The sequence below is a fragment of the Schistocerca cancellata genome, chromosome 4 (assembly GCF_023864275.1).
Source record: "Schistocerca cancellata isolate TAMUIC-IGC-003103 chromosome 4, iqSchCanc2.1, whole genome shotgun sequence".
Lineage (NCBI taxonomy): Eukaryota > Metazoa > Arthropoda > Insecta > Orthoptera > Acrididae > Schistocerca > Schistocerca cancellata.
In genome coordinates, this window is record NC_064629.1 from 247,049,244 (window position 1) to 247,193,422 (window position 144,179).

The following is a 144,179-nucleotide window of genomic DNA, read 5'->3' on the forward strand; positions in this document are numbered from 1 at the left end:
ACTGGGAATGATTTTATTACCTGTAAATACAAATCAATATGCCATAAGAAAAACATATGAGACGTTTCTTAGTACATGTACTACCCCATAAACAGCACCCTTCACTCATACACTAATTAACATATGCATAAATTTCATAACAGAAAAGCACAGATTACTAATCAAATACAGAAATGTACAGACTACATGACCGTTGTTCTAAAATTCCAGACCATCGAAATAAAAATCAACCCCACAATAGTAGCATCTTCAATGCTATATTTAAATAGAAAACTTATTTAATTTTCATACCATTTGTTTTTGTCACATCACTCTGAAACAACAATTGTGTATCAAACTTAACTTAAATAACGGTAAGTCCCCATTACCTATTAAGACTTATTCAATATTATTGTAAGAGAAGGGTGTTATGATTTCAGGACTTACAAAGGGATAACGAAGCCACCTGCTTTTAGTGCTGCCCATTTTCCACAACTCTCAACCAATTATTTTGATTGAAGCACTCAATACAATATTAAGTGATCATAAGTGGTTTATGAATCTCACAGTTCTCTATCTCTTAAAAAAACTTGTGAATTATTAGTGTTTCCAAGCTCTGTATTTAAAACTCATGGGGTAAGGTTCACCAAATCTGGTGCCAACAATTGGCTTTTGACATTACACTTACAATTTTGCTGATGATGTACGTGAGATGTGCACAAGATCTGATGCACAGGTTTCACATGTAACTTATGCCTTGCCTTTGCACAGTACACATGCAGAGTGTACATATGATTCAGCACTGACATTGTACTTGCAGGAATGCCAATTACTCAGCTGCATTCCTTAAGGCAGTAACATTTATCAATATAAAAAACACACAAAAACACTTGCTGCCATTGAAATCACCATCAATAGTATTTTCGTTACATGGTTTACTATTCTGCAGTCCTAACATAAGAGCATTAGGGGTACTCATTCCTGATTGCAGAGTGAAACTGCCTTACAACACAGTCCAGTAACTTGCAATCCCAAGGAATTCACTCCTGGCTAGACGCATTATAGAATACAACAGAGTACCACAGTGTGCCAATGGCCTTCCCTTAATGGGAACACCAGTTATTGCCAAGTCACCAATGTTTAGCATTATGGTTCTTGGCCACTAGATGGGTTGGTGATTGTCCACATCTGTTCAGCACTGTTGGCAAATGGGTTGCAATCAATCATTGAGAGACAAGAAGGGAGCTACTTCATCGACAACTAAAGGCTGCAGTCTAGTAACGTGATAGTTGCAATTGGAGCAATTAGCTCAACACATTAACATTCGTTTAACCTTTAGTGATGCATATAAACTGAGGATGTAACAGCAGGATGTAATAAAAAATAAAATTAAAAAAAATTCAATTGCTACCAGTGGTAATGCAATGCCTGTTTCAATCTGGTTTGTTTTTACATATTACTACATATAATTTTTGTTACAACAGTGCACATCAATAAAAGCAATATAAACTGGAATGACAATTTCTTTCTCACAGTTATGTTTCTGTGTTTTTAGCGTTATTGCTAAGAAACTAATTGTATATCAATCCACACTAAAGCAAGACAAATTGGTACTGAATATCAAGACTCCCCCAACTGAGGAATCATCATAAAAGATGTCAACAAAAACATAAAGAAGCACAGAAAACATTTCGTAATTGATAACATAACATACAGTGTTGATTGTCTACAGTATGTTAATAAACTAACATCTAAAGTCACAAAAACCATTTCAATGTGGCAGAAATGTTGGGAATACTGAAAACATATTTGAAATGTGTTTCAATATGTACTCAGCTGCCCCATTTAATATCTGCACTGTTAAGTATGTACTTCCTCAAAATTCAGAGTACATTACCCTCAGTGCACTCACATAGTTGTATAACTGAACAACGGACAAAGTTAATCCACGATATAACAAGAACAAAGAAACCTACTAGTCCATATATGCAGTAGTGCATAATTATACCATAGGCTAAATGTCTGGCAATAAAGATGAGTAAAACACAAAGTGTTAACTTAATAACTAAAAGAACGTGAAAGCTATCACAATACATGACAGACCTTTTGGTACCATTTACGATACCAACAACAAAGCTATTTCCAGTAGCTCAAAAGTACCTCGCACCACACACTTTCACAATAAAATGTTTTTGTAACATATCAACAGTTATAACCTCCTTCCAGTTTAAAACTGTCAGTTTCTTATACACAACTACCAACAAAAAATGAACCTGTGAGTATAACGTAAGCGAGACTTTGCAAATAGTTGCAGTTATTTGTAATGATAGAAAGTTTTTCATGTCATAGTCAGAATGGTCAACTACAGGCAAAATTTCACAGATACATACACAAAGAATAAGAAGGCTCAGACTCTGTGTAGACATTATAAAAAAGTATTTCAAATTTCAGCTGAAGTGAAAGTGAATTTCATCCCCTATGGAAATAATTCATACACATTGAATCATATACTAAACTTGTCCTCACTAACTATAGGCACTAAACTCAAATTTTGGTTTAAAACTAGTTCATTACCAACAATATGCAACTCAGGATGCATCTACATTGTAACATGCCATACTTCATAATGTAGTGGTTGAAATGAAGCAGTTAATGAGTCCACTAGTTAACTGTGCAAAGGCTCGATTAAAAGTTATGAAAATTCTTATCTTAAACACATTGTACTGGAAGAATCTGGACAGCCAACACGACACAGAATTTACTGAATCACTTTCGATGGGAGATTTCCAACCAGCAGCATTACAGCTGTGAACTTGGCCCAAGTGACTGTCATCTTTTCCACCTCAAGAATTCCTTTTTTGCAGCAATACATTTCCACAATTAAGCTGAGGTGCCAACTTAAGGGACATTGTGGTGCTGGATATTGGCGGCTGACTCCTATGAGATATGCATGCAACTGAAGCTGCACAGTTTCAGAAATGCCTCAACAATGTCGGTGATTATGTTGTGAAGTTGTCAGTCAAGCAGTCATTGTGCCTACCCAGAAATATACATATATAACACTAATGAGTGCAAATACCCCTCACATCATAAAATGCAATACATTGTACAAGTTACAGGAACTACTAATACTAATAACACACAACATACCTACCTCAAACAATTGTCATCCGTGGGAAAAGGTACTTCTGACAAAGACCATGGTGTACACCCGGTAGTTCAACTCTGACGATTAACTGGGAATGATTTTATTACCTGTAAATACAAATCAATATGCCATAAGAAAAACATATGAGACGTTTCTTAGTACATGTACTACCCCATAAACAGCACCCTTCACTCATACACTAATTAACATATGCATAAATTTCATAACAGAAAAGCACAGATTACTAATCAAATACAGAAATGTACAGACTACATGACCGTTGTTCTAAAATTCCAGACCATCGAAATAAAAATCTACCCCACAATAGTAGCATCTTCAATGCTATATTTAAATAGAAAACTTATTGAATTTTCATACCATTTGTTTTTGTCACATCACTCTGAAACAACAATTGTGTATCAAACTTAACTTAAATAACGGTAAGTCCCCATTACCTATTAAGACTTATTCAATATTATTGTAAGAGAAGGGTGTTATGATTTCAGGACATACAAAGGGATAACGAAGCCACCTGCTTTTAGTGCTGCCCATTTTCCACAACTCTCAACCAATTATTTTGATTGAAGCACTCAATACAATATTAAGTGATCATAAGTGGTTTATGAATCTCACAGTTCTCTATCTCTTAAAAAAACTTGTGAATTATTAGTGTTTCCAAGCTCTGTATTTAAAACTCATGGGGTAAGGTTCACCAAATCTGGTGCCAACAATTGGCTTTTGACATTACACTTACAATTTTGCTGATGATGTACGTGAGATGTGCACAAGATCTGATGCACAGGTTTCACATGTAACTTATGCCTTGCCTTTGCACAGTACACATGCAGAGTGTACATATGATTCAGCACTGACATTGTACTTGCAGGAATGCCAATTACTCAGCTGCATTCCTTAAGGCAGTAACATTTATCAATATAAAAAACACACAAAAACACTTGCTGCCATTGAAATCACCATCAATAGTATTTTCGTTACATGGTTTACTATTCTGCAGTCCTAACATAATAGCATTAGGGGTACTCATTCCTGATTGCAGAGTGAAACTGCCTTACAACACAGTCCAGTAACTTGCAATCCCAAGGAATTCACTCCTGGCTAGACGCATTATAGAATACAACAGAGTACCACAGTGTGCCAATGGCCTTCCCTTAATGGGAACACCAGTTATTGCCAAGTCACCAATGTTTAGCATTATGGTTCTTGGCCACTAGATGGGTTGGTGATTGTCCACATCTGTTCAGCACTGTTGGCAAATGGGTTGCAATCAATCATTGAGAGACAAGAAGGGAGCTACTTCATCGACAACTAAAGGCTGCAGTCTAGTAACGTGATAGTTGCAATTGGAGCTGTTTCCTCACCACATTAACATTCGTGATGCATATAAACTGAGGATGTAACAGCAGGATGTAATAAAAAATAAAATTAAAAAAAATTCAATTGCTACCAGTGGTAATCCAATGCCTGTTTCAATCTGGTTTGTTTTTACATATTACTACATATAATTTTTGTTACAACAGTGCACATCAATAAAAGCAATATAAACTGGAATGACAATTTCTTTCTCACAGTCATGTTTCTGTGTTTTTAGCGTTATTGCTAAGAAACTAATTGTATATCAATCCACACTAAAGCAAGACAAATTGGTACTGAATATCAAGACTCCCCCAACTGAGGAATCATCATAAAAGATGTCAACAAAAACATAAAGAAGCACAGAAAACATTTCGTAATTGATAACATGACATACAGTGTTGATTGGATACAGTATGTTAATAAACTAACATCTAAAGTCACAAAAACCATTTCAATGTGGCAGAAATGTTGGGTATACTGAAAACATAATTGAAATGTGTTTCAAAATGTACTCAGCTGCCCCATTTAATATCTGCACTGTTAAGTATGTACTTCCTCAAATTTCAGAGTACATTACCCTCAGTGCACTCACATAGTTGTATAACTGAACAACGGACAAAGTTAATCCACGATATAACAAGAACAAAGAAACCTACTAGTCCATATATGCAGTAGTGCATAATTATACCATAGGCTAAATGTCTGGCAATAAAGATGAGTAAAACACATAGTGTTAACTTAATAACTAAAAGAACGTGAAAGCTATCACAATACATGACAGACCTTTTGGTACCATTTACGATACCAACAACAAAGCTATTTCCAGTAGCTCAAAAGTACCTCGCACCACACACTTTCACAATAAAATGTTTTTGTAACATATCAACAGTTATAACCTCCTTCCAGTTTAAAACTGTCAGTTTCTTATACACAACTACCAACAAAAAATGAACCTGTGAGTATAACGTAAGCGAGACTTTGCAAATAGTTGCAGTTATTTGTAATGATAGAAAGTTTTTCATGTCATAGTCAGAATGGTCAACTACAGGCAAAATTTCACAGATACATACACAAAGAATAAGAAGGCTCAGACTCTGTGTAGACATTATAAAAAAGTATTTCAAATTTCAGCTGAAGTGAAAGTGAATTTCATCCCCTATGGAAATAATTCATACACATTGAATCATATACTAATCTTGTCCTCACTAACTATAGGCACTAAACTCAAATTTTGGTTTAAAACTAGTTCATTACCAACAATATGCAACTCAGGATGCATCTACATTGTAGCATGCCATACTTCATAATGTAGTGGTTGAAATGGAGCAGTTAATGAGTCCACTAGTTAACTGTGCAAAGGCTCGATTAAAAGTTATGAAAATTCTTATCTTAAACACATTGTACTGGAAGAATCTGGACAGCCAACACGACACAGAATTTACTGAATCACTTTCGATGGGAGATTTCCAACCAGCAGCATTACAGCTGTGAACTTGGCACAAGTGACTGTCATCTTTTCCACCTCAAGAATTCTTTTTTTTTCAGCTATACATTTCCACAATTAAGCTGAGGTGCCAACTTAAGGGACATTGTGGTGCTGGATATTGGCGGCTGACTCCTATGAGATATGCATGCAACTGAAGCTGCACAGTTTCAGAAATGCCTCAACAATGTCGGTGATTATGTTGTGAAGTTGTCAGTCAAGCAGTCATTGTGCCTACCCAGAAATATACATATATAAGACTAATGAGTGCAAATACCCCTCACATCATAAAATGCAATACATTGTACAAGTTACAGGAACTACTAATACTAATAACACACAACATACCTACCTCAAACAATTGTCATCCGTGGGAAAAGGTACTTCTGACAAAGACCATGGTGTACACCCGGTAGTTCAACTCTGACGATTAACTGGGAATGATTTTATTACCTGTAAATACAAATCAATATGCCATAAGAAAAACATATGAGACGTTTCTTAGTACATGTACTACCCCATAAACAGCACCCTTCACTCATACACTAATTAACATGTGCATAAATTTCATAACAGAAAAGCACAGATTACTAATCAAATACAGAAATGTACAGACTACATGACCGTTGTTCTAAAATTCCAAACCATCGAAATAAAAATCTACCCCACAATAGTAGCATCTTCAATGCTATATTTAAATAGAAAACTTATTTAATTTTCATACCATTTGTTTTTGTCACATCACTCTGAAACAACAACTGTGTATCAAACTTAACTTAAATAACGGTAAGTCCCCATTACCTACTAAGACTTATTCAATATTATTGTAAGAGAAGGGTGTTATGATTTCAGGACTTACAAAGGGATAACAAAGCCACCTGCTTTTAGTGCTGCCCATTTTCCACAACTCTCAATCAATTATTTTGATTGAAGCAGTCAATACAATATTAAGTGATCATAAGTGGTTTATGAATCTCACAGTTCTCTATCTCTTAAAAAAACTTGTGAATTATAAGCGTTTCCAAGCTCTGTATTTAAAATTCATGGGGTAAGGTTCACCAAATCTGGTGCCAACAATTGGCTTTTGACATTACACTTACAATTTTGCTGATGATGTACGTGAGATGTGCACAAGATCTGATGCACAAGTTTCACATGTAACTTATGCCTTGCCTTTGCACAGTACACACGCAGAGTGTACATAAGATTCAGCACTGACATTGTACATGCAGGAATGCCAATTACTCAGCTGCATTCCTTAAGGCAGTAACATTTATCAATATAAAAAACACACAAAAACACTTGCTGCCATTGAAATCACCATCAATAGTATTTTCGTTACATGGTTTACTATTCTGCTGTCCTAACATAATAGCATTAAGGGTACTCATTCCTGATTGCAGAGTAAAACTGCCTTACAACACAGTCCAGTAACTTGCAATCCCAAGGAATTCACTCCTGGCTAGACGCATTATAGAATACAACAGAGTACCACAGTGTGCCAATGGCCTTCCCTTAATGGGAACACCAGTTATTGCCAAGTCACCAATGTTTAGCATTATGGTTCTTGGCCACTAGATGGGTTGGTGATTGTCCACATCTGTTCAGCACTGTTGGCAAATGGGTTGCAATCAATCATTGAGAGACAAGAAGGGAGCTACTTCATCGACAACTAAAGGCTGCAGGCTAGTAACGTGATAGTTGCAATTGGAGCTGTTTCCTCACCACATTAACATTCGTGATGCATATAAACTGAGGATGTAACAGCAGGATGTAATAAAAAATAAAATTAAAAAAAATTCAATTGCTACCAGTGGTAATCCAATGCCTGTTTCAATCTGGTTTGTTTTTACATATTACTACATATAATTTTTGTTACAACAGTGCACATCAATAAAAGCAATATAAACTGGAATGACAATTTCTTTCTCACAGTCATGTTTCTGTGTTTTTAGCGTTATTGCTAAGAAACTAATTGTATATCAATCCACACTAAAGCAAGACAAATTGGTACTGAATATCAAGACTCCCCCAACTGAGGAATCATCATAAAAGATGTCAACAAAAACATAAAGAAGCACAGAAAACATTTCGTAATTGATAACATGACATACAGTGTTGATTGGCTACAGTATGTTAATAAACTAACATCTAAAGTCACAAAAACCATTTCAATGTGGCAGAAATGTTGGGAATACTGAAAACATAATTGAAATGTGTTTCAAAATGTACTCAGCTGCCCCATTTAATATCTGCACTGTTAAGTATGTACTTCCTCAAATTTCAGAGTACATTACCCTCAGTGCACTCACATAGTTGTATAACTGAACAACGGACAAAGTTAATCCACGATATAACAAGAACAAAGAAACCTACTAGTCCATATATGCAGTAGTGCATAATTATACCATAGGCTAAATGTCTGGCAATAAAGATGAGTAAAACACATAGTGTTAACTTAATAACTAAAAGAACGTGAAAGCTATCACAATACATGACAGACCTTTTGGTACCATTTACGATACCAACAACAAAGCTATTTCCAGTAGCTCAAAAGTACCTCGCACCACACACTTTCACAATAAAATGTTTTTGTAACATATCAACAGTTATAACCTCCTTCCAGTTTAAAACTGTCAGTTTCTTATACACAACTACCAACAAAAAATGAACCTGTGAGTATAACGTAAGCGAGACTTTGCAAATAGTTGCAGTTATTTGTAATGATAGAAAGTTTTTCATGTCATAGTCAGAATGGTCAACTACAGGCAAAATTTCACAGATACATACACAAAGAATAAGAAGGCTCAGACTCTGTGTAGACATTATAAAAAAGTATTTCAAATTTCAGCTGAAGTGAAAGTGAATTTCATCCCCTATGGAAATAATTCATACACATTGAATCATATACTAATCTTGTCCTCACTAATTATAGGCACTAAACTCAAATTTTGGTTTAAAACTAGTTCATTACCAACAATATGCAACTCAGGATGCATCTACATTGTAGCATGCCATACTTCATAATGTAGTGGTTGAAATGAAGCAGTTAATGAGTCCACTAGTTAACTGTGCAAAGGCTCAATTAAAAGTTATGAAAATTCTTATCTTAAACACATTGTACTGGAAGAATCTGGACAGCCAACACAACACAGAATTTACTGAATCACTTTCGATGGGAGATTTCCAACCAGCAGCATTACAGCTGTGAACTTGGCACAAGTGACTGTCATCTTTTCCACCTCAAGAATTCTTTTTTTTCAGCTATACATTTCCACAATTAAGCTGAGGTGCCAACTTAAGGGACATTGTGGTGCTGGATATTGGCGGCTGACTCCTATGAGATATGCATGCAACTGAAGCTGCACAGTTTCAGAAATGCCTCAACAATGTCGGTGATTATGTTGTGAAGTTGTCAGTCAAGCAGTCAATGTGCCTACCCAGAAATATACATATATAACACTAATGAGTGCAAATACCCCTCACATCATAAAATGCAATACATTCTACAAGTTACAGGAACTACTAGTACTAATAACACACAACATACCTACCTCAAACAATTGTCATCCGTGGGAAAAGGTACTTCTGACAAAGACCATGGTGTACACCCGGTAGTTCAACTCTGACGATTAACTGGGAATGATTTTATTACCTGTAAATACAAATCAATATGCCATAAGAAAAACATATGAGACGTTTCTTAGTACATGTACTACCCCATAAACAGCACCCTTCACTCATACACTAATTAACATGTGCATAAATTTCATAACAGAAAAGCACAGATTACTAATCAAATACAGAAATGTACAGACTACATGACCGTTGTTCTAAAATTCCAGACCATCGAAATAAAAATCTACCCCACAATAGTAGCATCTTCAAAGCTATATTTAAATAGAAAACTTATTTAATTTTCATACCATTTGTTTTTGTCACATCACTCTGAAACAACAACTGTGTATCAAACTTAACTTAAATAACGGTAAGTCCCCATTACCTACTAAGACTTATTCAATATTATTGTAAGAGAAGGGTGTTATGATTTCAGGACTTACAAAGGGATAACAAAGCCACCTGCTTTTAGTGCTGTCCATTTTCCACAACTCTCAATCAATTATTTTGATTGAAGCAGTCAATACAATATTAAGTGATCATAAGTGGTTTATGAATCTCACAGTTCTCTATCTCTTAAAAAAACTTGTGAATTATAAGCGTTTCCAAGCTCTGTATTTAAAATTCATGGGGTAAGGTTCACCAAATCTGGTGCCAACAATTGGCTTTTGACATTACACTTACAATTTTGCTGATGATGTACGTGAGATGTGCACAAGATCTGATGCACAGGTTTCACATGTAACTTATGCCTTGCCTTTGCACAGTACACACGCAGAGTGTACATAAGATTCAGCACTGACATTGTACTTGCAGGAATGCCAATTACTCAGCTGCATTCCTTAAGGCAGTAACATTTATCAATATAAAAAACACACAAAAACACTTGCTGCCATTGAAATCACCATCAATAGTATTTTCGTTACATGGTTTACTATTCTGCAGTCCTAACATAATAGCATTAAGGGTACTCATTCCTGATTGCAGAGTGAAACTGCCTTACAACACAGTCCAGTAACTTGCAATCCCAAGGAATTCACTCCTGGCTAGACGCAATATAGAATACAACAGAGTACCACAGTGTGCCAATGGCCTTCCCTTAATGGGAACACCAGTTATTGCCAAGTCACCAATGTTTAGCATTATGGTTCTTGGCCACTAGATGGGTTGGTGATTGTCCACATCTGTTCAGCACTGTTGGCAAATGGGTTGCAATCAATCATTGAGAGACAAGAAGGGAGCTACTTCATCGACAACTAAAGGCTGCAGTCTAGTAACGTGATAGTTGCAATTGGAGCTGTTTCCTCACCACATTAACATTCGTGATGCATATAAACTGAGGATGTAACAGCAGGATGTAATAAAAAATAAAATTAAAAAAAATTCAATTGCTACCAGTGGTAATCCAATGCCTGTTTCAATCTGGTTTGTTTTTACATATTACTACATATAATTTTTGTTACAACAGTGCACATCAATAAAAGCAATATAAACTGGAATGACAATTTCTTTCTCACAGTCATGTTTCTGTGTTTTTAGCGTTATTGCTAAGAAACTAATTGTATATCAATCCACACTAAAGCAAGACAAATTGGTACTGAATATCAAGACTCCCCCAACTGAGGAATCATCATAAAAGATGTCAACAAAAACATAAAGAAGCACAGAAAACATTTCGTAATTGATAACATAACATACAGTGTTGATTGTCTACAGTATGTTAATAAACTAACATCTAAAGTCACAGAAACCATTTCAATGTGGCAGAAATGTTGGGAATACTGAAAACATATTTGAAATGTGTTTCAAAATGTACTCAGCTGCCCCATTTAATATCTGCACTGTTTAGTATGTACTTCCTCAAAATTCAGAGTACATTACCCTCAGTGCACTCACATAGTTGTATAACTGAACAACGGACAAAGTTAATCCACGATATAACAAGAACAAAGAAACCTACTAGTCCATATATGCAGTAGTGCATAATTATACCATAGGCTAAATGTCTGGCAATAAAGATGAGTAAAACACAAAGTGTTAACTTAATATCTAAAAGAACGTGAAAGCTATCACAATACATGACAGACCTTTGGTACCATTTACGATACCAACAACAAAGCTATTTCCAGTAGCTCAAAAGTACCTCGCACCACACACGTTCACAATAAAATGTTTTTGTAACATATCAACAGTTATAACCTCCTTCCAGTTTAAAACTGTCAGTTTCTTATACACAACTACCAACAAAAAATGAACCTGTGAGTATAACGTAAGCGAGACTTTGCAAATAGTTGCAGTTATTTGTAATGATAGAAAGTTTTTCATGTCATAGTCAGAATGGTCAACTACAGGCAAAATTTCACAGATACATACACAAAGAATAAGAAGGCTCAGACTCTGTGTAGACATTATAAAAAAGTATTTCAAATTTCAGCTGAAGTGAAAGTGAATTTCATCCCCTATGGAAATAATTCATACACATTGAATCATATACTAATCTTGTCCTCACTAACTATAGGCACTAAACTCAAATTTTGGTTTAAAACTAGTTCATTACCAACAATATGCAACTCAGGATGCATCTACATTGTAACATGCCATACTTCATAATGTAGTGGTTGAAATGAAGCAGTTAATGAGTCCACTAGTTAACTGTGCAAAGGCTTGATTAAAAGTTATGAAAATTCTTATCTTAAACACATTGTACTGGAAGAATCTGGACAGCCAACACGACACAGAATTTACTGAATCACTTTCGATGGGAGATTTCCAACCAGCAGCATTACAGCTGTGAACTTGGCCCAAGTGACTGTCATCTTTTCCACCTCAAGAATTCTTTTTTTGCAGCAATACATTTCCACAATTAAGCTGAGGTGCCAACTTAAGGGACATTGTGGTGCTGGATATTGGCGGCTGACTCCTATGAGATATCCGTGCAACTGAAGCTGCACAGTTTCAGAAATGCCTCAACAATGTCGGTGATTATGTTGTGAAGTTGTCAGTCAAGCAGTCAATGTGCCTACCCAGAAATATACATATATAACACTAATGAGTGCAAATACCCCTCACATCATAAAATGCAATACATTGTACAAGTTACAGGAACTACTAATACTAATAACACACAACATACCTACCTCAAACAATTGTCATCCATGGGAAAAGGTACTTCTGATAAAGACCATGGTGTACACCTGGTAGTTCAACTCTGACGATTAACTGGGAATGATTTTATTACCTGTAAATACAAATCAATATGCCATAAGAAAAACATATGAGACGTTTCTTAGTACATGTACTACCCCATAAACAGCACCCTTCACTCATACACTAATTAACATGTGCATAAATTTCATAACAGAAAAGCACAGATTACTAATCAAATACAGAAATGTACAGACTACATGACCGTTGTTCTAAAATTCCAGACCATCGAAATAAAAATCTACCCCACAATAGTAGCATCTTCAAAGCTATATTTAAATAGAAAACTTATTTAATTTTCATACCATTTGTTTTTGTCACATCACTCTGAAACAACAACTGTGTATCAAACTTAACTTAAATAACGGTAAGTCCCCATTACCTACTAAGACTTATTCAATATTATTGTAAGAGAAGGGTGTTATGATTTCAGGACTTACAAAGGGATAACAAAGCCACCTGCTTTTAGTGCTGTCCATTTTCCACAACTCTCAATCAATTATTTTGATTGAAGCAGTCAATACAATATTAAGTGATCATAAGTGGTTTATGAATCTCACAGTTCTCTATCTCTTAAAAAAACTTGTGAATTATAAGCGTTTCCAAGCTCTGTATTTAAAATTCATGGGGTAAGGTTCACCAAATCTGGTGCCAACAATTGGCTTTTGACATTACACTTACAATTTTGCTGATGATGTACGTGAGATGTGCACAAGATCTGATGCACAGGTTTCACATGTAACTTATGCCTTGCCTTTGCACAGTACACACGCAGAGTGTACATAAGATTCAGCACTGACATTGTACTTGCAGGAATGCCAATTACTCAGCTGCATTCCTTAAGCTAGTAACATTTATCAATATAAAAAACACACAAAAACACTTGCTGCCATTGAAATCACCATCAATAGTATTTTCGTTACATGGTTTACTATTCTGCAGTCCTAACATAATAGCATTAAGGGTACTCATTCCTGATTGCAGAGTGAAACTGCCTTACAACACAGTCCAGTAACTTGCAATCCCAAGGAATTCACTCCTGGCTAGACGCATTATAGAATACAACAGAGTACCACAGTGTGCCAATGGCCTTCCCTTAATGGGAACACCAGTTATTGCCAAGTCACCAATGTTTAGCATTATGGTTCTTGGCCACTAGATGGGTTGGTGATTGTCCACATCTGTTCAGCACTGTTGGCAAATGGGTTGCAATCAATCATTGAGAGACAAGAAGGGAGCTACTTAATCGACAACTAAAGGCTGCAGTCTAGTAACGTGATAGTTGCAATTGGAGCTGTTTCCTCACCACATTAACATTCGTGATGCATATAAACTGAGGATGTAACAGCAGGATGTAATAAAAAATAAAATTAAAAAAAATTCAATTGCTACCAGTGGTAATCCAATGCCTGTTTCAATCTGGTTTGTTTTTACATATTACTACATATAATTTTTGTTACAACAGTGCACATCAATAAAAGCAATATAAACTGGAATGACAATTTCTTTCTCACAGTCATGTTTCTGTGTTTTTAGCGTTATTGCTAAGAAACTAATTGTATATCAATCCACACTAAAGCAAGACAAATTGGTACTGAATATCAAGACTCCCCCAACTGAGGAATCATCATAAAAGATGTCAACAAAAACATAAAGAAGCACAGAAAACATTTCGTAATTGATAACATAACATACAGTGTTGATTGTCTACAGTATGTTAATAAACTAACATCTAAAGTCACAGAAACCATTTCAATGTGGCAGAAATGTTGGGAATACTGAAAACATATTTGAAATGTGTTTCAAAATGTACTCAGCTGCCCCATTTAATATCTGCACTGTTTAGTATGTACTTCCTCAAAATTCAGAGTACATTACCCTCAGTGCACTCACATAGTTGTATAACTGAACAACGGACAAAGTTAATCCACGATATAACAAGAACAAAGAAACCTACTAGTCCATATATGCAGTAGTGCATAATTATACCATAAGCTAAATGTCTGGCAATAAAGATGAGTAAAACACAAAGTGTTAACTTAATATCTAAAAGAACGTGAAAGCTATCACAATACATGACAGACCTTTGGTACCATTTACGATACCAACTACAAAGCTATTTCCAGTAGCTCAAAAGTACCTCGCACCACACACTTTCACAATAAAATGTTTTTGTAACATATCAACAGTTATAACCTCCTTCCAGTTTAAAACTGTCAGTTTCTTATACACAACTACCAACAAAAAATGAACCTGTGAGTATAACGTAAGCGAGACTTTGCAAATAGTTGCAGTTATTTGTAATGATAGAAAGTTTTTCATGTCATAGTCAGAATGGTCAACTACAGGCAAAATTTCACAGATACATACACAAAGAATAAGAAGGCTCAGACTCTGTGTAGACATTATAAAAAAGTATTTCAAATTTCAGCTGAAGTGAAAGTGAATTTCATCCCCTATGGAAATAATTCATACACATTGAATCATATACTAATCTTGTCCTCACTAACTATAGGCACTAAACTCAAATTTTGGTTTAAAACTAGTTCATTACCAACAATATGCAACTCAGGATGCATCTACATTGTAACATGCCATACTTCATAATGTAGTGGTTGAAATGAAGCAGTTAATGAGTCCACTAGTTAACTGTGCAAAGGCTTGATTAAAAGTTATGAAAATTCTTATCTTAAACACATTGTACTGGAAGAATCTGGACAGCCAACACGACACAGAATTTACTGAATCACTTTCGATGGGAGATTTCCAACCAGCAGCATTACAGCTGTGAACTTGGCCCAAGTGACTGTCATCTTTTCCACCTCAAGAATTCTTTTTTTGCAGCAATACATTTCCACAATTAAGCTGAGGTGCCAACTGAAGGGACATTGTGGTGCTGGATATTGGCGGCTGACTCCTATGAGATATGCGTGCAACTGAAGCTGCACAGTTTCAGAAATGCCTCAACAATGTCGGTGATTATGTTGTGAAGTTGTCAGTCAAGCAGTCATTGTGCCTACCCAGAAATATACATATATAACACTAATGAGTGCAAATACCCCTCACATCATAAAATGCAATACATTGTACAAGTTACAGGAACTACTAATACTAATAACACACAACATACCTACCTCAAACAATTGTTATCCGTGGGAAAAGGTACTTCTGACAAAGACCATGGTGTACACCCGGTAGTTCAACTCTGACGATTAACTGGGAATGATTTTATTACCTGTAAATACAAATCAATATGCCATAAGAAAAACATATGAGACGTTTCTTAGTACATGTACTACCCCATAAACAGCACCCTTCACTCATACACTAATTAACATGTGCATAAATTTCATAACAGAAAAGCACAGATTACTAATCAAATACAGAAATGTACAGACTACATGACCGTTGTTCTAAAATTCCAGACCATCGAAATAAAAATCTACCCCACAATAGTAGCATCTTCAAAGCTATATTTAAATAGAAAACTTATTTAATTTTCATACCATTTGTTTTTGTCACATCACTCTGAAACAACAACTGTGTATCAAACTTAACTTAAATAACGGTAAGTCCCCATTACCTACTAAGACTTATTCAATATTATTGTAAGAGAAGGGTGTTATGATTTCAGGACTTACAAAGGGATAACAAAGCCACCTGCTTTTAGTGCTGTCCATTTTCCACAACTCTCAATCAATTATTTTGATTGAAGCAGTCAATACAATATTAAGTGATCATAAGTGGTTTATGAATCTCACAGTTCTCTATCTCTTAAAAAAACTTGTGAATTATAAGCGTTTCCAAGCTCTGTATTTAAAATTCATGGGGTAAGGTTCACCAAATCTGGTGCCAACAATTGGCTTTTGACATTACACTTACAATTTTGCTGATGATGTACGTGAGATGTGCACAAGATCTGATGCACAGGTTTCACATGTAACTTATGCCTTGCCTTTGCACAGTACACACGCAGAGTGTACATAAGATTCAGCACTGACATTGTACTTGCAGGAATGCCAATTACTCAGCTGCATTCCTTAAGGCAGTAACATTTATCAATATAAAAAACACACAAAAACACTTGCTGCCATTGAAATCACCATCAATAGTATTTTCGTTACATGGTTTACTATTCTGCAGTCCTAACATAATAGCATTAAGGGTACTCATTCCTGATTGCAGAGTGAAACTGCCTTACAACACAGTCCAGTAACTTGCAATCCCAAGGAATTCACTCCTGGCTAGACGCAATATAGAATACAACAGAGTACCACAGTGTGCCAATGGCCTTCCCTTAATGGGAACACCAGTTATTGCCAAGTCACCAATGTTTAGCATTATGGTTCTTGGCCACTAGATGGGTTGGTGATTGTCCACATCTGTTCAGCACTGTTGGCAAATGGGTTGCAATCAATCATTGAGAGACAAGAAGGGAGCTACTTCATCGACAACTAAAGGCTGCAGTCTAGTAACGTGATAGTTGCAATTGGAGCTGTTTCCTCACCACATTAACATTCGTGATGCATATAAACTGAGGATGTAACAGCAGGATGTAATAAAAAATAAAATTAAAAAAAATTCAATTGCTACCAGTGGTAATCCAATGCCTGTTTCAATCTGGTTTGTTTTTACATATTACTACATATAATTTTTGTTACAACAGTGCACATCAATAAAAGCAATATAAACTGGAATGACAATTTCTTTCTCACAGTCATGTTTCTGTGTTTTTAGCGTTATTGCTAAGAAACTAATTGTATATCAATCCACACTAAAGCAAGACAAATTGGTACTGAATATCAAGACTCCCCCAACTGAGGAATCATCATAAAAGATGTCAACAAAAACATAAAGAAGCACAGAAAACATTTCGTAATTGATAACATAACATACAGTGTTGATTGTCTACAGTATGTTAATAAACTAACATCTAAAGTCACAGAAACCATTTCAATGTGGCAGAAATGTTGGGAATACTGAAAACATATTTGAAATGTGTTTCAAAATGTACTCAGCTGCCCCATTTAATATCTGCACTGTTTAGTATGTACTTCCTCAAATTTCAGAGTACATTACCCTCAGTGCACTCACATAGTTGTATAACTGAACAACGGACAAAGTTAATCCACGATATAACAAGAACAAAGAAACCTACTAGTCCATATATGCAGTAGTGCATAATTATACCATAGGCTAAATGTCTGGCAATAAAGATGAGTAAAACACAAAGTGTTAACTTAATATCTAAAAGAACGTGAAAGCTATCACAATACATGACAGACCTTTGGTACCATTTACGATACCAACAACAAAGCTATTTCCAGTAGCTCAAAAGTACCTCGCACCACACACTTTCACAATAAAATGTTTTTGTAACATATCAACAGTTATAACCTCCTTCCAGTTTAAAACTGTCAGTTTCTTATACACAACTACCAACAAAAAATGAACCTGTGAGTATAACGTAAGCGAGACTTTGCAAATAGTTGCAGTTATTTGTAATGATAGAAAGTTTTTCATGTCATAGTCAGAATGGTCAACTACAGGCAAAATTTCACAGATACATACACAAAGAATAAGAAGGCTCAGACTCTGTGTAGACATTATAAAAAAGTATTTCAAATTTCAGCTGAAGTGAAAGTGAATTTCATCCCCTATGGAAATAATTCATACACATTGAATCATATACTAATCTTGTCCTCACTAACTATAGGCACTAAACTCAAATTTTGGTTTAAAACTAGTTCATTACCAACAATATGCAACTCAGGATGCATCTACATTGTAACATGCCATACTTCATAATGTAGTGGTTGAAATGAAGCAGTTAATGAGTCCACTAGTTAACTGTGCAAAGGCTTGATTAAAAGTTATGAAAATTCTTATCTTAAACACATTGTACTGGAAGAATCTGGACAGCCAACACGACACAGAATTTACTGAAAAACAGTGACAACATATTAACGACCGGTAACAGCTGCATCATAATAGGAGGCGCAAATGATGTTTACTGTAATGAAACTTTGCGTGCAACGAGAATCCTAAAGGAAACAGTCAAAAGGATGCCTCAAGTGCATTTCTACATTGTTAGTATCCCCAGGAGACACTATCTGATGGAAAACTCGTGCGTAAACATCGAGATTGTTTCAGCAAACAGGCTATTTGAGAAAATATGTAGAGGTTTCCAGAATACGACTTTCGTAGAGATAAACAGTGTTCACAGAGAGCACTTCACAAGACATGGTCTCCACATGAACGTAAAAGGGAAAAAGATTATTAGTGCTGAAATACTTAAATTTGTTAATGAGTCATCTGTAATGGAAGTGTCTCCAATCCCAATTCCGCCAAAACAAGAGTTGTCTGTAACAGTGGAACCATCATTATCTGCAGTAGAGCTACAACAAACACCAGTAGCAGCAGCAAAGGCTCAGATATTCTCAGCAGCAATGTCAGATAAACCAATAGCAGCAGAATCACCACAATCATCAGCAGCGCTGTCGTCATCAGCAACAGCATACAGAACAGCAGACCCCATAATACTACCTCAAGGCAATGAAAATGCATGTGAGGAAAACATACAAGGTTCATTAGACGCAGCAGCTAACAAAGAAGGGCAGTCACCAAGTCGGGGAGCGCAGGAGCCACCAGCAACAGCAAACACACAGAAGAGGTACCTGAGGCCTGGGAGATCAACAGCAGAAGCAGCTTCCAATCAAGACAGATGCCTGAGAACTAGGAGACCTGCTACACTAAGTGAGGATTTTTTATGGTACCGAGTAAGCAGAAAGAGAGCATGGAAAAAGATGTAAGTAAAACTGTCCATCTTAAATACCAGTGTGACAATAGTGAGAGGGACATAAACACCGGACAAAGATACGATCCAGGTTTAATGACACAAACTGAAAAAAAACATTGCATAGTACCAGAAGCAAAGGGAGCAAGTGAAGTGCTTAGTATATTACAGGAAGGGGAACTATTACATTTAAAGCCAACTGTTAGAATACTTCACCAAAATGTTCAATACATAAACAATAAAACAGAGGAACTAGAGGTAATATTACAGGAGTATAGGCCAAACATTCTAGTAGTTACAGAACATGGGCTAAAAGAAAATCACATAGGAATGTACAACTTGAAGAATTATGTGAAAGTAGCCAGTTTTTGCAGAACTTCCTATAAAGGTGGTGGGGTTGCCATTTTTTCTAACTATAAATCAACTAAAGCCGTAAATATAACAAAATATGCTATAGAATTGAGCTTTGAAGCTACAGCACTGGAAACTAAAATTGCTGGGAATTTATGTTGTGTATTAGGTTTGTATTGATCACCAAATGGTATAATCAAAACCTTCTTTGAACAGCTGGAAGATATAATCCAACACCTCTCAAAAACATATGCTTATTTGATAATTGTAGGAGATCTGAACATAGACACAAGTAAAAATACAGACAATACCAAGACCCTATTGGACATATTGTGCATATACAACCTAAAAATAAAAATAGATAAACCAACCAGAGTAACAAAGCATAGTGAAACTATAATTGATCACGTAATAACAAATATTCCTACATGCTATTGTGACACACAGGTAATAAACTCCACATTAGCAGACCATTTTGCAGTCATGATAGACATAAATATAAAGACTAGTGATTCAGTGCAGAAGATATGGGAGATGAGAAGACAGAACTACCCACATAACATAAATCTGCTAAAAAAGATGTTAGAGGCAGAAAACTGGGAAACAATATATGCTGCTAAAGATGCAAACACCAAATGGAACCAGTTTTTTTCTTTATTCAGTTATTATTATGATGTTACATGTCCTGTTAGTAAAAGGCTTGTCAGACAGCAACAAAAAAAGAAAAGCTGGGTGACTGGAGAAGTAATCCATGCCAGAAATAATCTGAGAGTGTATTATGACCTCTCCAAACAAAAAAATACTGAGGCCTACAACACACTGTATAAAATAAAAAAGAAAGAGTACTGTAGTTTTATCAGAAAAACTAAAGCATCATTCATCAGGATGTCTATAGATAAGGGAAAGAACCACTCAATAGGTTTATGGTCGTTCATTAATGAAGAGAGAGGAAAAGTAACAAATCGGGCGGAGGACATCTGCCCACTGATGACTGGGAAAAGCAACGCAAACCCTCTAGAAGTAGCCAATACTTTTAACAGATATTATATTACTGTAGCAGACGAATTAATAAGTCAAAATAAAACAAATGTAGCAAGTAAATTGTTAAACCCCCCACATACAAATCATACTATGGTTTTCATACCTACAACGGATGCAGAAGTGTCAAACCTAATAAAACAACTTAAAATTAAACATTCATCTGGCTTGGATGGTGTCACATCACATCTCATAAAGGAATGAAGAGAATGTATATTAAAACCATTGACACACATGCTGAATGCTGCGATAGAAGAAGGTATATTTCCAGATTAACTGAAAGTAAGTAAAGTGAAGCCAATATTTAAGAAAGGGAACAGGGATGAATTAGGAAATTACAGGCCAATATCATTGATCTCAACATTTGCTAAAATCTATGAAATGATAATAAAGAATAGAATTGTAAGTTTTATAACAAAGTACAGTATACTGCATTCATCACAACATGGTTTCAGAGAAGGGAAGTCAACAAAAACAGCATCAACAGATATAATTGAGCACATTCTTAATTTACTTGACAGGCAACAAAAGACTTGTGGGATTTTTATGGACCTATCTAAGGCATTTGATTGTGTGAATCACTCAAAATTAATGTTGAAATTATATCAGTATGGAATTAGAGGAAAATGCTATGACATACTTAAATCATACATTACAAATAGGAAACAATGTACAGAAATCAGACATACTAGTGGGGGAAATATAACAAACTACAGATCAGAATTACAAACAGTTAAACACGGTGTGCCGCAAGGGTCTGTGCTTGGGCCAATACTATTTATACTCTACGTAAATGACTTCCCTAGCTATATAAATCAGAAACTTATAATGTATGCTGATGACACAACAATCATTTGCACAGCTGACACAAAGGAGGAGCTTGAGAAGGAAGCACACGTGACTATCGAAAATGCAAATAAATATTTAACAGAAAACAACCTGTTTATAAATCAGTCTAAAACAATGAATGTAGTATTTCAGACCAAGCATAGTGAAAATTATAATATAAATGTTAATATAAATGGAAAGACTATTAAAGAAGTAACCAGCACAAATTTTCTAGGAACTACAATAGACAAACATTTGGCATGGGGGGAGCACATCGATGCACTGTGTAAAAAGATAAACAAACAGATCTTCATCATGCATAAAACAGCTAAGACTGTGGATGATAAAATCCTCAGATCAATGTATTATGGACTTGTCTTCCCACATTTGTCTTATTCAGTTCATATATGGGGAAGTGCACAAGCTGGCTACCTAAAAAGAATATTCAAAATTCAGAAAAGGGCAGTGAGATGCATTGCAAAAATACCAACAAGACAGACCTGTAGGCAAGCTTTTGTATACTATAATATTATGACAGTATATTCACTGTACATATACCAAAGCATAATGGCGGTAACGTCAAGTGATAAACACCTCCTAAATAAAGATGTACACAAACACGGTACAAGAGGAAATGAAAATTACTACATGATAAACAGAAATCTAAAACTGTCTATGACTGCCCCAGAAGAAGCAGGCAAAAGGTTTTTTAATAAACTCCCCAAAATCATTAAAAAAGAAACAGACCTAAAATGTTTTAAAAATCATTTGAAAGTATATCTCACAGAGAAATGTATATACAGTTTGAGTGAATACTAAGATGGTGTTTAATATGTTATATCATTAAAATTATCATGTATGTTGTTTGGATTTGTATGTACATATAATGTGAAACATGTAATACCTTTGTATGATTATGGACTATTTCTGTTTAATCATTTGCTTCATTTATATATAATGAAATCAAGTTTGATGTTAATAGCCTATTGTATTAAACACCCAATACTCTCAGCTGGATTTTCAGCTGGAGTCCATGGGCAAAGAATAAATAAATAAATAAATAAATAAACTAACATCTAAAGTCACAAAAACCATTTCAATGTGGCAGAAATGTTGGGAATACTGAAAACATATTTGAAATGTGTTTCAAAATGTACTCAGCTGCCCCATTTAATATCTGCACTGTTAAGTATGTACTTCCTCAAATTTCAGAGTACATTACCCTCAGTGCACTCACATAGTTGTATAACTGAACAACGGACAAAGTTAATCCACGATATAACAAGAACAAAGAAACCTACTAGTCCATATATGCAGTAGTGCATAATTATACCATAGGCTAAATGTCTGGCAATAAAGATGAGTAAAACACAAAGTGTTAACTTAATAACTAAAAGAACGTCAAAGCTATCACAATACATGACAGACCTTTTGGTACCATTTACGATACCAACAACAAAGCTATTTCCAGTAGCTCAAAAGTACCTCGCACCACACACTTTCACAATAAAATGTTTTTGTAACATATCAACAGTTATAACCTCCTTCCAGTTTAAAACTGTCAGTTTCTTATACACAACTACCAACAAAAAATGAACCTGTGAGTATAACGTAAGCGAGACTTTGCAAATAGTTGCAGTTATTTGTAATGATAGAAAGTTTTTCATGTCATAGTCAGAATGGTCAACTACAGGCAAAATTTCACAGATACATACACAAAGAATAAGAAGGCTCAGACTCTGTGTAGACATTATAAAAAAGTATTTCAAATTTCAGCTGAAGTGAAAGTGAATTTCATCCCCTATGGAAATAATTCATACACATTGAATCATATACTAATCTTGTCCTCACTAACTATAGGCACTAAACTCAAATTTTGGTTTAAAACTAGTTCATTACCAACAATATGCAACTCAGGATGCATCTACATTGTAACATGCCATACTTCATAATGTAGTGGTTGAAATGAAGCAGTTAATGAGTCCACTAGTTAACTGTGCAAAGGCTCGATTAAAAGTTATGAAAATTCTTGTCTTAAACACATTGTACTGGAAGAATCTGGACAGCCAACACGACACAGAATTTACTGAATCACTTTCGATGGGAGATTTCCAACCAGCAGCATTACAGCTGTGAACTTGGCCCAAGTGAATGTCATCTTTTCCACCTCAAGAATTCTTTTTTTGCACATAAAATGCAATACATTGTACAAGTTACAGGCACTACTAATACTAATAACACACAACATACCTACCTGAAAGAATTGTCATCTGTGGGAAAAGGTACTTCTGACAAAGACCATGGTGTACACTCGGTAGTTCAACTCTGACGATTAACTGGGAATGATTTTATTACCTGTAAATACAAATCAATATGCCATAAGAAAAACATATGAGACGTTTCTTAGTACATGTACTACCCCATAAACAGCACCCTTCACTCATACACTAATTAACATGTGCATAAATTTCATAACAGAAAAGCACAGATTACTAATCAAATACAGAAATGTACAGACTACATGACCGTTGTTCTAAAATTCCAGACCATCGAAATAAAAATCTACCCCACAATAGTAGCATCTTCAATGCTATATTTAAATAGAAAACTTATTTAATTTTCATACCATTTGTTTTTGTCACATCACTCTGAAACAACAATTGTGTATCAAACTTAACTTAAATAACGGTAAGTCCCCATTACCTACTAAGACTTATTCAATATTATTGTAAGAGAAGGGTGTTATGATTTCAGGACTTACAAAGGGATAACAAAGCCACCTGCTTTTAGTGCTGCCCATTTTCCACAACTCTCAACCAATTATTTTGATTGAAGCAGTCAATACAATATTAAGTGATCATAAGTGGTTTATGAATCTCACAGTTCTCTATCTCTTAAAAAAACTTGTGAATTATAAGCGTTTCCAAGCTCTGTATTTAAAATTCATGGGGTAAGGTTCACCAAATCTGGTGCCAACAATTGGCTTTTGACATTACACTTACAATTTTGCTGATGATGTACGTGAGATGTGCACAAGATCTGATGCACAGGTTTCACATGTAACTTATGCCTTGCCTTCGCACAGTACACATGCAGAGTGTACATATGATTCAGCACTGACATTGTACTTGCAGGAATGCCAATTACTCAGCTGCATTCCTTAAGGCAGTAACATTTATCAATATAAAAAACACACAAAAACACTTGCTGCCATTGAAATCACCATCAATAGTATTTTCGTTACATGGTTTACTATTCTGCAGTCCTAACATAATAGCATTAAGGGTACTCATTCCTGATTGCAGAGTGAAACTGCCTTACAACACAGTCCAGTAACTTGCAATCCCAAGGAATTCACTCCTGGCTAGACGCATTATAGAATACAACAGAGTACCACAGTGTGCCAATGGCCTTCCCTTAATGGGAACACCAGTTATTGCCAAGTCACCAATGTTTAGCATTATGGTTCTTGGCCACTAGATGGGTTGGTGATTGTCCACATCTGTTCAGCACTGTTGGCAAATGGGTTGCAATCAATCATTGAGAGACAAGAAGGGAGCTACTTCATCGACAACTAAAGGCTGCAGTCTAGTAACGTGATAGTTGCAATTGGAGCAATTAGCTCACCACATTAACATTCGTTTAACCTTTAGTGATGCATATAAACTGAGGATGTAACAGCAGGATGTAATAAAAAATAAAATTAAAAAAAATTCAATTGCTACCAGTGGTAATGCAATGCCTGTTTCAATCTGGTTTGTTTTTACATATTACTACATATAATTTTTGTTACAACAGTGCACATCAATAAAAGCAATATAAACTGGAATGACAATTTCTTTCTCACAGTTATGTTTCTGTGTTTTTAGCGTTATTGCTAAGAAACTAATTGTATATCAATCCACACTAAAGCAAGACAAATTGGTACTGAATATCAAGACTCCCCCAACTGAGGAATCATCATAAAAGATGTCAACAAAAACATAAAGAAGCACAGAAAACATTTCGTAATTGATAACATAACATACAGTGTTGATTGTCTACAGTATGTTAATAAACTAACATCTAAAGTCACAAAAACCATTTCAATGTGGCAGAAATGTTGGGAATACTGAAAACATATTTGAAATGTGTTTCAAAATGTACTCAGCTGCCCCATTTAACATCTGCACTGTTAAGTATGTACTTCCTCAAAATTCAGAATACATTACCCTCAGTGCACTCACATAGTTGTATAACTGAACAACGGACAGATTTAATCCACGATATAACAAGAACAAAGAAACCTACTAGTCCATATATGCAGTAGTGCATGATTATACCATAGGCTAAATGTCTGGCAATAAAGATGAGTAAAACACAAAGTGTTAACTTAATAACTAAAAGAACGTCAAAGCTATCACAATACATGACAGACCTTTTGGTACCATTTACGATACCAACAACAAAGCTATTTCCAGTAGCTCAAAAGTACCTCGCACCACACACTTTCACAATAAAATGTTTTTGTAACATATCAACAGTTATAACCTCCTTCCAGTTTAAAACTGTCAGTTTCTTATACACAACTACCAACAAAAAATGAACCTGTGAGTATAACGTAAGCGAGACTTTGCAAATAGTTGCAGTTATTTGTAATGATAGAAAGTTTTTCATGTCATAGTCAGAATGGTCAACTACAGGCAAAATTTCACAGATACATACACAAAGAATAAGAAGGCTCAGACTCTGTGTAGACATTGTAAAAAAGTATTTCAAATTTCAGCTGAAGTGAAAGTGAATTTCATCCCCTATGGAAATAATTCATACACATTGAATCATATACTAATCTTGTCCTCACTAACTATAGGCACTAAACTCAAATTTTGGTTTAAAACTAGTTCATTACCAACAATATGCAACTCAGGATGCATCTACATTGTAACATGCCATACTTCATAATGTAGTGGTTGAAATGAAGCAGTTAATGAGTCCACTAGTTAACTGTGCAAAGGCTCGATTAAAAGTTATGAAACTTCTTATCTTAAACACATGATACTGGAAGAATCTGGACAGCCAAAACGACACAGAATTTACTTAATCACTTTCGATGGGAGATTTCCAACCAGCAGCATTACAGTTGCGAACTTGGCCCAAGTGACTGTCATCTTTTCCACCTCAAGAATTCTTTTTTTGCAGCAATACATTTCCACAGTTAAGCTGAGGTGCCAACTTAAGGGACATTGTGGTGCTGGATATTGGCGGCTGACTCCTATGAGATATGCATGCAACTGAAGCTGCACAGTTTCAGAAATGCCTCAACAATGTCGGTGATTATGTTGTGAAGTAGTCAGTCAAGCAGTCATTGTGCCTACCCAGAAATATAAATATATTGCACTAATGAGTGCAAATACCCCTCACATCATAAAATGCAATACATTGCACAAGTTACAGGAACTACTAATACTAATAACACACAACATACCTACCTCAAACAATTGTCATCCATGGGAAAAGGTACTTCTGATAAAGACCATGGTGTACACCCGGTACTTCAACTCTGACGATTAACTGGGAATGATTTTATTACCTGTAAATACAAATCAATATGCCATAAGAAAAACATATGAGAAGTTTCTTAGTACATGTACTACCCCATAAACAGCACCCTTCACTCATACACCAATTAACATGTGCATAAATTTCATAACAGAAAAGCACAGATTACTAATCAAATACAGAAATTTACAGACTACATGACCGTTGTTCTAAAATTACCCACCATCGAAATAAAAATCTACCCCACAATAGTAGTATATTCATTGCTATATTTAAATAGAAAACTTATTTAGTTTTCATACCATTTGTTTTTGTCACATCACTCTGAAACAACAACTGTGTATCAAACTTAACTTAAATAATGGTAAGTCCCCCTTACCTACTAAGACTTATTCAATATTACTGTCAGAGAAGGGTGTTATGATTTCAGGACTTACAAAGGGATAACAAAGCCACCTTCTTTTAGTGCTGCCCATTTTCCACAACTCTCAATCAATTATTTTGATTGAAGCAGTCAATACAATATTAAGTGATCATAAGTGGTTTATGAATCTCACAGTTCTCTATCTCTTAAAAAAACTTGTGGATTATTAGCGTTTCCAAGCTCTGTATTTAAAATTCATGGGGTAAGGTTCACCAAATCTGGTGCCAACAATTGGCTTTTGACATTACACTTACAATTTTGCTGATGATGTACGTGAGATGTGCACAAGATCTGATGCACAGGTTTCACATGTAACTTATGCCTTGCCTTTGCACAGTACACACACAGAGTGTACATAAGATTCAGCACTGATATTGTACTTGCAGGAATGCCAATTACTCAGCTGCATTCCTTAAGGCAGTAACATTTATCAATATAAAAAACACACAAAAACACTTGCTGCCATTGAAATCACCATCAATAGTATTTTTGTTACATGGTTTACTATTCTGCAATCCTAACATAATAGCATTAAGGGTACTCATTCCTGATTGCAGAGTGAAACTGCCTTACAACACAGTCCAGTAACTTGCAAACCCAAGGAATTCACTCCTGGCTAGACGCATTATAGAATACAACAGAGTACCACAGTGTGCCAATGGCCTTCCCGTAATGGGAACACCAGTTCTTGCCAAGTCACCAATGTTTAGCATTGTGGTTCTTGGCCACTAGATGGATTGGTGATTGTCCACATCTGTTCAGCACTGTTGGCAAATGGGTTGCAATCAATCATTGAGAGACAAGAAGGGAGCTACTTCATCGACAACTAAAGGCTGCAGTCTCATAACGTGATAGTTGCAATTGGAGCAGTTTGCTCACCACATTAACATTCGTTTAACCTTTAGTGATGCATATAAACTGAGGATGTAACAGCAGGATGTAATAAAAAATAAAATTAAAAAAAATTCAATTGCTACCAGTGGTAATCCAATGCCTGTTTCAATCTGGTTTGTTTTTACACATTACTACATATAATTTTTGTTACAACAGTGCGCATCAATAAAAGCTATATAAACTGGAATGACAATTTCTTTCTCACAGTCATGTTTCTGTGTTTTAGCCTTATTGCTTAGAAACTAATTGTATATCAATCCACACTAAAGCAAGACAAATTGGTACTGAGTATCACGACTCCCCCAACTGAGGAATCATCATAAAAGATGTCAACAAAAACATAAAGAAGCACAGAAAACATTTCGTAATTGATAACATAACATACAGTGTTGATTGTCTACAGTATGTTAATAAACTAACATCTAAAGTCACAAAAACCATTTCAATGTGGCAGAAATGTTGGGAATACTGAAAACATATTTGAAATGTGTTTCAAAATGTACTCAGCTGCCCCATTTAATATCTGCACTGTTTAGTATGTACTTCCTCAAAATTCAGAGTACATTACCCTCAGTGCACTCACATAGTTGTATAACTGAACAACAGACAAAGTTAATCCACGATATAACAAGAACAAAGAAACCTACTAGTCCATATATGCAGTAGTGCATAATTATACCATAGGCTAAATGTCTGGCAATAAAGATGAGTAAAACACAAAGTGTTAACTTAATAACTAAAAGAACGTCAAAGCTATCACAATACATGACAGACCTTTTGGTACCATTTACGATACCAACAACAAAGCTATTTCCAGTAGCTCAAAAGTACCTCGCACCACACACTTTCACAATAAAATGTTTTTGTAACATATCAACAGTTATAACCTCCTTCCAGTTTAGAACTGTGAGTTTCTTATACACAACTACCAACAAAAAAATGAACCTGTGAGTAGAAAGTAAGCGAGACTTTGCAAATAGTTTGCAGGTATTTGTAATGATAAAAAAGTTTTTCATGTCATAGTCAGAATGGTCAACTACAGGCAAAATTTCACAGATACATACACAAAGAATAAGAAGGCCCAGACTCTGTGTAGACATTATAAAAAAGTATTTCAAATTTCAGCTGAAGTGAAAGTGAATTTCATCCCCTATGGAAATAATTCAAACACATTGAATCATATACTAATCTTGTCCTCACTAACTATAGGCTCTAAACTCAAATTTTGGTTTAAAACTAGTTCATTACCAACAATATGCAACTCAGGATGCATCTACATTGTAACATGCCATACTTCATAATGTAGTGGTTGAAATGAAGCAGTTAATGAGTCCACTAGTTAACTGTGCAAAGGCACGATTAAATGTTATGAAAATTCTTATCTTAAACACATTGTACTGGAAGAATCTGGACAGCCAACACGACACAGAATTTACTTAATCACTTTCGATGGGAGATTTCCAACCAGCAGCATTACAGCTGTGAACTTGGCCCAAGTGATTGTCATCTTTTCCACCTCAAGAATTCTTTTTTTTCAGCAATACATTTCCACAATTAAGCTGAGGTGCCAACTTAAGGGACATTGTGGTGCTGGATATTGGCGGCTGACTCCTATGAGATATGCATGCAACTGAAGCTGCACAGTTTCAGAAATGCCTCAACAATGTCGGTGATTATGTTGTGAAGTAGTCAGTCAAGCAGTCATTGTGCCTACCCAGAAATATACATATATAACACTAATGAGTGCAAATACCCCTCACATCATAAAATGCAATACATTGTACAAGTTACAGGCACTACTAATACTAATAACACACAACATACCTACCTCAAACAATTGTCATCCGTGGGAAAAGGTACTTCTGACAAAGACCATGGTGTACACCCGGTAGTTCAACTCTGACGATTAACTGGGAATGATTTTATTACCTGTAAATACAAATCAATATGCCATAAGAAAAACATATGAGACGTTTCTTAGTACATGTACTACCCCATAAACAGCACCCTTCACTCATACACTAATTAACATGTGCATAAATTTCATAACAGAAAAGCACAGATTACTAATCAAATACAGAAATGTACAGACTACATTACCGTTGTTCTAAAATTCCAGACCATCGAAATAAAAATCTACCCCACAATAGTAGCATCTTCAATGCTATATTTAAATAGAAAACTTATTTAATTTTCATACCATTTGTTTCTGTCACATCACTCTGAAACAACAACTGTGTATCAAACTTAACTTAAATAACGGTAAGTCCCCATTACCTACTAAGACTTATTCAATATTATTGTAAGAGAAGGGTGTTATGATTTCAGGACTTACAAAGGGATAACAACGCCACCTGCTTTTGGTGCTGCCCATTTTCCACAACTCTCAATCAATTATTTTGATTGAAGCAGTCAATACAATATTAAGTGATCATAAGTGGTTTATCAATCTCACAGTTCTCTATCTCTTAAAAAAACTTGTGAATTATAAGCGTTTCCAAGCTCTGTATTTAAAATTCATGGGGTAAGGTTCACCAAATCTGGTGCCAACAATTGGCTTTTGACATTACACTTACAATTTTGCTGATGATGTACGTGAGATGTGCACAAGATCTGATGCACAGATTTCACATGTAACTTATGCCTTGCCTTTGCACAGTACACACGCAGAGTGTACATAAGATTCAGCACTGACATTGTACATGCAGGAATGCCAATTACTCAGCTGCATTCCTTAAGGCAGTAACATTTATCAATATAAAAAACACACAAAAACACTTGCTGCCATTGAAATCACCATCAATAGTATTTTCGTTACATGGTTTACTATTCTTCAGTCCTAACATAATAGCATTAAGGGTACTCATTCCTGATTGCAGAGTGAAACTGCCTTACAACACAGTCCAGTAACTTGCAATCCCAAGGAATTCACTCCTGGCTAGACGCATTATAGAATACAACAGAGTACCACAGTGTGCCAATGGCCTTCCCTTAATGGGAACACCAGTTATTGCCAAGTCACCAATGTTTAGCATTATGGTTCTTGGCCACTAGATGGGTTGTTGATTGTCCACATCTGTTCAGCACTGTTGGCAAATGGGTTGCAATCAATCATTGAGAGACAAGAAGGGAGCTACTTCATCGACAACTAAAGGCTGCAGTCTAGTAACGTGATAGTTGCAATTGGAGCAATTTGCTCACCACATTAACATTCGTTTAACCTTTAGTGATGCATATAAACTGAGGATGTAACAGCAGGATGTAATAAAAAATAAAATTAAAAAAAATTCAATTGCTACCAGTGGTAATCCAATGCCTGTTTCAATCTGGTTTGTTTTTACATATTACTACATATAATTTTTGTTACAACAGTGCACATCAATAAAAGCAATATAAACTGGAATGACAATTTCATTCTCACAGTCATGTGTTCTGTGTTTTTAGCGTTATTGCTAAGAAACTAATTGTATATCAATCCACACTAAAGCAAGACAAATTGGTACTGAATATCAAGACTCCCCCAACTGAGGAATCATCATAAAAGATGTCAACAAAAACATAAAGAAGCACAGAAAACATTTCGTAATTGATAACATAACATACAGTGTTGATTGTCTACAGTATGTTAATAAACTAACATCTAAAGTCACAAAAACCATTTCAATGTGGCAGAAATGTTGGGAATACTGAAAACATATTTGAAATGTGTTTCAAAATGTACTCAGCTGCCCCATTTAATATCTGCACTGTTAAGTATGTACTTCCTCAAATTTCAGAGTACATTACCCTCAGTGCACTCACATAGTTGTATAACTGAACAACGGACAAAGTTAATCCACGATATAACAAGAACAAAGAAACCTACTAGTCCATATATGCAGTAGTGCATAATTATACCATAGGCTAAATGTCTGGCAATAAAGATGAGTAAAACACAAAGTGTTAACTTAATAACTAAAAGAACGTCAAAGCTATCACAATACATGACAGACCTTTTGGTACCATTTACGATACCAACAACAAAGCTATTTCCAGTAGCTCAAAAGTACCTGACACCACACACTTTCACAATAAAATGTTTTTGTAACATATCAACAGTTATAACCTCCTTCCAGTTTAGAACTGTCAGTTTCTTATACTCAACTACCAACAAAAAATGAACCTGAGAGTATAACGTAAGCGAGACTTTGCAAATAGTTGCAGTTATTTGTAATGATAGAAAGTTTTTCATGTCATAGTCAGAATGGTCAACTACAGGCAATATTACACAGATACATACACAAATGACCGAGCGAGGTGGCGTAGTGGTTAGCACACTGGACTCGCTTTCGGGAGGACGACGGTTCTATCCCGCGTCCGGCCATCCTGATTTAGGTTTTCCGTGATTTCCCTAAATCGCTCCAGGCAAATGCCGGGATGGTTCCTCTGAAAGGGCATGGCCGACTTCCTTCCCTAATCCGATGAGACCGATGACCTCGCTGTTTGGTCTCTTTCCCCAAAAACCAACCAACCAACACATACACAAAGAATAAGAAGGCTCAGACTCTGTGTAGACATTATAAAAAAGTATTTCACATTTCAGCTGAAGTGAAAGTGAATTTCATCCCCTATGGAAATAATTCAAACACATTGAATCATATACTAATCTTGTCCTCACTAACTATAGGCACTAAACTCAAATTTTGGTTTAAAACTAGTTCATTACCAACAATATGCAACTCAGGATGCATCTACATTGTAACATGCCATACTTCATAATGTAGTGGTTGAAATGAAGCAGTTAATGAGTCCACTAGTTAACTGTGCAAAGGCTCGATTAAAAGTTATGAAAATTCTTATCTTAAACACATTGTACTGGAAGAATCTGGACAGCCAACACGACACAGAATTTACTGAATCACTTTCGATGGGAGATTTCCAACCAGCAGCATTACAGCTGTGAACTTGGCCCAAGTGACTGTCATCTTTTCCACCTCAAGAATTCTTTTTTTGCAGCAATACATTTCCACAATTAAGCTGAGGTGCCAACTTAAGGGACATTGTGGTGCTGGATATTGGCGGCTGACTCCTATGAGATATGCATGCAACTGAAGCTGCACAGTTTCAGAAATGCCTCAACAATGTCGGTGATTATGTTGTGAAGTAGTCAGTCAAGCAGTCATTGTGCCTACCCAGAAATATACATATATAACACTAATGAGTGCAAATACCCCTCACATCATAAAATGCAATACATTGCACAAGTTACAGGCACTACTAATACTAATAACACACAACATACCTACCTCAAACAATTGTCATCCGTGGGAAAAGGTACTTCTGACAAAGACCATGGTGTACACCCGGTAGTTCAACTCTGACGATTAACTGGGAATGATTTTATTACCTGTAAATACAAATCAATATGCCATAAGAAAAACATATGAGACGTTTCTTAGTACATGTACTACCCCATAAACAGCACCCTTCACTCATACACTAATTAACATGTGCATAAATTTCATAACAGAAAAGCACAGATTACTAATCAAATACAGAAATGTACAGACTACATTACCGTTGTTCTAAAATTCCAGACCATCGAAATAAAAATCTACCCCACAATAGTAGCATCTTCAATGCTATATTTAAATAGAAAACTTATTTAATTTTCATACCATTTGTTTCTGTCACATCACTCTGAAACAACAACTGTGTATCAAACTTAACTTAAATAACGGTAAGTCCCCATTACCTACTAAGACTTATTCAATATTATTGTAAGAGAAGGGTGTTATGATTTCAGGACTTACAAAGGGATAACAACGCCACCTGCTTTTAGTGCTGCCCATTTTCCACAACTCTCAATCAATTATTTTGATTGAAGCAGTCAATACAATATTAAGTGATTATAAGTGGTTTATCAATCTCACAGTTCTCTATCTCTTAAAAAAACTTGTGAATTATAAGCGTTTCCAAGCTCTGTATTTAAAATTCATGGGGTAAGGTTCACCAAATCTGGTGCCAACAATTGGCTTTTGACATTACACTTACAATTTTGCTGATGATGTACGTGAGATGTGCACAAGATCTGATGCACAGATTTCACATGTAACTTATGCCTTGCCTTTGCACAGTACACACGCAGAGTGTACATAAGATTCAGCACTGACATTGTACATGCAGGAATGCCAATTACTCAGCTGCATTCCTTAAGGCAGTAACATTTATCAATATAAAAAACACACAAAAACACTTGCTGCCATTGAAATCACCATCAATAGTATTTTCGTTACATGGTTTACTATTCTTCAGTCCTAACATAATAGCATTAAGGGTACTCATTCCTGATTGCAGAGTGAAACTGCCTTACAACACAGTCCAGTAACTTGCAATCCCAAGGAATTCACTCCTGGCTAGACGCATTATAGAATACAACAGAGTACCACAGTGTGCCAATGGCCTTCCCTTAATGGGAACACCAGTTATTGCCAAGTCACCAATGTTTAGCATTATGGTTCTTGGCCACTAGATGGGTTGGTGATTGTCCACATCTGTTCAGCACTGTTGGCAAATGGGTTGCAATCAATCATTGAGAGACAAGAAGGGAGCTACTTCATCGACAACTAAAGGCTGCAGTCTAGTAACGTGATAGTTGCAATTGGAGCAATTTGCTCACCACATTAACATTCGTTTAACCTTTAGTGATGCATATAAACTGAGGATGTAACAGCAGGATGTAATAAAAAATAAAATTAAAAAAAATTCAATTGCTACCAGTGGTAATCCAATGCCTGTTTCAATCTGGTTTGTTTTTACATATTACTACATATAATTTTTGTTACAACAGTGCACATCAATAAAAGCAATATAAACTGGAATGACAATTTCATTCTCACAGTCATGTGTTCTGTGTTTTTAGCGTTATTGCTAAGAAACTAATTGTATATCAATCCACACTAAAGCAAGACAAATTGGTACTGAATATCAAGACTCCCCCAACTGAGGAATCATCATAAAAGATGTCAACAAAAACATAAAGAAGCACAGAAAACATTTCGTAATTGATAACATAACATACAGTGTTGATTGTCTACAGTATGTTAATAAACTAACATCTAAAGTCACAAAAACCATTTCAATGTGGCAGAAATGTTGGGAATACTGAAAACATATTTGAAATGTGTTTCAAAATGTACTCAGCTGCCCCATTTAATATCTGCACTGTTAAGTATGTACTTCCTCAAATTTCAGAGTACATTACCCTCAGTGCACTCACATAGTTGTATAACTGAACAACGGACAAAGTTAATCCACGATATAACAAGAACAAAGAAACCTACTAGTCCATATATGCAGTAGTGCATAATTATACCATAGGCTAAATGTCTGGCAATAAAGATGAGTAAAACACAAAGTGTTAACTTAATAACTAAAAGAACGTCAAAGCTATCACAATACATGACAGACCTTTTGGTACCATTTACGATACCAACAACAAAGCTATTTCCAGTAGCTCAAAAGTACCTGACACCACACACTTTCACAATAAAATGTTTTTGTAACATATCAACAGTTATAACCTCCTTCCAGTTTAGAACTGTCAGTTTCTTATACTCAACTACCAACAAAAAATGAACCTGTGAGTATAACGTAAGCGAGACTTTGCAAATAGTTGCAGTTATTTGTAATGATAGAAAGTTTTTCATGTCATAGTCAGAATGGTCAACTACAGGCAATATTACACAGATACATACACAAATGACCGAGCGAGGTGGCGTAGTGGTTAGCACACTGGACTCGCATTCGGGAGGACGACGGTTCTATCCCGCGTCCGGCCATCCTGATTTAGGTTTTCCGTGATTTCCCTAAATCGCTCCAGGCAAATGCCGGGATGGTTCCTCTGAAAGGGCACGGCCGACTTCCTTCCCTAATCCGATGAGACCGATGACCTCGCTGTTTGGTCTCTTTCCCCAAAAACCAACCAACCAACACATACACAAAGAATAAGAAGGCTCAGACTCTGTGTAGACATTATAAAAAAGTATTTCAAATTTCAGCTGAAGTGAAAGTGAATTTCATCCCCTATGGAAATAATTCAAACACATTGAATCATATACTAATCTTGTCCTCACTAACTATAGGCACTAAACTCAAATTTTGGTTTAAAACTAGTTCATTACCAACAATATGCAACTCAGGATGCATCTACATTGTAACATGCCATACTTCATAATGTAGTGGTTGAAATGAAGCAGTTAATGAGTCCACTAGTTAACTGTGCAAAGGCTCGATTAAAAGTTATGAAAATTCTTATCTTAAACACATTGTACTGGAAGAATCTGGACAGCCAACACGACACAGAATTTACTGAATCACTTTCGATGGGAGATTTCCAACCAGCAGCATTACAGCTGTGAACTTGGCCCAAGTGACTGTCATCTTTTCCACCTCAAGAATTCTTTTTTTGCAGCAATACATTTCCACAATTAAGCTGAGGTGCCAACTTAAGGGACATTGTGGTGCTGGATATTGGCGGCTGACTCCTATGAGATATGCATGCAACTGAAGCTGCACAGTTTCAGAAATGCCTCAACAATGTCGGTGATTATGTTGTGAAGTAGTCAGTCAAGCAGTCATTGTGCCTACCCAGAAATATACATATATAACACTAATGAGTGCAAATACCCCTCACATCATAAAATGCAATACATTGCACAAGTTACAGGCACTACTAATACTAATAACACACAACATACCTACCTCAAACAATTGTCATCCGTGGGAAAAGGTACATCTGACAAAGACCATGGTGTACACCCGGTAGTTCAACTCTGACGATTAACTGGGAATGATTTTATTACCTGTAAATACAAATCAATATGCCATAAGAAAAACATATGAGACATTTCTTAGTACATGTACTACCCCATAAACAGCACCCTTCACTCATACACTAATTAAAATGTGCATAAATTTCATAACAGAAAAGCACAGATTACTAATCAAATACAGAAATGTACAGACTACATGACCGTTGTTCTAAAATTCCAGACCATCGAATAAAAATCTACCCCACAATAGTAGCATCTTCAAAGCTATATTTCTATAGAAAACTTATTTAATTTTCATACCATTTGTTTTTGTCACATCACTCTGAAACAACAACTGTGTATCAAACTTAACTTAAATAACGGTAAGTCCCCCTTACCTACTAAGACTTATTCAATATTACTGTCAGAGAAGGGTGTTATGATTTCAGGACTTACAAAGGGATAACAAAGCCACCTTCTTTTAGTGCTGCCCATTTTCCACAACTCTCAATCAATTATTTTGATTGAAGCAGTCAATACAATATTAAGTGATCATAAGTGGTTTATCAATCTCACAGTTCTCTATCTCTTACAAAAACTTGTGGATTATTAGCGTTTCCAAGCTCTGTATTTAAAATTCATGGGGTAAGGTTCACCAAATCTGGTGCCAACAATTGGCTTTTGACATTACACTTACAATTTTGCTGATGATGTACGTGAGATGTGCACAAGATCTGATGCACAGGTTCCACATGTAACTTATGCCTTGCCTTTGCACAGTACACACATAGAGTGTACATAAGATTCAGCACTGACATTGTACTTGCAGGAATGCCAATTACTCAGCTGCATTCCTTAAGGCAGTAACATTTATCAATATAAAAAACACACAAAAACGCTTGCTGCCATTGAAATCACCATCAATAGTATTTTCGTTACATGGTTTGCTATTCTGCAATCCTAACATAATAGCATTAAGGGTACTCATTCCTGATTGCAGAGTGAAACTGCCTTACAACACAGTCCAGTAACTTGCAAACCCAAGGAATTCACTCCTGGCTAGACGCATTATAGAATACAACAGAGTACCACAGTGTGCCAATGGCCTTCCCGTAATGGGAACACCAGTTCTTGCCAAGTCACCAATGTTTAGCATTGTGGTTCTTGGCCACTAGATGGATTGGTGATTGTCCACATCTGTTCAGCACTGTTGGCAAATGGGTTGCAATCAATCATTGAGAGACAAGAAGGGAGCTACTTCATCGACAACTAAAGGCTGCAGTCTCATAACGCGATAGTTGCAATTGGAGCAGTTTGCTCACCACATTAACATTCGTTTAACCTTTAGTGATGCATATAAACTGAGGATGTAACAGCAGGATGTAATAAAAAATAAAATTAAAAAAAATTCAATTGCTATCAATGGTAATCCAATGCCTCTTTCAATCTGGTTTGTTTTTACATATTACTACATATAATTTTTGTTACAACAGTGCACATCAATAAAAGCTATATAAACTGGAATGACAATTTCTTTCTCACAGTCATGTTTCTGTGTTTTTAGCCTTATTGCTTAGCAACTAATTGTATATCACTCCACACTAAAGAAAGACAAATTGGTACTGAGTATCACGGCTCCCCCAACTGAGGAATCATCATAAAAGATGTCAACAAAAACATAAAGAAGCACAGAAAACATTTCGTAATTGATAACATAACATACAGTGTTGATTGTCTACAGTATGTTAATAAACTAACATCTAAAGTCACAAAAACCATTTCAATGTGGCAGAAATGTTGGGAATACTGAAAACATATTTGAAATGTGTTTCAAAATGTACTCAGCTGCCCCATTTAATATCTGCACTGTTAAGTATGTACTTCCTCAAATTTCAGAGTACATTACCCTCAGTGCACTCACATAGTTGTATAACTGAACAACGGACAAAGTTAATCCACGATATAACAAGAACAAAGAAACCTACTAGTCCATATATGCAGTAGTGCATAATTATACCATAGGCTAAATGTCTGGCAATAAAGATGAGTAAAACACAAAGTGTTAACTTAATAACTAAAAGAACGTCAAAGCTATCACAATACATGACAGACCTTTTGGTACCATTTACGATACCAACAACAAAGCTATTTCCAGTAGCTCAAAAGTACCTGACACCACACACTTTCACAATAAAATGTTTTTGTAACATATCAACAGTTATAACCTCCTTCCAGTTTAGAACTGTCAGTTTCTTATACTCAACTACCAACAAAAAATGAACCTGTGAGTATAACGTAAGCGAGACTTTACAAATAGTTTGCAGTTATTTGTAATGATAGAAAGGTTTCATGTCATAGTCAGAATGGTCAACTACAGGCAATATTTCACAGATACATACACAAAGAATAAGAAGGCTCAGACTCTGTGTAGACATTATAAAAAAGTATTTCAAATTTCAGCTGAAGTGAAAGTGAATTTCATCCCCTGTGGAAATAATTCAAACACATTGAATCATATACTAATCTTGTCCTCACTAACTATAGGCACTAAACTCAAATTTTGGTTTAAAACTAGTTCATTACCAACAATATGCAACTCAGGATGCATCTACATTGTAACATGCCATACTTCATAATGTAGTGGTTGAAATGAAGCAGTTAATGAGTCCACTAGTTAACTGTGCAAAGGCTCGATTAAAAGTTATGAAAATTCTTATCTTAAACACATTGTACTGGAAGAATCTGGACAGCCAACACGACACAGAATTTACTGAATCACTTTCGATGGGAGATTTCCAACCAGCAGCATTACAGCTGTGAACTTGGCCCAAGTGACTGTCATCTTTTCCACCTCAAGAATTCTTTTTTTGCAGCAATACATTTCCACAATTAAGCTGAGGTGCCAACTTAAGGGACATTGTGGTGCTGGATATTGGCGGCTGACTCCTATGAGATATGCATGCAACTGAAGCTGCACAGTTTCAGAAATGCCTCAACAATGTCGGTGATTATGTTGTGAAGTAGTCAGTCAAGCAGTCATTGTGCCTACCCAGAAATATACATATATAACACTAATGAGTGCAAATACCCCTCACATCATAAAATGCAATACATTGTACAAGTTACAGGCACTACTAATACTAATAACACACAACATACCTACCTCAAACAATTGTCATCCGTGGGAAAAGGTACTTCTGACAAAGACCATGGTGTACACCCGGTAGTTCAACTCTGACAATTAACTGGGAATGATTTTATTACCTGTAAATACAAATCAATATGCCATAAGAAAAACATATGAGACGTTTCTTAGTACATGTACTACCCCATAAACAGCACCCTTCACTCATACACTAATTAACATGTGCATAAATTTCATAACAGAAAAGCACAGATTACTAATCAAATACAGAAATGTACAGACTACATGACCGTTGTTCTAAAATTCCAGACCATCGAAATAAAAATCTACCCCACAATAGTAGCATCTTCAAAGCTATATTTAAATAGAAAACTTATTTAATTTTCATACCATTTGTTTTTGTCACATAACTCTGAAACAACAACTGTGTATCAAACTTAACTTAAATAACGGTAAGTCCCCCTTACCTACTAAGACTTATTCAATATTACTGTCAGAAAAGGGTGTTATGATTTCAGGACTTACAAAGGGATAACAAAGCCACCTTCTTTTAGTGCTGCCCATTTTCCACAACTCTCAATCAATTATTTTGATTGAAGCAGTCAATACAATATTAAGTGATCATAAGTGGTTTATGAATCTCACAGTTCTCTATCTCTTACAAAAAACTTGTGGATTATTAGCGTTTCCAAGCTCTGTATTTAAAATTCATGGGGTAAGGTTCACCAAATCTGGTGCCAACAATTGGCTTTTGACATTACACTTACAATTTTGCTGATGATGTACGTGAGATGTGCACAAGATCTGATGCACAGGTTTCACATGTAACTTATGCCTTGCCTTTGCACAGTACACACGCAGAGTGTACATAAGATTCAGCACTGACATTGTACTTGCAGGAATGCCAATTACTCAGCTGCATTCCTTACGGCAGTAACATTTATCAATATAAAAAACACACAAAAACGCTTGCTGCCATTGAAATCACCATCAATAGTATTTTCGTTACATGGTTTGCTATTCTGCAATCCTAACATAATAGCATTAAGGGTACTCATTCCTGATTGCAGAGTGAAACTGCCTTACAACACAGTCCAGTAACTTGCAATCCCAAGGAATTCACTCCTGGCTAGACGCATTATAGAATACAACAGAGTACCACAGTGTGCCAATGGCCTTCCCTTAATGGGAACACCAGTTATTGCCAAGTCACCAATGTTTAGCATTATGGTTCTTGGCCACTAGATGGGTTGGTGATTGTCCACATCTGTTCAGCACTGTTGGCAAATGGGTTGCAATCAATCATTGAGAGACAAGAAGGGAGCTACTTCATCGACAACTAAAGGCTGCAGTCTAGTAACGTGATAGTTGCAATTGGAGCAATTTGCTCACCACATTAACATTCGTTTAACCTTTAGTGATGCATATAAACTGAGGATGTAACAGCAGGATGTAATAAAAAATAAAATTAAAAAAAATTCAATTGCTACCAGTGGTAATCCAATGCCTGTTTCAATCTGGTTTGTTTTTACATATTACTACATATAATTTTTGTTACAACAGTGCACATCAATAAAAGCAATATAAACTGGAATGACAATTTCATTCTCACAGTCATGTGTTCTGTGTTTTTAGCGTTATTGCTAAGAAACTAATTGTATATCAATCCACACTAAAGCAAGACAAATTGGTACTGAATATCAAGACTCCCCCAACTGAGGAATCATCATAAAAGATGTCAACAAAAACATAAAGAAGCACAGAAAACATTTCGTAATTGATAACATAACATACAGTGTTGATTGTCTACAGTATGTTAATAAACTAACATCTAAAGTCACAAAAACCATTTCAATGTGGCAGAAATGTTGGGAATACTGAAAACATATTTGAAATGTGTTTCAAAATGTACTCAGCTGCCCCATTTAATATCTGCACTGTTAAGTATGTACTTCCTCAAATTTCAGAGTACATTACCCTCAGTGCACTCACATAGTTGTATAACTGAACAACGGACAAAGTTAATCCACGATATAACAAGAACAAAGAAACCTACTAGTCCATATATGCAGTAGTGCATAATTATACCATAGGCTAAATGTCTGGCAATAAAGATGAGTAAAACACAAAGTGTTAACTTAATAACTAAAAGAACGTGAAAGCTATCACAATACATGACAGACCTTTTGGTACCATTTACGATACCAACAACAAAGCTATTTCCAGTAGCTCAAAAGTACCTGACACCACACACTTTCACAATAAAATGTTTTTGTAACATATCAACAGTTATAACCTCCTTCCAGTTTAGAACTGTCAGTTTCTTATACTCAACTACCAACAAAAAATGAACCTGTGAGTATAACGTAAGCGAGACTTTGCAAATAGTTGCAGTTATTTGTAATGATAGAAAGTTTTTCATGTCATAGTCAGAATGGTCAACTACAGGCAATATTACACAGATACATACACAAATGACCGAGCGAGGTGGCGTAGTGGTTAGCACACTGGACTCGCATTCGGGAGGACGACGGTTCTATCCCGCGTCCGGCCATCCTGATTTAGGTTTTCCGTGATTTCCCTAAATCGCTCCAGGCAAATGCCGGGATGGTTCCTCTGAAAGGGCACGGCCGACTTCCTTCCCTAATCCGATGAGACCGATGACCTCGCTGTTTGGTCTCTTTCCCCAAAAACCAACCAACCAACACATACACAAAGAATAAGAAGGCTCAGACTCTGTGTAGACATTATAAAAAAGTATTTCAAATTTCAGCTGAAGTGAAAGTGAATTTCATCCCCTATGGAAATAATTCAAACACATTGAATCATATACTAATCTTGTCCTCACTAACTATAGGCACTAAACTCAAATTTTGGTTTAAAACTAGTTCATTACCAACAATATGCAACTCAGGATGCATCTACATTGTAACATGCCATACTTCATAATGTAGTGGTTGAAATGAAGCAGTTAATGAGTCCACTAGTTAACTGTGCAAAGGCTCGATTAAAAGTTATGAAAATTCTTATCTTAAACACATTGTACTGGAAGAATCTGGACAGCCAACACGACACAGAATTTACTGAATCACTTTCGATGGGAGATTTCCAACCAGCAGCATTACAGCTGTGAACTTGGCCCAAGTGACTGTCATCTTTTCCACCTCAAGAATTCTTTTTTTGCAGCAATACATTTCCACAATTAAGCTGAGGTGCCAACTTAAGGGACATTGTGGTGCTGGATATTGGCGGCTGACTCCTATGAGATATGCATGCAACTGAAGCTGCACAGTTTCAGAAATGCCTCAACAATGTCGGTGATTATGTTGTGAAGTAGTCAGTCAAGCAGTCATTGTGCCTACCCAGAAATATACATATATAACACTAATGAGTGCAAATACCCCTCACATCATAAAATGCAATACATTGCACAAGTTACAGGCACTACTAATACTAATAACACACAACATACCTACCTCAAACAATTGTCATCCGTGGGAAAAGGTACATCTGACAAAGACCATGGTGTACACCCGGTAGTTCAACTCTGACGATTAACTGGGAATGATTTTATTACCTGTAAATACAAATCAATATGCCATAAGAAAAACATATGAGACATTTCTTAGTACATGTACTACCCCATAAACAGCACCCTTCACTCATACACTAATTAAAATGTGCATAAATTTCATAACAGAAAAGCACAGATTACTAATCAAATACAGAAATGTACAGACTACATGACCGTTGTTCTAAAATTCCAGACCATCGAATAAAAATCTACCCCACAATAGTAGCATCTTCAAAGCTATATTTCTATAGAAAACTTATTTAATTTTCATACCATTTGTTTTTGTCACATCACTCTGAAACAACAACTGTGTATCAAACTTAACTTAAATAACGGTAAGTCCCCCTTACCTACTAAGACTTATTCAATATTACTGTCAGAGAAGGGTGTTATGATTTCAGGACTTACAAAGGGATAACAAAGCCACCTTCTTTTAGTGCTGCCCATTTTCCACAACTCTCAATCAATTATTTTGATTGAAGCAGTCAATACAATATTAAGTGATCATAAGTGGTTTATCAATCTCACAGTTCTCTATCTCTTACAAAAACTTGTGGATTATTAGCGTTTCCAAGCTCTGTATTTAAAATTCATGGGGTAAGGTTCACCAAATCTGGTGCCAACAATTGGCTTTTGACATTACACTTACAATTTTGCTGATGATGTACGTGAGATGTGCACAAGATCTGATGCACAGGTTCCACATGTAACTTATGCCTTGCCTTTGCACAGTACACACATAGAGTGTACATAAGATTCAGCACTGACATTGTACTTGCAGGAATGCCAATTACTCAGCTGCATTCCTTAAGGCAGTAACATTTATCAATATAAAAAACACACAAAAACGCTTGCTGCCATTGAAATCACCATCAATAGTATTTTCGTTACATGGTTTGCTATTCTGCAATCCTAACATAATAGCATTAAGGGTACTCATTCCTGATTGCAGAGTGAAACTGCCTTACAACACAGTCCAGTAACTTGCAAACCCAAGGAATTCACTCCTGGCTAGACGCATTATAGAATACAACAGAGTACCACAGTGTGCCAATGGCCTTCCCGTAATGGGAACACCAGTTCTTGCCAAGTCACCAATGTTTAGCATTGTGGTTCTTGGCCACTAGATGGATTGGTGATTGTCCACATCTGTTCAGCACTGTTGGCAAATGGGTTGCAATCAATCATTGAGAGACAAGAAGGGAGCTACTTCATCGACAACTAAAGGCTGCAGTCTCATAACGCGATAGTTGCAATTGGAGCAGTTTGCTCACCACATTAACATTCGTTTAACCTTTAGTGATGCATATAAACTGAGGATGTAACAGCAGGATGTAATAAAAAATAAAATTAAAAAAAATTCAATTGCTATCAATGGTAATCCAATGCCTGTTTCAATCTGGTTTGTTTTTACATATTACTACATATAATTTTTGTTACAACAGTGCACATCAATAAAAGCTATATAAACTGGAATGACAATTTCTTTCTCACAGTCATGTTTCTGTGTTTTTAGCCTTATTGCTTAGCAACTAATTGTATATCACTCCACACTAAAGAAAGACAAATTGGTACTGAGTATCACGGCTCCCCCAACTGAGGAATCATCATAAAAGATGTCAACAAAAACATAAAGAAGCACAGAAAACATTTCGTAATTGATAACATAACATACAGTGTTGATTGTCTACAGTATGTTAATAAACTAACATCTAAAGTCACAAAAACCATTTCAATGTGGCAGAAATGTTGGGAATACTGAAAACATATTTGAAATGTGTTTCAAAATGTACTCAGCTGCCCCATTTAATATCTGCACTGTTAAGTATGTACTTCCTCAAATTTCAGAGTACATTACCCTCAGTGCACTCACATAGTTGTATAACTGAACAACGGACAAAGTTAATCCACGATATAACAAGAACAAAGAAACCTACTAGTCCATATATGCAGTAGTGCATAATTATACCATAGGCTAAATGTCTGGCAATAAAGATGAGTAAAACACAAAGTGTTAACTTAATAACTAAAAGAACGTCAAAGCTATCACAATACATGACAGACCTTTTGGTACCATTTACGATACCAACAACAAAGCTATTTCCAGTAGCTCAAAAGTACCTGACACCACACACTTTCACAATAAAATGTTTTTGTAACATATCAACAGTTATAACCTCCTTCCAGTTTAGAACTGTCAGTTTCTTATACTCAACTACCAACAAAAAATGAACCTGTGAGTATAACGTAAGCGAGACTTTACAAATAGTTTGCAGTTATTTGTAATGATAGAAAGGTTTCATGTCATAGTCAGAATGGTCAACTACAGGCAATATTTCACAGATACATACACAAAGAATAAGAAGGCTCAGACTCTGTGTAGACATTATAAAAAAGTATTTCAAATTTCAGCTGAAGTGAAAGTGAATTTCATCCCCTGTGGAAATAATTCAAACACATTGAATCATATACTAATCTTGTCCTCACTAACTATAGGCACTAAACTCAAATTTTGGTTTAAAACTAGTTCATTACCAACAATATGCAACTCAGGATGCATCTACATTGTAACATGCCATACTTCATAATGTAGTGGTTGAAATGAAGCAGTTAATGAGTCCACTAGTTAACTGTGCAAAGGCTCGATTAAAAGTTATGAAAATTCTTATCTTAAACACATTGTACTGGAAGAATCTGGACAGCCAACACGACACAGAATTTACTGAATCACTTTCGATGGGAGATTTCCAACCAGCAGCATTACAGCTGTGAACTTGGCCCAAGTGACTGTCATCTTTTCCACCTCAAGAATTCTTTTTTTGCAGCAATACATTTCCACAATTAAGCTGAGGTGCCAACTTAAGGGACATTGTGGTGCTGGATATTGGCGGCTGACTCCTATGAGATATGCATGCAACTGAAGCTGCACAGTTTCAGAAATGCCTCAACAATGTCGGTGATTATGTTGTGAAGTAGTCAGTCAAGCAGTCATTGTGCCTACCCAGAAATATACATATATAACACTAATGAGTGCAAATACCCCTCACATCATAAAATGCAATACATTGTACAAGTTACAGGCACTACTAATACTAATAACACACAACATACCTACCTCAAACAATTGTCATCCGTGGGAAAAGGTACTTCTGACAAAGACCATGGTGTACACCCGGTAGTTCAACTCTGACAATTAACTGGGAATGATTTTATTACCTGTAAATACAAATCAATATGCCATAAGAAAAACATATGAGACGTTTCTTAGTACATGTACTACCCCATAAACAGCACCCTTCACTCATACACTAATTAACATGTGCATAAATTTCATAACAGAAAAGCACAGATTACTAATCAAATACAGAAATGTACAGACTACATGACCGTTGTTCTAAAATTCCAGACCATCGAAATAAAAATCTACCCCACAATAGTAGCATCTTCAAAGCTATATTTAAATAGAAAACTTATTTAATTTTCATACCATTTGTTTTTGTCACATAACTCTGAAACAACAACTGTGTATCAAACTTAACTTAAATAACGGTAAGTCCCCCTTACCTACTAAGACTTATTCAATATTACTGTCAGAAAAGGGTGTTATGATTTCAGGACTTACAAAGGGATAACAAAGCCACCTTCTTTTAGTGCTGCCCATTTTCCACAACTCTCAATCAATTATTTTGATTGAAGCAGTCAATACAATATTAAGTGATCATAAGTGGTTTATGAATCTCACAGTTCTCTATCTCTTACAAAAAACTTGTGGATTATTAGCGTTTCCAAGCTCTGTATTTAAAATTCATGGGGTAAGGTTCACCAAATCTGGTGCCAACAATTGGCTTTTGACATTACACTTACAATTTTGCTGATGATGTACGTGAGATGTGCACAAGATCTGATGCACAGGTTTCACATGTAACTTATGCCTTGCCTTTGCACAGTACACACGCAGAGTGTACATAAGATTCAGCACTGACATTGTACTTGCAGGAATGCCAATTACTCAGCTGCATTCCTTACGGCAGTAACATTTATCAATATAAAAAACACACAAAAACGCTTGCTGCCATTGAAATCACCATCAATAGTATTTTCGTTACATGGTTTGCTATTCTGCAATCCTAACATAATAGCATTAAGGGTACTCATTCCTGATTGCAGAGTGAAACTGCCTTACAACACAGTCCAGTAACTTGCAAACCCAAGGAATTCACTCCTGGCTAGACGCATTATAGAATACAACAGAGTACCACAGTGTGCCAATGGCCTTCCCGTAATGGGAACACCAGTTCTTGCCAAGTCACCAATGTTTAGCATTGTGGTTCTTGGCCACAAGATGGGTTGGTGATTGCCCACATCTGTTCAGCACTGTTGGCAAATGGGTTGCAATCAATCATTGAGAGACAAGAAGGGAGCTACTTCATCGATAACTAAAGGCTGCAGTCTCATAACGTGATAGTTGCAATTGGAGCAGTTTGCTCACCACATTAACATTCGTTTAACCTTTAGTGATGCATATAAACTGAGGATGTAACAGCAGGATGTAATAAAAAATAAAATTAAAAAAAATTCAATTGCTACCAGTGGTACTCCAATGCCTGTTTCAATCTGGTTTGTTTTTACATATTACTACATATAATTTTTGTTACAACAGTGCACATCAATAAAAGCAATATAAACTGGAATGACAATTTCATTCTCACAGTCATGTGTTCTGTGTTTTTAGCGTTATTGCTAAGAAACTAATTGTATATCAATCCACACTAAAGCAAGACAAATTGGTACTGAATATCAAGACTCCCCCAACTGAGGAATCATCATAAAAGATGTCAACAAAAACATAAAGAAGCACAGAAAACATTTCGTAATTGATAACATAACATACAGTGTTGATTGTCTACAGTATGTTAATAAACTAACATCTAAAGTCACAAAAACCATTTCAATGTGGCAGAAATGTTGGGAATACTGAAAACATATTTGAAATGTGTTTCAAAATGTACTCAGCTGCCCCATTTAATATCTGCACTGTTAAGTATGTACTTCCTCAAATTTCAGAGTACATTACCCTCAGTGCACTCACATAGTTGTATAACTGAACAACGGACAAAGTTAATCCACGATATAACAAGAACAAAGAAACCTACTAGTCCATATATGCAGTAGTGCATAATTATACCATAGGCTAAATGTCTGGCAATAGAGATGAGTAAAACACAAAGTGTTAACTTAATAACTAAAAGAACGTCAAAGCTATCACAATACATGACAGACCTTTTGGTACCATTTACGATACCAACAACAAAGCTATTTCCAGTAGCTCAAAAGTACCTGACACCACACACTTTCACAATAAAATGTTTTTGTAACATATCAACAGTTATAACCTCCTTCCAGTTTAGAACTGTCAGTTTCTTATACTCAACTACCAACAAAAAATGAACCTGTGAGTATAACGTAAGCGAGACTTTGCAAATAGTTGCAGTTATTTGTAATGATAGAAAGTTTTTCATGTCATAGTCAGAATGGTCAACTACAGGCAATATTACACAGATACATACACAAATGACCGAGCGAGGTGGCGTAGTGGTTAGCACACTGGACTCGCATTCGGGAGGACGACGGTTCTATCCCGCGTCCGGCCATCCTGATTTAGGTTTTCCGTGATTTCCCTAAATCGCTCCAGGCAAATGCCGGGATGGTTCCTCTGAAAGGGCACGGCCGACTTCCTTCCCTAATCCGATGAGACCGATGACCTCGCTGTTTGGTCTCTTTCCCCAAAAACCAACCAACCAACACATACACAAAGAATAAGAAGGCTCAGACTCTGTGTAGACATTATAAAAAAGTATTTCAAATTTCAGCTGAAGTGAAAGTGAATTTCATCCCCTATGGAAATAATTCATACACATTGAATCATATACTAATCTTGTCCTCACTAACTATAGGCACTAAACTCAAATTTTGGTTTAAAACTAGTTCATTACCAACAATATGCAACTCAGGATGCATCTACATTGTAACATGCCATACTTCATAATGTAGTGGTTGAAATGAAGCAGTTAATGAGTCCACTAGTTAACTGTGCAAAGGCTCGATTAAAAGTTATGAAACTTCTTATCTTAAACACATGATACTAGAAGAATCTGGACAGCCAACACGACACAGAATTTACTGAATCACTTTCGATGGGAAATTTCCAACCAGCAGCATTACAGCTGCGAACTTGGCCCAAGTGACTGTCATCTTTTCCACCTCAAGAATTCTTTTTTTGCAGCAATACATTTCCACAATTAAGCTGAGGTGCCAACTTAAGGGACATTGTGGTGCTGGATATTGGCGGCTGACTCCTATGAGATATGCATGCAACTGAAGCTGCACAGTTTCAGAAATGCCTCAACAATGTCGGTGATTATGTTGTGAAGTAGTCAGTCAAGCAGTCATTGTGCCTACCCAGAAATATACATCTATAACACTAATGAGTGCAAATACCCCTCACATCATAAAATGCAATACATTGCACAAGTTACAGGAACTACTAATACTAATAACACACAACATACCTACCTCAAACAATTGTCATCCGTGGGAAAAGGTACTTCTGACAAAGACCATGGTGTACACCCGGTAGTTCAACTCTGACGATTAATTGGGAATGATTTTATTACCTGTAAATACAAATCAATATGCCATAAGAAAAACATATGAGACGTTTCTTAGTACATGTACTACCCCATAAACAGCACCCTTCACTCATACAATAATTAACATGTGCATAAATTTCATAACAGAAAAGCACAGATTACTAATCAAATACAGAAATGTACAGACTACATGACCGTTGTTCTAAAATTCCAGACCATCGAAATAAAAATCTACCCCACAATAGTAGCATCTTCAAAGCTATATTTAAATAGAAAACTTATTTAATTTTCATACCATTTGTTTTTGTCACATAACTCTGAAACAACAACTGTGTATCAAACTTAACTTAAATAACGGTAAGTCCCCCTTACCTACTAAGACTTATTCAATATTACTGTCAGAGAAGGGTGTTATGATTTCAGGACTTACAAAGGGATAACAAAGCCACCTTCTTTTAGTGCTGCCCATTTTCCACAACTCTCAATCAATTATTTTGATTGAAGCAGTCAATACAATATTAAGTGATCATAAGTCGTTTATGAATCTCACAGTTCTCTATCTCTTAAAAAATCTTGTGAATTATTAGCGTTTCCAAGCTCTGTATTTAAAATTCATGGGGTAAGGTTCACCAAATCTGGTGCCAACAATTGGCTTTTGACATTACACTTACAATTTTGCTGATGATGTACGTGAGATGTGCACAAGATCTGATGCACAGGTTTCACATGTAACTTATGCCTTGCCTTTGCACAGTACACACATAGAGTGTACATAAGATTTAGCACTGATATTGTACTTGCAGGAATGCCAATTACTCAGCTGCAATCCTTAAGGCAGTAACATTTATCAATATAAAAAACACACAAAAACACTTGCTGCCATTGAAATCACCATCAATAGTATTTTCGTTACATGGTTTACTATTCTGCAGTACTAACATAATAGCATTAAGGGTACTCATTCCTGATTGCAGAGTGAATCTGCCTTACAACACAGTCCAGTAACTTGCAAACCCAAGGAATTCACTCCTGGCTAGACGCATTATAGAATACAACAGAGTACCACAGTGTGCCAATGGCCTTCCCGTAATGGGAACACCAGTTCTTGCCAAGTCACCAATGTTTAGCATTGTGGTTCTTGGCCACTAGATGGGTTGGTGATTGTCCACATCTGTTCAGCACTGTTGGCAAATGGGTTGCAATCAATCATTGAGAGACAAGAAGGGAGCTACTTCATCGACAACTAAAGGCTGCAGTCTCATAACGTGATAGTTGCAATTGGAGCAGTTTGCTCACCACATTAACATTCGTTTAACCTTTAGTGATGCATGTAAACTGAGGATGTAACAGCAGGATGTAATAAAAAATAAAATTAAAAAAAATTCAATTGCTACCAGTGGTAATCCAATGCCTGTTTCAATCTGGTTTGTTTTTACACATTACTACATATAATTTTTGTTACAACAGTGCACGTCAACAAAAGCTATATAAACTGGAATGACAATTTCTTTCTCACAGTCATGTTTCTGTGTTTTAGCCTTATTGCTTAGAAACTAATTGTATATCAATCCACACTAAAGCAAGACAAATTGGTACTGAGTATCACGACTCCCCCAACTGAGGAATCATCATAAAAGATGTCAACAAAAACATAAAGAAGCACAGAAAACATTTCGTAATTGATAACATAACATACAGTGTTGATTGTCTACAGTATGTTAATAAACTAACATCTAAAGTCACAAAAACCATTTCAATGTGGCAGAAATGTTGGGAATACTGAAAAAAATATTTGAAATGTGTTTCAAAATGTACTCAGCTGCCCCATTTAATATCTGCACTGTTTAGTATGTACTTCCTCAAAATTCAGAGTACATTACCCTCAGTGCACTCACATAGTTGTATAACTGAACAACAGACAAAGTTAGTCCACGATATAACAATAACAAAGAAACCTACTAGTCCATATATGCAGTAGTGCATAATTATACCATAGGCTAAATGTCTGGCAATAAAGATGAGTAAAACACAAAGTGTTAACTTAATAACTAAAAGAACGTCAAAGCTATCACAATACATGACAGACCTTTTGGTACCATTTACGATACCACCAACAAAGCTATTTCCAGTAGCTCAAAAGTACCTCGCACCACACACTTTCACAATAAAATGTTTTTGTAACATATCAACAGTTATAACCTCCTTCCAGTTTAGAACTGTCAGTTTCTTATACACAACTACCAACAAAAAAATGAACCTGTGAGTAGAAAGTAAGCGAGACTTTGCAAATAGTTTGCAGGTATTTGTAATGATAAAAAGTTTTTCATGTCATAGTCAGAATGGTCAACTACAGGCAAAATTTCACAGATACATACACAAAGAACAAGAAGGCTCAGACTCTGTGTAGACATCATAAAAAAGTATTTCAAATTTCAGCTGAAGTGAAAGTGAATTTCATCCCCTATGGAAATAATTCATACACATTGAATCATATACTAATCTTGTCCTCACTAACTATAGGCACTAAACTCAAATTTTGGTTTAAAACTAGTTCATTACCAACAATATGCAACTCAGGATGCATCTACATTGTAACATGCCATACTTCATAATGTAGTGGTTGAAATGAAGCAGTTAATGAGTCCACTAGTTAACTGTGCAAAGGCTCGATTAAAAGTTATGAAAATTCTTATCTTAAACACATGATACTGGAAGAATCTGGACAGCCAACACGACACAGAATTTCCTGAATCACTTTCGATGGGAGATTTCCAACCAGCAGCATTACAGCTGCGAACTTGGCCCAAGTGACTGTCATCTTTTCCACCTCAAGAATTCTTTTTTTGCAGCAATACATTTCCACAATTAAGCTGAGGTGCCAACTTAAGGGACATTGTGGTGCTGGATATTGGCGGCTGACTCCTATGAGATATGCATGCAACTGAAGCTGCACAGTTTCAGAAATGCCTCAACAATGTCGGTGATTATGTTGTGAAGTAGTCAGTCAAGCAGTCATTGTGCCTACCCAGAAATATACATATATAACACTAATGAGTGCAAATACCCCTCACATCATAAAATGCAATACATTGTACAAGTTACAGGAACTACTAATACTAATAACAAACAACATACCTACCTCAAACAATTGTCATCCGTGGGAAAAGGTACTTCTGACAAAGACCATGGTGTACACCCGGTAGTTCAACTCTGACGATTAACTGGGAATGATTTTATTACTTGTAAATACAAATCAATATGCCATAAGAAAAACATATGAGAAGTTTCTTAGTACATGTACTACCCCATAAACAGCACCCTTCACTCATACACTAATTAACATGTGCATAAATTTCATAACAGAAAAGCACAGATTACTAATCAAATACAGAAATGTACAGACTACATGACCGTTGTTCTAAAATTCCAGACCATCGAAATAAAAATCTACCCCACAATAGTAGCATCTTCAAAGCTATATTTAAATAGAAAACTTATTTAATTTTCATACCATTTGTTTTTATCACATAACTCTGAAACAACAACTGTGTATCAAACTTAACTTAAATAACGGTAAGTCCCCCTTACCTACTAAGACTTATTCAATATTACTGTCAGAGAAGGGTGTTATGATTTCAGGACTTACAAAGGGATAACAAAGCCACCTTCTTTTAGTGCTGCCCATTTTCCACAACTCTCAATCAATTATTTTGATTGAAGCAGTCAATACAATATTAAGTGATCATAAGTCGTTTATGAATCTCACAGTTCTCTATCTCTTAAAAAAACTTGTGAATTATTAGCGTTTCCAAGCTCTGTATTTAAAATTCATGGGGTAAGGTTCACCAAATCTGGTGTCAACAATTGGCTTTTGACATTACACTTACAATTTTGCTGATGATGTACGTGAGATGTGCACAAGATCTGATGCACAGGTTTCACATGTAACTTATGCCTTGCCTTTGCACAGTACACACATAGAGTGTACATAAGATTTAGCACTGATATTGTACTTGCAGGAATGCCAATTACTCAGCTGCATTCCTTAAGGCAGTAACATTTATCAATATAAAAAACACACAAAAACACTTGCTGCCATTGAAATCACCATCAATAGTATTTTCGTTACATGGTTTACTATTCTGCAGTCCTAACATAATAGCATTAAGGGTACTCATTCCTGATTGCAGAGTGAAACTGCCTTACAACACAGTCCAGTAACTTGCAAACCCAAGGAATTCACTCCTGGCTAGACGCATTATAGAATACAACAGAGTACCACAGTGTGCCAATGGCCTTCCCGTAATGGGAACACCAGTTCTTGCCAAGTCACCAATGTTTAGCATTGTGGTTCTTGGCCACTAGATGGGTTGGTGATTGTCCACATCTGTTCAGCACTGTTGGCAAATGGGTTGCAATCAATCATTGAGAGACAAGAAGGGAGCTACTTCATCGACAACTAAAGGCTGCAGTCTCATAACGTGATAGTTGCAATTGGAGCAGTTTGCTCACCACATTAACATTCGTTTAACCTTTAGTGATGCATGTAAACTGAGGATGTAACAGCAGGATGTAATAAAAAATAAAATTAAAAAAAATTCAATTGCTACCAGTGGTAATCCAATGCCTGTTTCAATCTGGTTTGTTTTTACACATTACTACATATAATTTTTGTTACAACAGTGCACGTCAACAAAAGCTATATAAACTGGAATGACAATTTCTTTCTCACAGTCATGTTTCTGTGTTTTAGCCTTATTGCTTAGCAACTAATTGTATATCAATCCACACTAAAGCAAGACAAATTGGTACTGAGTATCACGACTCCCCCAACTGAGGAATCATCATAAAAGATGTCAACAAAAACATAAAGAAGCACAGAAAACATTTCGTAATTGATAACATAACATACAGTGTTGATTGTCTACAGTATGTTAATAAACTAACATCTAAAGTCACAAAAACCATTTCAATGTGGCAGAAATGTTGGGAATACTGAAAAAAATATTTGAAATGTGTTTCAAAATGTACTCAGCTGCCCCATTTAATATCTGCACTGTTTAGTATGTACTTCCTCAAAATTCAGAGTACATTACCCTCAGTGCACTCACATAGTTGTATAACTGAACAACAGACAAAGTTAGTCCACGATATAACAAGAACAAAGAAACCTACTAGTCCATATATGCAGTAGTGCATAATTATACCTAGGCTAAATGTCTGGCAATAAAGATGAGTAAAACACAAAGTGTTAACTTAATAACTAAAAGAACGTCAAAGCTATCACAATACATGACAGACCTTTTGGTACCATTTACGATACCACCAACAAAGCTATTTCCAGTAGCTCAAAAGTACCTCGCACCACACACTTTCACAATAAAATGTTTTTGTAACATATCAACAGTTATAACCTCCTTCCAGTTTAGAACTGTCAGTTTCTTATACACAACTACCAACAAAAAAATGAACCTATGATTAGAAAGTAAGCGAGACTTTGCAAATAGTTTGCAGGTATTTGTAATGATAAAAAGTTTTTCATGTCATAGTCAGAATGGTCAACTACAGGCAAAATTTCACAGATACATACACAAAGAACAAGAAGGCTCAGACTCTGTGTAGACATCATAAAAAAGTATTTCAAATTTCAGCTGAAGTGAAAGTGAATTTCATCCCCTATGGAAATAATTCATACACATTGAATCATATACTAATCTTGTCCTCACTAACTATAGGCACTAAACTCAAATTTTGGTTTAAAACTAGTTCATTACCAACAATATGCAACTCAGGATGCATCTACATTGTAACATGCCATACTTCATAAGGTAGTGGTTGAAATGAAGCAGTTAATGAGTCCACTAGTTAACTGTGCAAAGGCTCGATTAAAAGTTATGAAACTTCTTATCTTAAACACATGATACTGGAAGAATCTGGACAGCCAACACGACACAGAATTTACTGAATCACTTTCGATGGGAGATTTCCAACCAGCAGCATTACAGCTGTGAACTTGGCCCAAGTGACTGTCATCTTTTCCACCTCAAGAATTCTTTTTTTGCAGCAATACATTTCCACAATTAAGCTGAGGTGCCAACTTAAGGGACATTGTGGTGCTGGATATTGGCGGCTGACTCCTATGAGATATGCATGCAACTGAAGCTGCACAGTTTCAGAAATGCCTCAACAATGTCGGTGATTATGTTGTGAAGTAGTCAGTCAAGCAGTCATTGTGCCTACCCAGAAATATACATATATAACACTAATGAGTGCAAATACCCCTCACATCATAAAATGCAATACATTGTACAAGTTACAGGCACTACTAATACTAATAACACACAACATACCTACCTCAAACAATTGTCATCCGTGGGAAAAGGTACTTCTGACAAAGACCATGGTGTACACCCGGTAGTTCAACTCTGACGATTAACTGGGAATGATTTTATTACCTGTAAATACAAATCAATATGCCATAAGAAAAACATATGAGACGTTTCTTAGTACATGTACTACCCCATAAACAGCACCCTTCACTCATACACTAATTAACATGTTCATAAATTTCATAACAGAAAAGCACAGATTACTAATCAAATACAGAAATGTACAGACTACATGACCATTGTTCTATAATTACCCACCATCCAAATAAAAATCTATCCCACAATAGTAGCATCTTCAATGCTATATTTAAATAGAAAACTTATTTAATTTTCATACCATTTGTTTTTGTCACATCACTCTGAAACAACAACTGTGTATCAAACTTAACTTAAATAACAGTAAGTTCCCCTTTCCTACTAAGACTTATTCAATATTATTGTAAGAGCAGGGTGTTATGAGTTCAGGACTTACAAAGGGATAACAAAGCCACCTTCTTTTAGTGCTGCCCGTTTTCCACAACTCTCAATCAATTATTTTGATTGAAGCAGTCAATACAATATTAAGTGATCATAAGTGGTTTATGAATCTCACAGTTCTCTATCTCTTAAAAAAACTTGTGAATTATTAGTGTTTCCAAGCTCTGTATTTAAAACTCATGGGGTAAGGTTCACCAAATCTGGTGCCAACAATTGGCTTTTGACATTACACTTACAATTTTGCTGATGATGTACGTGAGATGTGCACAAGATCTGATGCACAGGTTTCACATGTAACTTATGCCTTGCCGTTGCACAGTACACACGCAGAGTGTACATAAGATTCAGCACTGACATTGTACTTGCAGGAATGACAATTACTCAGCTGCATTCCTTAAGGCAGTAACATTTATCAATATAAAAAACACACAAAAACACTTGCTGCCATTGAAATCACCATCAATAGTATTTTCGTTACATGGTTTATTATTCTGCTGTCCTAACATAATAGCATTAAGGGTACTCATTCCTGATTGCAGAGTGAAACTGCCTTACAACACAGTCCAGTAACTTGCAAACCCAAGGAATTCACTCCTGGCTAGACGCGTTATAGAATACAACAGAGTACCACAGTGTGCCAATGGCCTTCCCGTAATGGGAACACCAGTTCTTGCCAAGTCACCAATGTTTAGCATTGTGGTTCTTGGCCACAAGATGGGTTGGTGATTGTCCACATCTGTTCAGCACTGTTGGCAAATGGGTTGCAATCAATCATTGAGAGACAAGAAGGGAGCTACTTCATCGACAACTAACGGCTGCAGTCTCATAACGTGATAGTTGCAATTGGAGCAGTTTGCTCACCACATTAACATTCGTTTAACCTTTAGTGATGCATATAAACTGAGGATGTAACAGCAGGATGTAATAAAAAATAAAATTAAAAAAAATTCAATTGCTACCAGTGGTACTCCAATGCCTGTTTCAATCTGGTTTGTTTTTACACATTACTACATATAATTTTTGTTACAACAGTGCACATCAATAAAAGCTATATAAACTGGAATGACAATTTCTTTCTCACAGTCATGTTTCTGTGTTTTAGCCTTATTGCTTAGCAACTAATTGTATATCAATCCACACTAAAGCAAGACAAATTGGTACTGAGTATCACGACTCCCCCAACTGAGGAATCATCATAAAAGATGTCAACAAAAACATAAAGAAGCACAGAAAACATTTCGTAATTGATAACATAACATACAGTGTTGATTGTCTACAGTATGTTAATAAACTAACATCTAAAGTCACAAAAACCATTTCAATGTGGCAGAAATGTTGGGAATACTGAAAACATATTTGAAATGTGTTTCAAAATGTACTCAGCTGCCCCATTTAATATCTGCACTGTTTAGTATGTACTTCCTCAAAATTCAGAGTACATTACCCTCAGTGCACTCACATAGTTGTATAACTGAACAACAGACAAAGTTAGTCCACGATATAACAAGAACAAAGAAACCTACTAGTCCATATATGCAGTAGTGCATAATTATACCATAGGCTAAATGTCTGGCAATAAAGATGAGTAAAACACAAAGTGTTAACTTAATAACTAAAAGAACGTCAAAGCTATCACAATACATGACAGACCTTTTGGTACCATTTACGATACCACCAACAAAGCTATTTCCAGTAGCTCAAAAGTACCTAGTACCACACACTTTCACAATAAAATGTTTTTGTAACATATCAACAGTTATAACCTCCTTCCAGTTTAGAACTGTCAGTTTCTTATACACAACTACCAACAAAAAAATGAACCTGTGAGTAGAAAGTAAGCGAGACTTTGCAAATAGTTTGCAGGTATTTGTAATGATAAAAAGTTTTTCATGTCATAGTCAGAATGGTCAACTACAGGCAAAATTTCACAGATACATACACAAAGAATAAGAAGGCTCAGACTCTGTGTAGACATCATAAAAAAGTATTTCAAATTTCAGCTGAAGTGAAAGTGAATTTCATCCCCTATGGAAATAATTCATACACATTGAATCATATACTAATCTTGTCCTCACTAACTATAGGCACTAAACTCAAATTTTGGTTTAAAACTAGTTCATTACCAACAATATGCAACTCAGGATGCATCTACATTGTAACATGCCATACTTCATAAAGTAGTGGTTGAAATGAAGCAGTTAATGAGTCCACTAGTTAACTGTGCAAAGGCTCGATTAAAAGTTATGAAACTTCTTATCTTAAACACATGATACTGGAAGAATCTGGACAGCCAACACGACACAGAATTTACTGAATCACTTTCGATGGGAGATTTCCAACCAGCAGCATTACAGCTGTGAACTTGGCCCAAGTGACTGTCATCTTTTCCACCTCAAGAATTCTTTTTTTGCAGCAATACATTTCCACAATTAAGCTGAGGTGCCAACTTAAGGGACATTGTGGTGCTGGATATTGGCGGCTGACTCCTATGAGATATGCATGCAACTGAAGCTGCACAGTTTCAGAAATGCCTCAACAATGTCGGTGATTATGTTGTGAAGTAGTCAGTCAAGCAGTCATTGTGCCTACCCAGAAATATACATATATAACACTAATGAGTGCAAATACCCCTCACATCATAAAATGCAATACATTGTACAAGTTACAGGCACTACTAATACTAATAACACACAACATACCTACCTCAAACAATTGTCATCCGTGGGAAAAGGTACTTCTGACAAAGACCATGGTGTACACCCGGTAGTTCAACTCTGACGATTAACTGGGAATGATTTTATTACCTGTAAATACAAATCAATATGCCATAAGAAAAACATATGAGACGTTTCTTAGTACATGTACTACCCCATAAACAGCACCCTTCACTCATACACTAATTAACATGTTCATAAATTTCATAACAGAAAAGCACAGATTACTAATCAAATACAGAAATGTACAGACTACATGACCATTGTTCTATAATTACCCACCATCCAAATAAAAATCTATCCCACAATAGTAGCATCTTCAATGCTATATTTAAATAGAAAACTTATTTAATTTTCATACCATTTGTTTTTGTCACATCACTCTGAAACAACAACTGTGTATCAAACTTAACTTAAATAACGGTAAGTTCCCCTTTCCTACTAAGACTTATTCAATATTATTGTAAGAGCAGGGTGTTATGATTTCAGGACTTACAAAGGGATAACAAAGCCACCTTCTTTTAGTGCTGCCCGTTTTCCACAACTCTCAATCAATTATTTTGATTGAAGCAGTCAATACAATATTAAGTGATCATAAGTGGTTTATGAATCTCACAGTTCTCTATCTCTTAAAAAAACTTGTGAATTATTAGTGTTTCCAAGCTCTGTATTTAAAACTCATGGGGTAAGGTTCACCAAATCTGGTGCCAACAATTGGCTTTTGACATTACACTTACAATTTTGCTGATGATGTACGTGAGATGTGCACAAGATCTGATGCACAGGTTTCACATGTAACTTATGCCTTGCCGTTGCACAGTACACACGCAGAGTGTACATAAGATTCAGCACTGACATTGTACTTGCAGGAATGACAATTACTCAGCTGCATTCCTTAAGGCAGTAACATTTATCAATATAAAAAACACACAAAAACACTTGCTGCCATTGAAATCACCATCAATAGTATTTTCGTTACATGGTTTATTATTCTGCTGTCCTAACATAATAGCATTAAGGGTACTCATTCCTGATTGCAGAGTGAAACTGCCTTACAACACAGTCCAGTAACTTGCAAACCCAAGGAATTCACTCCTGGCTAGACGCATTATAGAATACAACAGAGTACCACAGTGTGCCAATGGCCTTCCCGTAATGGGAACACCAGTTCTTGCCAAGTCACCAATGTTTAGCATTGTGGTTCTTGGCCACAAGATGGGTTGGTGATTGTCCACATCTGTTCAGCACTGTTGGCAAATGGGTTGCAATCAATCATTGAGAGACAAGAAGGGAGCTACTTCATCGACAACTAACGGCTGCAGTCTCATAACGTGATAGTTGCAATTGGAGCAGTTTGCTCACCACATTAACATTCGTTTAACCTTTAGTGATGCATATAAACTGAGGATGTAACAGCAGGATGTAATAAAAAATAAAATTAAAAAAAATTCAATTGCTACCAGTGGTACTCCAATGCCTGTTTCAATCTGGTTTGTTTTTACACATTACTACATATAATTTTTGTTACAACAGTGCACATCAATAAAAGCTATATAAACTGGAATGACAATTTCTTTCTCACAGTCATGTTTCTGTGTTTTAGCCTTATTGCTTAGCAACTAATTGTATATCAATCCACACTAAAGCAAGACAAATTGGTACTGAGTATCACGACTCCCCCAACTGAGGAATCATCGTAAAAGATGTCAACAAAAACATAAAGAAGCACAGAAAACATTTCGTAATTGATAACATAACATACAGTGTTGATTGTCTACAGTATGTTAATAAACTAACATCTAAAGTCACAAAAACCATTTCAATGTGGCAGAAATGTTGGGAATACTGAAAACATATTTGAAATGTGTTTCAAAATGTACTCAGCCTCCCCATTTAATATCTGCACTGTTTAGTATGTACTTCCTCAAAATTCAGAGTACATTACCCTCAGTGCACTCACATAGTTGTATAACTGAACAACGGACAAAGTTAATCCACGATATAAGAAGAACAAAGAAACCTACTAGTCCAATTATGCAGTAGTGCATAATTATACCATAGGCTAAATGTCTGGCAATAAAGATGAGTAAAACACAAGTTGTTAACTTAATAACTAAAAGAACGTGAAAGCTATCACAATGCATGACAGGCCTTTTGGTACCATTTACGATACCAACAACAAAGCTATTTCCAGTAGCTCAAAAGTACCTCACACCACACACTTTCACAATAAAATGTTTATCAACAGTTATAACCTCCTTCCAATCTAGAACTGTCAGTTTCTTATACACAACAACCAACAAAAAAATGAACCTGTGAGTATAACATAAGCGACACGTCGCAAATAGTTTGCAGGTATTTGTAATGATAGAAAGTTTTTCATGTCATAGTCAGAATGGTCAACTACAGGCAAAATTTCACAGATACATACACAAAGAATAAGTAGGCTCAGATTCTGTGTAGACATTATAAAAAAGTATTTCGAATTTCAGCTGAAGTGAATGTGAATTTCATCCCCTATGGAAATAATTCATACACATTGAATCATATACTAATCTTTTCCTCAGTAACTATAGGCGCTAATCTCAAATTTTGGTTTAAAACTAGTTCATTACCAACAATATGCAACTCAGGATGCATCTACATTGTAACATGCCATACTTCACAATGTAGTGGTTGAAATGAAGCAATTAATCAGTCCACTAGTTAACTGTGCAAAGGCTCGATTAAAAGTTATGAAAATTCTTATCTTAAACACATTGTACTGGAAGAATCTGGACAGCCAACACAACACAGAATTTACTGAATCACTTTCGATGGGAGATTTCCAACCAGCAGCATTACAACTGTGAACTTGGCCCAAGTGATTGTCATCTTTTCCACCTCAAGAATTCTTTTTCTGCAGCAATACATTTCCACAATTAAGCTGAGGTGCCAACTTAAGGGACATTGTGGTGCTGGATATTGGCGGCTGACTCCTATGAGATATGCATGCAACTGAAGCTGCACAGTTTCAGAAATGCCTCAACAATGTCGGTGATTATGTTGTGAAGTAGTCAGTCAAGCAGTCATTGTGCCTACCCAGAAATATACATATATAACACTAATGAGTGCAAATACCCCTCACATCATAAAATGCAATACATTGCACAAGTTACAGGAACTACTAATACTAATAACACACAACATACCTACCTCAAACAATTGTCATCCGTGGGAAAAGGTACTTCTGACAAAGACCATGGAGTACACCCGGTACTTCAACTCTGATGATTAACTGGGAATTATTTTATTACCTGTAAATACAAATCAGTATGCCTTAAGAAAAACGTATGAGAAGATTCTTAGTACATGTACTACCCCATAAACAGCACCCTTCACTCATACACTAATTAACATGTGCATAAATTTCATAACAGAAAAGCACAGATTACAGAAATGTACAGACTACATGACCGTTGTTCTAAAATTACCCACCATCGAAATAAAAATCTACCCCACAATAGTAGCATCTTCATTGCTATATTTAAATAGAAAACTTATTTAATTTTCATACCATTTGTTTTTGTCACATCACTCTGAAGAAACAACTGTGTATCAAACTTAACTTAAATAACGGTAAGTCCCAATTACCTACTAAGACCTATTCAATATTATTGTAAGAGAAGGGTGTTATGATTTCAGGACGTACAAAGGGGTAACAAAGCCACCTTCTTTTAGTGCTGCCCGTTTTCCACAACTCTCAATCAATTATTTTGATTGAAGCAGTCAATACAATATTAAGTGATCATAAGTCGTTTATGAATCTCACAGTTCTCTATCTCTTAAAAAAACTTGTGAATTATAAGCGTTTCCAAGCTCTGTATTTAAAATTCATGGGGTAAGGTTCACCAAATCTGGTGCCAACAATTGGCTTTTGACATTACATTTACAATTTTGCTGATGATGTACGTGAGATGTGCACAAGATCTGATGCACAGGTTTCACATGTAACTTATGCCTTGCCTTTGCACAGTACACATGCAGAGTGTACATAAGATTCTGCACTGACACTGTACTTGCAGGAATGCCAATTACTCAGTTGCATTCCTTAAGGCAGTAACATTTATCAATATAAAAAACACACAAAAAAACTTGCTGCCATTGAAATCCCCATCAATAGTATTTTCGTTACATGGTTTACTATTCTGCAGTCCTAACATAATAGCATTAAGGGTACTCATTCCTGATTGCAGAGTGAAACTGCCTTACAACACAGTCCAGTAACTTGCAAACCCAAGGAATTCACTCCTGGCTAGACGCATTATAGAATACAACAGAGTACCACAGTGTGCCAATGGCCTTCCCGTAATGGGAACACCAGTTCTTGCCAAGTCACCAATGTTTAGCATTGTGGTTCTTGGCCACAAGATGGGTTGGTGATTGTACACATCTGTTCAGCACTGTTGGCAAATGGGTTGCAATCAATCATTGAGAGACAAGAAGGGAGCTACTTCATCGACAACTAAAGGCTGCAGTCTCATAACGTGATAGTTGCAATTGGAGCAGTTTGCTCACCACATTAACATTCGTTTAACCTTTAGTGATGCATATAAACTGAGGATGTAACAGCAGGATGTAATAAAAAATAAAATTAAAAAAAATTCAATTGCTACCAGTGGTACTCCAATGCCTGTTTCTATCCGGTTTGTTTTTACACATTACTACATATAATTTTTGTTACAACAGTGCACATCAATAAAAGCTATATAAACTGGAAATACAATTTCTTTCTCACAGTCATGTTTCTGTGTTTTTAGCCTTATTGCTTAGCAACTAATTGTATATCACTCCACACTATAGAAAGACAAATTGGTACTGAGTATCACGACTCCCCCAGCTGAGGAATCATCATAAAAGATGTCAACAAAAACATAACGAAGCACAGAAAACATTTTGTAATTGATAACATAACATACAGTGTTGATTGTCTACAGTATGTTAATAAACTAACATCTTAAGTCACAAAAACCATTTCAATGTGGCAGAAATGTTGGGAATATTGAAAACATATTTGAAATGTGTTTCAAAATGTACTCAGCTGCCCCATTTAATATCTGCACTGTTTAGTATGTACTTCCTCAAAATTCAGAGTACATTACCCTCAGTGCACTCACATAGTTGTATAACTGAACAACGGACAAAGTTAGTCCACGATATAACAAGAACAAAGAAACCTACTAGTCCAATTATGCAGTAGTGCATAATTATACCATAGTCTAAATGTCTGGCAATAAAGATGAGTAAAACACAAGTTGTTAACTTAATAACTAAAAGAACGTGAAAGCTATCACAATACATGACAGACCTTTTGGTACCATTTACGATACCAACAACAAAGCTATTTCCAGTAGCTCAAAAGTACCTCGCACCACACACTTTCACAATAAGATGATTTTGTAACATATCAACAGTTATAACCTCCTTCCAGTTTAAAACTGTCAGTTTCTTATACACAACTACCAACAAAAAAATGAACCTGTGAGTATAACGTAAGCGAGACTTTGCAAATAGTTTGCAGTTATTTGTAATGATAAAAAGTTTTTCATGTCATAGTCAGAATGGTCAACTACAGGCAAAATTTCACAGATACATACACAAAGAATAAGAAGGCTCAGACTCTGTGTAGACATTATAAAAAAGTATTTCAAATTTCAGCTGAAGTGAAAGTGAATTTCATCCCCTATGGAAATAATTCATACTTATTGAATCATATACTAATCTTGTCCTCACTAACTATAGGCACTAAACTCAAATTTTGGTTTAAAACTAATTCATTACCAACAATATGCAACTCAGGATGCATCTACGTTCTAACATGCCATACTTCATAATGTAGTGGTTGAAATGAAGCAGTTAATGAGTCCACTAGTTAAATGTGCAAAGGCTCGATTAAAAGTTATGAAAATTCTTATCTTAAACACATGATACTGGAAGAATCTGGACAGCCAACACAACACAGAATTTACTGAATCACTTTCGATGGGAGATTTCCAACCAGCAGCATTACATCTGTGAACTTGGCCCAAGTGACTGTCATCTTTTCCACCTCAAGAATTCTTTTTTTGCAGCAATACATTTCCACAATTAAGCTGAGGTGCCAACTTAAGGGACATTGTGGTGCTGGATATTGGCGGCTGACTCCTATGAGATATGCATGCAACTGAAGCTGCACAGTTTCAGAAATGCCTCAACAATGTCGGTGATTATGTTGTGAAGTAGTCAGTCAAGCAATGTAAATGTTCCAACAAATATTTCTAAATACATTTTTCATTTCTTCATCGATCATGATATCTTGCTTTCTGGTTGAAACTTGAATTTACACTGTCAGCTGAAATAAATGTGAATTACATTCCCTATGGATGTAATTTACACATAGGAACACCTAAACTATTGCTGCAGTCTGTAACAGTACGCTCATAAAATCAAATGACAGTATAAATATAGTCCATTAGCAACAATGTGCAACCCATGATACATACATAATATATCATGTGACACTTCTTGCCAAGAAATGTTATTATATAGATACTCACTGTTCTCTAATAGATTACAAACCTAAATGATTTATTCTTGAATATGCACAACACATTTACAGACAGATGGGACCAAATTTTGACTACGCATAGTAATTTTAAAAGCTATGGAAAATTCCTATCATTTCACATCTACATTACTCCAACAATGCTTACCTCACAAAAGGATTATCAAAGACAACAATTGTGCCTAACCAGAAATAAAGAGATATAATGTTGATGAGTGCAAATACTACCTAACGCCATAAAATGCAATGCATTGTGCAAGTTACAGGAACTACTAATACTAATATCACACAACATACCTCCTCAAGCAATTGATGTCTATGGGAAAAGGTACTTCTGACATAGGCCATTGTGTCCACCTAGTTCTACAACTCTGATGATCCACTGGGAATGATGTCATTAACTGTAAAAACAAATCAATATGTAATTAGCACAATGTATGATAAGTTACTTATTACATGTAATGTCCCAAAAGCAGCACCATTCACTCACACACTCATTAACATTTGCATTACATTCATGACAGAAAGCCACAAATTACTATGCAAATACAGAAACATACACATACACTCGACTAAAACAACAATCACCCCAAAAGATTAGCATCCTCATTACAGAATTTAAATAGTAAACTTATTTAGTTCTCGTATCAATTCTTCTTGCTGCATCAATCTCAAAAAACTACTGTGTATTAAACTTAACTTACTAACAGTCAGTCTCATATTCCTACCATGCCTTTTTCAACATTAGTGTAAGAGAAGGATGTTATGATCTCATTACTTACAAAGGAATATCAAAGTCACTTTCCTTTAGTGCTGCTCATTTTCCACAACACTCATACAATAATTCCTATTGAAGCAGGCAGTATATTTTAAAATGATCATAAGTGGCTTATGTATCTCACAGTTTTCTATTCCTTGAAAAACTTGTGCACTGATAGGACTTTCAAGCTCTGTACTTAAAATTCATGGAGTAAGGTTCACCAAATTTGGTGCCAACAATTGGCCTTTGGCATTACACATATAATTTTGCTGGTGCACAAGATCTAATGCACTAGTTTCACAAGTAACTTGTGCTTAGCCTTTCCTCAGTACACACACAGAGTGTACATAATAATTCGTACTGACATTGTACTTGTAGGAATGCCCATTATTCAGCTGCAGACCTTAAGGCTGTAATATTTATCAATATAGAAAACAAACCACAATACTTGTGCCATCAAAATCACCATCAATAGTAATTTCTTTACGTGGTTTATTATTCTGCAGTGCTAACATAATAAAATAAAGGGTACTGATTGCAGAGCAAAACTGCATTACACAACAGTCCACTAATTTGCAAACCCAAGGAATTCACTCCTGGCTACATGCATTATAGAATACAACTGCACACCACAGTGTGCCAATGGCCTCCCCACACTGGTAACACCAGTTATTGCCAGGCCACCAAAGTTTAGCATTGTGGGCCATGGCCACAAACTGGATTTGTGATTGCCCACATCTGTTCAGCACTGTTGGCAAATGAGTTGCAATCAGCCACTGAGAGGCAAAAAGGGAGCTACTTTATTGAGAACAACTTGATAGTTGCAATTGGAGCAGTTTGCTCACTACTTTCACCTTCATTTAATCTTTAGTGGTTCTTATAAACTGAGGATGAGACAGCAGTCAGTTGCTACCAGTGCTCCTCCAATGCCTGTTTTAATGGAGTTGATTTTTGCACATTACCGCATATAATTTTTGTTACAACAGTGCACATCAATACACACTACAGAAACTGGAATGACAATTTTTTCTCACAGCCTCATTTCTGTGTTTTTACCCTTATTGCTTAGCAACTAATTGTATATGAATTCACACTAAAGCAAGACAAATTGGTACTGAGTATCATGACTCTCCCAACTGAGGAATCATCATATAAGATCTCAATGAAAACATAAAGAAACACAGAAAACATTTTAAAATTGATAACATAACATATAGTCTTGATTGTCTGTACTATGTTCATAAACCAACATCTAAAGTCACAAAAACAGTGAAATTTGGCAGAACTGTTGGGAATACTGAAGACATATTTGAAATCTGTTTCAAAATGTACTCAGCTGCCCCATTTAATGTGTGCACTGTGTAGTATGTACTTCCTCAAAATTCAGAGTACATTACCCTCAGTGCACTAACATAGTTGTATAACTGACCAACTGACATAATAAATCCACTATATAACAAGAACAAAGAAACCTTCTCTTCCATGTATCTGGTAGTGCTTAATAGCTGGATGTCTGGCAATAAAGTTGATTAAAACACAAAGTGTTAACTATAAGAGCAAGAAAGCTTTTCACAACACAACACACACCTTTTAGTAACATATATGATACCAACAAGTAATCTGTTTCCAGTAGTTTGGAAGTACCTCACACCACAGACTTTAACAATAAAATGTTATTGTAACGTATCAACAGTTATAGCCTACTTCCAATTTAGAACTGTCAGTTTCTTATGGGCAACTACCAACAAAAAAATGAACCTGTGAGTATAAAGTAAGAGAGACTTTGTAAATAGTTTGCAGGTATTTTTAATGATAGAAAGTTTATCATGCCATAGTCAGAAAGGTTAACTACAGGCAAAATTGAACAGATATATACACAAAGAATAAGAAGGCCCGAACTCAAATTCTGGGTTAAAACTAGTTCATTACCAGCAATATGCAACTCAGGATGCATCTACATTGTAACATGTCACACTTCATATTGTAGTGATTGAATTGAAGCAGCTAATGTGTCCACTAGTTAACTATGCAGAGGCTCAATTAAAAGCTATGTAAATTTTTATCTTACACACTTGATAGTGTAAGAAACCATACAGCCAACACCACATGAAATATACTGAATCATTTTCGATGGGAGGTCTTCCACCACCAACCCAACAGCTGCAAACTTGGCCCAAGTGGTCGTCATCTGTTCCATCGCATGAATTATTTTTTGTTGCAATACATTTCCACAATAAAGCTCAGGTGCCAACAGATGGGACTTTGTAGTGCTGGATATTGGTGGTTGACTCCTATGAGATGTGCATGAAATTGAAGCTGCATTGTTTCAAAAATGCCTCAACAATGTCAGAGACTATGTTGTTAAGTAGCCACTCAATCAATGTAAATATTCCAATAAATATTACTAAATACATTTTTCCTTTCCTTATAGGTCATAAAACATTTCTGATTGCAACTTGTATTTACACTATAAGTGGAAATAAAAGTGAGTTACATTTCCTTTGGATACAATTTACACATAGACTGTACAAATAGAGCCCATCAGCAACAATGTGCATCCACAACATACCACATGACAGTTATTGTGGAGGAATGTTCCCATATAGATACTCACTGTTCTCCATAAGATTACAAAACAAAAGGACAAATGAGACCACTTTCTGACTACACTCAGGAATTTTAAATGTCTTGTAAATTCCTATTTTTTCACATTTACATTGCTCCAACAATGCCAACCTCTCAACAGGAGTATCATGCCTAACCAGAAATATACAGATATAACACTGATGAGTAAAAACACTCCTAACATAAAAAATGCAACGCATTGCACAAGTTACAGGAACATCCAATACTAATATCACACAATGTACCTACCCCAAGGAATTGATGTTTGTGGGAAAAGGTACTGCTGACAAAGGCCATGGTGTCCTCATAGCACTAGAACTCTGGCAATCCACTGGCAATGATGTCATCAACTGTAAATGCAAATCAATGTGCCATTAGCAAAACGTATGCGAAATTTCGTAGTACATGTACTATTCCATAAGCAGCACCCTTCACTTACACACTCATTAACAACTGCATTACATTCATGACAGAAAAGCACCAATTACTAGGCAAATACAGAAACATGAACACAACAGACTATGTAAGAGGGGCTCTGTAATTATCCTCCATCAAAATGACAATCTACCCCAAAAGATTAGTATCCTGATTACTAAATTTAAATAGTAAACTTATTTAGTTCTCATATCATTTGACTTGCTACATCAATCTCAAATAACAACCGTGTATTAAACTTAACTTAAGAACAGCAAGTCTCATATTCCTACCATGCCTTATTCAACATTAGTGTAAGATAAGGATGTTATGATCTCAGGACTTACAAAGGGATAACAAAGTCACTTTCTTTTAGCACTCATTTTCCACAACACTCAAACAATAATTCCGATTGATGCAGGCAATACATTTTAAAATGATCATTTGTGAATCTCACAGTTCTCTATTCCTTGAAAAAGTTTTCAGTGTGTTTTCAAGCTTTGTATTTAAAATTCATGGGGTAAAATGCTGTAAATCTGCTGTCAACAATTGGCCTTTGGCATTATACATATAATTTGCCGATGATGTATGTGAGATGTGCACAAGATCTGATGCACTGGTTTTACATGTTACATATGCCTCCTCTTTCCAGTGCATGCAGAGAGAGTAGATGACATTCCATACTGGCATTGTACTCATAGGAATGCCGATTATTCAGCTGCAGTCCTTAAGGCAGTAACATCTTATTCAGCTGCAGTCCTTAAGGCAGTAACATCAATATAAAAAACAAACAAAAATATTTGCTGCTATTGAAATCACTATCAACAGTATTTTCTTTACATAGTTTACTATTCTGCAGTCCTAAAATAATAAAATAAAGGATACTCATTTCTGACTGCATAGCAAAATTGGATTACACAACAGTCCACTCATTTGCAAACCCAAGGCTAGATATGTTATAGAATTCAACTGCATACCTCAGTGTGCCAATGGCCTCCCCACACTGGGAACACCAGTTCTTGCCAGGTATCCAATGTTTAGCATTGTGTACCTGGGCTACTAGCTGGATCAGTGACTACCCAAATCTGTTCAGTGCTGTTAGTAAATGGTGTGCACCCAGTCATTGAGATGTAAACAGGAAGCTACTTCATTGAGAACTACAGGCTCTGGTCCTATAACTTGATACCTGCTGGAGAAGCACGTTGCTCACCACTTTCATCTACATTTAACCTTTAGTGATGCTTACAGACTGAGAATGATACAGAAGTTAGGTGCTACTAGTGGCTCTGCAATGCCTGTTTCAATGGAGTTTGTTTTTTATACATTACCGCATATCATTTTTGTTACAACAATGCACATCAATAAATGCTATAGATACTGCAATGACAATTTCTTTCTCACAGTCACAGTTCTGTGTTTTTAACATCATTGCTTACCAACTAAATATATATGACACCACACTAAGACAATACAAATTAGTACTGAGTATCATGCCTCCTCCAACTGAGCAATAATCATATAATATCTCAACGAAAACATAAAGAAACACAGGAAACATTTTGTAATTGATAACATACCATATGATGTTGATTGTCTACACTATGTTCATAAAAAAACAACTAAAGTCACAAAAACCAGTGCAATGTGGCAGAAATGTTGGGAATACTGAAAACATATTTTAAATCTGTTTCGAAATGTTCTCAGCTGACCCGTTTAATGTCTGCACTGTGTAGTATGTACTTCCTTAAAATTCAGAGTACATTACCCTCAGTGCATTCACAGAGTTATATAACTGACCAACTAACAAAATTAACCCACTATATAACAAGAAAAAAAAAACCTACTAGTCCATGTATGCAGTTGTGCAAAAGAGCTAGATGTCTGGCAGTTAAGTTGAGTAAGACACAAATTGTTATGTCAATAGTTATAAGAACATGAAAGCTTTTCGCAGTACAGAAGTATTTAAATTGGAAACATATATTACAACAACAAGTAATTTGTTTCGAGTAGCTTGAAAGTACCTCACACCATAGACTTTCACAATAAAATGTTATTCTAACATATTAACAGTTACAACATTCTTTCAATTTGGAACTGTGAATTTCTTATTGGCAGCTACCAACAACAAAACTGAAACTGCAAGTATAAAGTAGGAGACTTCGCAAACAGTTAGCAGGTATTTGTGGTGATAGAAAGTGTATCATGTGATAGCCAGGAAGGGTAACTACAGGCAAAATTTCACAAATACATACACAAAGAATACAAAGCCCAAGACTCTGTGTAGACATTGCAAAAAAGCATTTCAACTATCAGCTGAAGTGATATTGAATTTCATCCCCTATGGAAGTAATTTATACACATTGAATCATAAACCAATCTTGTCCTCACTAACTTTATGCACTAAACACAAATAATGGTTTAAAACTAGTTCATTACCAGCAATATGAAACTCAGGATGCATCTACCTTGTAACATGTCACACTTTCTATTGTAGTGATTGAAATGAGGCAGTTATTGAGTCCGCTAATGATCTGTGCAAAGCCTCAACTAAAAGCTATGAAATTTCTTATCATACACACATGATAATGTAAGACACCATATAGAAAACATCACTCAAAATTTACTGAATGAGTTTCGATAAGAAATCTCAGACCACCAGCCCTACAGATGTGAACTCAGCCCGAGTGACTGCCATCTGTTCCATCTCTTGAATTCTTTTTTGCTGCAATACATCTCCACACTGAAGCAGCAATACATTTCAAAAATGAAAATGAGGTGCCATCTTAAGGGACTTTGTGGTGCTAGATGCTGGTAGTTGACCCCCATGAGATGTGCATGCAACTGAAGCTGCATTGTTTCAAAAATGCCTCAACTATGTCGGTGACCATGTTGTGAAGTAGCCAGTGAATCAATGTAAATATTCCAATAAATATTTCTAAATACATTTTTCCTTTCATTATCGGTCATCTGGTTGCAACTTGTATTTACACTATCAGCTGAAATGAAACCGAATTACAGTCCCTGTGGATGTTATTTACACATATGAACACCTAAAATACTCCTGCACTCTATAATAGTAGGCTCAGAAAATCAAATGACAATATAAATATAGACAATTAGCAACAATGTGCAACCCACGATACATCCACAACATACCATGTTATACCTCTTGCTGAGAAATGTTCTTATATAGATATTCAACGTTCCCTATAAGATTACAAACCACAATATTTACTGACAAATGAGACCCCTTTTTGACTATACATAGGAATTTTAAAAGCTATGGAAAATATCTATCTTTTCACAATTACATTACTCCAACAATGCCAACTTCTTAACAGGGTATCAAATGCAACAATTGTGCCTAACCAGAAATAAACCGATATAACACACATGAGTGCAAATAGCCCACACGCCATAAATTGCAATGCATTGCACAAGTTACAGGAACTACAAATACTAATATCACACAGCATACCTCCTCAAGCAATTGACATCTGTGGGAAAACGTACTTCTGACAAAAGCCATGGTGTACATCTAATGCTACAACTCTGACAAACCACTGGGAATGAAGTCATTATTTGTAAATACAAATCAATGTGTCATTAGCAAAACATGTGAGATTTTTCTAAGGGATAACAAAGACACTATCCTTTAGTGCTACTGATTTTCCAAAACTCTCAAAAAATAATTCCGATTGAAGCAAGCAATACATTTTAAAATGATCATAAGTGATATATCACAGTTTTCTATTTCTTGAAAGTGGTGGCCATTGTTAGTGTTTTCACGCTCTGTGTTTAAAATTCATGGGGTAAATAGATCCACTGAGGTGTGCACAAGATATGATGCAATAGTTTAATATGTAACTTATGCCTTGCTTTTCTGCAGTGCGAGCAGGGAGTGTACATGAGATTCAGTACTGACATTGCACTTGTAGGATTGAAAATTATTCACTTGCAATCCTTAAGGCAATAACATCTCTTTTACCAATATAAAAAACAAACAAAAATACTTCCTGCCATTGAAATCACCATCAACAGTATTTTCTTTACATGGTGTATTATCCTGCAATCCTAACATAATAAAGTGAAAGGTACTCATTCGTGATTGTAGAGCCAAACTAGATTGCACAACAGTCCATTAACTTGCAAAACCAAGGAATTCACTCCTAGCTAGATGCATTAAAGAATTCAACGCCATACCACAGTGTGCCAATCGCCTTCCCACATTGGCAACAGTAGTTCATGCTAGGTCACCAATGGTTAGCATTGAAGTCCCTGGCTACTAACTGGATGGATGATTGAACACATCTGTTCAGCGCTGTTGGCAAATGGGGTGCACCTAGCCTTTAGATGTAAGAAGGGAGATACTTCACATAGAACTACTGGCTCTGGTCTCATAACTTGGTAGCTGCTATGGGAGCAGTTTGCTCACTACTTACACCTACATTTAACATTTAGTGACTCTTACAAAAGAAGAATCATACAGCAGTTAGTTGCTACCAGTGGTTCTCCAATGCCTGCTTCAGTGGATTTTGTTTTTATGCATTACCACATATCATTTTTTTTTTACAACAGTGCACATCAATAACACTATAGAAACTGAAATGATCAAGTCTTTATCACAGTCACATTTCCATGTTTTTAACATTATTGCTTAGCAACTAAATGTATATGACTCTACACTAAAACAATACAAATTAGTACTGAGTATCATGACTCCTCCAACTAAGCAATCATCATATAATATCTCAACTAATACAACATACGATGTTGATTGTCTACAGTATGTTCATAACCCAACACCTAAGTCACAAAAAACAGTGAAATGTGGCAGAACTGTTGGGAATACAGAAAACATATTTGAAATCTGTTTCAAAATGTGCTCAGTTGCCCCATTTAATGTCTGCACTGTGTAGTATGTATTTCCTTAAAATTCAGAGTACATTAGCCTCAGTGCATTCACAGAGTTGTATAACTGACCAACTGACAAAATTAATCCACTATATAACATGAACAAAGAAACCTCCTAGTCCATATAAGCAGAAGTGCATAATTATACTACAAGCTAGATGTCTGGCAATAGAGTTGAGTAAGACACAAAGTGTTAACACAATAGCTATAAGAACATGAAAACTTTACACAATACAATACACACCTTGTGGTAACATATATGATACCAACAAGTAATCTATTTACAGTAGCTTGAAATTACCTCACACCACAGACTTTCAAAATAAAATGTTATTCTAACATATCAACAGTTATAACCTCTTTCCAATTTAGAACTGTCAGTTTCTTATAGGCAACTACCAACAAAAAAGTGAACCTGTGAGTATAGAGTAAGAGAGACTTTGCAAACAGTTTGTAATGATAGAAAGTGTATCATGTCATAGTCAGAAAAGTTAACTACAGGCAAAATTTCACAGATACACACACAAAGAATAAGAAGGCCCAGACTCTGTGTAGATATTGTAAAAATGTGTTTCTACTTTCAACTTAAGTGTAAGTGAATTTTATCCCCTATGGAAGCAATTTATACACTTTGAACCATATACTAACCTTGTACTCAGTAACTTTAGGCACTAAACACAAATAATGGTTTGAAACTAGCTCATTACCAGCAATATGCAACTCAGGATGCATCTACCTTGTTAACATGTCACACTTCATATTGTAGTGGTTGAAATGAAGCAGTTAATGACTCCACTACTTAACTGTACAAAGTCAGTTTAAAAGCTATGAAAATTCTTATCTTGCACACAGGACATTGCAAGACACCATAATACAGCCACCGCCACACAAAATTTTCTGAATCATTTTCGATGGGAGATCTTCAACCACCAACCCTACAGCTGCATACTTGGCCCAAGTGACCGTCACCTTTTTCACCTCATTAATTCTTTTTTGGCAGCAGTGCATTTCCACAATGAAGTTGAGGTGCCAACTGAAGGGACTTCGTGGTGCTGGATGTTGGCTGCTGACTCCTATGAGATATGCATGCAACTGAAGGTGCACTGTGCCTCAACATTGTTGGAGACTACGTTATGAAATAGCCAGTCAATCAATATAAATATTCAAATAAACATTTCTAAATACATTTTTCCTTTCTTTTGTGGTCAGCAAAACTTGCTTTCTTGTTGCAACTTATATTTACACTATCAGCTGAAATGAAAGTGTATTACATTCCTTGTGGATGTAATGCATCCATATGAACACCTAAAATATTCCTGCATTCAGTACAGTAGGTTGAGAAAATCAAATGTCAGTATAAATATAGTCCATTAGCAACAATGTGCAACCCATGATACATACACAATATATCATGTAACACGTCTTGTCAAGAAATGTTCTAATATAGATACTCACTGTTCTCTATAAGATTACAAACCAAAAGGATTTATTCTTGGATATGCACAACACATCTTCCTGACAATTGAGACCTATTTTTGACTACACATAAGAATTTTAAAAGCTATGGAAAATTACTATCTTTTCACATCTACACTGCTCCAACAGTGTCAACTTCTCAAGAGGAGTATCAAAGGCAACAATTGTGCCTAACCAGAAATATACAGATATACCACTGATGAGTGCAAATACCCTTCATGTCATAAAATGCAATGCATTGCACAAGTTACAGGAATTACTAATACTAATATTATACAACAGACCTACCTCAAACAATTGTTGTCTGTGGGAAAAGGTACCTCTGTCAAATGCCATGTTTGCACCTACTACTACAACTCAGACGATCTATTGGAAATGATGTCATTACCTGTAAATACAAGCCAATGTGCCTTTAGTGAAACATATGAGAACTTATTCAATATTTGTGTAAGAGAAGGAGGTTATGATCTCAGGACTTACAAAGGGATAACAAAATCACTTTCTTTTAGTGCTGCTTATTCTCCACAACTCTTAAACAATAATTCTGATTGAATCTGGAAATACATTTTAAAATGATCATAAGTGATTTGTGAATCTCACAGTTTTCTATTCCCTGAGGAAGTTGTCCAATGTTAGGGTTTTCAAGCTCTGTATTTAAAATTCATTGTGTAAAATGCTCCAAATCTGCTGCCAACAATTAGCCTTTGAGGTTACAAATGTAATTTTGTTGATGAAGTACCTGAGGAGTGCACACGATCTAATGCACTATTTTCACATGTAACTTATGCCTTGCTTTTCCACAAAGCAAGCACAACATGTACACGAGATTCAGAAGTAACATTGTACTTGTAGGTATGCCATTTATTCAGTTGCAGTCTTTAAGGCAGTAAAATTTCTTTTATCAATATAAAAACTAATAAAATTACTTGCTGCTACTGAAATAACAATCAATATTATTTTCTTTACATGGTGTATTATCCTGCAGTCCAAACATAATAAAATAAAAGTACTGATTCTTGATTGCAGGTCCATACTGGATTACACAACAGTCCAGTAACTTGGAAACCCAAGGAATTCACTCCTGGCTGATTGTGTTAAGGTTTTCAACTACATACCAATGGCCTTCCCACATTGTGTGCACCAGTTTTTTCCAGGGCATCAATGTATAGCAATGTGGGCCTTGGCCACTAGCTGGATGGGTGACTGCCCACATCCCTTCAGCACTGCTGGCAGATTGGGTGCACCCAGACATTGAGATGCAAGAAGGGAGTTGCATCGTTGAGAACTATAGGCTCTGGTCTCATAATGTGATAGCTGCTGGGGGAGCAGTTTGCTCACCACTTACACCTTTATTTCACCTTTAGTGAAGCTTGTAATCTGAGGATGATAGAGCAGTCAGTTGGTACCAGTGGTCCTCCAAGACCTGTTTCAATGGACTTAGATGTTCATACATTACCGCATATCATTTTTGTTTTAACAGTGCACACCAATAAAAGCTATCAAAATTGGATTGACAATTTTTTTTCTCACAGGCACATATATTTGTTTTTAACCTTACTGCATAGAAACTAACTGTATGTAACTCTATAAGACAACAATACAAATCAGTATTGAGTATCATGACTCCTCCAACTGAGCAATCACCATATATACACCAATACTGAAAACGACTTTGAAATTTTCTTCAAAATATGCTTAGCTTCTCCATTTAATGTCTGCACTGTGAAGTATGTACTTCCTTAAAATTCGGAGTACATTACCCCATCCAAATTTTAAGGCAGTACATACTTCACAGTGCAGACATTAAATGGAGAAGTTAAGCATATTTTGAAGTAAATTACATTACCCTCAGTGTATTCACAGGTTTGTATAACTTGCCAACTGACAAAGTAGCTCCACTAAATAACAAGAATAAAAAAGACTTGCTACTGCTCATATGCAGAAATGCATAATTATACCATAAGCTAGATGTCTGGCAATAAAATTGAGTAAGACACAAAGTATTAAGTCAATAGCTATGAGAGCATGAAAGCTTTTCACAATACAAATCACACCTTTTGATAACATATATGATGCCAACATGTTGTCTCTAAGTGCCTCACACCACACAAAAACACACACAAGGTATTTGTTCTAAAATGACATTCCACTACAATAAGACAAATCAGTATTGAGCATCATGACTCCTTCAACTGAGCAATCATATTATTACATCTCTTGTGAATACAAAAGAAGCACATGAATCATTTCATAATTGGTAACACAAAATACATTGCAGATGTTTTTCAGGACATTTAAAAACAAAAAATTACATTCAATAAACCAGTACAATGAGGTTGCACCATTGGGAATACTGAGAATATCTTTAAAATCTGTTTCAAAATTTACTCAGCTGCTCCATTTAATTTCTGCCCTGTGGAATATGTACTTCCTGATCCTCTGACATACACAGCTCTCAGAGCCTCCCACAGTTGTATCAATGTCCAACTGACAAAACAACACCACTAAAACCAAGACTAAAGAAGTCCCCTACTGCACACATAAGTGGATAATTATATCATAAGCTAGATTTATTTGAGTAAGAGACAAAGTAATAACTCAATATATATAAGAAAATGAAATATCTTCCTAATACACATTACAGTAGAGCCCCGTTAATCCAAAGTAATTGGGACCAGATGTTGCTTGAAGTATACCAAAGAAGTAAGTAGGTACACCTTGGTAACAATGTGGAACAATTGTGGGAGCAATGGCTCACTCTCACTCCATGCCCTTGTTGTTGTGCATTGTTGAGACCTTTGTAGTGCCTGAGGCCAGTGCACTGCCAGTTGGCTCACAAAGTGCTTGGTTATGTTAGTTATCAATCGCTGGCATGTTTAACAGTTGTATTGTATTTGTTCAGGTGTAGTTGTGTACAGTATTTTCGTCATGAGTAAATGGAAACACGCAACGTTAACTCTGAAAGAAAAAATGAATGGTTTATGCTGATAGACAATGGTGAAAATGTATATAAACTGGCAACAGAAAAGGATGTTGGTAAAGCAACCATTTGTGATTGCAAGAAGAACCAAGTAAGCTTGAACAGTCCTGTGCAATGTCTTTGGCAAAAAGAGTAGAAATTTGGCAGACTTTGAAACAGTCCCAGTATGATAAAGAGGATGAAGCTCTTTTCCTTTATTAATGCAGGAAAGAGAAAGGGGAATTCCTTTGAGTAGAGCACTGGTTCATCAGGAGAAGGCTGTTTACCTGAACATGTTAATGAATGGTGATTACTCTATTAGTGCGAATACAGGTTGGTTGGACAGATTCAAAAAATGTCACGGAATCCGCCAGCTAACAATTACTGGAGAGAAGCTTTCTTCTGCTAGTGACGCAGCAAAGGAATACTTGGGCGAGTTTGAAAAAATGATAAGACAGGGAAAGTATTCCCCCCAACGAATTTATAACACTGACAAGACTGGCCTTAATTTTAGGTCATTGCCAACAAAATGCCAGGCGTCAAAAGCAGAAGACCATGATCCTGGTTTTAAAATGTGCAAAAATTGTGTGACTTTATTAGTGTGCAGCAATGCTGCTGGTAATCACAAGCTGTCTTTAATGCTGGTCAGCAGATCTGCTAGGCCCAGAGTTTTTAAAAATTGCGACATGAAGACCCTGCCACAATATTATCGCAATCAGAAAAAACATGGATGGATGGAAAGCTGTTCAAAGAATGGTTTCATGGCCAGTTTGTTCCCTCTGTTTGATGGTTTTCTAAAGAAAAGCATTTGTTTCCCTGTGCAATCCTTTTGATTGATAATGCACCATCTCACCCCAGTACCGAGGAATTAGTGTATATGATGGAGAAATTGTGGCAAAGTTTTTGTCACTGAATGTTACACCACTTCTACAGCCGATGGACCAGGGCAAACTGCAAACATTAAAACTGATTTACAGAAAACAATTTTTAAGAATGCTGATCCAAATGATGGCATTCCTTTAATAGATAAAATAAATGTGAATGATGTTGTTTATTGAGCTACTGAGGCATGGCAGAATATTTCAGAAAATACTCTGAGAAAATTGTGGAGAAAACTTGGACATCTCTTGAATTTCAGGACAACCTAGTTAAAAATGAAGAGGAAAATCTACTACAAATGATACTGGATGAGAAGAAGCTAGTGAAGGAGACGTAGATGAGTGGATGGCAGCAGATGGGGCACACGTGGAGAACCTTAACAATCCTGATTTAGTTTCTGTTGTGACTCATGACCAGGAAGAAGTGGGCTGCTGTGACGAAAGTGACAATGAGCCTCAAAGCAACACACACTGACACAGCAGAAGCCCTTGACCTCGCGCTACGTTATTTGGAGCAACAGCCCACTTCTATACCTGCTGATTTGATGTTTACAAGACAATGGTGCAACTATGCGTCATAACAGACTGTCTTCATTATCCCAAAAAACAATGACTGAGCTTTTGTCATCCAAAAAGTTGGGATGAAATGTCCTCTGTATTTAGTAAGTTTGACAGCTTTTCTTTCATTGCTATGCATTGTTTAAACCTAATGTTTTCTTGCCAATTTTTCTAATACATATTACTGTACTGTGTAAATTAAAATAGTTTGTACGTACAGCAGTTTACTGCACAATTTTCCATACTTAGACTAACTTTTTTCATGTTCAGATTAACCGGACATTCAGATTACTGGGGTTCGGACTAGCAGGGCTCTGTTGTACATCTTTCATTAACATATATGATACCATCAAGTAATCTATTTCTACTAGCTTCAAACTACGTTACGCCACTGACTTTCACACCAAAACTGTATTCTAACTTATCAATAGTTACAATGCCCTGAAAAGTTTGCAGTTTGATATCTTATGTGTAATTACCAAGAGCAAATCCGTAATCATGCACATAAAGTAAGAAAGAATTTGCAAACAATTTGACAATATTTGTGTTAATTGAAATCTTATCATGTGGTGGATGTGATGTTTAACGAGAGACAAAAATTCACAGATCCTTACCCACAAAATAAAAAGATTCAGTGTGGACACAATAAGAAACTATTTCAACTTTTAGACAAAATGAAAGAGAATTTCTTTCTCTATGGGTGTAATGTGTAGATATAGATTCCTCAAATGGTCTTACCCTTAGTAACATTATGCACTAAATTCGAATGATCCTTCATGTTATAGTGATTGAAATGATGCAGATAACCTGCTTCTTTCATATAATATTGTTTCTCACACTTGGGAAACAATTCTTTGAGGTACTGTTTAGCTGTCCTGTCAAATATTCATATACAGCTGCTAAATATTCTGTGTCAGATTATACACCTGTTAGGCGAGCATAAAACTGATTGTGCAGTGTTAAGAAAAATGCCTCAACAATGTTGGTGATATTGTTAAGAAGTATCTGGTGAATTTATGTAAATTTACCAATAAATATTTCCAAATATGTTTTTTTTCTTTATCAGTCATCCAAACATGCTTTCTGGATTCAACTTGTATTTACACTATCAGCTAAATTAAATGTGAATTACATTCCCTGTGAATGTAACTCACACTAATAGATGCCAAAAATATTCCTGCAGTCAATAACAGTAATCTCATAACATCAAATGACTATATAAAACTAGTCCATTTTGAATTATGTGCATCTCAGGATAAATCTACAACATACCATGTGACACTTCTTGTTGCAAATGTTCTTTTATAGCTACACAGTGTTCTCTAACAGATTACAAAGCAAAATGATTTATTCTTGGATATACACAACACATCTTGCTAAAAATGAGACCTCATTTCAACTACACAAAAGAATTTTAAACACATTGGAAAATTCCTATCTTTTCAGATCTACAATATTCCAACAATGTTAAATTCTGATGAGCAGTAAACAAGGTGACAGCTGTAACTGACCAGAAATGTACAGATATAACTCTGGTAAGTGCAATATTCTTCATCTCAGAAACTGCAATGCACTTCACAGGCTACAGAAACTACTAATATCACATGACTCAAATAATACACTACCTCAAACAATTGCCTTCTATGAGAACAGGTTCTTTTGACAAATGCCCTAGTGGGTACATAGTTCTACAACTATGAGGACCTATTGGGAATGATGTCATTACCTGTAAAGAGAAATCAATGTGCATATCATACGAGAATGTTCTTACTACATGTCCGATCCTATAAGAAGCTCTCCTCCCTCACACACTTATTAAAATTATCTGATACTCTCATGACAGAAAAGCACAAAATAATATGCAAACAGAGAACTTTCCACTGTATGGACACAACAGGAATGGCCCTCAAATTACCACTACCTTTAAAAAGACCATCTTCCCAAAAAGCTATCTTCTTCAAAGACTAATTTTAATAGTAAACATATTTAATGCTCAATCACTTCATTTTTGCAGATGATGCTGTCATTTACCATCTACTAAACTCATCACAAGATCTAAACAAATACCAAATTGATTTAGAAAAGATCTAAATTACACATATGAACACCTAAAATATTACTGCACTCAGTAACAGTAGGCTCATCAAATCAAATGATAATATAAAACTAGTCCATTAGCAACAAACTACAGAAAAGAATTTGAAAAGCTATGGAACATAACTATCTGTCAGATCTACTTTGCTCCAGAAATGCTGCATTCTGATCGATTAGGTCTGTTGTCCATTTCTGCCAAAAGGGGTGCACCCAACCCTCAAGAGGCACTTTGATCAGCTGCTACATTGAGAACTATATGCTCCAGTCTTGTAACCTGAGAGTGACTGCTCGAGCAGTGTGGTGAAAACAATCACCCCCATTTTTGCACCTTGTGATGCTTATGGGCTGAAGATGACATGTAAGTCAGCATATATCACTCAGCCTCCAAGGTCCATTTGAATGATGATTAGCTTTTATACACAACAGGACATCAATTTTATCATATGAGTGCATCTTGATCCAGGCTATACAAGTTGGAATTACAAGTTTTTAATCCCAGTCACTTTTCCAAGATTGTAATCTTACTGCACAGCAGCTCAGTATTGAGCATAATGACTCCTCCAACTGAGCAATCATCATCTAAGATCTCTTATGAAAACATAAAGAAGCACAGGAAACATTGCACAATTGATAGCATAATATACAATGTTGGTTGTTTACCATAATTTATTGAACCAAGAATTAACTTCACAGAAACCAGTGCATTGACTCCTGACTGTTGGAAATATTGAGAAGATCTTTGAAATCTGGTACAAAATGTACTCAGCTGCACCATTTAATTTCCACGCTGTGAAATATGTACTTCCTTATCCCTTGGAGTACATTATTTACAGCACATTCCCACTGTTGTATCATTTTCCAACTGGAAAAGTAACTACAGTAAAATACAAGAACAAAAAAACCTTCTTCTCCACATAACTGTAGCATATGCTATATGTCTGACAAAAATTTTGAATTAGAGACAAAGTAGCAACTCAATAGCTATAACAAGATAAAAACTTTACACAATTTTCGATAACATTTATGATTCAACAATTAATCAATTTCCAGCAGCTTGAAACAACCTCATGAAAATGACTTTCACAACAAAATTTTACTGTAACATATCAACATTTACAACCCCCTGAAAATTATGTGCTGTGAGTTTCTTTAACTACCAACAGAAAATCTGAAATCATGAGCATAAGGTAACAGAGCCTTTGCAAACAATGTGATCATATTCTTATTAACTGAAACTTTATCATGTGGTAGTGAAATGGTTTAACTAGAAGCGGAACCTCACAGACCCACACCCAAAACATAAGACAACTACAATTCTGTTGGGACACTGTTAGAAACTATTTCAACTTCAAGCTGAAATCAAAGTGAATTTCATTCCCTACAGAAGTAATGTATACATATGGATCCTTAAAATGATCTTGCCCTTTCTAACATTATGGACTAAAAACCATATCATGCTATGAAACATCTCCTTTACCAAGAATAAGGAACACAGCATACATCTAGATCTTAACATGTCACAATTTTTGTTATAGTGATTGCAATAATGAAGTTAAACTGCTACTTTCAGAAAATGTTGTTTTTCACACTTCCTTGAGGTGTTCTTTACATGATCTTACAATTGTTCATATACAGCTACTAAATATTCTGTGCCATATTGTAAAACAAAAACACCACACAAAATTTACTTAATCTGTTTGGATCTGATATCTTCAACCACCGGCCCTACAGCTCCCAACATGGTGCATCTGACTGTCATCTCTTCCATTTTACACGTTATAAAACCAAAAATTAGCTTCACAAAAACCAGTGCATTGAGGCTGGAATGTTGGGAATACTGAGAACATCTCTGAAATCTGGTTCAAAATGAACTCAGCTGCCACATTTAATGTCTGCACTATGAAATACATACATCCTTATCTTGTGGAGTACATTGCTCTCAGCGCATTATCACATTTCTATCAATTGCCACTGACAAAATACCTACACAAAATATCAACGACGACAAAACCTCCTACCCCACATACACAGTAGTGCATAAATGTACCACAAGCTAGATGTCTGGCAATAAATCTGAGTAAGAGACAAATTATTAACTCAATAGCTATAACAAAATGAAAGCATTACAGAATACAAATCACAACTTTTCAGAACATATATGATACCAACAAATAATTTATTTCCAGCAGCTTGAAACTACGTCACGCCAAAGACTTTCACAATTAAATTTTATTCTAACATGTCAACAGTTACAACCCACTAAAAATTTTGTGCTGTGAATTTTTCATGCTTAACTGCCAACAGTGAATCTCAAAACATGGACATAAGGCAAGAGAGAGTTTGCAAATACTGTGATCGTATTTGTGTTAATCGAAGATTAATCAAGTGGTAGTCAGGAACTTTAATTAGAGGTGAAACTGCACAGATCCACACCAACAAAATAGGAATACTAAGAATTGTGGGGATACTGTTGGAAACTATTACAACTTCCAGCAGAAATGAAAGTGAATTTCTTTCCCTATCGAAGTAATGTATACACATACACCCTTAAAACAATCTTGCACTTTCTAACATTACGCACTGAAAGATAAATGATCTTACGAAACATCTTCATTAGCAAGAATAACGAACTCATCATACATCTAGATCTTAACATGTCACATTTTTTGTTATAGTGATTGCAATAATGAAGTTAAACTGCTTCTTTCAGATAATGTTGTTTTTCACACTTCCTCGAGGTGTTCTTTAGCTGATTTTACAATTGTTCATATACAGCTACTAAATATTCTGTGCCATATTGTAAAGCAAAAACACCACACAAAATTTACTTAATCTGTTTGGATCTGATATCTTCAACCACCAGCCTTACAGCTCCCAACATGGTGCATCTGACTGTCATCTCTTCCATTTCATGAACTGGTTTTGGCAGAAATCCATTTCCACAATGAAGTTTAGGTACCGGCTGAAGACACTTAGTGGGACTGGATGTTAGCAGAGCACTCCTCTGTCATGAGCCACACAACTAATTGTGTAGAGTTATGAAAAAAGCATCAACAACGTAGGTGACAATGTTAGGAAATAGACAGAAAAAGACGTGCTAAGATATCTCAATAATTTTATTTTTACATGAAAGCCTGTACTTTAATCTATGCACTTACACCATTACAGCTGGATTCTTCCTTGTTTACACTGAGTACTAAGTGTTTAAGATGCCTCTGATAATCTTGAGTCCCGCCGACTGTGAAGTACAGGCTGTTACAAGATTTCTTAGTGCAAAAGTCCTAAAAGCGATCGATGTTCATCGTGAGATCTGAGCAGTTGATGGAATGGTAAGAAAGTGGGTGAGAGCATTTAAAGATGGCCGCACAAATGTGCATGATGAATAATGGAGTGGGTGTACTTTGGTTGTTAATGACAGTTTGGTGCAGAAAGTGGGCAATAAGGTGAGAGAAAACAGACACTTTACAATTTCCTCCTTGCAGGATGAGCATTCTGTGATACACTTCTCGTTGCAAATTCTATTTTCTAGCTACACTGTGATCTCTACAAGATTACAAAGCAAAAGGTTTAATTCATGGATAATTACAACAAATCTTACTGACAAATCAGTCCACATTTCAACTACTGAAAAGTATTTTAATTACTATGGAACGTACCTATCTTTTCAGACCTACATTGCACCAACAATGCTGCATTCTGATCGCTGTAGTCAGCTGAGCCCTTTTGGAAAATCAGGTATGCTCAACCCATCAGATGCACATAGATTAGCTACTGCATTGAGAAATATATGCTCCAGTGTTGCAACTTCAGAGCGGCTTGGAGAGCAGCGTCCTGAACACCTGTAGCCACATTTTTGCACCTTGTGATGCTTATTCACTGAAGAGATCAGTCAGGCCTCAAAGACCATTTCCATGGATTTTAGCTTTTATACACAATAGGACATCCGTTTTAACATACGAGTGCTATTCAATCCAGTCTATACAAGTTGGAATGACAAATATTTGTCTCCCAGTCGCTTTTCTGTGATTGTAAACTTGCAGCACAGCAGCTCAGTGTGTATGACTTTTCACTGCAATAAAACAAAGCAGTATTGAACATCATGACTCCTCCAACTGAGCAATCGTCATCTAAGATCTCTTATACAAGTGTAAAGAAGCACAGGAAACATTTCGGAATTGATAGCATGATATACAATGTAGATTGTTTATCGCACATTATAAAACCAAAAATTAGCTTCACAAACACCAGTGCATTGAGGCTGGACTGTTGGGAATACTGAGAACATCTTTAAAATCAGGTTCAAAATGTACTCAGCTGCCCCATTTAATATCTGCGCTGTGATATATCTGGAGTTCATTGCTCTCAGCGCATTATCACACCTCTATCATTTGCCACTGACAAAATAGCTACACAAAAAAATAACAACAATGATACCTTCTAACCCCACATAAACAGTAGTGCATAACTGTACCACAAGCTAGATGTCTGGCAATAAACCTGAGTAACTCAACAGCTATAACAAGATGAAAGCTTTACACAATACAAATCACAACTTTTCATAACATGTATGATGCCAACAAATAATCTATTTCCAGCACTATGAAACTACCTCACTCCAATGACTTTCATTACTAAATTTTATTCTAACATATCAACACTTACAACCCACTGAAAATTTTGTGCTGTGAATTTTTTATGCTTAACTACCAATAGTGAATCTCAAAACATGAACATAAGGCAAGAGAGACTTTGCAAACAATGTGATCATATTTGTGTTAATCGAAAATTAATCAAGTAGTAGTCAGGAACTTTAATTAGAAGTGAAACTTCACAGATCCACACCAACAAAATAGGAACACTAAGAACTGTGGGGACACTGTTGGAAACTATTTCAACTTCCAGCTGAAATGAAAGTGAATTTCATTCCCTATGGAAGTATTATATACATATGGACCTTTAGAATGAACTTGCTCTTTCTAACATTATGCACTGAAGGACAAACAATCTTACGAAATATCTTCATTAGCAAGAATAACGAACTCAGCATACATCTACATCTTAACAATTCACACTTTTTTATAGTGATTGCAATGATGAAGTTAAACTGCTTCTTTCAGATAATCTTGTTTTTCACACTTCCTTGAGGTATTCTTTAGCTGATTTTACAATTGTTCATATACAGCTGCTAAATATTCTGTGTGATATTGTATAGCAAAAACAGGAAAGAGGGAAGGAGAGAGAAAGACGAAAGGCTGTGGGTTTTAAGGGAGAGGGTAAGGAGTCATTCCAGTCCCAGGAGTGAAAAGACTTTCCACTCCCGGGACTGGAATGACTCCTTACCCTCTCCCTTAAAACCCACATCCTTTCATCTTTCCCTCTCCTTCCCTCTTTCCTGATGAAGCAACCGTGGGTTGCGAAAGCTTGAAATTTGTGTATGTGTTTGTGTTTGATGTTGTCTCGAACAACATACCAACACTTTCGTTTGGTAAACTACAGCATTTTTGTTCTTAGATATATTTTTCCCACGTGGAATGTTTCCCTCTATTATATATATCATCCGTACATATACAGACAGAAGCAGACATATGTCTGCTTGTGTCTGTATATGTGCGGATGGATATATGTGTGTGTGCAAGTGTATACCTGTATCTTTTCCCCCCAAAGGTAAGTCTTTCTGCCCCTGGGACTAGAATGACTCCTTCCTTTCATAAGACACCATACAGGTAACACCAGAAGAAATTTACTTAATCTGTTTGGATCTGATATCTTCAACCACCTGCCATACGGTTCTGAACCTGGTGCATCTGACTGTCATCTCTTCCTTTTCATGAACTGCTTTTGGCAGCAATCCACAATGAAGTTGAGTTGCCGACTGAAGCCACTTTGTGGCATTGGATGTTAGCATATCGATTCTATGTCATGAGCCAAATAACTAATTGTGTAGTGTTATGAAAGAAGCCTCATCAATGTTGTGACTTTTCATGCTTTCCCGACGGATCTGTTGCAAATACGCTTCTCGGGTTTGCCGCCGGATCGTATTGTGTAAATCGTACAATATTTCTTCGATGCAACTGCTCGACATCATCAGGTGGTGGTAGCTGCTGCTGTCACTGCTATTGCCCAAAGTGCACACGTGGATGGCTTTTCTCCAGCTCCCAGTAGGGGGCACCAGGAGCGCCGCTTTCTCCAACTATGAGCGTCTTCTCGCAAACGCATATTGCCTGCTCCCGTCATGATAAATTCCGCCGCCGCCGCGCGATTATCATCAGTTGCGCCTTGCAGCAGTGACAGCAGCAGCTACCACCACCTGATGATGTCGAGCAGTTGCATTGAAGAAATATTGTACGATTTACACAATACGATCCGGCGGCAAACCCGAGAAGCGTAATCTCATCAATGTTTTTGACAATCTTAGAAAATAGACTGTATTTTCACTATCAGCTAAAATGAATGTCAATTACATTCCCGTTGTCGTTGTTGTTGTGGTCTTCAGTCCTAAGACTGGTTTGATGCAGCTGTCCATGCTACTCTATCCTGTACAACCTTCTTCATCTCCCAGTACCTACCACAGTCTACATCCTTCTGAATCTGCTTAGTGTATTCATCTCTTGGTCTCCCTCTACGATTTTTAACCTCCACACTGCCCTCCAATACTAAATTGGTGATCCGTTGATGCCTCAGAACATGTCCTATCAACTGATCCCTTCTTCTAGTCAAGTTGTGCCACAAATTTCTCTTCTCCCCAATTCTACTCAATACCTCCTCATTACTTGCATGACCTACCTATCTAATCTTTAGCATTCTTCTGTAGCATCGCATTTCAAAAGCTTCTATTCTCTTCTCGTCTAAACTATTTATCATCCATGTTTCACTCCATACATGGTTACACTCCATACAGATACTTTCAGAAATGACTTCCTGACACTTAAATCAATACTCGATGTTAACAAATTTCTCTTCTTCAGAAACGCTTTTCTTGCCATTGCCAGTCTACATTTTATATCCTCTCTACTTCGACCATCATCAGTTATTTTGCTCCCCAAATAGCAAAACTCCTTTACTACTTTCAGTGTCTCATTTCCTAATCTAATTCCCTCGCCATCACGCGACTTAATTTGACTACATTCCATTATCCACGTTTTGCTTTTGTTGGTGTTCATCTTATACCCTCCTTTCAAGACAGTGCCCATTCCATTCAACTGCTCTTCCAAGTCCTTTGCTGTCTCTGACAGAATTACAATGTAATCGACGAGCCTCAAAGTTTTTATTTCTTCTCCATGGATTTTAATACCTACTCCGAATTTTTCTTTTGTTTCCTTTACTGCTTGCTCAATATACAGATTGAATAGCATCGGGGAGATTCTACAACCCTGTCTCACTCCCTTCCCAACCACTGCTTCCCTTTCATGTCCCTCAACTCGTATAACTGCCATCTGCTTTCTGTACAAATTGTAAATAGCCTTTTGCTCCCTGTATTTTACTCTGCCACCTTGAGAATTTGAAAGAGAGTATTCCAATCAACATTGTCAAAAGCTTTCTCTAAGTCTACAAATGCTAGAAATGTAGGTTTGCCTTTCCTTAATCTTTCTTCTAAGATAAGTCGTAGGGTCAGGATTGCCTCACGTGTTCCAACATTTCTATGGAATCCAAACTGACCTTCCCACAGGTCGGCTTCTACCAGTTTTTCCATTTGTCTGTAAACAATTTGCGTTAGTATTTTGCAGCTGTGACTTATTAAACTGAGAGTTCAGTAATTTTCAAATTTATATTCTTCTTGAAGTATGAGGGAATTTCACCTGTCTCATACATTTTGCTCACCAGATGGTAGAGTTTTGTCAGGACTGGCTTTCCCAAGGCTGTCAGTAATTCTAATGGAATGTTGTTTACTCCCGGGGCCTTGTTTCGACTTAGGTCTTTCAGTGCTCTATCAAACTCCTCATGCAGTATCATATCTCCCATTTCATCTTCATCTACATCCTCTTCCATTTCCATAATATTGTCCTCAAGAACATCATCCCTGTATAGACCCTCCATATACTCCTTCCACCTTTCTGCTTTCCCTTCTTTGCTTAGAACTGGGTTTCCATCTGAGCTCTTGATATTTATGCAAGTGGTTCTCTTTTCTCCAAAGGTCTCTTTAATTTTCCTGTAGGCAGTATCTATCTAACCTCTCATGAGATAAGCCTCTACATCCTTACATTTGTCCTCTAGCCATCCCTGCTTAGCCATTTTTCACTTCCTGTCGATCTCATTTTTGAGACGTTTGTATTCCTTATTGCCTGCTTCACTTACTGCATTTTTGTATTTTCTCCTTTCATCAATTAAATTCAGTATCTCTTCTGTTACCCAAGGATTTCTACTAGCCCTCATCTTTTTACCTACTTGATCCTCTGCTGCCTCCACTATTTCATTCCTCAAAGCTACCCATTCTTCTTCTACTGTATTTCTTTCCCCCATTCCTGTCAATTGTTCCCTTATGCTCTCCCTGAACAACCTCTGGTTTAGTCAGTTTATCCGGGTCCCATCGCCTTAAATTCCCACCTTTTTGCAGTTTCTTCAGTTGTAATCTACAGTTCATAACCAATAGATTGTGGTCAGAGTCCACATCTGCCCCTGGAAATGTCTTAAAATTTAAAATCTGGCTCCTAAGTCTCTGTCTTACCATTATATAATATATCTGAAACCTAGTATCTCCAGGGTGTTTCCATGTATACAACCTTCTTTCATGTTTCTTGAACCAAGTGTTAGTTATGATTAAGTTATGCTCTGTGCAAAATTCTGCCAGGTGGCTTCCTCTTTCTTTTCTTAGCCCCAATCCATATTCACCTGCTATGTTTCCTTCTCTCCCTTTTCCTACTCTTGAATTCCAGTCACCCATGACTATCAAATTTTCGTCTCCCTTCACTACCTGAATAATTTCTTTTATCTCAGCATACATTTCATCAATTTCTTCATCATCTGCAGAGCTAGTTGGCATATAAACTTGTGCTACTGTAGTACATGTGGCCTTCGTGTCTATCTTGGCCACAATAATGCGTTCACTATGCCGTTGTAGTAGCTTACCCACACTCCTATTTTTTTTTTTTTTTTTTTCATTATTAAACCTACTCCTGCATTACCCCTATTTGATTTTGTATTTATAACCCTGTATTCACCTGACCAAAAGTCTTGTTCCTCTTGCCACTGAACTTCACTAATTCTCACTATATGTAACTTTAACCTATCCATTTCCCTTTTTAAATTTTTTAACCTACCTGCCTGATTAAGGGATCTGATGTTCCATGCTCCAATCCGTAGAACGCCAGTTTTCTTTCTCCTGATAACGACATGCTCTTGAGTAGTCCCCGCCCGGAGATCCGAATGGGGGACTATTTTACCTCCGGAATATTTTACCCAAGCATGCCCTCGGGAAAAATTACTGCTGTAGTTTCCCCTTGCTTTCAGCTGTTCGCAGTACCACAACAGCAAGGCCATTTTGGTTAGTGTTACAGGGCCAGACTGTTGCCCCTACATCTACTGAAAAGGCTGCTGCCCCTCTTAAGGAACCACACGTTCGTCTGGCCTCTCAACAGATACCCCTCCATTCTGGTTGCACCTACAGTACGGCTATCAGTGTCATTGAGGCAAGCAATCCTCCCCACCGACGGCAAGGTCCATGGTTCATGCATGGGTGGGTACATTCCCTGTGAATGTAATTATACATACAAACACGTACAATATTTCCGTACTCTGTAACAGTAGGACATAAAATCAATGACGAATACAACTAGTCCATTTACAGCAGACCGTGTGACACTTCTATTTGCAAAAGTTCTTTTATAGCTATGCAGTGTTCTCCACCAGATTACACAGCAAATAGAGTTATTCTTGGATATGCACTACACATCTAACCAACAAATGACACCTCATTTAAGCTACACAAAGGAATTTTAAAATCTATGCAAAATTTCCATCTCTTCACATCTACATTTCAAGGTATCAATTGTAACTGACCAGAAACACACAGATATATTTCTTGTAAGTGCAGTATTCTTCATCTCAAAAACTGCAATGCACTTCACAACTAACGGAAACTACTAATATCACATGACTCTCATGACATTCCTACCTCAAACAGTTGCCTTCTATAGGAACAGGTACTTTTGACTAAGGACCTGGTGTGTACCTTATACTACACATATGATGATCTATTGGGAATGACGTCCTTAACTGTAAACAGACATCAATTTACAATTACCAAATCCTATGAGAAAGTTCTTACTGCATGTCCTATCCTACAAGAAGCTCTCTTCACTCACGCACTAAATAAATTATCTTTTACTGTCATGACAGGAAAACACAATTTACTATAGAAACAGAGAACCTTAAACAGCATGGACACTATAGGAATAGAACTAAAATTGACACTTACATTAAAATGATCATCTACTGAAAGAAATCAACTTCTTCAATAACTACATTTTAAAAGAGAACATATTTAATTCTCAATCACATCATTTTTGCAGAAGATGCTGTCATTTATTATCTAGTAAACTGATCAGATGATGTAAGCAAATCCCAAAATAATATAGAAAAGATGTAATTTACACATATGAACGCCTAAAATACTGTTGCACTCCATGATAGTAGGCTCATCACAGCAAATGATTGTATAAAATTAGTTCATTAGCAACAATGTGAAACTCTGGATTCATGTACAGCATACTGTGGGACATTTCTTGTTGCAAATGTTCTTTTATAGTTAGTCAGTGTTGCATATAAGAGTACAAAGCACATGGATTAATTCCTGGAAATGTGTGAGAAATCTTACATATGACACCACATTTCAACTACAGAAAATAATTTTAAAAGCTATGGAACACACCTATCTTTTCAGCTGTACATTGCTCCAAGAATGCCTCATTCTGATCGTTGGGGACTGTTGAGCACTTTTGGCAAATGGGGTGCATCCTACTACATTGAGAACCATAGGCGCCAGTCTCATAACCTGAGAGAGGCTGTGAGAGCTGTGTGCTGAACACATGCTCCCACATTTTCACACTTTGTGATGCATATGGGCTGAAGGTGACAAAGAAGTCAGTAGGTACCACTCGGTCCCCAAGACTCAATTGAATATTGTTGATACACAAGAGGACACCACCTTTATTACATGACTGTGCTTCAATCCGAGCTATACATGTTAGATTGACGATTTTTTCTCTCCATGTCACTTTTTGTGTTTGTAACCTTATTGCACAGCATATCAGTGTATATGACTTTTCACTGCAAAAATACAAATCAGTAATGAGCAACATGACTCCTCCAACTGAGCAATCATCATTTAAGATCTCTTATGAAAAGAAGCACAATGAAAAGAAGACAAGTGACATTTTGGAATTGATAGCATAATATACACTGTGGATGGTTTACCACATTTTAATAAACCAAAAATTAACATCACAAAATTCAGGGCATTGCGGCTGGACTGTTGGGAATACTGAGAACGTCTTCAAAATAACTGCACTAAAAAACAAGAATGAAAAGGCCTCCTACTCCACATACGCAGAAGTGCATAACCTAGCACAAACTATATGTCTGTGAAAACAACTGAGTAAGTGACAAGGTATTAACTTAGTAGCTATAACAAGGTGAAAGCTTTACTCAATACAAATCATAACTTTAGATAACATTTATGATACCAACAAATAATCTATTTCTAGCAGCTTAAAACAACCTCACACCAATGACTTTCACAACAAAATTTTATTCTAACATATCCCCAGGTACAGCCCCCTGAAAATTTTTTGATGTTAGTCTCTATGCGCAAGTACCAACAGCAAAACTTAAATCATGGACATAAGGTAACAGATACTTTCCAAACCATTTGATGGTATTTGTGTTAACTGGAAGATTATCATGTGGCAGTCATGAAGTTTAACTAGAGGTAATACTTCACAGATCAATACCTACACAATAAAAACACCAAGAATCTGTGTGGACACTGTAAGAAACTATTTCAACTTTCCGATGAAATGAAAGTGCATTTCATTACCTATGGAAGTAATGTACAGATATGGACTTTTGCCCTTAGTAAAATTAGGCATTAAAATTTAATTGAGCCTATGAAACTTCTTCATTAGCAAAGATAATCCAAGCTGCATACATCTAGATCATAATGTGCCACACTTAATGTTACAGTGATTGAAATGATGCACTTAACCTGCTTCTTTCAGATAATATCGTTTCCCACACTTCTTTGTCATATTTTCATATACAGACACTAAATATTCTGTGTCACTGTTTTGTCATATTTTCATATACAGCTACTAAATATTGTGTGTCACTGTTTTGTCATATTTTCATATACAGCTACTAAATATTCTGTGTCAGATTATACTCCTGTCACATAAGCACACAATGTATCATGCAGTGTTAAGAAAAATGCCTCAACAATGTTGGTGACATTGTTGAGAAGTAGCCAGTGAATATATGCAAATTTTCCAATAAATATTTCTAAATATGTTTTTGTTTCTTTATCTGTCATTCAAACATGATTTCTGGATTCAACTTGTATTTACACCATCAGCTAAAATGAATGTGAATTACATTTCCTGTGGTTGTAATTCACACTAATGGACACCTAAAATACTCCTGCGCTCAATAACAGTAACCCCACAAAATCAAATATAAAACTAGTCCATTAGCAACAATGTGCTTCCCAGGATACAACTACAACATATCATGTGGCACTTCTTGTTGCAAAATGTTCTTCTATAGCTTCTCACTGTTCTCTATAAGATTACAAAGCAAAAGAATTGATTCTTGGGTATGCACAACACATCTTCCTAACAAATGAGACCTCATTTCAACTACCCGAAGGAATTTTAAAAGATATGGGAAATTCCTATCATTTCAGATATTCGTTGTTCCAACAATGCTAAATTCCCAAGAGCAGTAAACAAGGTGACAATTTTAATTGTTCAAAAACCTACAGATACAACTCGAGTACTCTTCATCTCAGAAACTCCAACACACTTCACAAGTTACATAAACTACTAATATCACATGACTCGCATAAAATACCTACCTCAAACAATTGCCTGGCATGGAAAAAGCTACTTTTGACAAAGGCCCTGGTGTGTACGTAGTACGAGGTGCATTCAACTTCTAAGCCCTCCAATTTTTTTTCTCCGGACTGGAAAGAGATAGAATTCTTTTAAAATGAGGCAACATTCATTGTCAATACATCCCAGAGATAGCAGCACCGTATGGCAGATGGAATTTTACTGCCAGCGGCGAGAATGAGAACGGTTTTAAATACTTAAAATGGCAACGTTTTCCTTACTTGAACAGCGTGCAATCATTTGTTTTCTGAATTTGCGTGGTGTGAAACCAATTGAAATTCATCGACAGTTGAAGGAGACATGTGGTGATTGAGTTATGGATGTGTCAAAAGTGCGTTCGTGGGTGCAACAGTTTAATGAAGGCAGAACATCGTGCGACAACAAACTGAAACAACCTCGGGCTCGCACAAGCCGGTCTGACGACATGATCGAGAAAGTGGAGAGAATTGTTTTGGGGGATCGCGAATGATTGTTGAACAGATCGCCTCCAGAGTTGGCATTTCTGTGTGTTCTGTGCACACAATCCTGCATGATGACCTGAAAATGCGAAAAGTGTCATCCAGGTGGGTGCCACGAATGCTGACGGACGACCACATGGCTGCCCGTGTGGCATTTTGCCAAGCAATGTTGACGCGCAACGACAGCATGAATGGGACTTTCTTTTCATCGGTTGTGACAATGGATGAGACGTGGTTACCATTTTTCAATCCAGAAACAAAGTGCCAGTCAGCTCAATGGAAGCACACAGAGTCACCGCCACCAAAAGAATTTTGGGTAACCGGCAGTGCTGAAAAAATGATGGTGTCCACGTTCTGGGACAGCGAGGGCATAATCCTTACCCATTGCATTCCAAAGGGCACTACGGTAACAGGTGCATCCTATGAAAATGTTTTGAAGAACAAATTCCTTCCTGCACTGCATCAAAAACGTCCGGGAAGGGCTGCGCGTGTGCTGTTTCACCAAGACAACGCACCCGCACATGGAGCTAACATTACGCAACAGTTTCTTCATGATAACAACTTTGAAGTGATTCCTCATGCTCCCTACTCACCTGACCTGGTTCCTAGTGACTTTTGGCTTTTTCCAACAATGAAAGACACTCTCCGTGGCCGCACATTCACCAGCCGTGCTGCTATTGCCTCAGCTATTTTCCAGTGGTCGAAACAGACTCCTAAAAAAGCCTTCGCCGCTGCCATGGAATCATGGTGTCAGTGTTGTGAAAAATGTGTACGTCTGCAGGGCAATTACGTCAAGAAGTAACACCAGTTTCATCGATTTCGGGTGAGTAGTTAATTAGAAAAAAAATCGGAGGCCTTAGAACTTGAATGCACCTCGTACTACAACTATGAGGATCTATTGGGAATAACATCAGTACATTAAACAGAAATCAATGTGCAATTAGCTAAACATTTGACAAAGTTCTTACTGTATGTCCTGTCCTGCAAGAAGTGTCTTCACTCGCACACTTATTAAAATTATCTATTAATCTCGTCACAGAAAAGCACACATTACTATGCAAACAGAGAACATTACACTGCACAAACACTGTACTGATGGATCTAAAAATGCCAGTGCCATTAAAATGACCATCTACCCAAAAATATCATATTCTTCAAAGACTAAACATTCGCAGTAAACATATTTAATATTCAATCACTTCATTTTTCGAGACAATGCTGTCATTAATTGCCTACTAAACTCATCAGAAGATCTAAACAAATCCTAAAGCAATTCAGAAAAGATGTAATTTATACACATAAATGCCAAAAATACTGCTGCACTCCATAACAGAAGGCTTATCACAGGAAATGATTGTATAAAACTATCCATTAGCAACAATGTGCGACTCAGGATTCATCTACAGCATACCGTGGGACACTTCTTGTTACAAATGTTCTCTTATAGCTACTCAGTGTTCTCTATAAGATTACAGAGCAAAAGGATGCATTTCTTTATAGGAACTACAATTCTTGCAGATAAATGAGTCCTCATTTCAACTACAGAAAAGAATTTTGAAAGCTATGGAATGTACTTATCTTTTCAGATCTACATTGCTCCAAAAATGCTGCATTCTGATCACTGTGGTCTGTTGAGCCCTTTTGGCAAAGGAGGCATGCCCAGCCCTTGAGATGCACATTGATCAGCTACTGCATTGAGAACTATAGGCTCTAGTCTTGTAACCTGAGAATGGCTGGGAGAGCAGTGTGCTGAACACATGCACCAGCATTTTTGGACCAAGTGATGCTTATGGACTGAAGATACCACTCAGCCCTCAAGGCCCATTTGAATAGAGCTTAGGTTTTTATACACAACAGGACATAACTTTTAACATACAGGTGCTCCTCAATCCAAGCTATACAAGTTGGAATCCCAATTTGTTGTCTACCAGTCACTTTTCTGTAATTATTAACTTATTGCATGGCAGCTCTGTGTATATGTCTCTTCATTGCAATAAGAGAAATCAGTATTGAGAACCATGAGTCCTTCAACTGAGCAATCATCATGTAAGATCTCTTATGAATTCAAAAAGAAGCACTGGAAACAGTTTGGAATTGATAACATAATATACAGTGTAGATTGTTCACCACACATTAATAAACCAAAAAACAACTTCACAAAAACCAGTGCATTGAGACTGGATTGTTGGGAATTTTGAGAACATCTTTAAAATCTATTTCAAAATGTACTTGAACATCTTTAAAATCTGGTTCAAAATCTACTCAGCTTCCCCATTTAATGTCTGCACTGTGAAATACACACTTCCTTATCTTCTGGAGTACATTGCTCTCAGGGCATTCCCACAGTTGTATCATTTGCCAACTGACAAAATAACTACACTAAAAACAAGAGCGAAAAACCTCCTACTCCACATACACAGAAGTGCATAACTATAGCATATGCTAGATGTCTGGCAATGAATCTGAGTAAGAGACTACGTATTGACTCAATAGCTATAACAAGATGTAAGTTTTGATAACATTATGACACCAACAAATAATCTATGTCCAGCAGCTTGAAACTACCTCACGCCACTGACTTTCACATCCAACTTTTATTCTAAAAAGTTAACAGTTAAAACCCAACAATAATGTTGCACTATGAGTTTCTTATGGGCAACTGCCAACAACGAAACTGAAATCATGGGCATAAGGTAAGAGACACTTTGCAGACAATTTGGTGGTATTTGTGTTAATTAAAAGCATATCATGTGGTAGTCAGCAAGTTTAACCAGAGGCAAAACCTTGCAGATCCATATCCAAAGAATAAAAACACTATGATTCTGTGTAGATGCTATAAGAAACTATTTGAACTTTCAGCTGAAATGAAAGTGAATTCATTCCCCATGGAAGTAATGTACACATATGGACTCCTAAGATGATCTTGCAGTTAACCTGCTTCTTTCGTATGATGTCATTTTCCATATTTGGGATACACTTCTTGGAGGTATTGTTCAGCTGTTTCGTCAAATGTTCATATACAGCTGCTAAATATTCTGTATAATATTATAAGGCAAAAACATATAATCTTTGGGCATGACTCAGGTTACATACTTCAAACAATTAACTTCTGTGTTAAAGGGTAGTTTTGACAAAGGCCCTGGCATGCACATTGTTCTACAACTTGTAGGATCTATTGGGAATTATGTCATTACCTGTAAACACATATCAATGTGCCATCAGGGAAACACAAGAGAAGTTTCTTAATACATGTACTATCCTATAAGCAGCACCCCTTCACTGATGCACTTGTTAACATTATGCTATAGTCTTATGACAGAAAAGCACAAATTACTATGCTAATACAGAACTGTACACAGAAAGGACATAGTGAGTGTGGCTCTCAAATTTCCCCTCCATTAAAATTAGCATCTTAAAGACTACATTTTAATAGTCAACTTGTTTAATTCTCATACTATTCCTTTTTGTTAGATAAATCTCATATCATAACAACTGTGAATCAAACTTAACTTAGCAACAGTAAGTCTTTTAGTACCTATCATGCAATATTAAACATTACTGTAGCAGGAGGATGTTATACACTCAGAACTTACAATGGATGAAAAAAGTCACTTTGTTTTACTACTAATCATTTTCCACAATTCTCAAACAATAATTCAGATTGCAACAGCCAATGTATTTTAAAGTGATCATAAGTGATTTGCAAATCTCACAGTTGTCTGCTCCCTGAAAAAGAAATGTACTGTAAGGGTTTTCAAGCTCTGCAGGATGTGAACATATAATGATAATATTTTTATTGTTCTGTATTCAAAATTAATCAGGTAATATGCTCCATATCAGCTGGCAACAACTGGCTTTTGGGATTACTCATGTAATATTCCAGGTGAAATATTTGAGAAGTGCACATCTAATGCACTATTTTCATATGTAACTTATGCCTTGCTTTTTCACAGTGCAAGCTTATCATGTACATAATATTCGCAACTAACATTGTACTTGTAGGTACATCAATTATTCAGTTGCTGTCTTTGAGGCAATAAGATTTGTTTTATCAGCGTAGAAAACAAACAAAAATACTTGTTGTCATTGAAAACAGCATCAATAATATTTTCTTTGCAAGGTGTATTATCCTACAGTCCTAACATAACAAAAGGTAGTCAAAACTTGATTGCACAGCCAAACTGGATTACATAATAGTCTACTAACTTGCAAAACCAAGCTATAGACTCCTGCCTAGATGCATTAAAGAAGTCAACTGCATACCACAGTGTGCCAGTGGCCCTGCTACAGTGGGAACACCTGTTCCTGTCAGACCACCAATGTTTAATGTTGTGTGCCTTGGCCACCGGATGGATGGGTGATTGCTCGGATCTTTCGAGCTCTGATTGAGACCAACAGGCTCTCATCTCATAACCTGATAGCTGATGGGGGAGCATTGTGCTGACCACTTACACCTACATTTTCACCTTTAGTGATGTTTATAGACTGAGGATGACACAGCAGTCAGTTGGTACCAGTGGGCCTCCAAGGCCTGTTTGAATGGAGTTTTGCTTTTATACACCACAGCACATGGCTTTTACTATATCAGTGCCACCTCAATACAAGCTATACAAATTGGAATGACAATTTTTTGTCTCTCTGTCACTTTTCTGTCTTTTTAACCTTACTGCATAGCAATTTAGTGTATACAACAAGACAAAACAGTATTGAGCATCATGATTCCTTCAACTGAGCAACGATAAGATCTCTTACGAAAATATAAAGGAGCACAGCAAACATTTCATAACTGATAGCATAACATACAGTGTAGATTGTTCACAGTACATTAATAAACCACTTTGTGTACACTTGCTATTAGTATGTATGCTTCTAAAAGTTCTGTGTTGTATATTAATATTCATGGAATGCTGCACACTTTATTTAAGTAATGACAAATGTAATGTTGTGGCTTACACCATTTTAACTCTTATCTGTGACCATGGCTCATGACTGAAACCAGTCGATATTTGGGTTTAAAATAAAAACAGCTAATAGTCAAACATGCATTTTATACATTATTTGGATTGTACTGTATCTAAGTACAATGGCCTCTGAAAGCCTGCAACATTTCATCAAACATCCTGACATTAGTACAGTTACTTACAAATTTTTGATGAAACTCATGAAGAGATGCCAATTTATTTGTAGATTTTTGTTCAGTTATAGTTTCTATATTGTGAAACCTAATTGCTCCAAGAAGAAAATGTTAACATTTGTAACTGAAAAGTGATAATAAGATAGTCATACTAGTGCCATCGGATGCTCACAGTTTAGAGCAATTTGCATGATATCCTTTCTTTATGCCAATTAAAAACAACACAACACAAAGTGCATGAATTTCTCCTACTGTAGTTTATTTACGATTGCAAGCTGAAAAATAGTTTGTATTGCTATATTTTTTTTCCAACCCAACTGTTAGTATGAGATACAAATTGATGGACAGGTAAATCACATCTAAATGTATAAGTGCATTTATGACAGTCCTTTTTTGGCCTTGGTAAAATTCTAATAATGTTTTTAGCACTTACTTTCCTGCGGATAGGAGCTGAGTAATCCAAAAGGTTTCATTGACTCTTCCAATATAAAATTTGTAGTTACCTGCTGTAACTTCATTTGTGGCAGTTTTCTGACTCTCCTCTGGCACCTGTGGCTGTTCATATTCACTATCATGCTTATCAGATTCAATACCCTCTTCCATATCAAGATCATCACCACACTCATCACACATCAACTCAACTTCTGAAATTTCCACTAGTATTCATAGGGTGTCTTCAGGATCTCTTACAGTATCACTCTATCTCAAAATAAATGTAACCATAGGACAACCAATTATAACCATAAATAAGAATAAATACAGAAAATACGTGTAACAAATTATAAGCGCATAAAGTTCAAAAAGAGTTACATGATTAGTCATTCAGTGGCAAACGCACTGAAAAGACTGAACTGAAGTTAATAAAGATGTTGTAACTAAACAATAGGTACCTGTGGTTTCAAATGAGGTCACACACTCCTCATCTATGATGACAATAGCATATTACGTACCATAGAAAACTCCTACTATCACCAGCCAGTGGACACTCAGAAAACTAAAATTAGTGGTGTATATGTCGCAACACACCCAACAGGGGATTGAATATATACCATGCTTAAAATACCATGATAACGCAAATGTTAAAATCACAAATACCAATGCAACATGGCTGGACTGTTGGGAAAACTGAGAACAACATCAAAATCTGGTTCGGTGTGCACACAGCAACCCCATTTAATGCCTGCACTGTTAAATATGTATTATGCTCACACTATATCATGGCAGTTTTAGGTGGGGAGTGTTTTGAACTATCATTGCTTAAGATACTGGTAGAGGTCAGGCCTGAACTACCACTATCAGCTGCAGGAAACAGCTATGCTGTAGCCACTATCAAATGCTTTGTGTGTTCCATGTTGTGGCTTGCTTGTTTTCTTTTCTTATTTTTAAATGAATGGAGGGACTAATTCTGGTGCATAAAGTGATTCAAATGAGACTCTCACAAGAAAAGTAATCAGCAACCCCTATGGTCATTATGTCCGTTCTGCTTTAGTGGAAGCATAGAATGCAGATGTACGATGGCAGCCCTTTGGAAGGGAGGCAGGGCTTATTCCCCCACACCATTCCTCTCTCATCGAACAGTCTAAGTTCTCATTTTTTTATGGCTGCAGCCGACTGCCACAATATACTATCTGCATACCACCTTGTGTTCTTGAGTACATTGGTCTCAATGCATTGAAATACCTGTAACAGTGGTCAACTGAAATAATAACTTCACTAAAAACAAGAAGAAAAATGACTGTTATTGCACATCTGCATTACTGCATAATTATACAATAAGCTAGATTTATGGCAATGATTAATACTGAGAGACAATGTATTAATTCAATAGTTATAAATACATGAAAGCTTTTCACTCTGTAAATCAACCTTCTGATAAAGTATATGATACCAGCAAGTAATCCATTTCCAGTAGCTTGGACCTATCTCATACCACTGCCTTTCACAATAAAATGTTATTCTAAAGGCTGCTGTAGACAGGGCCAGTAGTGGCATCCACTATAACTGGTCAGTACTCGCCGCCACCAATCATGGTGCTACTGGTCTTGTGTATAGGGGTACTGGCGCCTTCCACGGCCATTAGCGAGTGGCGGCCAGTAAAGTCAAACATGTTCAATTTCAGTGGCCAATGAGGCGGCCAGTAGCAGGTCACGTGATGTACCGGCAGCCATTATTGGACAGTTCTTAAGTGTAGTGGCCACCAGTAGAGCTGATTCAGCCATAGTGTGAGGAGCTGTGCCGTTGTTTTTGAGCCTCGATCAAGCAGTTGTGCCGTGCTGTCGTGTAGTGACTTGATATGTCTTGTTCAAAAGCAAACAGAGATACCAGTACTAAGAAGAACGTGAAGTGGTGACCTGATAATATTGAAACATTTTTAGAAATATTTCAAGACTATGAACTACTGTGGAATATATGCCATGAAGATTACTCCAACAAAACCAAAAGGAAAGTGGTATTTTGAAACTGGAAAAAGACCTTGAAAGTCAGGATGTAGTTGTTCCCGATGTTGCGTTTTTGAGAGCTAGAATAAAGACTATCAAGACAACATAAAGAAGTGAGTTACTAAAAGTTACCTTGTGAAAAAGAAGCGGAGCTGGGGCTGATGATGTTTATACGCTGAAGCTACCTTGGTTCAAAATGGCTGACATGTTTCTAAACAGCGTCGTTGTAACTCGAGACTCTCAATCAAATTTGGTAAGTTAACATATTCTATTGTAAGTACATGGCTTGAAAATTACTAAATACAAAAATAGCAAAAAATTGGCTTTTTAGAATTGTTAATACATGGAAATGTTGAATTGTATTTTCCAATGTAAGCAAAAACTTTTAAAGGGCAAAATGAAACAATCTTTTTAATAATTTGATAACTAATTTTTTATTGATTATTTACTAAAAAGTGTTTACTAGCATCTATATCTCGAGATTGAACTGTTTATTAGAAATAATTAAAATTCTAATTTTGTAAGAGTAAAAGAGCTAAGTCGTAGTATAAAAGTAGGTAAAATCAGAAGTTTTAATTACTAAACATATTCCATCATATTTACATTCCGATGGCCTTCATTTGCCAAGGGACTTGTCCTTCTTTGTTGAAGTAAGCAGCCATCTTATTCCTCTTTTCTGATGCCTGCTTTGAGTAGGCATTTGCTGTACAAATACTACTTATGGATGGTAGCTCCATTCCAGGTGTGCGCTATAGTCCTGGATGCAGCACTCTAGCTGCTAATATGTCGAAAGCGTTCTCAACAACTCTTTGTGTTCTAGATAACCGGTAGTTGAATATGCGTTCTTCTAAGGACAAGTTTCTTCTTGAGAATGGTTTCATCAAATTTGTATACAGGGGAAATGCGTCATCTGCTACAATAATGTATTCCTGAGGCAAATTCAAGCTGTTTTCAAAGTAGACAGCCTAAACACACTTCCGTCATTAGCCCTTCCATTTCTTCCCACATCTACATAAATGAATTTACAATCAGCGTCAACCAAAGCCAACAGTATTATGCTCTACCACCCTTTGTAGTTGTAACATTCTGCACAACTTCCAGGTGGATGTTTGATGGCTATGTGTTCACCATCCAATGCACCACAACAGGATGGAAAATTCCATTTGATCTCAAAACTATTTTGTATATGTCTACACTCTTCCAAAGTTTGAGGTACCTTCAAAAAAATAAATAAATAAACATTAAAATATAATTTATTGATTTTTTAGTCTATGTCAAAACCAAACAATATACTATTTAAATCTGCAAATCATCGGAAAATTTCTGTAATGTCACATTTGTATTTTTCAGAAAAGTCCCACTGAAGAATGTGATGATGGACAACAGGAACTCATTAGTGTCCTTACTGAGCCTCAAGAAAATGAAGAAGAAAATACCGAAGAGCACAGTAAAAGCAACTGGAATGTCAGCGCACGAGGACTAATTTGCGACGCCAGCTGCAAAGAAAAGACGCATTTCAAAACTTTCCAAAGTTGAAAGTGAAATTAACAAATTACAAAAAATTGCAATAGATAGACCATCATCTTCAAAAACAGTTGTGGATGAGTACAAACTGTTTGGCCAACATATTGCTGGCCAATTGAGAACACTTCCTGCCAGAAGCTCTGCAATCTTGCAAGAAAAGTTCCAGAGCCTTATCACCAATGAGAAGCTAAAATACTTGCCACCAGATTCACTAGTTACTACTGCATCACCATATGGAAGTACTTCTTCTCATGTGTCAGATGAAGAGGAAAACCTTTCCTGTTTGGACTCAGACCTATTCACAGATGATGATATGCTATACAGAAAACTTCAGTAACTTCTCCAGAAATAAAGACTGAGTTAATGCTTATATAAAGTAGTGTTTCATATTTAAAAAGTTTTGGCTCAATTATAATACCTTAGGAAAAATGGATGAACTTTTTATTTGCCTTGACAAAGTGTCCTAATAGTAGACTATGGATAAAGATTTTTTTGTTTCTAAGTAATACTGATAAAATAATCAGGTAAAATAATTACATAATTAATAGAAGGTATGCCTAGACGACTTTCTAAAATTCTGCTTTTATCAAATTAAACAATAATCAACCAGTAAAACTCACATTTAATTACTGTTTTAATCCACTTATGATTGACTGGAGAACTTCAGGAATGAATCTTGAAATTGTGGTGGCTGGTATGCGAAATAATAATGCTAGAGACTGAAAACTATCGTAAGTTGCTAAATGCCGCAGCCTAACCTCTAGTTTCTGTTTGGGAGTTATTGCATTTCTCATAATAGGATCTCTCTTGGCTACCTGTAGTACAATTATGCTCAAAAGCTCATTAAATTGTTCAACAGTCATTCTTAACTGTCTCTTGTATTCTAAAGGATCTTCCACTAACAGTTCCCGAAACAAAGTGGATGGCGCTCCAAGGGTTTATTTCCAACCTACCCAGGCTTTTACCCACACTCTATGTTGATTTAAAATGGTTCTCACCTCCTCACTTAAAGTTACAACAATTTCATCCACAACTTCATTAAAAGCCTCCTCAAACTCACTATCACTGTCAAATTCCATATTTTTCACCAAGAAACACTTAACATTGTTTACTCTACCACCTGTGATGGCACACTGGTGGCCACAGATGAGAAAATATTGGAAGCCATTATTGGCTTCGTCTGTAAGCTTACTGGCTGGCAAAACTGGTGGCGTCCACTTCTGATTGCCAGAACTGGCTACCACTTCTTGCCCCGTGTACAGCAGCCTTAACATATCACCTGTCACAACCCCCCTCCAATTTTGTACTGTGACTATGTCATGGGTGAGTACCAACCACAAAACTGAAATTATGGGTTTAAAGTTAAGAGTAACCGTCCCAACAATCTGAAGGTAACTGTGTTAATTGAAAACGTATAATGTGATACAATGGTAAATTAGAGGCAAAACTCCACAAATCCATACTCATAGAATAAAAAGACTATGACTATATGTAGGCACTATAACAATGTATTTCAACTTTTAACTGAAATGAAAGTGAATTTCAATCCCTGTAGATGTCATTTATACATTGTTTTGTTGTTTTTTTATGTTCTTTTACAGATCCTAGTGTTCCCTGGAAGATTATAAAGCACAACTATATTATTCTTGGATACATACATCATCTCTCACTGATAAATGAGCCCACACTTCAACTATACAGTCACAATAAAAGCTATGGAAAATTCTTGTCTAACAAATGGTATGAAAACTATGAAATTTATATATTCTATTCTCAGGAATAATGGACCCTAAGTGCAATGCCACATAACTTTTGGGAAAACTTGCAAATGGATTAAAATCTGGCTGAAGTTGCAATTAGTTAAATATTTTCATTTTTGCATAACCAACAATGCCACCCTTTATCTCCTGGAGTACAAAAGAGACAACATAGTGCATCACAAATTATAATGGGCATAATTTACATACTTCAACATAATGTCAATATAGCATTTCAGAGTTAAATTTGTCTTAGAGTACTGATTTATGAAGAGCAGTATCTCAGGCAGCAACTGTGACTGACCTGAAATGTGTAAGTATAGTACTGATACGTACGAATGCTCCTCATATCATGAAATGTAGTTCATTTCACAAGTTACAGAAACTATTAATACCACATGATTCACACAGAATACCTATGTCAAGCAACTGACTTTTTTGGGAAAAAATGCTTTGGACAATGGACAAAATATACACCTCAATATTCCACATGGAAGGCTGAGAATTTTACTCAACACAACTACAAATCTCTTCTTTTGAATTTCATCTTTTCAAACTATCTATGTCTTATAGATGGGGGTGGGGAATTTGTTTTGTGTGTCACTGTGTTGGGAGTGAAAGTCATACAAAAATGTGACACTCCTCAGTTTACATATAAACCTATCCATAGTGGATGTGTCACACTGTTGTAATGCCTTTACTGGAACCGACATATATTTCCTGCTACAAATAATCAATTTTAACACACAACACTTCAGAAAACAAACTTTCAGATAAAAATGTCAAAAACAAATCAGATGTTTGTTATAATAATAATAATAATAATAATAATAATAATAACAACAAAAACATGAACATATACATAAAAGTAAGGGACCAGAACAAGGAAATTCATTGCTTCAGATCATCTCATGATGGATCCTTATGATGAGCAATCTGGTGTGCCTTATAAAATCCAATATCAGAAGGATTTGACTACGTCCATAATTTTTCTACTTTGTTCATGGTTCATACTGGTGCTCACCTGTCTCATCAAGAGTGGAAAGCTTGTGCTCAGGATATAACTTCCCACCATATTTTACAACTATGTAGGGATGATTTTCTTGTGCAGCAGCATGATGTGGGTGGTGAGTAAGGGGAGTGAAAACTGGGACCTGTTCATCAGCAAGGTTGTTATGGCAGTGGACACTTTATCTTTGGTTGCATCCTATCATTCAGTCTCCTCATTATTTGTAGTAACTGGTTCAGCTGGAATGATGTTGATGGCATGAACGATTTTTCACATGAAAGGCCACAAAACCTCAATGAACAAACAATTCAAGTTGCTGAAGGTTGCATTTTGTGGCTGGTATTTTTAAGAACTCTGTATTTCAGAAACCATGTATTTTACAGTACCCTAATGAACATTCAGTCAGACATAGTCTATCATATTTTTGATATATATAACATAAAAATATACAGGGTGTTACAAAAAGGTATGTCCAAACTTTCAGGAAACATTCCTCACACACAACATTCCTGCCCAAACGTTCACAGAAAATCTGTGTTGATGACGTGATTGCACAATTGCGTGCAGATTCTCATCAGCCCACACATGTTGATTGTGAAAATGTACAATTGATCACGTTGGAATGAAGCCTCACCCGTAAAGAGAACATTTGCACTGAAATGAGGATTGACACATTGTTTGATGAACCATTCACAGAAGTGTACCCGTGGAGGCCAATCAACTGCTGATAGTACCTGCACACGCTGTACATGGTACGGAAACAACTGGTTCTCCCGTAGCACTCTCCATGATTGTGATTGTCATTGTGAAAATGAACAATTGATCACATTGTAATGAAGCCTCATCCGTAAAGAGAACATTTGCACTGAAATGAGGATTGACACATTGTTGGATGAACCATTCGCAGAAGTGTACCCGTGGAGGCCAAACAACTGCTGATAGTGACTGCACGTGCTCTACATGGTACGGAAACAACTGGTTCTCCCGTGGCACTCTCCATACAGTGATGTGGTCAACATTACCTTGTACAGCAGCAACTTCTCTGATGCTGACATTAGGGTTATCATCAACTGCATGAAGAATTGCCTCGTCCATTGTAGGTGTCCTCATCGTTCTAGGTCTTCCCCAGCAACAAGTCATAGGCTGGAATGTTCCGTGCTCCCTAAGATGCCGATCAATTCCTTCGAACGTCTTCCTGTTGGGACACCTTCATTCTGGAAATCTGTCTCGATACAAACGTACCGCACCAAGGCTATTGCCCAATGTTAATCAATACATCAAATGGGCATCTGCCAACTCCGCATTTGTAAGCATTGCACTGACTGCAAAACAACATTCGTGATGAACACTAACCTGTTGATGCTATATACTGATGTGCTTGATGCTAGTACTGTAGAGTAATGAGTTGCATGTCAACACAAGCACCGAAGCCAACATTACCTTCCTTCAATTGGGCCAACTGGCGGTGAATCGAGTAAGTATAGTACATACTGACGAACCTAAAATGAGCTCTAACATGGAAATTAAGCGTTTCTGGACACATGTCCACATAACATCTTTTCTTTACTTGTGTGTGAGGAATGTTTCCTGAAAGTTTGGCTGTACCTTTTTGTAACAGCCTGTATATGTCATATATAAATGGGAAACATTGTTATGAAAAATCTCAAAAGGTTCTTGACCGATTTACTTCAAATTTTTACGTGTCACTCCAATACACTGACACAAACATAGGCTACATATAAAAATTAGGAAACTTTGTTTACAAAAATCGGGAAAAGTCCTTGATCAATTTACTTCAAATTTTTTAACAGTTCTCTAAAAAACATTCAGATGGATGTAGGTGACATATTTTTTCAAACAACAATGTAAAGCTTTTTTCCTTAGTATTGACTTTGAGAAAGAAAATGCTATGCTGTGCTCTGCTGTGAAATTGTGGCTTTGTTTTCTTTCTTGCAGCCGGTTTTTGCTATGCTAGCAGGGCATTACACAAATTATTTCTGCACTTTATATTCTTTCCCACAGTATACAGGGAGAACATTAATAAAACTGACAAAGTCTGTGGATGGATTACTGACTGGAAATTGAGGAAAAAAGATCCTATGAACATATGTCCAGAAATGCATTGTTGCCATGGTAGATGGCACTGACAAATGAAAGTGTGCAACTTCTATGTAGGTCAGACAATTCGCAGAGTTGCAGAGTGTTGTTCCGAGCACAAGTGACATACTAAACACAGCAGATTGACAAGTCGGCCACATGTAAGCATTGCCTGGAAAACGGACACAAAATACAGTTTGAAAACATGAGAGTCTTGGCTAATGTGTCAACAAATTGGGATTCTGCTATAAAAGAAAAGACTGAGATTTCAATGAACAGCAATATTTTTAACAGAGACCAGAGTTATGCACTCAGTAGGGCATTGGGATGGACTGTGGATGTCAAAAGGAAGCAACGATGGTTGCTTGAAGCTTGTAGGGAGATAGGAGCAGGAGTTTCAAATGTGGCGTCACGCCCTCATGCTCTCTCACATAACTCCGTCCCATGGCAGGCTGTAGCTGCTATGAGTTGTCCAACTCACCTTCCACACACACATCATTTTGGCAGTCTCTGATTGGTGCCTGAGACTACAGTCATGGCTATGTAAGTGAAAAACCATGCCAGCCCTAGCAGTCAGTCATTTTAACCCTGATGATGATGGTGGACATCATTCCATACTCAAAGTAAGTTGGATGGCATTTATTTGGAATTGGAATTAAACATGTAGCTAAGCTGTGGCTGTATCTGATAACTGCATATAGTGTAATATGCAATTTATATGCATAATTTGAACACATAATCTAATCAGCACAAGTGAAAATGTCAATTACTGATCAGTCAATATGTTTCGGTTTCTCATAAGCTCAAAACAACCATAAAAAAACTTGATCTCGACCTCATCATCAAATTTTTTTTTCTTTACACAGTAGGAGGTGGGTCATCCAAATATGTATATTGAAATGAAAGAAAGAAAACCTGGTGGTAAAGCAACACTGGAAGTAAGTATATGTAATAATAAAATAAGAGACCAAACAGATACACCACTATCTGCATATATTAAAAGAAACCAATTAGTTCTCATAGCTTAGCTGTGTATTATTTTAAGATTGTATCTCAATAAAATACATGAACCTTTCATCCATCTTTTTGCATCTACTAACTTGATCTTACAGTAGCTAAATGTATATTGTTGTACACTGTACCACAGAGAATCAGTGCCAAATTGCCATGACTGCTCATACGGAGCAATCAGTACATTAGATGATATCTTAGACAAACAAGTATCATCAGAGAATAGTTGTAATAGGTACATAACAAACACTGTATTAAAGTTAGAAGTATCTAAAAATTTTGAAAATACAGTCATTAACATATGGTGTGATGTGGATAGACTTTGAGAACACTAAGAACAACATGAAAATTGGATTCAGTATGCACTCAGCTGCTCTCTTTGACGTTGGTGTTATTGAAAATATGTCTCTTTGTGTCTTTAGTACACAACAGTTAGTGAATTTTCATTGTTCATTTGAAACAATTACTGCCAAAATATTTGTCACTGCCCTTCTGTGGTAGTTCATTGTTATTTCATGGTAGGGAAGTCTGCCAAGGACAATGAGTATCAGACAATATATTATGCCAACATAATTGACTTGTACATTTAGGTTTTCTGTTGCAGCATTCACATCCTTTAATTACTAACAGAGTGCACCTCCTAACAGTCATAAAGTGCATTTTCTCACATCTTTTGGCAGATATTTGGAATTTCCTTTTTTCAATGTGTAACTGGAGTCAGCCTAAACAAATACTGCTCATCATATCCTTTATGCAACACCCAGTGTCAACTGAAAGTGCCGGTTTGGTTTCCAATACTAACAAAGCTATTTTTAAAGTGGAATTTTACATGCCAGTTCAGTAGAACAGTACCAAATTAGTCTAGTGCAACATTTGTTTTAGTGAAAAGTACCAAGGTGGACAGAAAAACATGAAAAGTCAGTACTACAGCAGTGACTGAGCAGCACAGAACTGCATGGTGATGACAGTCAGCGCAGGTCAGGAGTACCGCTGGAGTACGGGTTTTACTGTTCCTGTTAATACGTACTGCTAAAACAAATACCACACTAGACTAATTGCGTCCACTTTGTCGAACTGGCACATAAAATTCCACTTTAAAAATAGTTTTATTTGTAATAGGAAACACACCAATGCTTTCCTCTGAGCATTACATGAAGGAGGTGATGAGCAGTATTTGTTTGGGCTGTCTCTAGCTACACATTGCAAAAACTAAACTGCAGAAACATCAGAGAAAATGCACCTGATAGTCTTAGGAGGTATATCTGATATACTATCTACAGTTAAATTTGTCCCACATCACTGACTTTCAGGATCAAATGCTATTCTAGCATAGCAACAGCTATGATCCCTTTCAAAGACTCACTTTGAAAGGGTTGGTGGTGCTGAAACACCTGAAAACTGAAATAACTTTTAGATATATATGTTAGATGCTAAATGTCTCATCTCATTGACAGAATCAATAACTACAAGTAGTATTCTCAAGTCAAAACTTTACATATCCCTACTAAAAACAAATAAACAGATTTTAAGTGGGTACTATAAGTCTCCCAACTTAATGCTGAAACAAGAATGACATTCTTTGTCACAGCACTATTATCTTCCTGTTCATGTAAGGTATACATATGAATACCACAAACACTCAGTAACGTTAGACTCATACAGTCAAGCTATGATATAAAATTTAGTGTGCACAGAATAATCTGTAATTCATGTCACAATTCCAACTAAAAATGTTAACTCCTTTTGTGCCATTTCCTTAATCTTTGTAATTTTTATTTCTCATCTACTGTACAGAAATTATTACACTTCCACCTCTGGATAGAACTCTCAGAAATAAATACTTATAGGCAACCCAATTTCTTCTATAACCAACAGCAACATAATGGATATCTTTACACATACAATGAAATTATCAAACAACAGGATTATTTCTTAATCTATAGACTTCTATTCAGATGACTATCAGCTAATAAATAACAGTTATTAGGGTATAGGTTTTGGGAGAAACTATCACAAATGTATGCTTCCATAAGAAATGTGTAATGAAAATTCATATATGCCTTTAGTTTCATTATCATACTTGGTTGTGTGACATTTGTCCTTTGATCTTTCACAAATGTTGACAAAGACATCTACAGAAGGAATCTGTGCTTATGCTGAAAGAAAATCCTGCACATGTGAATCCAGAATATAGTAACTTGGAAATTTATTATACAATTAAAAGTTCGTGTCAAATGTAAACATGGAGCCAAAATACTTTAGCCAGTCTGTCACCTCGGGACTGAAGTACAGGGTAAGTCTGGATTCAATATCCAGTGGCCCAAATCCAAATTTTGCCGCCGGCCGAAGTGGCCGTGCGGTTAAAGGTGCTGCAGTCTGGACTCGCAAGCCCGCTACGGTCGCAGGTTCGAATCCTGCCTCGGGCATGGATGTTTGTGATGTCCTTAGGTTAGTTGGGTTTAACTAGTTCTACGTTCTAGGGGACTAATGACCTCAGAAGTTGAGTCCCATAGTGCTCAGAGCCATTTGAACCAAATTTTGCCGACCTCTCCCACAAACAGACCTTGCCATACAAACGCTTTATGCAAACAATAGATGTATAATTTATTAATGCAACATTAGTTGTAAGAGAAAACCATAATTAAATTAACTGTATACTTCTTTACAATACATGCCTTGCCAAATTATTTCTCATAATTGAATAACGTGGAAAATTATTAAGTCCTTGTTGGCTTTTATTAAAAATTTGTCCTCCAAACCTACCAAAACAAAATTGGGCTCTAGAATTTACATATGTAAAAACTGTTGCCAACAGATACATACAATGTTTATAGTCATGGTCACATAGAGACTAGACATTGCACCTCTGATATTCTACTCACAATAATGGTAAGCAGACTTAATGAATATACTTGAGAAGGGCAAAAGTGTTAAGTACCATAAATGAAACAAGTATTCGTGGTCTGTCTCGAACGCCTGTAGCAGGAAGATTGGTCTATGTTTGAATGTTCTGTAGATAACGAGGTCATAAGTGACAAAGCACAACTCCACATTGGCTAAGACTGGAGCAGAAAACAGACAGAAGAAAATAGACAGCATTTCTAGGAATCGTAGTAAAGGTTCACTGAGCTGGCTTCAGGAAACAGCAGAGAACCTTAATGCGGATGCTCCAGAACACAACTGAGACCCTGCCTAGAGTCCAGTTACAGACAGTTATCCACCGCATACATCTTCCACATACAGCTGCCTTTTCCATACACGTGCACACTAACTCATAATGGACTCAAACAGCTATCTAGAGAGAATGTCCACTATCAAGGAGCTTTCGGAAAAAAGTGAAAAGTAGAGAGGAGCAGGCATTTTCTCATGATGGAAAGCAGTGCAGGACATTCATCATTAGAATACTGGAGATGTGTCCCAAATGATTTAATAAGAGTTAATGATCGAGTTCCTCATATCGGCCCTGAAAGCCCAAGGTATGCCGATCGTACGTGGTATGGAGTGGCATATGGTCAGTACACCACTCCCGTAGCCATTTTTCCGACTTTCCAGATCTTGGAACCGCTACTCGTCAATCGCATCACAAGCCTGCGTGTACTACGAACGAGTGCTCCTGTCAAGGAAGAATTCTTCGCAGTACTGGGAATCGAACCTGGGTCGTGCCCGTGGCAGCCTTTTTTTATATATTTTTTATTTATTTCGTTGCGGACGTCATTGCAGATCCTTTCACTCAGTTTTTTTATTACAGAGGCCAACCAACTCTCTGACCAAACACGCTGAGCTACCGTGCCGGCACCACTCAGCTACAGATGGGGACTAAGTGGAGTTAAGGATGCATATAACATACGTAAAAGACTCGCTGGAGGTTGTGATCACAAATGCTTTATCTTCTTGTATCAGACACCTCATGTTAAATAAAGAAGCAAGAAAATGAATGAATATTACGTTTACAGCATTTTCACGTATGTAGCAAAGTAGGGTAAATGACTTCCTACAGTTAATCGTTAGCTGATCGTGAATGGCCGTTTGTGATGTTCATTTTGATTAGTTTCGTATCCCTAAAAGTTATATCACATTATGGGGTCTATGCAACAAAATACACAATAAATGAACCATTTCTTTATTTGGATTGTGTTTAGATCAATTTCGTTGCCATTGGATCGAGAAAGGCAGCCATCGAAAGCTATCGAAACAATTAAATGGTACCGCAATGCTCTGAACGGAAATATAATTGTATTATTATCGTTTTTAAGTTAACAATAGATACAGTAACAAAAACTGCGGAGAGTATGAGGAAAAACTTTTCCACTTGTTATCATCGACAGCCGAATGACAAAATTTTTTTATTATTATTATTTCCCAGGTCACGTAAGAAACACGCCATGAGCACATGTATGCTATAAAATTCGGTACACCTCATACATGTTCTTCTCTTTACCGCTAAGGTCATGATCTACATTAAGTAAAGCCGTGCGTATTTTGCTTTAAACTATAGTAATGAAGGCATGAATTACGGTATTTGAATGTAAGAACGATTGGTGACTGTTCTGCAAACCGCCATGATGGCTACCAGCACCTTACAATTCAAGTTGCTGCTCTGTTAACAGTTTATAGTCAGCAACAGTGCAGCTAGGTTAGAAATACTGAGAAATTTTTTGGAATCTAATAACTAAAACCTTTACTTTCCATTTAGGAAATCTCTGGCCTCTCATAACAAAATATGTAGTTACTCTCTATCAAAAGTAACTTTCGGAATTTCTTCTGAAATGTTCCAACAGTGTTACACTGAAATCAAAATGTGAAATGGGTTTGATCCAAAGCTTCAATGACGTTTGCAAATAACATATTCGTGGTCTGGTCAAAAAATTAGAAAAAAGAATTTTCATTAAAAATTTTTTTTCTCTCGATATATTAAAAAGTTTTCATCGAAGATGGAAATAAATAACATCTTCTAGATCAACATAGTCTAACTGATCAAAAAGTGAGAAAAAATATTTTCGAAAATTTTGTCCACCTAAACTCGATAAGTGCCCCTGAGAGAAAAACAATGTTCATTATCTAAACACGAAACTTATTTTTTTCTAATATGAACTTCGACATGCGGACATTTAGGACTTGACTGAGAATGGAAGAGCTAACTCAAAACAACATTCATTACTACTTATAACAGATGTACGCAAGCCTACAAAAAAAGAGGCAAACCAACCAGTGAGATACAATATGGCGGAACAATGGAATACAATTCGGAGACACTTTCAATACAAAAAATATTACTTTCGTATTATCATCGGCCACTAAGCCTCAGGAATTTAGGAACAGCATGAAATAAACACACCGTAATAGATAATTTGTTACGGTTTGCATGTTATAAATGAAATGTTTAAACCGATTCCTTAGCTCTGTGCACGCTTCGTTACTTACAAAATTGTCGTTGCCGCTAGAAAAACATGAGCCAACTGGAACGCGCCATTTCAGCTCCACTAATGTCTTGTAAAAGAAATCTTTCTGAAGACTCTTCACTGAAAGAAAGTATTAACGAATTACTTACGCAGCTTAGTGGATGCATTCGTCACTAAACGCCGTTTAATACAAATTCTTTAAATTTGTCCACGTGTTGGCAAAGATAATAATGTTTGACTGAAAATACGTCACCCGCTATTACTTACATCCTTTGGCTACAATTGTTAACTCTGAAAGCCTCTTTCTTTAAATCATCTATTTGCAATCGATAGTTTATTATTAACAGAGTGAGCGCACTTAATTTTGTGACCTAAGACAAAACGAATAAAGAATATAAGGATTGCCTTGCGAGTACACGAACGTGGTAACTCCTATCTCGAATCTTAGTGGGAAATAATCAACTGAAAATTCGAAATCTTCCGCACTATGGAAAGACATCGATTACTAGTGCGGTACCATTTCATTGATTTAAACTTGTCGTACACGATATTAAGACGACTGTAGAAGCGTACAATGGTGTATTAAAATAATCCCAGTAACTACGTGTGAAAGTATAGCTTAAAGTTGAAGGAAGAATCTCAGAAAAGGCAAAACGAATAGCGTTATTTCTCAACTTTAGATCAACATGAGTATTGTTGACAAAAAGTTTTAGTGCCTTGAAAGAATCTTACAGAGACACTGAAAGCGACATGTAGACTAAAATGGAGAGAAACAAAGATTAAAGTTCTACGTTCCATCAACAACGAAGTTATTAGGACAGGGAAAGGATGGGGAAGCAAATGGGCCGTGACCTTTGCAAAGAAATCATCCTGGCATTCTTCTCAAGTGATTTAGGAAAACCACGGAAAAGGTGACAAAGTACATGTCCTTCCGTCACTTGCTCTTTTGTCATTACACTGACAAGTGGAACAAGCAGCCTGTGCTTCAGGCCGTTGTGTGGAAGAGCTCGTGGTTGCGTCAGATCAGAACGGTTCATGCTCGAGAGTTTCCTCGCCCTAAAGCAGCCACTCGCCACCGGCAACAGACCATCTGCCTCCCGTCACCGGCCGCCGCACGACAGCCGCGGTCCGAGAACGTGCCGCGTTTCTGCTCTCGTATTGATACACCTAAAATTGTTTCTCATTATAGTCTGACTTGCTGCACGAAATAAATTCGATAAACTTAATCAACACGATCAGTTACACAATCTGTGTAGGTACTAAGATTGTATGGGCTGTACAAAGAATGATAAGAAAGGTGGAAAGATATTGTTGCTTAGCAAGAGCGAAAGGATACAAACTGCAGAGTATCTGAGCAGTCAGCATCAAATATTCAGTGATGCGGACGAAGATATGGGCCACAAATAGAAAAAAAATCAAAACCGTCATTCAATATGCCTTAGACAAGGATGTTCCCAGCAATGTCTTAAGAGATGAGAAAGATCATTGTGGTGTAATAGCGGCGTTAGAAAACTGCAAAGTAAACAAAGAGAGCTTCCTTTCAGATTCAAGATAAGTCTAAACCTTCCTGACAAACGAACGCCGAACGAAGCGAAAATGAGCTTAAGGGGGGGTAGGACGTCAAACGGGCCGACTTGGAGCAGGAGAGGCACCACAGGACATTTTAATTTCCACTGTCTATACTTTTACAGTTAAATTCATAAAACTTTGTCAGCATGACCAGGAAGGATTCAGGATTCACACTCGTAGCAGCGGAAGTTCAAAAACATAACAAAATAATTTTTTTACGTGTGAAATTTCATCATTTTTTTCACTTACTATTGGCTGCTATTGTTGCTATAGGTACACTTTTCTTCATAAGTAAGAGAGACTGTTCGATGAATTTTGCACAGCATACAAATCATACTTAAAGGTGTCTGAAACTCTATAATCTATTTAATTTATCAAAAAATGAATGAGCTGTTACGTTTTAAACTTTATGTTTAGAAAAAAATCAAATTTTGTAGTTAATTATCTCAATTTTTACTACAGTTTTTAATAGATTTGGAAATTTCTAGAGTTTCATACACCTGTAAAAATTGTTTGTATGCTGTGCAAAATTCATCAAAGAATCTCTCTTACTTGTGAATAAAAATGAACCTGTTGTTGTTGTTGTGGTCTTCAGTCCTGAGACTGGTTTGATGCAGCTCTCCATGCTACTCTATCCTGTGCAAGCTTCTTCATCTCCCAGTACCTACCACAGTCTACATCCTTCTGAATCTGCTTAGTGTATTCATCTCTTGGTCTCCCTCTACGATTATTACCCTCCACGCTGCCCCCCAATACTAAATTGGTGATCCCTTGATGCCTCAGAACATGTCCTACTAACCGATCCCTTCTTCTAGTCAAGTTGTGCCACAAACTTCTCTTCTCCCCAATCCTGTTCAATACTTCCTCACTAGTTATATGATATACCCATCTAATCTTCAGCATTCTTCTGCAGCACCACATTTCAAAAGCTTCTATTCTCTTCTAGTCCAAACTATTTATCGTCCATGTTTCACTTCCATACATGGCTACACTCCATACAAATACTTTCAAAAATGATTTCCTGACACTTAAATCAATACTCGATGTTAACAAATTTCCCTTCTTCAGAAACGCTTTCCTTGCCATTGCAGTCTACATTTTATATCCTCTCTACTTCAACCGTCATCAGTTATTTTGCTCCCCAAATAGCAAAACTCCTTTACTACTTTCAGTGTCTCATTTCCTAATCTAATTCCCTCAACATCACCTGACTTAATTTGACTACAGTCCATTACCCTCGTTTTGCTTTTGTTGATGTTCATCTTATATCCTCCTTTCAAGATACTATCCATTCCGTTCAACTGCTCTTCCAAGTCCTTTGCTGTCTCTGACAGAATTACAATATCATCGGCGAACCTCAAAGTCTTTATTGCTTTTCCATGGATTTTAATACCTATTCCAAATTTTTCTTTTGTTTCCTTTACTGCTTGCTCGATATACAGATTGAATGACATCGGGGACAGGCTACAACCCTGTCTCACTCCCATCCCAACCGCTGCTTCCCTTTCATGCCCCTCGACTCCTTATAACTGCCATCTGGTTTCTGTACAGATCGTAAATAGCCTTTCGATCCCTGTATTTTACCCCTGCTACCTTTAGAATTTGAAAGAGAGTATTCCAGTCAACATTGTCAAAAGCTTTATCTATGTCTACAAACGCTAGAAATGTAGGTTTGCCCTTCCTTAATCTAGCTTCTAAAATAAGTCGTAGGGTCAGTATTGCCTCACGTGTTCCAACATTTCTACGGAATCCAAACTGATCTTCCCCGAGCTCGGCTTCTACCAGTTTTTCCATTCGTCTGTAAATAATTCGCGTTAGTATTTTGCAGCTGTGGCTTATTAAACTGATAGTTCGGTAATTTTCACATCTGTTAACACCTGCTTTCTTTGGGATTGGAAGTCTGAGGGTATTTCGCCTGTCTCGTACATCTTGCTCACCAGATGGTAGAGTTTTGTCAGGACTGGCTCTCCCAAGGCCGTCAGTAGTTCTAATGGAATGTTGTCTACTCCTGGGCCCTTGTTTCGACTCAGGTCTTTCAGTGTTCTGTCAAACTTTTCACGCAGTATCGTATCTCCCATTTCATCATCATCTACATCCTCTTCCATTTCCATAATATTGTCCTCAAGTACATCGCCCTTGTATAGACCCTCTATATACTCCATCCACCTTTCTGCTTTCCCCTCTTTGCTTAGAACTGGGTTTCCATCTGAGCTCTTGATATTCATACAAGTGGCTCTCTTTTCTCCAAAGGTCTCTTTAATTTTCCTGTAGGCGGTATCTATCTTACCGCTAGTGAGATAAGCCTCTACATCCTTACATTTATCCTCTAGCCATCCCTGCTTAGCCATTTTGCACTTCCTGTCGATATCATTTTTGAGACGTTTGTATTCCTTTTTGCCTGCTTCATTTACTGCATTTTTATATTTTCTCCTTTCATCAATTAAATTCAATATTTCTTCTCTTACCCAAGGATTTCTACTAACCCTCGTCTTTTTACCTACTTGATCCTCTGCTGCCTTCACTACTTCATTCCTCAAAGCTACCCATTCGTCTACTACTGTATTTCTTTCCCCCATTCCTGTCAATTGTTCCCTTATGATGTCCCTGAAACTCTGTACAACCTATGGTTTAGTCAGTTTACCCAGGTCCCATCTCCTTAAATTCCCACCTTTTTGCTATTTCTTCAGTCTTAATATACAGTTCATAACCAATGGATTGTGGTCAGAGTCCACATCTGCCCCTGGAAATGTCCTACAATTTAAAACCTGGTTCTTAAATCTCTGTCTTACCATTATATAATCTATCTAATACCTTTTAGTATCTCCAGGATTCTTCCATGTATACAACCTTCTTTTATGATTCTTGAACCAAGTGTTAGTTATGATTAAGTTATGCTCTGTGCAAAATTCTACCAGACGGCTTCCTCTTTCATTTCTTACTCTCAGTCCATATTCACCTACTATGTTTCCTTCTCTCCCTTTTCCTACTGTCGAATTCCAGTCACCCATGACTATTAAATTTTCGTCTCCCTTTACTACCTGAATAATTTCTTTTGTCTCATCATACATTTCTTCAATTTCTTCGTCATCTGCAGAGCTAGTTGGCATATACACTTGTACTACTGTAGTAGGCATGGGCTTCGTGTCTACCTTGGCCACTATAATACGTTCACTATGCTGCTCGTAGTAGCTTACCCGCTCTCCTATTTTTTTATTCGTTATTAAGCTTACTCCTGCATTAACCCTATTTGATTTTCTATTTATAACCCTGTATTCACCTGACCAGAAGTCTTGTTCCTCCTGCCACCGAACTTCACTAATTCCCACTATATCTAACTTTAACTTATCCATTTCCCTTTTTAAATTTTCCAACCTACCTGCCCGATTAAGGGATCTGACATTCCACGCTCCGATCCGTAGAACGCCAGTTTTCTTCCTCCCGATAACGACGTCCTCTTGAGTAGTCCCCGCCCAGAGAGCCGAATGGGGGACTATTTTACCTCAGGAATATTTTACCCAAGAGGACGCCATCATCATTTAACCATACAGTAAAGCTGCATGCCCTCGGAAAAAATTACGGCTGTAGTTTCCTCTTGCTTTCAGCCGTTTGCAGTACCACAACAGCAAGGCCGTTTTGGTTAGTGTTACAAGGCCAGATTAGTCAATCATCCAGACTGTTGCCCCTGCAACTACTGAAAAGGCTGCTGCCCCTCTTCAGGAACCACACGTTTGTCTGGCCTCTCAACAAATACCCCTCCCTTGTGGTTGCACCTACGGTACGGCTATCTGTATCGCTGAGGCATGCAAGCCTCCCCACCAACGGCAAGGTCCTTGGTTCATGGGGGCATGTACCTATGAATACAAATACAGCGAACAGTAAGTGAAAAAGTGATGAAATTTCATATCTAAAAAAAATTTTGATTTTGTTATGTTTTTGCGCTTCTACTGCTATGAGTGTGAATCCTGAATCCTTCCTGGTCATGCTGACAAAGTTTTATGAATTTCTTTGCAAAAGTATAAACAGTAGAAAATAAAATGTCCTGTGGTTCCTCTCCTGCTCCAAGTCGGCCCGTTTGACGTCCTACCCCCCCTTAAGGAGAACAACGAGAGTAAAGTAAAATTTTGTCAGCCGATCTGAGTAAAAACCCTATGAGGTTTTCGTCCTAGCAGCCAAAAGCACCACCTCCGCCAAATGCGAGTGTGAAGGCCAGTTTGGTAGTGGAGGAGCCACAGCGCACCAACGTATAATCACCGAAACCGTACAAGGTGCTGCCCTGTGTCTTCAGGGCGTACGCCTGTTCCACGGCGGTGACCGTTTTTCGTTTGGTGTATTGTATGGTGACCGCAGCGGATTACGTTCTCCAGGAACATCTTCAGCACTCCTCGGGTCTCCTCGTAGATTAGACCAGAGATCGGCTTCACGCTGCCTCTGCGCGCCAGGCAGTGGATCGCCGGCTTCGTGATGCCGTGGATGTCGTTGCGCAACATCCAGCGGTGCCGCTTGGGGCCATCCTTGCCGAGCCCCTTTCCTCCCATACCACGGCCTCTCATTTTTCTCAAAAAGTGTATTCAAAAACACGCTTCCAAACAGTAGCCGCGGCGCGACTCTCCTCTCCAGACCCTTGCGAGTCGGCTTCATACACTCAGAGACCACACTGCACCGAAACGAAAGATGAATAAAATAATGCCTAAATACTGAATTCGGGCTTCCGAAATTGTTCCAACGAAGAAGATCGTAATAGAGTCCCTCCTTTCAATCATCCTACGAACATCGAAATGGCTGATATCGAGATAACAGATCGCGGAATAGAAAAATAACTACAATCGTTTAGTAGTTGAATGGCGTCAAAACTAGACGAGTAATCTATAAGATTCTACAAATATTACACGAACGAACTTCCTCCCCCTCTAGCAGCAATTTATAGTAGACTGCTGGAACAACGGAGGGTACCTAGCGACTAGAAGAAAATGCTGCTAATTCCCAATTTTCAAGATGGTCTGTAGGACAGATGCACACAATTGTAGCCCTACATCGTACAAGTCAATCTGTTGTAGAACTATGGAATGTATTGTCTGCTCAAGAACTATGACGTTTTTGGGGAATGAAAATCTCCTCTGTACAAACCAACATGGGTTCCGCAAACAGATCTTCCGAAACTCAGCTCGCTGTGTTCCTCCATGAGATTCATAGCGCTGTAGACAACCCTGTTCAAGTTGATGTCGTGTTCCTTGACTTCAGGAAAGCTCTTGACACCGTCCTGCACTGTTGTTTAGTAGATAAAATACGAGCTTATCGAGTATCGGACCAGATTTGCGAATGGATTAAAAACTTCTTTGCAGAAAGAATTCAACACGTCGCTCTTAACGGAATAAAATCGAAGGATGTAAAGGTAATTTCCGGTGTACCCTAAGGTAGTGTGATTGGACCGTTGCTGTTTACAATTTATGTAAATAATCTAATAGAAATCTTCGGATGGTGTTTAAAACTGTTCACAGATGATGCCGTTGTCTACAACAAAGTAGCAACGCCAGAAGATAATATCTATTTGCAGAATGACCTGTAGAGGACTGGTGAACGTTGCAGGCTCTGGAAGTTGACTGTGAAAGTAAATAAACGTAAAATATTGTGCATACAGAGGAAAAAAAGCCACTACTGTACAACTATACTATTGACAAAAATCTGCTGGAAATGGTATCTACCGTAAAATAACAAGGAGTAACTATCTAGAGTGACTTTAATTGGAATGACCACATAAAACAAATAGTTGGAAAAGCAGATGCCAGGCTGAGATTCACAGCAAGAATCGTAAGAAAATGTAACTCCGACTAAGGAAGTGGCTTATAAGGAACTTGTTCTACCGATTCTTGAAGACTGTCCATCAGCATGGGATCTTTACGGGGTGGAACTGGTAAAGAGACAGAGAAGATACAACAAGGATCTGCGTCTTTCGTCACGGGATCGCTGGATCAGCGCGATTGCGTTACTGAGATGCTCAGAACTCCATTTTCAAACATTATATGAGAGGCGTTGTCCATCTCAGAGAGTTTACTACTGAAATTACGAGAGAGCACCTTCGAGGAGGAGTGGGACAACATCCTACTTTCTCCCGCATTCACCTTGCTTATTATGACAGAGCCGTACCATGTCGATAGTTCGTGGTACACCTTCGGCATGGCATGTTTGCCTCTAATCGAGGGCGTGCCATTCTGATGTAAGTAAGTGACATTTACACCATTTATATGAGGCTCCCAAAACCATATTACGTAAACCGATTTCCCAATACCATTTCTGGCAGCGCCGCCGTGATGTCAGATCATGATGCAAGTACTGTTATTCAAGATGACTGCACCCAGTGTATCCACCACATGGCTTTGTACACAGAGGACATAGTCTTGACGTCAGCTGATGACGTAAGTACCATTATCCAAGATGGCGACAATTTTTTTTTTCTCCACTCAGATGACTGGAATTGGTGGTGCACATTCAATCTTTGCTGAGCTGTTGTTATCAAACCGTTGTCATGTGTTCAATCATTGAGATGAATGTGGAGGATAGAGCAGCTTTCAATACCTGCATTACATGTAGACCTTCGAGGGAGGACTGTAGCCACAGTTCACTACATCACATATGGGAGAGTATGATAATGGAGTGTAGGAGGAATAAGTACAAGAATTCTGTTCAGCAGATTTCGGCAATGCAGAGGGATGGAGCCAGGATGCATATTGTAACCAGCACATGCTCATGCGCATGCGCAAACTGCCGATGTATTCATAATGAAGCATTCACTCTCCAAAAACGGAAGAGACTTCCAGTTGATGTCAATTCGCTTCAGTCTAAGCATATTCGTATACTCCGTATTTACCATTTATGAGCATCTGCTCACCCCCTCCCCCCAACCTCATGGCCATGCTGAATGTGTTCTATCGATGAGTTATTGGTGTTTGAGCGGGATGAGTTTAACAGTTATGTTTTTTGTAAGCATACAGTCGAGGACTGCCCCCATAGCCTCCTACATGCGAAATGGAAGCGCGCATTAATGCTCGGACACATGAAGAGGAAGAATACGGTCCTGCAAATAAATGCGTTGCAGCGAGATGTTTTAAAGATGCGTTACCCATCTCATGGAAACATCTGCTATTGTTGGAACTGTCTGCCTTTTCTAAAAGCACCATATAAGCTCCCAGCCCACAAGAGACGACTGCCTCTGGTCCAGCAGACCGAAGAACTCATCTAGTTCATGAGCTCACCGCTGGAGGGCACTTCGATAGGTCATGTGATCACACGATTCAGCCAATATGAACACGGCATCATGATGACGTAGGTGGATGGAATATAAGGAGGACTCAGCAGCTGCTCGATCTCTGTTCAGATCAGTCAGTTAGTCAAGATGAAGCGTCAGTCACCACAGCAGCAGCAGCTGCTGCAGAATAGGAGCAGGAAGCAGCAGAAAAGTAAGTATCTATTTCGCAAAATTACTGTTATTATTATTATAATTATTATTTCTGTAGCAGCAGCATATTATGCTTATGAATATTCTTCTTTGTCTGCTAGCTTCACCCTTAATGTCATCATTAGCAGGTTCCAACCCGTCGGGGCCCGCACATGTGGTGACCTCGGACTCTTCCACGCAGGATCCTGTAGTAAAGCTTCTCAGCATGCTGGAGCAGGATAGCGAGGTGCTAATGTCAGTGCCAGAAACTGCGCTTGAGGCGGCTTCACAGTACTGGACTCCTTTGTACGTGCCATCCATTGATCATCGCATAAGAGATGTAGAACCATCTGTGCAAGAACAGCAGGCTAACTGTGTTGGTGTGGATGTTGTGGTTGAGAAGATACCGGCCTCCAGTGCACCACAGCCTTTATTGTTCACGTCATGCTATGTGTTAACAGTTAGTGGTTCAGAGCATCTTCATGTAGGACTTGAAGTTTCACAAGACAGTAGCCTGTCAGCTGTGCTAGTGCTCGAAAATGTACCCAAAAATATTAAAATTAGGTTTTCTGACTACAAATGGGATGAACTCTGTCGTCTAAAAACATACATCAAGAAGCATATGACTACCGAATACGCTCCATCCCACTCCTACCAGGACATGTACTACGGCAGTCTAACTGTGAGTATTCTATCAATGTATGACGATGCTACACTAAGAATTAAAAGTGCTGAGAGGTTCATATTATTTTCATGCAGCACTCCACTATTGATAACTTATTCAATCTAGACATGGCAGTAACTAGTACAATAGAGTGACTAAATAGAGGACGTCCATGTGTTCAAACTGTATACAGTGATATCATTAACTGGCTTCACACATATAGCGTTCACATAGAAGATATAGATCATTGTTTTAGTACCTGTATAACTGCAGTGCCGAAGTCTTGTGCTATTCCTTGAATAGGTGTTGAAAATGTTGAACTCAAATTTTCAGATGGAATACCAGACTACTGCAATGCGCCTGTAACATTACGAGATATACGTGCTGAATTTGAGGGATATAAGAAGCAGCTATTTTCGAAATACAGTACTTCTGCTGCACTGCTTAGTAAAGAATGAACTTATTGTTTTCCACGCTGATCATAATTGTATATCTTGAAGAAATAAATATATTTATAATCTTAAATTTCTGTTTGTCTTTTTTATTTCTCTAGACAAAAATGTGACATATGTTAATGCATGTTAGTATACGTTTATGTACATAATTGTATTTGACACTCTTCCCTTTAAATATATCACTTGGAGTTCATTCTATTGTGTAGCCGTTGCAGCTCAGTTGGTAAGGTGACTGCACTATAGTGGCTACACACACATATTATTTATCATATAAAAGCCTATTGCATGCCAGTACCTAGCACAGTAGGTATCATGGCAGGCTGGGTGAAGCACCCTCGCCGCAAGGACTTTGTTGTATGTGACTGTTCCTGTGATGATGACCAAGACCAGAAGATCAATAAGAAAAAGAAGAATGGAGCACTCCTTCCTGACAGCATACGAGCGATAATTGTAGATCCTCCCAACTGTGGTAATACAAATGTCCTCATGGCTCTGTTAACGTACATAGACGGAGTCCACTTCGAGCACCTTTTTGTCCTCTCCAAAACACTCTTTCAACCCAAGTACCAGTTACTGCAGAAAATATTAGATGGGGTAGATGGTGTAACGTACAGAGCATTCAGTGAAAGCGATGACATCCTCCCACCTGAAGAGGCAAAGCCGAACACTGTCTTCATATTTGACGATGTGGCTGTTGAGAAACAGGATCAAATCCGTAGATGTTTCTGCTTTGGTCGTCATATGGGTGTTGACCTATTTTATCTGAGTCAGACATATTCCAGGACCCCAAAACAGTTGGTGAGGGATAACGCCAACCTCATTATAGCCTTCAAACATCTCCATATATAAACGTACAAAATAGCTGAGTGCGTCAGTAGACACTACGCCATGGACAAATTCGCACGCATGGCGGATGCTCAGTCTGAGAGGTTAGGTGTGTATAGATAGAATGCTCGCATGTTCACCGATATGAAATTTAAGAATCTTGAGGGAATTAAAGGACACTCAGAAACTTCTTGCGCTTAACCAAAATCGTCTAGAGAATAGAAATAGCGCAACTGAGCTGAGGTTGTTATTATTGAAGGAGGTGTAGGAAACAAGAAGAAGATCAACAACAACAAATCATATATAAAACCAAGTGATATGCAGAGCTCTGATTAGTATGCTCCAAGATGTCGACAAAGCATAAAGTCACTCAGGGGCACAAAACAGTTCAAGAGAAATTACGTTTGATGAGGTTGGGACATATGGATCCCGAGAAAACACTTAGAGAAACTTTTAAACCTGTTACCGAATCTATCAGTAAGATGGCTTCGCGTGATAATGATCCAATCACAGAATTCACCAACCAGTGTGGGGTGGGTAAGATAGATAGAACATTTGGTGTCAGCAGGGAGAGACCGTACATGCTAGGCTCTCAAACTATAAGTTTATCCGATAGCACAATACACATCAGGGATACAGAGTTTAAAAGAACACCTGGCTTAATGAACCTAATCTTCCTAAGGCTCTCAAAAATCTTAAAATACTCTACCAATGATCGTAAAGTGTATAGTGAAATACTACAATTGACTGAGCTGTATAAAAATCCTGACAGAACACTGAGAAACCCGCAAAACTCTAAATACACAACCATTATATAACCTTCACTGAATGAGCAACCTAAGAGCATTGGTGAGGGTGTAGACTTTCAGCATAAAGGCGTGAGCAATCAACTCCCACAGTATATAAACTATGGTGAGCCAGAGGAGCTAATTAACAGACTTCGACTTTTGATGGCTTCTGCTGCTGCGGGCAATACAGCTCATTTGAATGAGGTTGTTTCGATAATCTCTGAGCTTCAAGAGAGAGGTATCATCGAATAAGTATGATGACGGTAGTTCGAGAATTGCACAAGCCAGCACGCAAAACATACCCTCGCAGGCATGTTATGATTAAAGGTTGAAAAAAATGGTTCAAATGGCTCTGAGCACTATGGGACTTAACTTCTGAGGTCATCAGTCCCCTAGAACTTAGAACTGCTTAAACCTAACTAACCTAAGGACTTCACACACATCCATGCCTGAGGCAGGATTCGAACCTGCGAGCGGTGCGGTCACGCGGTTCCAGACTGAAGCGCCTAGACCGCACGACCACACCGGCCGGCTATGATTAAAGGGCTGGATAACTTGTGGCAAGCCGATCTTGTAGATATGAGTTAATATTCACATGAGAATAATGGATTCAAATACATTTTAGTGGTTATTGATACATACTCTAAATTCGCATGGGCATTACCTGTGAAAACTAAAACGGGTAGAGATGTTGCTGTAGTGTTAAGTGTTTGCTGCAGACAGGAACGAATCGATTCCCGGACAATCTTCAAACCGATCATGGTGGTGAGTTTTACAATGAGCGTTTCAAGACTGTAATGGAGCGGTATGGGATACACCAATACTCCACGTTTACCCACCTGAAAGCTAGCATCGTGGAGCGTTTGAACAGAACAGTCAAAGCTCAAATGTGGATGCGTTTTAATCTTCGCGGTTTGTACAAGTGGCTACATATCATCCCACAGATAATTGCACGGTATAATCGAACCAAACATAGTACAATAAAAATGAGACTGATTGATGTTCGGGATAATTCGCTAATGGACACAGTATATTTCCGCATTAAAATGCTGGACCCGCGCAAACAGAGGTTAAATGTAGGAGACTTAGTACGTATTTCAAAACACGAGACAGCGTTCGAGAAATCGTACTTACCAAACTGGTCGGCGGAGATATTCACAGTATCCAAAGTGCAGGGAACGAACCCTAGGACATACATCTTAAAGGATGGCAAGGGTAAAGAAATTGCAGGATGCTTTTACACGGAGGAATTGCAGAAGAGCTCTGAACCAGATGTATTTCTCATCGACCGCGTGATACGACGTCGCGGGAATAGAGCGCTAATTAAACGGTTGGGATTTCCATCATCAGAAAACAGTTGGATTGACGCTGACGTGTTAGTATATAACAGGGAGCGTAGACCTCTATCTCATCAGTAGCGTACCATGCATGATAGCAGGCACACCATAATAAGAGGTCGAGATGGTATTCTCGACCAATTGCCTGTTGAATTGCGCATTCCGGGATACAACTTCTGTGGGCTGGAACAAAGCTTCAGAAACCCCTGGCACGCGGTGATAGAGGTATTAACCTACTAGACGAAGCCTGCCTTGAACACGACCTCGCATACGTTGCCGACCGAATATTAGCCGATAAAGCTAAGCAAATAAGACGATGAAAAGATCTCGAAATAGGTTAGCGCGTTGCTGCATTCGTAGTTGATAAAATCATGCATGGAAAAATTAAGTTGGGCTTGGGGATGAAGAATTTCAAACGAATTATGAATGCAGCGCGAACAGCTTTGGGGGCAAAGAAGAAGAAAAGCGGTTGTTTCAAAAACTGTATTCACACATCGATGTGTGCAGCTAAACGTGTGTTGAAGGGGGGGGGGGGGGAGAATAAGAAGAAGACTGCAATTAAACCACCTAGGTTCCTACCACTACCAAAGACATCAGGTGGAATTATTCTACACCCCATTCAAGCCCTTGCAGCTCTGTCGGAGGTAGGTTCACTTACAGGTGGGGCTGTAGCTGTAGCCAAAACGGTCAAAAACGCACAGAATACACAGGCACAATTAGAGGAAGCCAGAAGACGTAATCGGGCCATGAAAGCAGCAGCTATCGGAAAGGGTCTCTACTCGGAACGATACAGAAAAGGACTAGGTCTCTTCATAAATAAAAAAAAGTACGTTAGTTATCCTACCTGATCGAGCGCTCACGAATAAAGATCTGGTTAATATTCTTAAAGAAAAACTTCACATTCCTCGATTCCGTGGAGTCTTTATGCAGGATACATTACCGAAGACCATGTGGTGGACTAATGAGTGCGGAATTGTAATTTTAGATGTTGCTGGGGGTCCAGCGACCCGTTGGGTGGCGTATGTTAAGAAAAGTTCAAATACAGTACAATATTTCGGTTCATTTGGGGACTTTCAACCACCTGAAGAATTACAACGTAACTTCACCAGCAAAAGACGTGTCTTCTATAATTTCAGGACTTTAACACACACCTGTGTGGGCATCTCTGCTTTATGTTCCTCATCAAAGCCATGGCAAATTAGCCTTCGCCCGCATCAGCAAACCTCTGGAATGTGCACTATATTTAGACCGAGCAGTGAGAAGTCTGGAATGCATGCTTTCTCCTTTCCTCATCAGAACCGGTGTGCAAACATCCACACATTTAAAAGAGCCATCATTGTAACACGCCCATCATCTGAGGTTTAGATGCAATGTCGTACACTCTGACTTTAAAAGATCGAGGATCAGTATTACGTGCAAATTACTTTCCGCCGATTGATATAAGTGCAGGGGACTGGAGTATTTCGCTGATTGGTCTGGACACGTATAACAGCATTCCAAATATCACAAAGAGCAACAATAAACTGCATCTGGAAATTGACGGTCGGAAGGCGATTCTACAAATGAACCTGGTGCCTGCGATACTGATGGCAACTGCCTTGCCGCAGTGGATACACCGGTTCCCGTGAGATCACCGAAGTTAAGCGCTGTCGGGCGTGGTCGGCCCTTGGATGGGTGACCATACAGCCGCCATGTGCTGTTGCCATTTTTCGGGTGCACTCAGCCTCGTGATGCCAATTGAGGAGCTACTCGACCGAACAGTAGCGGCTCCGGTCAAAGAAAACCATCATAACGACTGGGAGAGCGGTGTGCTGACCACACGCTCATCCTATCAGCATCCTCGGCTGAGGATGACACGGCGGTCGGATGGTCCCGATGGGCCACTTGTGGCCTGATGACGGAGTGCTACGATACTGATGATTTATACGAAGTCTTAAAACAGTCAGGAAAAGGTATTGAACTACGGGCAAACTTTAATACCCTTAAATCTAAAATACGGACAGAAAGTGGTACGATCGACTTTAGACAGAGACATTCAATAGGTCCACACCTAGGTTTTGCAAAGGATTACGTTTTGATGAAGGACGCCAGTAAATTTTACACATCGATTCAAGCTGTAGATATACTTCCAGTCAGCACAATCCACGTTGAGTGCAATATTGTCACAAACTCATACCTCAAAGATAAGTTGATTCACTCAATTTACGGATTCTTCCCTACAGTCGGTACTGGGAATAAAATAGTTCAATCCCCTACAAACACTATATATCTCCCGGTGACAGTTCAGACATTGGATTACCTATAACTGAGTACTGTTGTCCAGAATAATCAGCTTGTTAACTTTCGAGGAGAAGAGATCATTGTACGCTTGCATCCAAGGCGGGATGGGAGTAAGGTATAAAGCTAGGACACCGAGCTCACAACCCGTCAGTGTATCACGGAAGCGCAAGGTGATAACACGCCTTAATTACGGATTCCTTATTTCAGCAGGTTTCAAACCGCAAAATGACGTCGCTCAACGTAACTCAGTCAGTAGAGTATGATGATCGAATGATACGTCATGAATACCACTCACGCAAACCCTACGCTTCAAGCACATTTAACAAAAATGATGAAATTAGGATTGTTATCCAGCATCAGGACGCCATAACACTGCCTTGCAAGAGCTTCCTGTATCTGGACTGTACATTTAAGAAAACTGACGGCACTGTGGTAACGCTCTCGAAGCTCACGTGAAATGCCCTAGCATTCCTGTTTCAAGAGATACGTTATGAACTTAACGGTATAGAAATCGAACGCACACGCAGTGTTGGCACAATGTCAACCCTTAAGACCTACGTTTCAGCCTCAGCCTCTGAATCAAACAGCTTGGAAAATGCGGGATGGTACATAGATGCGCTGGATGGTCAGGGTGGATACAGCCGATTTACGTGCCACTAAAAATGCTTATGGGTTATATTGAGGACATGCAGTGAATTGTTATGAAAGCTAAACAGGAACTTATTTTGGTACGGAGTGCAAGTGATGTGAATTCATTCTTTCATACAGCTGCAGAGAATGTTCAAATCAAGATTAATAGTATAGTATGGTAAATGCCTCACATTACTGTTGCTGACGAGGAATGCTTGAAGCTCTTAAAAGTTCTGAATGCTGGCACCTATCTACCACCAACCTTCTGATCTTGGGAACTTTTTGAATACCCAGTCCTACCTACAGCATCAAACATGCTTGGGCTATTAAAACATCAGTGCAGTTGGAAACACCTTGATTCGTCATAATCGGATTTCAGATTCAAAGGCATGGGAATGCATAAAAGGACTCAACTGAATTTGACCACTGCAAGTTAACCAACGCCAGCGTCTACTTGAATTCCGAATACTACCCATATGAGAATCTACATCTATAGTGGGACAGCAATGTATACAGACTGGCATTTGACTTGTATGCCAGATTCCGAGCATCTTACTACGAAGGCGTTGAAAATGATGGATGCCTTTTCAGTCCAAGGAGCTAGTACCAATAATAGTGATTGACTGTTCAAAACAGAATAAGATAATTAAAACAGGGCCTGTAGATGTACAGATTGAATTTGAATCTTCAACAAACTGCCCAGACAACCCTGTAGCGTATGCTCTAGTTCTGCATGAATATGTTGTTAACTACTGCCCGCTCACTGGTGTGGTGCAACGAGTTGTATAAATTAATAGGCGCTCTGCTAGCTCTAAGGCATATCACGATGTTACCCCAAGGTGTGAGGACCATAGCTGACGTTCAAGGATTTTACTGTGATGAACGCAGGCAATTCATATTTAAAGACTGTGCATTAATAGCATTCACACAAAGTGATGGAATAATAGGAACATTTGCATCAAGAGTTGCATCGCCGAAACCATTCAAGGATGTGAAGTGCATTAAAACAGGTAGAAGTGCAATGTGGTTAACAAACTTCTATCACGGAATTCACTGGGATGACCCTGGCATGTCTTATAAAGATTTGGTGAGAGTGCTCCGAGTATTTTATCACAAGGAGACAATCATTTACGTTTAAGGTGATGCAAAGATTACCTGACTGTGTGGAATATTTAAATTTGCTTCTATTCAAGACGTGGAATTGTACAGATCTATCTATCGACTGAAGTACATTTACCAAAAAAGTGCTTTTCTATCTGCATATGAGAATGTAAAATTACTTTTAAGTTGGATTACAAATAAATAATCTTTTATAAAATTTGCTCTTTTTCTTTCTTTCTATGACACCCAATGTCCGTAGAATGTAATTTTATTGGGGGATATTGTATATGAAGCGAATTCCAATGGAACTGTCTGAGACACATACCTCAGCTTTGACATGCTGAGTAGTGTTACCTGAATCAATAACAAACCAGCTTTCACCTCACCTGCGTGGCAATGCGTCAGATGCCAGCCACGCAGCTGCAAGCGCCTGGGCTGAAAGAAAGTGCTGAGGCACACTGCGTGTTCATGACCACTGGATGAAGTCCAGCACATGTCATTCAGAAATGATTTGTTTTTAAAGCAGGAAACCTTATAGGTCTGTGCAGTGCAATATGGCTGTATCCACATCTTGTAGACACACAAAAATATATTTATAATATTTTTTTAATAAAAAGAATGATGATTATTGAGGGGTGAAATAATAACAAAATTTGACATTTTTACAATAAAATAAGTGAGTTTATTATTGAATTGATTCAGTTTTCACATTTATACATGAGTTTACAGATAAATAATTGATTTTTGACGAAAAATATCAACCTTATGCTCTTTGCAGATACATGTTTAACATTTTGCATTATTGAGAAATATAAGCATTCTCCTAACATAAATTATATATATATATATATATATATATATATATATATATATATATATATATATATATATATACAATTTTACAACTAATGCAGAGGTACTACAACCTAATTACACTATATTACAATCTTACACTGTATATACTATCGCTAGTGAAGTTCCACCCGAAAAAAAGAAAACACTTTTAAGTAAAGTCGAACGTAGTTACTTCAAGTGGGTGGCTCTAAAGCATTTTCCAGTACCACGAGCAAATGAAAATATATTTCTCGGAATAATAATAATGTCATGTGACGAAGGTCTCCTGTCGGGTAGACGGCCTGGTGCAAGTCTTTCGATTTGACACCACTTCGGCGACTTGCGCGTCAATGGAGATGAAATGATGATGATGATTAGGACAACACAACACCCAGTCCCTGAACAGGGGAAATCTCCGATCAGGCGGGAATCGAACCCAGGCCCTTAGGGTTGACAGCCTGTCGTGCTGACCACTCAGCTACCGGGGGTGGACATTTCTCTGAAGTAAGTGGTTCTAAACATTTTCCACTACAAGAACGAGGTGAACATATGTATATTTTTCATTGAAGTCGATGCCTCTAAACATTTTTCCACTACAACAAGCAAGTGAACATATATAAAATATTTAATTGGTGGAACTCACATACTTATAACTAGGTCTGACTGGATGGCTAGCAGTAGGTGAAACTTACAAACTAAAATCTAATCTCTATAACCAGTCAAACGGAAGCACATATGAAGTGTGCAAAGTTTATTTTTTCTTGATAAAGGAGGTACAACTCAAGTGGGAAACTTTATCTTTTCTTCATATATTACATACTAATGCTGGTCAAAAATATTTACATAAATAGACTTTTTTTCAGTTTAACATTTTTTTTCATTTTTATCATTTTTCTTTCAAAACATAATTAACATACATATATTTACACACACATATAAAAAACACAGGCGCCCACACTCATTTGCACACTCAGAAATACAAGGAAACACGCAAAGTGCTACACACCACACAACACTCTCATCCATTATTTACACTATGATAAAAGAGCCATACTATTTCCACGCATAACCCCCATTCACAGCATTCACATGCTCATTCCGTCTCTATCAATCAACCAGAGTCCCCCCCCCCCCCACTTTCGTTTCAAGTAAATAGTGTGAGTATGGGAGGGTTTCCACCGCATCCTCACAAATGACTCTTTTATCGTCATGGGGAGACAATCCGACTTTAGACTGCAGCACAGTGAACACCTCGTGACCTCGTGATCTAATGCTAGTTTGTTTAACCATGTGTGGACGAGCGCCTTCAACATTGCGACTATACAGGCATTGCAAATAGTCCTCGACCGTAAGAACACGAGATGCCATGCATCTAACACCCTTTTCCCACCTCTGGGTGCCCCCGTCCATTGTACAATATTCGTACATTTTGGACTTCAATCTCATAAACTCTACAATTGGTAAACCATTCGACTCGTCTTTCATGAGACTGATAACTTTCTTGTTCTGTCAAACAATACTGTAAGGATTACTGGCCTCGTAAGAAGACGTGTCGAATTGTTTACCACTGCACCTAATTACTTCATATGGATTGCAGTTCTTGATCCAGTAGATAAAGCTGTCTGTATATCCATATAAAGTAACTTTGGTTCTACAAAATGAAGTTTCGCAAACTCATAGTGGAATCGGTACATGTAGAATTTGGAGATATCCAGTATGCACATCGACAAAGAGATGGGCTTCATAAACTCTATTGCAGTCTTCGACATCTCCACAGCATCAAAGTTTTCATTGAAGATTGTGGTCCACTTAAAATTTGGCCTGGTTATACATTTCCTCATGCCATAACGCCCTTCCCATGAGGTTTTAATGACAACATCGCGTTCATTTCGCACATTCTGCATAATTTTCCCGAACTTGAATTATTCATTAATTTATAAAAGTCTTTTTCAAAATCATTATTTGCGACCACCCTCTTTTCGGTATTTAGTTTAATACACTTCTTCAACCAGGGGAATTGCTGAAGGAGATTGCCCGGGTGACTCTAACAAGCTTCATCTCTAATCTGAGACACTGCTGGAGGTTATGATAATGAGCGATGTACCTCTGCTTATCCCCAACAGTAGCCAGCAGTTTAGGGAAGGTGCTCCCTCGCGGAATTTGTTGCTCTGGACATAATGGCAAGTCGCTTGTCTCTCCATGCAAATTATTAGCGTATGCTATGTTTGCCTCAAGCACATACCCTACATCAGAATCAGCTGCAAGACCCACTATTTGTCCACCTAATCCCTTTAATTCGTCTTCGGACAGCCACCTGAACCCACCAACCGGCAGCAGTTGCGTCATGGCATTCCTGTATAAGTTGTTCACATTGAAGTACTAAATGTAACTAGAATCAAGGGATGCGTTGAACTCGAGACCTATCCGCAAGTTATTTGCCTTGGAGTGCATGTGAACACATTGACAAAGTCCCCCAAGGATCCCTCGATCAAAAAACAGAAGCATTGCAGGATCAGACTAAAGTTCAGTGCTGTGGCCTGTTTTTTTTTTTTTTTTTTTTTTTTTTTTTTAGCATAGCGTTCCAGAATGACCCAGGTGCCATGTAATAAAAGGCGGAGTCCAGAGAGTACGTAGTCATACATACACTCTGGAACTTTTCAAAAACATCTGCAAGCAAATGCATGTCCATGTCCATACATCACCTTTCATATTCTCCCAAATTGGGGATGTTGAATTCCCACCAGACATTCATGGCATGCTCATAATCTGAAGTGGTTATGGCATCTCCTGTAAGAGTACTGGTAAAAGCAGATATGTCGGGAAGCCTGGTTTCATTGAGTTTTGTCATACTATCAACATACTCATATGGGAAAATTCCTTTCCTAGTCGCAAGTTGGAACTTTTCCTCATCGGGAAATGCTGATCGAGTGATATGCACATCATTCCGAGGTAAAGTCTCAACCAGTTTCTGGAGTGAAGTCTGCATAAAGCGTATAGAGTCAAGAAAGTGGAGTGTAATTTTTGGCGTCATTCGTTTTGAAAAAGAAATGTACTTCTCAACACTTTCAGGGAGGACACTGACTTGATCATTCTTCGTACTGAACTTAGCTAAGTGCTCAACGAGAAAATGAGCGTCATACCCGCTCAAATTATGAAAAAAGACGGGTATGTGTCTAGGTAACTGATACTTCAAATTGCATGCGTTGTGAGCTGCTCCACAGAACTTACCCGTAAGATGACAGAGGTCTCTGCAAGGAGTTTCCGCCAGCCTATCTAAGACCAGTCTTTTCATACATTTCCTCATCTTCCTTTGATTTGGTCATGGGAATGTTGGTGCTGTAGAGCCTGTCAACTTCTCATGAACGTTTTTCAAGCTCAGTAAGAAGTCAAACCGCTAGATCGTTCCCTACATAAGACTGATAGCGGTTAGGTTTAGAATCATATCCACATACGATTTGGAATGCTGCCGCATACGGTACATGTTTTTGTGTGAAATTTGTGTGTGAGGCTACTGAGTTCCCTTCACAACAAGTAATAGGATCCAGCAAGCATTCAAAATCGGCGTACACAACAAAAGGGAAACGCTGCTGGTGGTGAGCATTTTGAAATTTAATGAAGTTATTTTCCTCAGTGGGCATAATCACACATACCGTACCCTTGGAAGCACAGTCTAATAGATGTGTCACTAATAACTGTTCAGACAAAAAATAATTCAAACACCTTAAACAAATATGCTTTTTATGGTAATTTTTTGATAGTTGGGTGGAGAGGAGTTGGGACATGTCTTTGATCCACATGTAGTGGTAATTATCACCTTCAGAAAAGAGCAGCATGTTTACATACTGTTCTCGCTCACCTGCAAACTTTGAGAAATGGAAGGGACCTACTACTGTATGCTTGTCCTGCTCATCTGACTTGTGCTTTTTCTCCAGGCCATAAACGTGGACCGATATCCCGGTATTCTGAGCTTCAAACTTATGTATGTCCTGGATCATTACAGGGAACTCTATTCCATCAAAGTTATACTGTATCTTAATATCTTTGACTTTGTAACCGCCCGGATGCTCAGGATGATGTTTGTAATTGTAATGTCTCTGACAAGCCAGGGCTGACTATGCAAAACAAGCATTATCATGCTGATTTTGAACATTAATGCACACATGTTTTTTCCCAATATAATTAGGGAGTTTAATGTAACTGGACCCTCCATTTACTGGATCATAGACATGTATATGGAGTAGAGGTGTGGTATACTGCTGAGTGCTTTAGAGGACCCACGTACTTCCATCTCGGAAAATAGGGCCATAATAGTGCTCAAGTTGGATTCTCAGTACCACTCAGCAATCGATGTGCTCCAAGAAATACCGCCATTATCACCCCATATATAGTGCAGAGTCCTTGTCTCCACCTCACCTCGATGTTTAGGTGGGTGACTTAATTCACAGCATAACACTGCATTGCATTTAATGGTGCTAAATCCCGGATCTTGTAGGACTTTGAGGAGCTTGATCTCCAAGACAGGGAGGCACACTTGTAAAAACCCAAAAGGGTCGCGATACCTCCTGCCCGGATTCTAAATTCTATTGAATGAGACCCACCCTTCAAAAGCCCTAGCTACTGCTGAGTATTCTAAGGGGGTCATTACGTGATTCTGATCCAAATCATTATCAATAGGTCGAGCTCCTCTTCCTCCTCCCCTAAAAACTGGGTGCCCCCTGGAGCGGACGTCGTTTGACTGCCGTTGCCTTGTACGCTTTGGTTGGTACACCCCTCCTTTGCGTTGAATTAGGGACATCTACAAAGAAAAGACAAGAATATGAAAACTGAATGTATACAAAAGGAAAATGTATATAGACACACACACACACACACACACACACACACATTACAGTAAATTTTTTTGATCTAAGAACTACGATTTTAATAGAAATGTGCTAACATTCGAAATGCATTTGTGCCCTCTCACCGAGCGAGGTGGCGCAGTGTTTAGCACACTGGACTCGCATTCGGGAGGACGACGGTTCAATCCCGCGTCCGGCCATCCTGATTTAGGTTTTCCGCGATTTCCCTAAATCGCTCCAGGCAAATGCCAGGATGGTTCCTTTGAAAGGGCACGGCTGGCTTCCTTCCGCCTCCTTCCCTAATCCGATGAGACCGATGACCTCGCAGTTTGGTCTCTTCCCCCAAACAACCCAACCCAACCCCAACTGTGCCCTCTCCATCTCGAGCTGCTGCTCTAGAGCGGCAAGCATTTAAGGGATGAAATCTAGAAAGATGGAAAAGACTGAGTATAATATCGAGTATGGAAAGGAAAATGTGCAGTGACTTAAATGATACAGAAATCAGCAGACCAGAACATATAGGCAAAAAAGGAAACAAATGAAACATTTATAGAGAGCACTACAAAACAAATATAACACGTAAGACAAAATCTGTTAAATGACACATCAATCTCAGTAGAATGGGCTACAATACAGCTATAAGATAGAGACATACAAACAAAGAATCTGTTAAATGACACAGCATTCTGTATAGATTGCGGTCCAGAACAGATATAACACATAGACACACAAACATAGAATCTGTTAAATAACACAGCATTCCATATAGAATGCGATCCAGAACAGATATAACACGTACCACAAACATAGAATCTGTTAAATGACACTGCATTGTGTATAGATTGCGGTCCAAACCAGATATAACATGTACGACAAACATAGAATCTGTTAAATGACACAGCATTCTGTATAGAATGCAGTCCAAAACAGATACAACACAGAACATAGAGACACACAACGCTAGTAAGCTCAGTCTTTATAGAGAGTACTGGACTACGGACATAACACAGAACACTCACAATCCGTTAAAATATGCAACAATCTTTATAGAGAGTGATCATAAACGGATGTAGCACTCATACACAGAGTTAAAGAGTACAGATATCGGAACACCGAAAATGTACTTACCAGGTAATGGGACTTCCTCGAAGCGGGATCGTTTGCTGCTTTCACTGGCACTGTCGGTGCTGCTGGTGGATCCTGATCGCTTCATATCGAAAGTTTTCTAATGACGATAAATGCACTGGGCCAAGTGTAGGAGCAGAGTGAGGGCGAGTTGGGTTGTGGTCTGGTTTATATAGGTTTCATGACGTACAGTGAAGTGACTAACGCAGTAGCGAATAGGAGAGCAGCATTCTAGTGGTGGGGGGTGGTATTTCATGAAGGACCACAGCATCCCTAGTGGGAAAAAGTGAAACTTGTCATTTGTTCCTTGAACATCAAAGTAGTACATTAAAATTGCAATTAAATTAAGTACTTGGGTAATTTATACATTAGATGCGGATGTGAGTGTTAGAATATTTACGAAATACTATGTCTACAGCGTGTATGGAGGGAGCACTCGGCTGCTCGCGGGCCTGTGACGTCAGTAGGTGACTCAAGGTCGCCAGCTTTCTCTTTTGCGCAGCATCATGGTGGCGACCTCTGATGGCATGGATATGAACTAAGCCAGTTGCAGTCCAGACTCAGTGGCGAACACATCTGCTTGAAATTGGTTAAGTAATAAAGACATGTCCTGTTTTCCCGCCATTTTTCTTGGTGTGATGCATTATCCTGTTGGAATTTGAAATTCGCGCCATCCGCTATCTTGAATGACGTCACGGCAGCCATCTTGGATAACGGTATTTTGTAACAGAACCAGCCTAGCCCCAATACTGTCATGTAAACACTTCAAAATAGATTCTGGAAATCTGCTTCTAGTTGCCAGTTTTCCAATTTTGCAGTCGATTTTCGCTCCCATGTAAACGCAACCGGTTTTGAAACGTGCTTGGGTTGTCCACTTACGTCTTGTTTTCAGAATATTCGGTTAATATAGACTTACTGTGCTGTGAAGGGGAAGCACAAATGTTAGAGTGAGCATGAAGCTGTCTTGCTGTAATATTTAAGTGGAGAGAAATAAGTATTGTGTTGACTGAATCAGAAACTGGATCAGCTGTTTTCAGAGGCCATATTTGACTGGCCTGGCAAATCCGCAACAGACCTTAACATGTAAAACGACAGCGAAAAATGGTTTCCGAAGTTCGGGTTTCGTCTTTTGAAAGATGGGTCACATGCAAACGAAGTGACTGTGCTGCTGCTATGGTCGCGGGTTCGAATCCTGCCTCGGACATAGAAGTGTGTGATGTCCTTAGGTTGGTTAGGTTTAAGTAGTTTTAAGTTTAGCGGACTGATGACCTCAGATACTAAGTCCCATAGTGCTTAGAGCCATTTGAACCATTCTGCAAATGTAGCGAGTGTGAGGAGTGATTTATTTTATGGCAGGCAGCAGAGCAGGAAGGGCTCTTCACTTGTACGGAAATGTTTTCATCCTGGGGGCTCCGGAGGACACCAGGTGGCAGAGACTATTCCTCTTGCGGAAGTCCGTGGTTGCGGCCACTTGGTTAAGTGGGAAATGTGCTGTCTTAGAATTATGGTGTGATACCTAAGTCTGTTGACTGAATTTAGGGACAGCATGATATTCTCAAAATGTTCCTTCCTATTGCCTTTCACAGTGCGCCGCTGTCTGCATATGTGCCATACCCACCATCACTGCTATTAGAACTATAATAATACTTTCTCAATCCTCCTGCTTGCTTAAGCCCCGGTTATGGGTATGTTGAGTGGGAGTGAAGAGGCCTGCACATGTTTCTACCAACTGCTTGTTTTACCAGCGTAAATTTGTGATTTTCTGTCGTTAAGACTTACTGTGTTGTTGCCTTTGTAGTCTTTCATTTAAATTACCTTGTTAGTTCTCAGAGAAAATGATTCATGGCAAATTTTTGATGTTTAAGGTACTGTCGTTTGCCAACAATATGCATCCATTTTAAGGTACTGTCGTTTGCCAACCATATATATCTATTCAAATCTTGATCTGCCGTCCCGCGTGGCCGCCCATGAATCGCAGAACTGCATTTGGTAGGCCATTCTTCTTATTCCTTGCTGAGATTTTGGTTAGCCACATTGTGTTCAGTTCCATGATTAAGGGGTTTCAGATCATTTATGATCTGATTATTTGTTGAACTTTTACTTGCCAGGTAATAGTAGCTGTTACCAGCGCCATGTGAAGAATTGTCTCGGGGCGGGAGGTGTCCCTATCTGATTTACCCTGGGTAACTACCTGGGTACATCTGGTTGGTTTCTGAAGTTGCTGGTTGCGCTGCCTCTTGATCAACAGTACTCCTGTGGGCCAAAAAATTCCTTTACGCAACATTGTAATTGTCTTGGTTTTTTAAAGTATGTATTTTTTTGAAATGTATATGTGTGTCTTTTTGTGGAACAATGTAAATTTTAAGTTCATTATTTTACTAAGTTTTCATTTCTTTGTTCAGTAGTGTTGTGGAACATTCAGTGATACCAAGCAATTGTAATTCAGTAAACAGCCTATCAGAAAATACGATAAGATGAGTTGCTAAATTGTTTGTGGCACAAATTTTTCTTCTTGTAGCTGTTGTTTCGAAGTATAGATACTGTATTAAATTTTTGCTTCGTTCTTTTGTGACAAGAGTTTGTACAAACAAAAGTTATGTGCTCTAATAATTACATGGTATCTCGTTATAGGTACTGAAACTTAGTGATAAATGATTATAATTCTCAAGGACATACAACAGATTTCTTTGTCTG